The following is a 109,870-nucleotide window of genomic DNA, read 5'->3' as shown; positions in this document are numbered from 1 at the left end:
AGTGTTCAGAACCTACATACAATGTTCCAGGGGAGACTGTCCAGCACATAAAGGCCTGCTGCCATGTGATAGAAAGAGATGACCAACTCCTGAAATCAGTGTGATGACTACCACATCATAGCTGTGGCCGAAGTGGTCCTCAACCTTCCATTCACCCAATGCACACACGATACATTTGGTTTTTCCAGATAGGATTTCTCCATGTAGCCCCAGCTGTCCTGGAACTAAATAATAATAATAATAATAATAACAACAATAACAATAATAAAATGTCAGGCATGGTGGTGTGAAATCCCAACACTGAAGAGGCGAAGACAGGCAGGAAGATCCCTGGAGCTCACTGGCTAGCCAGGCTTGCCCAAGCAGTGAGGCATTGTCTCAGAAAAAAAATAGACTGATACTTTGAGGAGTGATAGTCAAGGTTAGCCTTACACATGCCACACATGAAGATGCAGACACACACACACACACACACACACACACACACACACACACATGCATACACATTTAAAAATACTTGCTAACCTTGATAAACAGCAGTTTCTCAATTAAAACATTGGGCTCACACTGTGGAGGGTGTTGTCAGGGTGAAATGAGAGTAGGATGGCTGAGACACAGCCAGTACCTGCCCAGCAACAGTTGCTAGGTGGGTCTTCATCTCTGGTCGTAGGGCAATCCTTTAAACTGAACAGACCTTACATTTCTCCTACTTGCCCTGTTTCTCATTTTCTATGAAAGAGCAAATGTGGCTTAACTGGCCAGCGACAAGCTGGGGTATCAGGAAGCTGCCCCCCAAGATTATGCTCCCTCAGAGAGAGACAGACAGGCAGACCAACACACACACACACACACACACACACACACACACACAAAGAAAGAGAGAGAGAGAGAGAGAGGCAGAGGCACAGAGACACAGAGATACACAAAGAAAGAGATAGAGACAGAGAGACAGAGACTGAACTAGCAGGGCTGGAAGGTCACGAGGGCCACTAGTCCTGTCCCTGAGTCTCTTAGTAAACACTTCATAAAATTAAAACCACAGTTATGAGCTGGATATAGTGGCACACACTTTCAATCCCAGCTTTTGGGAGGCAGAGGCAGGTGGATCTCTTTGAGTTCGAGACCATCCTGGTCTATCCGGTGAGACCCTGTCTCAAGCAACAACAACAACAAAATCAATTAAGGGTAAGAGTAGCTGAGCTTGCTCCTTGAGTAACTGGTTACACTAAAGTTACTCAGTACTAGTATTAAGGAGCCATCCAGAGCTCATGTAATAAGAACATCTGTTCTTTTCTCTCTCTCCCCCTCCTTGCTCTTCAACAGGAGCTCATGTAGCCCAGGCTGGCCTTCAGCTGCATATGTAGCTGAAGATGACCTAGAACACCTGATCCTCTCGCCTCCACCTCCCCAGGGCTGAGATGACAGGTGTCTGTTACCACTTCGGTTCACATGATGCTGGAGATCGAACCAAGGACCCCGTGCATGCTGGGGAAGCACTCTATCTACTGAGCTGCATCCCCAGCACACACCCGTCCTCTTGGTGCACTGTTTAAAGAAGATCTGCAACAAGAAGATGCAGAGAAGATCAGCAAGCACTTATGCCCCCACTCACATTTTGGAGAGTCTGTAAGCGCCCTCTTCTTCAAGATGGAGAGTCTAGGAAGGAGGGCACACTGAGGTCTTCTGGGGTGTTTTCTGTTATCCTCTGTGATCTCTACAATGTGTGTGTGTGGGGGGGCTCTGGCTTCATTGTCACTAATACCACACACACTCCCTTCTTGTAGCTAGAGGGAGAGCCCGGAGCCCTAATTTCTCCCACCGCCCCTCTTTGCCGCTGTTGGCTCTTTCCCAGGGCAGCCCCTAGAGCCTCTTGCAGAATTCTAGGTCCCTGCACAGCAGTCTCACGGGACCACTTCAGCTGGTTCTCTGTCATCCATCACACAGAGAGAGGCATGGGGCTGCTCAGAGTCACAGCCACTCAGAGACAAGCACAGGACTGGAAACTTGGGTTGTTCCTGCCCTGTTTGGGGTCCTGAGGTGTCCCTTGAGCCTCAGGGGATTGTGCAATTGCCAGGACTCCCAGGTGGTGCTCCCTGCCTCCTCCCCTAGTCTCAGAGATAATCCCATAATGAATTAAATGGAGCAATTACGAGGGTTGGGGAGCCTGCACCGCTTTTGGGGAACCAGTTGGCATCTCACTTACATTCAGCGGTGCGCTTAAGCATAATCCCTTTTATGCTCTCCTCTAGTTCAAGTCTGCAGTCCCTGCCAGGGGCTGAGGTTCAGATGTGAGCAAGATTCACCTGCCTCTGTCTCCTCTCCAGGGACAGTGCCACAAACACACCGAATCTCTGTCTGGAGCAGGAGAGACGTGGGGCTTCTGTCTATTGCCACAGGGACACCAAGTCTCTCTCTGCTGCAGCGCATGTCACAGCGAAACTCACGCCGCTGTTCTGTTTGATCAGAGCAAACAGGAGAAGCACGGGTTTGGGGATGACTCAGTCCCAGATGCATCCTTTCAACTGGAGAGTCCCCCTCTGTTCTGTCTGTCTCTGTCCTGTCTTCTTATCCCTTAAAGTCATCTGCTCAGAAAAGCCCTGTGCCTAATATTCGGGGTGCTTCGTTTTGTCTGTTTTTGGACGAATTAAAATATCCAGGACTAAGGAGGGGCTTATAAGGAAAGGAGTTTTCTGTGGCTTAAAGTTCTGGAGGCTGCGAAATCCAAGATTACAGTTGTCACTTGCTGGGATTTGGTGACGAACACTTTTCTAACACTGCAGTTCGGAGGCCCACCACAATATAACCAGCCGGTCTCCATTCCCTGCAGCAGCCTGCGGCAGGAGAATGCCTACCTGAGCCCAGTGCATGCTTGTTCTTAGCACCCCTCTGACGGTGACCTAACCTAGGGATGCTTTGCTGCCTTCGCTGCATCGATGTTCATCCAGACTCTCCGGGGCTGAACAGAGAGCAAGCCTTTTTAGAGCTTTCAGCCTGAGCACCGCAGGGTTACGGCTCGGCACTCTTGGCACAATCCCACAGCCCCACAGCCTGGGACACTCGAGTCGACAACAGGGCAGCCTCCATCTGGGCAGCAGCCAGGTGAGTGGAGCAGCAAGAATCCTGTATCTCACCTCGGGTTCTAGAAGGATCTCTGCTGAAGCATGCTGAAAGCCGAGGGCTTAGCTCAAAATCCCCAGGCAATCTGAGGGACTTGTATCTGGGAGCTGCTGAGAAGTTGGCAAGCTTACGGTGTAGGGCAATGAAAGGGTCACTTAATGTCTTTGCCTCTGGGCAGGAGGCATTGATAGGGGCCCCCAAATAGTCTGCAGGAGAGCTGAGTCAAGTCTCCAGTCTGCCAGGCAGCAGTCAGTTGAGCAGGGATGAGGGACAACTGTTGCGGACTGAACAGGTTCACACTGGTGTACCGAGCCCGGAGCCAGCAGGCCTCCTCCTAGAGTGAAGCACTCATTCTGGTTGTTTCTGAGACAGGTCTCACGAAGTAGCCCTAGCTAGCTCAGAACTCACTGTGTAGACCAGGCTCGACTCAAACTCACAGAGCTCTGTTGCCTCTGCCTCCTGAGTGTTGGGATTAAAGTCACGAGCCATTGTCCATCTGTCTCCTGTGGAGATGACTCAAGCACTGTACTTTGAAGAAAGCTCCCTAGCCCAACCCCTCATTATACCAGAGTAACCGGAGGGGCAGCGAGGGTGGGAACTTGCCTGGGATTCTACAACAGGGCAGTGAGAGACAGGCCTGGACCCAGGTGTCCTTTCTCCTAGACTGGAACGTGGAGATGGGGGGTGGGGTGGATGGAGACGGAGTGAACTGGGGTGAAAGGAGAGATGTGGGTGGTGACTCTGCTTTTAATGTTCCTTTGCTCTGCCCAGTTCCCAGGCCTCCCTCGCTGGAATTCCACACGGCCGTATGGTTTGCCTCCAGAGCCCCACTTGGCTTTCCAGCTGGGGCAGTGCCTGTAGCGGAGTGGCCTTGGGCCAGGCCCATTCCCTTCTTCACCACAACTTCCTTCCTAGCACCACCGGAGGAGTCAGCAGCTTCTTGACTTGGCATCGAACCCTTTCAGAAGTTCACTTCAAAATGCAGAATCCAGGGGTTGGGGAGACAGCTCAGTGGGCAAAGTGCTTGAGATGCACATGAGGATTTGAGTTCGATCCCCAGAACCCAAGAAATGTGGAGAGCAATGGAGGATGCTATCTGATATTAACCTCTGGTGTGTACATTTGCATACACAGGTCCACACATGTATGTATTGCAAACCATACCATATGCACATACACACATACCATATACATACACACATACCACACACATATATACCACATAAACCACACAAACTCACACACACACACATACCATGCACACATCCATACTCACACTATACACACACACCACACACAAACTACACACATACACACATACACATACTATACATACCACACACACACACACACACACACACATCACACATACACACTCACATACACACACATGCCACACACTCACATACACACATACACATACCACACACACCATATATACACATACCTTATACACACACACACACACACACACACACACACACACACACTAAATAATCTATGGGCTGTGTACTGATGAAGACCTGAATTTGGTCCTCAGACATCATGAAGCTGGGCATCCAGTCCCAACAGATAGCTCTATAATACAACTCCACACCTAAGGCTCAGGGATCCTTTGGAAGAGACAGTGGAAAGACTGTAAAAGACAAAAGGTCAAGAAGTTTGATGTGAGATGTATCTCCTAGTAATGTCAAAAGCCACACCCATAAAGTCTCAGCAGTATCACTGCCCAAACATGACCTGAAACAAGGATGTATTAGTCAGGATTCTCTAGAGTCACAGAACTTATAGAATGTCTCTCTATACTAAAGACATTTATTGAAATAATTTACAGTCTGCAGTAGAACTAACCCAACAATGGACAGCTGCCAAGTCCAAGAACCTAGTGGTTTCTCAGTTCCACTAGGCAAGGCGTCTCAACTGGCTTTCTTGAATCCTCAAGAAGTAGGTTGCAACAGATGTGCTGACAAGCATGTGCCAGCAAAGGAAGAATGAAGCTTCCTTCTTCCATTGTCTTTATACAGGCCTCCAGCAGAAGGTGTGGCCCAGATTAAAGGTGTGCACCACCATGCCTGGATTTGGAACTTGCTCTGTTCCAGGCTGGCCTTGAACTCAGAGATCTGCTTGCCTCAGTCTCCTGGGACTAAAAGTGTGGACCACCTTGCCTGGGTCTAAACTTTTCATGGCCACTATGCCTCAAGATCTGGAACACAGGTGTGTCCTTCATTTCTGGATTGTAGTTTATTTCAGATGTAGTCAAGTCGACAGCCAGAAATAGCCATCACAAAGGGTGGTACATGCCAATGGGTAGGGGGAAAGCCTTCCAGGCCTCAGCCCTAGACAAAGAACTATGGGCAAACAAGGAATGCTAAAATCGGGGGCAAAAGTCTTTTCCAGGGAAGAACATACCAACTGGTTATCCAACACCTAAAAACATTCATATAAGTAACATTGTACAGATGGAGCAGGTTGAATTTATATATTTTGGAATGTATGTATGTATGTATGTAACAATTTTTAAAAAGTACCATGAATTTGAAAGAGAGCATAGGTGGGTTTGAAGGGAGGAAAGAGAAGGGGAAATGACATAATTTTATTAAAATCTAAAATAAAAATAAATAAAAAAAACAATTAAAAACAAAACTGGACATAATGGTATGTGCCTGTAATCTCATCTCTGGGGAGGCAGAGACAGGCAGACCCCTGGTAGCCAAATTGCAGGTGTCATCGAGAGACCCTTACGGCATCTAAGGAGTGACGATAGAGATTGTCTTTTGGCCTCCATATGTACATGCATCCACATAGACACTCAGACACATGCACACTCACACATACACACAAGTGGGGCCCTTCTTGGTGGGAATAGAGGCTGGGAATGTGCATTTTAACACTCCCTCCACCAAAATATACACACTGTGCTGAGTCCTTCAAACTGTGAAGGTGAACTCCCTGGCTTACTGAATTTCCCTGCTGTCAGGCCTACTTACGGCTGGCCTGCCACCAGAGCTCAGGATGCTGAGCAGTGGTCCCAGATCCTCAGGAGACCTGCCTTTCTCCTTGTCTCATGGCTCCCTGCCCTTCTCTGAAGTTTCCTTCCCCAAGGAAAACTATCCAGACAGAATATGTAGATGTGACTCAAAGGACACTGTGCAAGTAGGGTGGCAGCTCTGCTTCTGGAATTCAGGAGACAGGGGACAGACTGCCAACACTCAGGGACACCACCTTGCTGAATTTGGTGTGATCAGCAGGGACCAAGCAACCAAAAGAGGCTCCGGCCAGGGAATCTTCATATACCTCACCTTCCTAATCGATAGGACCATGTTGTACAAGAAAAAGATATGAAGCCCGCAGAGAGCCGTCTTGGACCTGTAAATCCTCATCCGATGCAGTTTCTCCGCACGGTGTACAGAGCTACGGAAACCACTGACGGACTACAAGCCAGAGGCGAACAGATTTAGAAAAGGACCGTCTGCTTCGTCTTGATTTTTTTGCTTCAGGGGTGATGCTTAGAGACTCACCTCACTTTACATCTTCACGGCAACTGTTGTAAGACAAGGACTGAGTTCTGCCTGCGTCTGACAGGAAATGAAGCTGCTTCCTAGAGAGGTGGCCTTGTCCCACACATCGGAAGTCCACGTTTCTCTCAGTTCTACTCTCTGGACCAGCTCATCCCGGGGTGAAGCTTCCACAATCAAATTCTCTCTGGGACCAGCTTATGCTGCAGATTGGCGAGAAATCCCATAGCTCCTCCTGGGGAGAGGTGCTGGAGATGGGGAGGGTGCTAAGCAGGTAGCCTTGGGTTGAAGCTATTGAGGCTGGAGGATTATGGTTCCGGTGGACACGTGGTACGGGCAGTGAGTACACGAAGGGGCGCTAGACTGAATCTGAGAACAGCGAGCCATCATGGTCACAGAACGAGTGTGGCCGTGCGTCAGAGGACACAGTGGCTTTAGAGACAGAGTGGGACAGATTCAAGGGGAGGGTCGTCTTAAAACTGTAGGCATAGGGCTGGAGAGATGGCTCATTGTGTAAGCACCTGGACTCGAGTTGGGGTCCCCAACAATGACGTACACATCTGTTGTTGGAGTGCTGTGACGGCGGAGACAGGTATATCCAGTGAGCCCTAGGTCCTCTGAGAGACCAAGAAGACGCCTGGCATTGACCTTTGACCTCCAGATACATGTGTAGGCACATGCATGCTCACCTGAGTGCATATACACATACACACAGACACACAGAATGTAGGTGGCGGGGTCTGGGGATGCAGTTCAGTAAGCAGATGCATCCTAGCATCGTAAGGCCCTGGGTTTAATCCCCAGTACTGCGATATGTGGATTAATGAATTGATCGATGACTGATTAGTTGATATGCAGGTGAATCCTGCATGTGATTTGGTTGGAGCATAATGTAAGAGTCTGGAACTTCGTGAAGAGTTTAAGGTCTGACTTTTCCATTAGAGGCTGCACGGACCTTAGGCAAGCTACTACTGTTATGCTTTGTAAAAATAAAGAGAGATATATTTGGTGGAGGTGCAGTCAGGTGTGGGGGAAGGGGTGCCTCTGTGGGCCCATGCCGAGGCATCCCTTTCCCCTGAATGACCAGCAATACCCTAAATAGAATAGAGTTTATTCAGGGCATGGGGAGGGGAGATGAGGGAATGAAGTCAGAGAAAGGGGGGTGGGACAGCAAGGGGGAGGAGAGAGAGAGAGAGAGAGAGAGAGAGAGAGAGAGAGAGAGGGTAGAGGTGTAGAGGCCATTCATGAGCACATGGAGAGAGAGATAAGGTGGGGAATGGGGAGAGAGAGGGAAGAGGGTAAGGGAGCAAGGGCAGGAGAGCAAGAGAGCGGAGGGGCAAGCAACTCTTTATAGTGAGTCAGGCATACCTGGCTGTTGCCAGGTAACTGTGGGGCAGAGCCTAGAAGGAATGCCAGCAACCAACACCTGTCTGAATCTCAAGTCCTGCAAAAAGAGAGTGACAGTGATGTCCCTTACTGGAAACTTGGGGGGGGGGTCAACTTGTGGGTTGAACATAGTGCTTAGTTCTTTTTATTTTTTAAATCTTTGAGTGTGTATAAGTGTGTGTGTGTGTGTGTGTGTGTGTGTGTGTGTATGTGTGTGTGTGTGTATGTGTGTGTGTGTGTGTGTGTGAATGCTACAGTGTGTGTGTGTGGAGACCTAAGGACAATCTCAGTGTCTGCATCACTTCTTCTCTGTTTGAGACAGGGTCTTTGGTTGTTTGTTGCTGAGCACACCAGGCTAGTTGGCCCAGAACCTTTCCTGAATCCCTTTGTCTTCGGCTACCTGAGGAGTGCTGTTATTTCAATCAAAGGTTACCACATATGTTTTTACATGGCTACTGGAGATCCGAACACAGGTCCCCAAGCTTTACGTGGAAAGCCCTTCACCCACTGAGCTGATGCTTAGTTCTTAAGGAATGGTAACAGGTATTCAGTACTAGTGAAGTTACCAACACTGCTGTGATGGGGAGAGATAGGAGATGAGGAGGAGATTGTTCATGGTACCAGGATCTCCAGTGCTTTAAGTCAGGATCACCTCAGAGTCCTAAGAAGCAGGAAGGGGTGGGGGATAGGAAGATCATAGGTCCTGTTTCAGGTTCTCCAAGTGGGTTGCTAACTCCCAGGCTTATAGGTGGAGTGACCCAAGCAAAGCTAGGGCTGAAAGCCCGAAAGCCAGACTCCAGCAGCATTCAGTGGTGGGGGCCCCACACACTACACCAGCCTGGGGCAGGAGGACCAAGGATGGGATTGGTGGAAGATGAGCTCATACACACAGGCCTGGCCTACGAGACTGGACACTCTTCCCAGTAGGAGCCTGTCAGCCTTGTTGGCTGGGGGTGAGGATGAGCTGGTGCCCAGATGCCCATGGCCAGCAGGTCTGCTGAGTGTTTGATTACATTCCTGGGCACCCCACGCAATGCCAAGGCTGGCCGTTCCCACTCCTGCTGGGGCCCGTCTGTCTGAGGGAGAGCTGGACTCCCAGGCCTGGCCCCCACAGCCCACCTGCCTTCTACCTTCTGTTTTCTCCCTCTTGCCTGAAACCCTCCTATGGCCAGGTGGCCTGGTCCCCAATGACTTCATCCTCCTTAAAGGCATCAGGTCCCTTTAACAGTCACGCCCTGGACCTTGTCCTGTCTGCGGGTCCACAGACTGATAGGGTCTTTGCACTGCACCTGTCTCCCAGTTCCGTTTGCTTCTTATTAGGCCAAGAAGGAGCCCAGCCCAAGAAGACACAGCCTGAATTTCATGTTCTTCAAACTCTTTGCCTAATGTGACCGGTCTGTTAGACAAGTGTCCCCAGTAAAGCAATCTTCTAAGGTGGCAGTTGTCTCACCCAGAGTGACCAAGAAGTCTAGATTTCCTTTGCTGTCTCCTTTACTGAAGGCTTCACATTTGGAGAGACCCCTCAGTCCTGAGGGCAGCCAGGATTCTGGACAGCCAAGCAGAAAGTGCATCTAAATCAGGGGTTTTAGATTTAGACCCAACCTGCATATCAGTTATTTATATTATAATCCATACATAACTTTAGAAAAAGTACAGTCATAAAGTAGCAACAAAAGATTTTTTTATGGTTGGGGAGGGTCATCACAACATGAGAAACTGTGTTAAAGGGTCTCAGCACTGGGAAGATTGAGGACCACTGATCTAAAATCATACTGCCTCTGGCTTGTGTCTTATTTGCTCTGAATAAACTTTAGCCAGTCATTAGCCTAGCCCAGAAGGAATCGAGGGTGTTCAGCGTGTTAAACTTAAAACAATACTTCCTGTGCTTCCAGACTCCATTGATGTTCTGAAATTCTCGTCACTGCTCATATGGGGGATGTGGCCAGGTCCTGTGAAAGGGAAAGAGAGAGGGAGGGATAGAAGGAGGGAGGGAAGGAAGTGGAGAGGGAGGAAGAGCTTCCTGGTCTATGGGAGACAGGGTAGCGTTCTCAAGGAAGTAGGAGAACACAGGGTGACTCCTCCCTTGGTCTGTCTCGAGAGGTCCCTTCGAGGGCTTCTTCCGACATTGCAACACAGTGCCGTCTACATAAGTTCACACTCAAGAACCACAGAATGAAGTCTCCCAAACACACACACACACACACACACACACACACACACACACACAATGTTTTAAAGATTATCTCATAATATGTTAAGCTGGTGTTTGATTTTGGGTTGGCTGTATTCACAATGTCCCAGGCTGCATGTGGTGGGTTAGGCACCCGTGTAGACCAGATGTTAAAGATCTTGTTAGTGTTCAACCTTGGCCTGCCTTGCATACAGTCACAGTTCCAGCAAGGGCATGTGAGGGACCCTGCACAAGCAAGCACTGATACCTGCGCCCCTTCCCCATGATTGTGGTTGTGCTGGGGTAAGACATCAGGAGTTCTAAGAGTTCTGAGTGGGTACCATTCTGTAGCCTGGATTGAAAAGCCTTATTAGACACTCATCCACCCCCCAAGGAGCTCAAGACAAGGTGATCAAGAGTCAAAGTCAAGAGAGGCTTATGTAACACAAAGGACCACATGGGAGGATCACAGGACAGAGAAAGACACAGGCAGTGGAGACCAGCGGTTAGAAAGACAAGGGCTCAGACAGCCCAAGGCTTGCCTAACAGCTTCGTCTAGATCACTGGTAATGAAAGCTTTCTTGAAGTTCAGCTAAGCTATTGTCCAGGGAACCAAGATAATCTTTGGAGAAAGAGAGATGCCATGGCTAGGAGCTTAGAAATGAGAAGATTCAGTGCACTCTGGGGTACACAGAGTCTGATTTCCTCAGTGCGCAGGACCTTAAGAGAGCCACCAGAAAGATCTGAGGGCAGCCGGGAGCTGCACCAGGCCAGGCACGGCAAGACAAACGGATAGAACGGATGGACGAGTGTTCTACTGTCTGTCCTTCCCTCACACCTCCTTCCCTGACACACTCAGGCCTGAGCCCCTGAGCTGGAGGGGGCCCCAAGGAAGACAGTTGGCTGCCACCCTGCACACGATTGGTCAAAGGGGGGCACCCTGCAATCCCCTTCTGGTTAGTGCATAATCATATCCGATTTGGATACTGGGTGACGGGCAGCCAAATCGATTACTGCCCAGTGTGGCCTCCTGCCAAGGTGATCACAGGGGCCCCATACTGGAAGACCCTAGGCCCTCTGTCCATTAGCTATAGATATCCTGTGGAAGAGACTTCATTAGACTCTTTTGTGACATTCTATACTAGTGACCTGTCCCTGAAGACAAGACCTACCATAGCTGCAGCAGATGATTGGATGAATTCTCACCCAGAGGCTGGAAATAGCCTAAAGTCGCATTGTTCCCCATTTTCATATGTGTGTGGTAGGCATGTATATATGTGCATGTGTGTGTGTGTGTGTGTGCATACACGTATGCATGCATATGTAGGCTGAGGTTGATGTTGGGGACTATTCCTTATCAGCCTTACCACTGAATCGGTCTCTCAGTCACTCTCAGAACTTGCTAACAAGCAAGCTAGCTTGCTCTGGGGATCCTGTCTCTACTTCTGGCGACCGGAATTACTGATGAGCCACCACACACGCCTGATATTGACGTCTGGTCCTTACATTTACACAGCAAGTGTTTTGGCCACTGAGACCTCTGCCCATGCCCCAAACAATGGGGTTCCATTATGGCATTTTCACAGAGGAAGATCTTTGTACTTTGCTCATAAGCACCCCACTGCTATGGCTTCTCCCCTCTCCCCACAGTTTTCTCCTGCTTCCATATCAGACACACATACTTATGCATGTCTACATCTTCTTTACATACAAGAGAAGGCATGCACTATTTGTTAGGGCTCCATTGTTTTCTTTTCCACAGATCCTCCTCCTTCTCCCTCTCTTCTCACCATTTTGTGCCTGAGAGAAATCATATGACAGATGCTTTTCTGGATCTGCTTTTTATTGTTTAATGTGGTTGACCTGATTAGTTTTTATTGTCAACCTGACACAGCCTAGAGTCACCTGGGAAGAGGGAAACTCAAATGAAGAATTGCCTACATCAGATTGTCCTGTTGGCATGTCTGTGGGGCATTGTCATGATTATTAATTGATTTAATAGGGCCCAGCCCACTGTGGGCAGCATCATCCCTAGGCAGGTTGGCTTGGGCTATAAAAGAAAGCTGGCTGATCATGGGTCTATGAGTAAGTAGCACTCCTCAGTGGTTTCTGCTTCAGTTCCTCCCCTGACCTCTCAGGATGGACTGTGACCACAAGTGTAAGTTGAAATAAACCCTTTCCTCCCCAACCTTGTTTTTGGTGAGAGAGTTGAAAGCAAAAGAAAGTAAACCAGAACAATGGTGATCTTCAGTCTTTATTTATTTTCCAACCAATGACATGATGGCTGAGTAAGGGATTGTAATATTCTAGCCCAAAATTCTAGCCATGGGATCAGGCCTCAGCTCTTGTCCTTCTGCACAGAAGCCAGATTTGCTTTGAACGTTCTCTTCAGAGTGGCTGGAGCTGGAGCTCATGGTAGAGTACGTGCCTATCCCAACCTAGATCCAATCTCAACATTGCAAAAATCAAACAAGTGGCCAGCAAGATGGCTCAGTGTAGGAAGATGCCTGCCTTCCAACCTGACTATATGACTTTGATCCTGCATCTCACATTGAAGAAGAAGAAGAAAAAAAAGACTCCCACAAATTATTTTGACCTCCAATTTTGCACCATCGTGTACAAACACACACACACACACACACACAGAGCAAATCTGTAAATAAATATGTGTGTAATGACTCAGACTTTTAATCCTAACACTCAAGACACTGAGGTAGGAATATCAAGAGTTCAAGACCAACCCGGACTGCATGAGGCCTTGTCCCAAACACAAGACAAAATAAGAAAACAACAACCAAGCAGATACTAAGCAGACTTAAGCTATTTCTCTGGGTCTAATGAGTTAATGGTGACAGTAGAAGCAAGGAGGTGTGAGGAGCTCTTGCTTATCAGCCATGTTCAAGGTCCCTGCTCTGCTGAAGTCAGGTAAGAATGCTGCGTCTGAGCAGGTTGCTGAAAAGTACCAAGTTCCTCGTGATCAGATGTGCACAAAACCAACAGACTCAGGTATTATCCAGGGATGCTGGGAAGGGGACATCAAGACTCGGAGAGGGTCAAACGTGGTTTCCCTGTGCGAGGAGGGACTCTTCTGAACTTGACACTACTTTTGAAGGCCAGTGCCACACTGAAACAGAAGGAAACACAGGGCTTCCACAGAGAAGGGTAGCAGTGGCCGAGGGAAGGATGGGGGAAGAACGGTAACTCTGTGGATTTCTTCTTTCTTTCTTCTCTCTCTCTCTCTCTCTCTCTCTCTCTCTCTCTCTCTCTCTCACACACACACACACACACACACACACACACACAATTTACAGATGGGGATACAGGGCTTGGAGAGATTAGGTTGAACAGCCTCATAACAAGAATCACTTTTTCTCAACCTCTGCCATTTTGTTCGTTTTGGGAAGGGTTGAGACAGGTCCTCCTTCTGTTCTAAGTCCAGGCTGGCTTGGAACTCACAGCAATCCTCCTGTGGCAGCCTCACAAGTGCTGAGATTTCAGTCATGAACCATACAATACCTCACTACAACTTTTTATTTTTATTTAATCTTCAAAACCACCCAGGGAGGTAGGAGCTATGAGAGAAGAAAATGAAAAAGAAAAAAAAAAGGGTGGGGGAGGGAGGAAACTGAGGCTCCAGTTCTGTGGCTGCCCAAGGCTACATAGTGAGCAGTTGGCAGTGCAGAGCTGGAGGTGTGTGTGTGTGTGTGTGTGTGTGTGTGTGTGTGTGTGTGTGTGTGTGTAGGTGATCTGGAAATGAAGTGTGGATAGAACACTGACTTGCAAGCCAAGCCACCTTTCCCACCCTAGAAGTTTGAGGTGACTTTGTATAAGAATCCCTGCCCAGGTTTCTTGAGCTGCGGAACCTGGAAGAGAGGCAACAAGGGGCCGTCATCTTCCCTGACTTCATCCTTACCCCATTGTGAGCTCTGGGCTGCAAACCAGTTGGCTTCCTTGCTTTCTCTCCCTGCCATGAGCCAGAGAGCTGGCGGGAGGGGGATGATTCGCCTCACTTCTCCCACCTCCTCTTTCTCCTCCTCTCCCTCCTCCTCTCCCTCCTCCTCTCCCTTCTCCTCCCGGGGCCTGGACACACCTACTCCAACTTTCTCAGCAGCCTCTGGGCTGGGGCAGTGCTGAGAGCCTCTCTGTTCGCTCCTCTCTGTCCCTCCCTCTGGAGCCTTCAGCTGAACCCTGGGGACCGGAGCCCCAGCCCAGCACCGTTCCTTCCAGGCACCCTGCCCACCCGAGGAGCACAGGTAAGACCTAGGAAGGGACTGAGAAGTCGGGGCTGGGATTGTAAAATGAATTTGTTTTTTATGCTTGCTCTCAGAGCAAGCTGGCACAAGCTCCTGGGAGGTAGTGAAGGAACCAGGAGCTAGCAAGACAGAAACTCCAGTCTCAGTCTTCCCAGGTATACTGGTGACAACGATGTGGCCAGCCCGCACCTGGGCACTAGTCAACAAGAACCTGGGAGGATAAGATTCTGGACCTGAGGAGGAAGAGGAAGGTCACATTTGCACGAGGGGAAGGCTGGGCTTGTATTTTTTGCTTGGACTCCAAGGATGAGGCTTTATGTTATATGAAGATTTTCTGTGTAGTTTTAGGAGGTGAACTAAAGCAAGGGCTAGCCTCTTATGTGTCCGAGGGGCACAGAGACCCTGTGGCAGGTAACGCTACTTAGGAAAAAGGAAGGAAGTCTTGGGAGGGCAACAGACAGTAGGACTATCCAAGCCTTATCTTGTCGTTCCTTAAGGGGGTCCTTCCAGACCCTTGGCTTGCCTGACTGTGTGACAGGGGCATACGTTGTGACTAAATGCTGGGAGAGGTGGTGGTTTGACAGGCTCTAGACGTACAGTTGGCTCAGAGGACTGCAGAGACCTACTCTGTTCTCATACCTTGAGGAAGGCAGGAACTGAGTGCAGAGAACCCATGTGGGATTCTGAAAGAGCCACTGGGGCTCAGCTTAGCCCTCCTTGGGAGAAAGATGGTGTGTTCACCCCGGTGTGGGGAGCAGCAAGGCTGTGCTGAGGCTTGCCAGGGGCTCTCAAAGCTGCCTCTGCCCAAGACAGGATCCAGAGCCAGTCTGGGCTCAGGGAAGAGGAGGGAGGTGGAGAGACTCAAGACTTCTAGCGATCTAGTCTTTGGCCTCACTCTCAGGAGTGGAGCGGAGGTAGAGTCGACTCACACGTCCTGTGCCCGTGAACACCATGATGGTCACAGCGCTGGCATGTGCTGAGCTCTTCCTGTGTGCTGCGCTCTGTGCTGAGCGTGTGTGCGTGATCTCAGTTTTCCTAGCAGAAGGTGTGGCAGTGTGAAAAGAGACCATTCCCTGTGCGCCCGAGATTCTCGTGCTGTGCGGCCTGAGACAGGGTCATGTGTCTCTGGGCTGACATTGCTACAAATGAAGTCAAGGTATTGGAGGGTCATTAGGATTCATTCATTTTGCTTAGAAATTGTTTTACATTGTGTGTGTGTGTGTGTGTGTGTGTGTGTGTGTGTGTATGTGTGTGTAAGTATGCTGGCATTTGGACTCTTCTTCAACCATGTGGATCCCAGGGATAAATAAAACTCAGGTCAGCAGGCTTAGCAGCAGGTACCTTCATCTACTGATGTATCTTTGCCCACCCTGTTGATTCATTCTCAATGGGTAAAGTTTACCTAGCATGCACAAAATCTTGGGTTCTATCCCCAATAATGTATAAACCGGCTGCGGTGACACAGCCTTGTCACCCCAGCATCAAGGAGGCAGAAACAGGAAGATCAGAACTTCACACTCATCTATGGCTACATAGTGGGCTCAAGGCCAGATTAGGCTACGTGATCCTTTAACAAAAATAAATAAGATTTTCTTTGATTGCTATAGCCCTAAGATGCCATCAGACAGACAGACGGGCAGAGGAATCTGCTGGCTGAGTGTCCCATGTTCCTGAAGGAGGCAGGTGTGAGGCTTCCCAGTGGGCTCTGCCTGGAGACCCTGCCAGTTCTCCCTAGTGCTGGCTCGCTCATCCAATAGATGGAATAAAGCGATGAGCCTCCTCTCCCTGTGCCTCAGTTTCTCCATCGGTGATATGAGGAAAACTGGAGAACTGAAATAGACCAAATTGTCTAGGATCCCTGGAATTCCACGAGTCTCAGCATCTAGTCCTTAGAGACCCAGGGGACCACATGCAGGATACCTGTGTTCTCCGGGCACTCCCCAACATCTGGGCTCGATGTCTGCATGCTGAACCTCCTGGTTCTTCCACATCTGTCCTTGGGAGTGAAGCTGCTGTGTCCCCTCCCTCCCTCTTCTGCCTTGGTGACTTAACTCCCCTAGGCTCAGTAGGAGAGAGGAGACTCCCATAGTAGGCTGAGATGTAGCAGCTTCCACTGGCCAGACAGAGCTCCGCAGAAGTAGCCAGCAGAAGGTGCCGAGCTTCAGAGGAAGATCATGTGTGCTGGGGACCTCCAGATACTCCTTTTGGTGTGCACCTGGGTGTTTGTGTACTGTGGATGCTCAGGGGTGTGCGTGCATGAGCAGACCAGCGAACATCCTTGGATGGTGTCCATCTTGAGTTTTGAGTTTGGGTCTTCCTCTAATCCGACACTTGCGTCCGGTAATCTAGGTCGCCTGGCCAGTGAGACCCAGGGCTCTGGCAGTCTGCACCCACTCAGTACTTGGACCTCACGTGTGCGCTAAGCTCCAATTTTTTTTGTTTGTTTATTTTAAATATGGGTTCTGAGGATAGAAGTCATGTCCTCAGATTTGCGAGGCAAGCACTTTACTGGCTGAGCCGCGCTCCCGGTCCAGCATCCTTTTCTCGGACAGTTGGTAGGAGGATTCAATAAAGCCACAGCATGGGGACCCACTGATGGCTCTTCTGTCCACACCAGGGTGCTGTCATCTCGGGGTACCTTGAATCATTCCTATCCTACAACTGATCACAGCCAGGGCTGAGGTTATCTCTCTTGCTAGAATGAACGCCAGTCCTGGGACTATGTTGCTCTCTGTAGAGCCTGGTGTGTTCTGTATGGGACATGTGAACAGTTAACTCAGGCGAGCTGAGACTGAGGCCTCATTCTGGTGGCTGGTGAGAGGGGGCTATGAGCTAACACAGCACAGTCAGCTTAAGGATTCTGAGCCCACAAATGAGACAGACCAAACATGGGAGGCTGATGACAATATCAGGGTCACACAGCAAGTGGGGAAGGCCTGACCTGGACCCGCAACTCTTTCTTTCCTCTGTCTCGCTTTGCCTTGGCCAGTCAGGGGGTGTTTCTAGTCAGGGCATTCTCAGAGTAAATTGACCTCGAGTCCTCTATGCTGTGCTGGACGGGCAGTAAAGTTGGTCGCTAGGTTATAAGCTGCTCTCTTAGGGACAGAAGCTTATCAGCTGCACCCCTACACACACATATGCGTGCACACACACACACACACACACACACACACACACACACACACACATACTTACAGTCCTTCCCTGTTCTATAGCTCTTTCCATTCAGCAGGTACATGTCCAATCTGAAGGGTCCTCAAGGGCTCCAGAATTGCCTGCTGACGAGTTACTGGTCCTCTTTTACAGATAACACCTATAGATTTTCAACATTTACCTAAACCTTGGGTCGGTCAGCTTTTATCCAACATCAAGCTATTTGCAGTCACGCGGTATGAATGAGCAGAGGATGCAGGCTAGCTAAGCTCTAAGCTGTTTATGCCCCCGGGTTAGACCATCATACACACCATGGTCATCTTCATTGTCTTCTCCTGGATCTTCCTGTCACCTTAGCTTGCACTTCGGGGACAGCCTCAGAAAGGTCAACTCCATGACCCAGCTTCTGTTGTCTAAGGCTTGCCTCATAAAGTTGGGGAGGCTAGCCGGGGCTACACGAGACCCTGACTCAAAGCAAAATAATAATTGCTGATAGAGACAGGCCATACACAGATGGCTTAACACCTCAAGGTGGGCCATAAAACATAGGAAAAGTCAGGTTGGCACAGAGAGCGGAGAGACCATTGTACCTACACTGTGCAACAGAGCGCCAGATCCCACGTAGGTGACAAGGAAAGGCAGGGAACACATCCCCCAGACAGTGCATAGGCAGGGACACAGCAGGCAGCCTTGAAGTACAGGACCCTCGTGCTTGTGGGGAGGGCTGGGCAGCTGTTCTGGGAAGCAGAGTGAGCTGGACAATTAAGGGAGTGCAGATCGGTTCGTCTGCTTGCTTTCATGTGTTGAGACAGACTCTCTCACTATAGCACAGGCTTTCCTAGAACTCACTATGTAGCTCAGACTAGCCTCCAGCTTGCATCAACCCCCGTTCCCTGCCTCAGTTTTCCAAGTGCTGGGGTTTATAAAATGTGCCGTCAAATTTGCTCCCCTCCCCCCGCACCCTCCTCCCACCCCCAGCGAGACAGGATTTCTCTATGTAGCCCTGCCTTCCTAGACTTGCTTTGTAGACCAGGCTGGCCTTGAACTCACAGAGATCCACCTGCCTCTCTGCCTTCAGGGTGCTGGGATTAAAAACAGACACCACCACACTCTGCTATTTTTTTTTCTTTTTAAGACACTTTAAAAATTTTGCTTTTGAGACAGAGTCTCTCACCTGTAGCCCAGGCAGGCCTCCAACGCCTGACCCTCCCACTTCGGCTTCCCAAGTGCTGGCGTGACAGGTATGGGCCACCATGCCTGGAACATAGCCACTGTTAAGCACACACAGTGGTGATCATTCGGATATACAAACGTCAGCGGTGTTAAGGCTCCTTGTCCTTTGCCTTCAACAATCATGCCTCCTCCAAGCCTCTCCCCAGCTTCTGGCCCAGGTTTTTTTTTGAAGCAAGCCCAATCCTTCTGGATCACCCTACAGATCTTTGCATTGCGTATTTATTTATGTATTTATTTATTTATTGTGTATGTGTGTGTGGTCGAGGGAGTGCCATGGTGCATGTGGTAATAAAGGGAACTTTCAGGAGTCAGTTCTTTCCCTTTAGGGATTGAACCGCTGTCGTCAGGTTTGGTGGCAAGTACCTTTACCCACCGAGCCATCTTTCTAGGTCCCATCCCCTCCAGTTTAAAAGCACAAGGTCATTATACCACAGGGCCACGTGTGGCTTGCCCTCTATAAGCACTCAGAGACGATGAGGAAGCTCAGGTGCTGGTGTCTTGCTAGGCACATCTGTCTGAGAATGAAGATGAAGGCTAAAGGTTAAAGTATCTTGTCCTTCAGAGGCTACTTCAGGGTCTTATATGTCACCACGAGCCACAGACTAACTCAGAACCTGTCTCTAAGCCCATCACCATCCACCTGCAGTCCAGAACTCAGTTTGAGCATTTTGCAGCTTCGAGCTTGCAGAAGGCTCCTTGCTTTGTTCATTTTTGTTCCCGGTCCTGAGGCCACCGGTGTAGCCAGAGTACAGCAGCCCTCTTCCCAGGCAGGTCGGGTTTGGAAGCTGCTTCAGCAGCAGATCCACCAGCTTCCCTGGGCTCCTATGCCCACGGCCAGGCTGAGCAGGATAGCACACGTTGGTGTGGGATAACGTCAGCCTGTGAGAGTGTGTTGGCTTGCGTGTATTCACGTGCTTGGAATCAGAACTCCTGTCTATCTCATCCCCCTGGGTCCTCCCAAGACGTTTGGGACCCGAGGGGGGCCCTGAACTGTATTTCTCTGGGCTCTGGGGAGGTCCGTTGGGGAAGCAGAGGAATGGTGTTGGGATAGTGTCAGGATGGTCTCTGTGTGTGAGCTCTGTAGCCACTCCTGGCCTGATTGTCACTGTCCATCTACATAGTCCAGGACACTCACTTCCTCCACTACAGCTCACGGAGTTACAGGCTCGTGGTAATTGAATGCCATGTGTCAGCAGCTACAGGCAAAGAGGAGATCCTGAAATGTTGGGAACTGGCTCAGCTCCCAGGATCTCAGACCCTTGAATGCAGACCAGTAGCCTGGCCCTGCAGGATCATCGTATCAAGCGCCGGGTACGGAGCCTCAGCCTGTGTCTACTATAACTTTTAAAGTTCACTTTGTAAACTTTCAAAAAGAGAGCACATGAAACCCTTGCTGTCACTGCTGAGTTTTTTTTTAAAGTAAAAAAAACCGGGACCCAATTAGAGCCCAAAGTAGATGTCATGGGCCCGAGGAGCCCTGTTCTGTGGCCCCTAGATCGGAGTTGAGTTTTTCAGATGTTTAGAAAAGCATCCAGTTCTGCGTGTGGAGAAGTAAAATGTGGCAGAGGCTGAGAAAGCAGGTTTTCATGGGCTTTGAGGCTCTGGGCATGGAACTGGGGAGCCTTGGTTTCCACAGCCCTGCCTTGCCTGGCAAGGTTCCCATACAGCTTGATCTTGAGTACCACCTCCTTCCTGGGTCCTGGGGGTAAGAAGAGACCCGACTTGATCCACAGCCAGTTAGACGCTCCCATCATTAATACGGCTTCTCCTCTATCAGAGTCGAGTCACCTCTGAACTGACTAGGGCTTAAAATCCTTTCTAATGAAACCTGATATCTGTACAGAAAAGAGCATGAGTCACAAACACCCAGTTTAGTGAAAACTAACCAACTCCAAGAGAAACAGAACATACCTTCCATTCAGGAACCCCACTTTGTGTGCCTCTCAGGTACCTACTGCTCCCACACCTTTGAGGGTCATTTTACCCTAATCTAACTCATACCTTCAACCCTGCCTGTTTTAATCTTTATATACCAGTTGTAGCACAATGTGCACACACACACACACACACACACACACACACACACACAGAGAGAGAGAGAGAGAGAGAGAGAGAGAGAGAGAGAGAGCTCCTCATGAACAAGACCCATCTATCTACATGGTGCCTAGAACAACCATTCCTCTTCTTTGCTGCGTAGTACTCCATTTCATAACCCCCCCCCCAACAAGCTTAAGCATTCAGTTATGGTCCTTTGGGCTGCTTGATGGAGTTAATAATGATGAACTGTGTGTTCAGTTCTATTTATTGCAAGGGGAGCATGGTTCACGGGCTAGGACCCTCTGAAGGAGGACAGACTCTGTCTCTCTGTCTCAGGGAGGTAAACAACTACTCCTGGGGCCTGAACACAGATGGACGCAATGGGTAGAGGCTCAGAATCCAGGTGAACTTCAGATGCGTGAGGCTGGCTGCTTTCCCTCCCAGCCACTCTTCTGAGTGATCCACTTGGCAGTGTGCCAAGGTCCTATGCTCCCTCAAGAGCATCCAGAAAATCAAGGGAGAAGATCTGTCCTCACTTGAGAAACTTGAGCACATGCCCCTACCCAATCATGCTCCCCAAAGGCTGTGGCCTCCAACACACCAAACCTCTTGTCTCACTTCGAAGATCAAAGCCTGTCTGTAAAATCCTCTCCTCACTCTGTCCAACCTCACCAACACCCTATGGGGGGGATCTGCTCACTCAGACAAGGTACAGCCCAATGGAAGACCCTAAAGAAAGAGCTGTGTGTCTTGTTCAGTAGATCCTCAATGCCAGGTGCACCAAAATCATTCAGGAGACTTGTTAGACTCCTATTCCTGAGCCCCACCCCTGAGGATCTTGAGTCAATAGATCTGGGGTGGGGCTGGGATATTTATGATTTCACCCCTGGTTACTACAGTGGCCTGCTGCTCAGAGCACAGGCTGCTGCCCAGGTCCGCTGACTCGTATGTCTGTACATGAGCAGAAAGGCTATACATTTAGGGTGGATAAGGGAAATTAGGATGTCCAGAGTCTTGGGATGGAGTGGTGTGGTCGGGGTCCAGCACTTTTGGGTCGACAGAGGATGCTCCAAAGTCACCCGTCACTCGCCAGGGGCTGCTGGCCCGGTTTGCACTCTTTCCTCATCACTAGAAGACTGCTCTGTACCTGCTGTGACCTGCTAGCCTGCCTGGTTCTGTCCTAAGCTGCCCTGCTCAGGGGAGGGAGAGGACAGATGGACAGAAGGCTGGGCAGGGCCAGGCTGGAGAGAAGGGAACCCAAGGAAGGATTGGACATGGAGCCTCGGCTGAGAACCTGCCAGCATGAGCGGTCCCATGGTATTAGGATCCCGGCTGTGGGGGAGGGACCACAGAACCCCTCCCTTCCTGATGGTTCCTTCCAACCCGTGGGCATGAACAGACAGGCCAGGCAACTGTTAGACACATAGGCAGTCTGAGTCTTACTCCACAGATCAGAAAGGTGGGTCTCCTGTGTGAGTCCCACCAACGTCGTGTGCGTGTGTGTGTGTGGGGGGGGGGGGGAGAACAGGTCAGAGGACAAGTTGCAGAAATCAGTTCTTTCCTTCCACTATGTGGATTCGTGGGGTCTAGCCCAGGTTGTCAGGCTTGGCAGTAAGCAACTTTACCTGCTGAGCTTTCTTGCTGGCCCTTAGCAATGTCTTTTCCAGAACAAAGCTAAACGCAGGGTTGCTGGGGACGAAGGGTACCATAGCTCTAGCTGACGGTTAATGTTCAGTTAATGTCACCTGCCTCTGAGAACCACATGTCTCTGCCCTCAGCTAGACCTCAGTGCCTCGCTAATGATGGCTGAAGGGAAGGTTGGCTCAGAGACGTAGGAGAATACATAGTTCATCCTATTTCATGTGGTTGCTGGGCTCTACAGAATGAGGAACTCTTCCCTGGGATCACTCAGTCCCTCTGACGACAACCATGCCATTGGGGTCATAACGATGACCTTATGAAGGCTCCATGCATGTCCACATTCTGTCCTGCTTTGATCTCCTAACAGCCTGATGCTTATTTCTGGGTTGATGTATAAAAAGTCTGAGGCTTGGTCAGGTCCCCTCATTGGTGGAAGGTGATCAACAAGTCATGGGCCAAGGCAGGACCCAATACATGACCTCCATGGTATATTTCCTTGCCCTACCTGGTTCATCTATCTTCCTGTGCCACAGTTGGAGGTAGAACCTGGCAGGGAGTGGCCACACCACTGAGGAGCTTGTAGGCAAGGATCAAGGACAAGACAGCAACATTCCCTGTGTCTGGGTGGGGTGGGAAAGTTGAGCAGGCAGCTCTAGATGTAGAAGGCATTGGACTGTGTAAGCTCATTTATAGATGGAAATGACCCAGAGAGGGCACCCTGCACATCTCTGGAGAACACACAGGGTCAGGAAGACCATCATTAGAAACCATCTAAATGGGCAGAATATGTTTCCCCTCCTTTCTCCTCCTCTCCCCTCTGGTCTTCCCCTCCCTCCCTCTCTTCTCCCCCCATCCTCCTTTTCTTCTCTTTCTCTTCCCCTCCCTTTCTCCCCCTCCTCCTTCCCCCTCCTCCCTCCTTTTCTCCCTCCCTCCCTCTCCCATTCCACCTTTCTCCCTCTTTTCCTGTCCTCTCTCTCTCTCTCTCTCTCTCTCTCTCTCTCTCTCTCTCTCTCTCTTTCCTTTTTTCTTGAAGATAGAATTCAGGGCTGTGCACCGGCTTGGCAGGGAGCGGAGAGCCTGGCCTGTGTGCGAAGCACCTCCTCTGGTCATCCCTTTCTTTTCTGTCCCTTCTGAAACCCAGGCAATGTTCCTATCCCTTAGGCTGCTTCTCCGAATTTGAAACAAATCACTGCAAAGAGAGGAGTGTTACAGGCTTGCAGGTGTGTGTGTGTGTGTGTGTGTGTGTGTGTGTGTGTGTGTGCATGCTCGCTCTCGAGGTGTCTCTGGACTGCTCCTACAAAGAACTCCCGGGCACACCGGTGACCAGTGATGTGTAAAGATTTCCTGCATTCCACACATTTTTGAGCATGTGCTGTGAAGGTACTTGCTGATTTTAACTTGTCAGCTACCTCAGCACCTTGCCTGGCATCTTGCCAAATGTGTTTCACACTAAGTCCTTCAGGTCCCTGGTCCCCCAGGAAGGTAAAGGGGAATGAGGAGGCTTGGGGTGACAAAGCCAGATGCTGAAGGCGAAGAGGGCTACTTTTCCCAGTATCTTTAGCACAGTCTTCATAGCTTTTTACGGAGGAAAGGACAGGATCCCGACAGCGATTACGAAGTCACTCACGTGCACATGGTCTCATTGGCCCCAAGCTGCAGAAGTTATCTGAGGGGTCAGCTTGTTTCTTGGTATGAGTTTGTGTTGAGAGTTTATGTGTGTGTGCACTGTGTGTTCACAAGTGTGTGGGTACACATGCACTTTTTCTGTGTGTGTACACAAAGGCCAGAAGTAGATGCTGTCTCTCTCCACCTTATATACTGAGACAGAGTCTCTCACTTGAACCCAGAGTTTGCTAATCCAGAGAAGTTAATAGCCATAGCTCCAAGGACCCCATATCAACCCCCCAAGCATTCAACAACAGGTGGGCTGTCACACCCACCTGACATTTATGTAAGTTTGGGGATCCAAACTCAGGGCTTTACATTTACAAGGCAAGCATTTAACAGGCCGAGCCATCTCCCCAGTACCCCATCCTGAACACACACACACACACACACACACACACACACACACACACACACATTCACACACACACTCACACACACACACTGCTTTCTACTTAAAACTATAATTCTGTGGCTATGGAGTCAAACACAGGGCTTTGTAGATACCAGGCAAGCACCCCAGCACTGAGATATGTCTTCAGTCCTATTAAAAAAATCAATAAAACTAAATGAAGTTATTTAACACATGGCCTGTCTTTGCAGTAAGAACATGTAAAAATCTATTCCTAGTAATTTTCAAGTATATGATTTGTGTGTGAGTTGGAGAGGGGCACTGGGGAGTGAGCCTAAAGCCTAGTGTGTGTTCAGCAAATGCTTCTCCGTACACTTCAACTCACTTCCTACTTTTTATTTTGAGACAGGGTCTGACTAACTTGTCCAGGTTGGCTTTGAACTCTCTCTCTCCCTGTATTCCAGGCGGGCCTGGAACTTGCGATCTTTTTGCCTCTGCCTCCTTAGTAGCTGGGACTGCAGGTGTGTATCTCCAGGACCAGATGTGGTTCTTTATTAATCAAGCCACCTATCGCGCAGTGCATCTCCTGAACGCATCCTAACTGAAATGCGGTGTCTTTTGACCAGCACTTGCTGCATCCCACACTCAGAGCTTTTGGTACCTGACCTTCCGCTCTGGGAGTCTGTTCAGTTCAACCTTAGAGCTTCCCTGTGAGTGGAATGTCCAGCCTCGGCTTTCCGTGACCGCTCTGCTTCACCTAGCGTGAGGACCTCATCTGCCTGGTCAGGAGTGATGAGGTCACCTTCTTTCTTCAAAATTGGACTTTCTTTGGAGAATTTTATACGAGTAATGTACTTATATCTCTTCCCTCTCCGACTGCTTCTGTGTTTTCCCCATTCTCTCTCTCAGATTCATAACCTCCTTTTGAAAAAAGAGATTTATTTATTTATTTAATTTATGTGAGTACACCGTCACTGTCTTCAGACACACCAGAAGAGGGCATCGGATTCCATTACAGATGGTTGTGAGCCACAATGTGGTTGCTGGGAATTGAACTCAGGACCTTTTGAAAAGCAGTCAGTGCTCTTAACTGCTGAGCCATCTTTCTAGCTCCATAACCTCTTTTCTAATCACACACACACACACACACACACACACACACACACACACACACACACATACACACTATTGAATCCATTTAGTGTTGCTTGTACATACATGCCTTTAAGGCTGACTACGGGGAATGAATAACCAGTCAGAACAGACGACCTGGAGAAAACTAATTCTTTCCTTCTTATCAACCATTGGTTGCCTGTAGCTCTTCTTCTAGGACTGGGGCCTTGTGAAATTTCCCACATCCATGTTGGCATGTCGGCTGGTGTTGTCAATATGCAGGTCACACCTGCCATGAGATAGTATTCTGGACATCAAAAGGAGGCTGCACCCAGGAAATCTCAACAATACATTTGCATAAAAATTTCTTTTTATCTTATCTATTTTTTAAATGTGAGTTCCATATTTATTTATTTATTTATTTTGTGTATACATGCATGCCCTAGGCAGCACGTGACACTTCTCTCTTTCCATCACATGGATCCTGGGGATAGAACGCAGACCATCAGGCTTGGCGACAAACACATTTCCTGCTGAGGCATCTTACCAGCCCCTGCATCTCTTTTAAAACTGAGTAGTATTCCATTGTGTATACAGTCTACATTGTCTTTATTCATTCATCAGATGATGGACACGTAGGTTGTTTCCATTGGGTAGCACGAATATGCTGTGGTGAACGTGGGTGGGCAGACTGATTCCATTTCCTTTGGATGCTCGCCCAGAGGTGGGATTGCTGGGCCATATGGTAGCTCTATTTGTAGTTCTTTCAGAAACCTCCCTGCTGTTTTCCATCACGGCTGTTTATGTCACCAACAACACGCACTAGGCTTCTCCTTCCACACCCTTACCATCACTTGTTATCTTTAGTCTTTTTGATGACAGCCATCCTAATAGACAGGCCTGGTGATTAAGTGATCCAAGGCCACCCAGGTCGGAACCTGAGGTCTATATGTCTGGAGACACAACAGTTTTGCAAAGGGTTCTGCTGAAGTAAAAAGAGGCAGAGGCTTGTTCAGCAGGTCTGGCTGGCTTCTGCATTTTACTCTGTTCTTTCAGAGCCTTCCTTCCTTCCTGCCTGCCTTCCTTTTTTCCTTTCTTCCTTCCTGCCTGTCTGCCTGCCTTCCTGCCTTCCTGTCTGCCTGCTTTCCTTTCTTCCTGTCTGTCTGCCTTCCTTTCTACCTGCTTGCCTGCCTGCCTTTCTTCCTGTCTTCCTTACTGCCTACCTGCCTGCTTTCCTTCCTTCTTTCCTTCCTTCCTTCCTTCCTTCCTTCCTTCCTTCCTTCCTGCCTACCTGCCTGCTTCCCTCCCTTCCTTCCTTTCTTTTATCTTTCTTTACTTCCTTTCTTCCTTCCTTTCTCCCTCTCTTATTTCATTTCTTCTTTACTTACTCTCCTCTCTCTGTTTTCTTTGAAACAGGGTCTGATGTGGCTCAGGTTATGCTTTGAGATTACTTCTATGTAGCCCAGGATGACCTTAAACTCTTGACCCTCTAGCTTTCTTCCAAGTGTTGAGGTGCCACTGTGCTCTGCAATGGATCCCCTAACTGAATTTTGTGTATGCCATCACACCTGGCCCCTGTGCTCTTTCTAATAAAGCTCCCAATGAGTGCTGTTAATCCCAGCACTGAGGAGGTAGAGGCAGGCAGATCTCTGGAAGTTCGAGACCAGCCTGGTCTATGTAGTGAGGTCCAGGCCAGTTGTGGTTCCATAGTGAGACCTCCTCCAGAAAAACAGCTCTCCCATTTCTACAGAGCTGGTCTTCCTCATAATCCCCTGAAATGAAGAGATAGACTCCAACTCGTCCTGGATCCTGCAGTTATTACTTGGCCAGATGCACACAGTTGAAGACACAGATGAGTCTTTGAGTCCAATCTCAGACCCCAGGGGCAGGGCTCTGTCCATAGATCCTTGGTTAGTACATACCAGACAAGGCTTTTCAAGGTCTGGCCTCAAAAATCAGTGTCAGTGGAGCTTCGTAGGGACCTGGAGGGGAAGGGTGGTCAGAGGAACCTGGAGTGATGGGATGGTTGGTGGCCAGTAGATGAGGGTGGGTGGGGCTCCAGGGCCTTTGCCCTGTTTCTGCAAACCAGCTGGGCAAGTCTTCTCCCTGGCGCAGGGAGTTTTAGCTCACACACAGATACTCCAGACTACTCCTGGAGAGGTAGTAGTCTCAGTTTTTTTCCTGGGCCTTTGGGTATCCAACTGCTGCAGGAAAGCGAGCAGGCCTCCTGGGCGTGGCTTTCTCCCACCCAAGTCCTGCCCAGATCTGACCCTGCTTAACTTCCATTATCAGATGAGACTGGGCTCATTCGTGGCGGTATGGCTGGAGCTGGGCTCTGCCCTCAGCTCAGGTTGGAGAGAGACATGGGAAAGCAATTTGCTTCTCGTCCACATGTGAACTGGCTTTGAGTAGGGACATCAGTAGGCACCCCCAGAAGCTTCCACCGCCTAGCTCCAGTCAACTGGTGCCACACAAGGGTCCCAGGTCATGTCTTCCAGTTTTGGAAATAGAAGCTGAGATCTAGGTTTAGGGGTAAGTGTCCTAGAGTTGTTATGTGAAAAAAAAAAGGTGAATTAAAAAAAAACAAACAAACAAAACAAAACAAAAACAGACACCAAATAACACAAACAGAACTGTATCCCAACGGTTGGCTTCATGGGGTACCTTTGAAGGTTGTTTAATTGGTTTAATTAATTAATTAATTTTTGAGGCAGAGTTTCTCTGTATATCCCTGGCTGTCCTGGAACTCACTCAGTGGACCAGGCTGGCCTCAAGCTCACAGAGATCCTGCCTCTGCCTCCCAAGTGAAGGTTGCTTGCCTACCACCACCCAAGTGGATTGTTTATTTTAACCAGTGTGTGTGTGTGTGTGTGTGTGTGTGTGTGTGTGTGTGTGTGAGCGTGTGTGAGACTATACTACATGTGTGCACACAGGTTCACGTGGAGGCCAGAAGACGACCTCAGGTGTTGCTCCCCAGGACACAATCTACATCATTAGAGTCATGGTCTCTTATTGGCCAGAAGCTCAGATCCCCCTGCCTCTGTCTCTGGAATTCAAGATATGATTCAGCACAGTCAGACTTTTTATGTGCGTTCTACAGATTCAACCTCTCTGCAAATCTCTTGGCCACATCTTTGCTCACACAGACATTGTCATTCCTCCCCCAATTGCCCCACATGCCCCTTTGCTCCTACCTTGCATCGTCTGTGTCTTTGGCTATCTTCCTCACTGTGACAGCATCCTGCTCTGAGGTCACCCGTCCTTCCAAGTTCCCTTTCTGGGACACTTCTTCCTCCACCCTACATGGCTTCCCTGTGTCTCACCTTCATGGAAGGACACAATGCACATACTCTCTCAGCACCCTCCCCACAAGAATGCTTTCCCCCCCACAAGAATGTAGTTCCCTGTGAGCAAAAAAAAAAAAAAAAAAAAAAAAAAAAAAAAAAAAAAAAAAAAAAAATTCAGCTTCTCTGGTCCTTTGTTCTAGAATTCTAGGTAGAAGGTTGTTCTACATGAGCTCTGAATGAACCAGTCAATGGATCTGGTAGAGAAGACGCCCCCAACCCCACAAGGAAACCACAGTCAAGTTTCCCCCTACTCCCCCCCCCCATTTATCTTCTTTCTTTTTCCAAACTCACATGCCTGGGAGCACTTAGCATCCTCCAGATACCCTGCCCACAATTTGCATTCCAACCCTTGAGGACCCCAGTTATAAAGCCTTTGGGGGGGGGCTCTTCCTCTGTGAAAAACATTTGAAATAAGCAGTTACAAATGAAGTTATTTTAGCACAGCATCGGTTTGGGGATGGCCATTTTATTGTCTTCCGTACTGGGAACGTGACCCAGACGGCAGAGTGTCTGTCTAGGATTTACTGGTTCAACCTACATCATCCTATAACCAGGGGTGGGGGTGCACCTCTGTACTCCAGGCACACAGAAAACGGAGGCAGGAGGATTAGAAGCTGAAGGCTCTTCTCAGCTATATAGTGAATTTAAAACCAGACTGGAATACATGAGGCTATCTCAAAATAAATAAACCACCTCCCCAAACAAAATAGAAACCCACTGTCTTCAATCTTTTTTTTTTTTTTTTAAATGGTAAAGAAGCTCAGACATCTTCCTGGGCCCTAGGAGAGCCCATGGTGCATGGAAGGTATATGGACCCTGAGTGGCCCCACCCTAATCCCACTCGTTCTTGTATCACACTCTGCAGCCTGGTTGGTTTGTGTAGTTCTAGGGGTGGAACCCAGGGCTTTGTACACACTAGGTAAGCATGCTACCCACTCTGCTAGCTTCCTTTTGAGTGATTGTTTATCTTTCTGGTCTTAGGGATAGGTGGAGACGATGCTTCCTAAAATGATTCTTTCCCAAGAAAGCCTAAGGGCCTAATGTAATCTCCATCTCTTGCTGGTCCTCAAGGGTGCCGCCTGCCCTCTCTCTGTGCACCCTCTTGTCATTCCATCTGTCCTCCTACAGCCCTGGGAAGTGGGTCAGAATAGTTCTTATCACCAGCTTACATGTAAACGAAGGCCCACGACAGGTCAGGTGGCTTTCTCAAGGTCATGTGATCCATCTATGTGATTCAAGCCACTGGCTGTCTTCTTCACTGTGCAGCGAGGGCCTTTGGTGATTTCACCCGAACACTCAGTAGTGGTTGCCTACAAACAGATGGATCGAGAGCTCCTCTGGGTTTTGTAGATGAGAATTCCCTTTGGCTTAGGTGTAGCATGAGAGTTCCTGTTCCAAGTTTAAACGACACCTGAGGTGTCAGCCAGCACTCCGACAGCTTGGGTATATAGATACACCAAATGCCAGAAGTGAGGAGTCTGTTCAGGGGTCAGCCCCTGTTGTAACTGGGGGGAAGGTGACCAGGGCAGCCATACAAGCCTGTTTCCCTTCCTTGGGAGCTGGAGTAAAAAGCAAGTTTCTTCCTACCTTCCTCCTGCCATTTCTTAACACTTATTCCTATTTGTATTTGTGTGTGTGTGTGTGTGTGTGTGTGTGTGTGTGTATGGAGGTCAGAGGTCAATTTGTGGGAGTCAGTTTTCTCCTCCAGCATGTGGGTTCTTAGGAACTTTGGGACACTGCTCATGTGCTGAGAAACACCAGCCTCATGCTGAGGAAAGGGAGGTGTTTGCCCTTGAAGGGCTGCTCAAAATGTCTCTGTTTTCCCCTAAATAATAGCACATTTCTCTCCCTCCCTCCCCAATAATGGCTTCAGAGTTTCAGGTCTTAAGGTCTTTGATCAATTTAGAGACAAGTTTCATGCAGCTAGATGGTCAGGAGTCTGGCTCCATCCTTCTGCATGTGGGTTTTCTTTTTTCACACGACCCAGCTATACCTCTCCTAAGATTTACCCAGATACCACATCCACTGCAGCAATATTGGCAATAGCTAAGAAATTGAACCGGCTCAGGGATCCTTCAACAGAGAATGGGTAAGAAAACTGTGTACACACAAAGAGATTCTTTTCCAGCCAGAAGCAAGAACAAAGCTTTATCATTTGTAGGAAAATAAATGAAGCTGGAGATAATCATATTAAAAATTAGATTCATTCCAAAAAGTCAGATATCATGGGTTTACTCTCATTGATGGTTTTTCTATTTTAATGTAGTTGTATAAAATTATGTTATGCTTATATAAAATAAAGGTTGGAATACAACTGTCTAGAAGTCAAAGGGGACAAAGGAGAAGAGTAAGAAAAATATAGGAGACGTGGAGGTGGGAGCCGTGTGCTCAGCATGTAAGATATACATGTATGAAAGTTAACAACTGAAGTTTAAAAAGAGAGGCTTTGGATAGAAGATGGATGTCTCTCCGCTCAGGCATTTCTGGGAAAGACAGGAACATTTCCCGGTGCTCCTTCAGCTGAGGCTTGGTCTGGGTTTGATTCATCGATCTCCTCGAGGAACAGACACCAGTCAGAGCCACAGACTCCTGGAGCTTAAAGTGGCACACCACACCCCGGCTGCCGCATGTGCCGTGACAGGCGTGAAGATCACAGCACACCAGACCAGATGTCCCCAGACCTCTTCTGACAGGACTCAGGACGCTGGGCGAGCAGAGCATCCAGCTTGCCAGAGTGAAAATGACGTTTAGGAGTCTTCCAGCATGCTCAGCCCAGCATGCTGCTCATTCCTGCATGCAGCTCAGCCCCGAATGCCTCTTAGCCCCGAGTTCCCTATCAGGTAAGGGGCACTGCTGGGGGGCAGGACACAGGCCCAAGCCCTGCTTTTAACAACAGTCATCTTCAGGTTGTTCATCCATCAGCTTAGTTCTCTTAGGAAAAGTTCTACCTTCAAAGCACGAAACAGCCCTGGAACCATTGAGTCATTTCTGCCTCACTGAACACAATACACACAACACTTACAAGGAAGTGTGTGAAGTGCAGCTGATATATGTTGCTGAGAACACACAGCGAACGAGTGACCACAGATTCTGGGGTGCCAGGGAACCTTCTCAGGGATCTGCCCTAGGGTTTGTGCGGTACCGGTGTGTGTACAGATGGGTCCACAGCTGGGGACATCTCTCAAGGCCTCTGGAAGTCTCATTTAATATCTGCTGGGGCTGCCTCTGTGTGTACAATTCAGAGAACCATGTCCAAAGAGCCAGAGCCATCCCTGAATGATCCGGGATTGGGGAGAGCTTACAACTCTGCAGCTCTTTGGTGTAAAATGCTTTTCACAAATGCAGCTCCTGACTAATTGCTGTCCCAAGGGATGGGGGGATTTTGCACCATCTTCTGGGACACACTGGATCAGTGGTACCAAATTTAGTGCCACGAAGTTCTTGAATATTAGAAGCAGTGTTTGAAGGAACTGGGAGCTGACTCACAGGATGACCAGAATCACAGTCTCTTAAAAATTCTACAGCAGCAGGGCTGGGGATGTGGCTCACTTGGTAGAGGGCTGGTCTAGCTTGCACAAAGCCCTGAGTTCCATTCCCAACACTGTATAAAGCCGGTATGATGGTGAGCTCTCATGATCCCAGAATTTGGGAGGTAGAGACAGGAGGATCAGAAGTTCAAACCACCCTTGACTACATAGCTGCATAGTAAGTTTGAGGCCACCCTGGGCTACATAAAACCCTGTCTCATGAAAACAAACCAGGGCAAATTAAACAGCTTGGCATATAAAGGTACTTGCTGCCAAGCTTGATAACCTTAAGTTTGTTCCCCAGGACCCACATGGTAGGAAAGAACCAATTCCAATAAGTTGGCCTCTAATGTCCACATTTGTGACCTCTTTCTCACCCTTCCACTGTCCTCCCAGCCCCCCCATGTGTGTGAATAAATAAATAAATAAATGTGACAGAAAGATTGAAACTTTAAAAAATAAAACAAGAATACAAATAAACAACCCCGTGCTTTGTGTTGCAGATGAGGGGGTGCAAGGTTCATTAGGGAGAGGCAGGAGACCTGATACCAGACATCTCCCTAACCTACAAACCCACCTTTAATGGGACGAGCCTGTCACTGAGACATGTTGGCACCAGATGATATTGAAAACTAGGCCTCAGGGGCTGGAGAGATGGCTCAGGGGTTAAGAGCACTGGCTACTCTTCCAGAGGACCTGGGTTTAACTCACAGCACCCCCATGGAAGCTTTACAGCTGTAACCCCAGTTCCAGGGAATGATATCCACACACAGACATGCATACTGGCAAAATACCAAGGTGCACAAAATAAAACACAAATTATTAAAAAAGAAAAAAAAAATTTCAGGAAACCAGGTCTCACACCTGTACTCTTTCTAACTTTGTTTTCATAAATCTGGAAAACTAATAATCAGGGAAGGCCAGCCGTTACCTGAGGCCACACATTGGTCCCTCTTCTGTGAAATGGGTCTGGGCCTCACACAGAGGTAGCTGGATTCATACACAGATCCTTGTGGGGTTTTATTCACAAATAGATGTGTGTGATATCTCCACATGACAGTCCTAAGTCATCCCCTTTGCCTGTGTCCCCTTCCTGTCTGTCTGAGGAGCTGGGGAGTGCCAGGCCTCACCCCAGACAAGTACCCGCTAGCAGCTTCCCAGAAGAGCATGGAGCAGGGCCAGCAAGCAGAGACCTGCTTCCTGTTCCACTGTGGCCCAGGCTGGACTCTCTCCAGAGATGTCAGTGGGCCCCAACCTCACCCCATCGCAGGCTCTGATTCATTGGGAACTAAGAACATAAGACACTCAGCAGGCGGTACTCGGGTACAGCTTCCCTTCATTTTCCGAAAACCCAGTGGGTAAGAAGCTCTCAACAGCCCATCTTGCAGACAAGGAGAACGAGGCTCCCAGAGATCAGGCAAGGACTCAGCAATACAGTTGGCTGAGGAGCGGCGCTGGGACTAGGGCCCTAAGAAAACAGCATCACTTTCTGGTGGATCAGTTGGGGAAAAAAAAAATCCCTGGCTGTCATTCTTCGACTCTGGGCAAATCCCTTTCTTCCTTTGGGACTTTATTTTTCTTCCCCATCTTAAAAAAAAAAAAAGATTTATCTTATTTTTAATCATGTATATGTGTGTCTGTATGTGGGTACGTGTCCATGAGTCCAGGTACTGCTGGAGGCCAGGAGAGGGTGTTGGATCACCTAAAGTCAGAGTTACAAGTGGTTGTGAGTCCTGGGGAATTTAACTCCTGAGTCATCTCTTAAGCCCCATATTTTCCCCTGCTCTGAACAGAGAGGGCCATTTCCAAAGATCCCATTTTCCTCTCTCATGACTTTCCCTAGGTCCAGATCCTCCCATTTGCAGCTGGTATCAATTGTGTTGGGTGTACACCCAGGACTGGTCTCCCCCATGCAGTGGGGGTCCATTGTGAGTAAGGAACACAAAGTCCTTGTCTTCGTGGACCCTGGTGTTCAGTGGCAGAGGACTGTCACTGGATACACTGATGATAAAGACCCTGAAGTGAAACAGGTGGTATTGGGGGGTAGGGGAGTTGCTTCAAATGGGGGTCAGGAGGCACCATGATAGTACGCAACGTACAGTCTTAGGAGGGTAGCTTAAGTAGAGGAAGCTCCAAAATCAACCGTCTTGGGGCAGCTCCCCCATTGAATGTGTTTGCAGAGGGAAAAGGCAGCTCCAGTACATCAGGAGCTTGGGGGACGGTATGGTGGCATCGCTGAGTGGTTCAGGGACCTCTTACGTCATCCTAAGTGATAAGATCGTAATCTAAGAATTATGGGAAACTTAGAAAAATTTTAACCGGTAAATGATAGGAAGATATGAACCGCCATGTGTTTTGAAAAAGAAGTCTCATTTAGTGCCCCTGGGTGTGGGAGGTTCAGAGGGTAAGACAGGGAGTCCTGGGTGCCTCTACACCCTGAGAGCATGCTCACCTGTTGGTACTAGGTGCCAGGAAACAGCCACGTGTAGGTACAGTGTCCTCCCGCCATAGGCTGCCTGCCTGCCCACTGTGGCTGTCAGTCCTATACTTTGCATGTGGGTACATGCAATCAAGTTACCACCCCAGGGTGCATTTCTCTGCCTCTCATCCCCCAGGGAGACCCTGTGACCACCTCACCCCTACAGTGCGTGCATCTTAACGGGTCGACTTGGCGCCTATGCCGGCTGAGCCTGCTCTTGTTGGGACCTGCCCATTGCTGGTGCTGACCCAGGGGAACAGGAAGCGCCCTGCACAGCGGGGCGAGCAGAGCAGCTAGGGCAGGCTGCAAGCACCTGGCTCTCTGGTGCTGACGATCCTTTACTGGGATATGGGCTTTTTCCTCCCGGGATTTCAACTGCAGAGAGCATACAATCCTGAGAGAGCTGAGGTCTGAGTGATTGAGGGTCTCCCTCTACCTGACGGCCTGGGGGCGGGGTCCCTGTATGGCTTCTGCATGTGCCGCAGGACGAAATAAGGTAAGAACTAAGAACGGAGCGGCGGGGGCGGGGGGTTGAGGGGGTGGACACGAGGGTGTCTGCCTCTGTTCTGTATCCTTTTGCCGAGGTTAACTCCAGGCACCCCAACAAGGTCTTAGGCGGCAGACTGAGGTGTTGAAGTTAGAAGGGTGGGTTAGATCCTGTTCCTCTTCTGCCTCAGGCTTCCAGAACCCGGGTCAGGTGGGCTTTCCCGTTCCAGCCTCCCACCTCAAAACATTTCCTGCAGGCTGTCAGGGAACCCTGTGCGCTGCTCACTGGGGACTCCAGAAGAGGTGGTGCCCTTCTCCTTTCCCCCCTTGCCCTGGAAATTTAACTCTTCGGTGTCTTTGAAGAGCAAGATAACCAGAAAAACTAGTCTGTCCTGTCTTACCCAGGAATGCTCACACATGGCCCACAGCCAGGGTGTTCCTGGGAATGGGGTTCCCAGGGGCAGACTGGGCTGCGGCCCTCTCACTGGGCTCCCAAGTTCTACCCGCGCTTCTTGGGTGCAGGCTCAGCTCTACGGGACACAGCAAACGAGGAGAGGAAAGAGAACAGAGGAGTCAGGAGGTTAGTTCAAGAAGAACCGGTTCCTTCGACCAGTTCAGACCTGGCTATTCACCCTGTGAGCAGAGAAAAACCCTATCCCCAGATGAAGCCCTATCCCCAGAATGGGGACTCTTTGCCCGTTTGCAAACGAGCTCCTTTGAGGTCCATTTTTGGCTGTGACATTCCCTGAGTCTGGGAGTTAAGCTCTGTCCACAGTAAGTAGGGGTGAGCTAGGTGTCCCTAAACCTGAGACAGGGGAGGCAGCCTAGCCAGCGACTACAGAAGCTCCATCCAGCTCCCAGTGAGCCTCCTGAGCGCATCCTTCCTATTCTTCATAATGGCTAATCTTGCTCAAAGTGGCCTCATCCTGATCTCTGCTAAACCCCTCACCTGCATTTGCTCCTTTAATTCACACAACACAGCTCTAAGATAGAGTCACCCACACCTTTTCTCTCTCTCTTTTTAAAAAAAAGATAGGGTCAAAAAAAAAAAAAAAAAAAAAAAGATAGGGTGTCACGTTGCCTAGCCTAGACTCAAACTTGATATGTAAACAAGGATAACCTTGAACTTCTGATCCCCCTTCCTCTGTCTCCTTTGTGCTGAGATTACTGGCATGCACCACTGAGCCTAAGTGTTAGTATGACATCCAGAGTTTCACACATGTTATGCAAACACTCTATCTTCAACCCTAAATAATACACAAACATATATATCATATTATTTTAATTATATGTGTACATATGTGTGGGTTTGTATAAGTGAGTATGGGTGCCTGCAAAGGCCAAAAGAAGGTGTCAGATTCCCTGGAGCTGGAGTTAGATGTAATTGTGAACAGTCTGATGTGGGCAATGGGAGCCAAACTCTGGTCCTCTCGAAGAGCAGTATACACTCTTAACCACTGAGCCATCTTCACCAGCACTGCTGAGGTACTGTTTTTATTCCTATGTTATGGAGTAAGGAATCAAGGTTCACAGAGGTCAGGGACTTGCTGGAGGGTTTACCACTTAGCAAATGGGGAGCAGGGATGCAGGGGGGCTGAAATCCAGGTAGCCTGGTACCAGATCTGGGATCTTGATGGCAGAGCTTGTCTGCCGTCCCGTGTGGACAGATGCAGTTCATTCCGGCTCTGCCTCAGCACCAGCGGAGGGGTCTTACATGGAGAAACTGCTAAGCTTGTGTCCTTGGCTAAGAGGTGGAACAATTTTACCTTCTTAAGGTAGCCACGAAGTTTTCTGGTGTGGGGATGGGGTGGAAGGAGGCAACCAAAACTAGCATATATCCACAGGACGTCACCGAGAGGCTGTCTGTGTTCTGACACAGCATAAGTCGGAAGGATGGAGCCTTGGTCCACAGCCGGGGGGTGGGGGGGTGGGGGGGGAGGCAGGTGTAACTATACTCTTTGCTCTGTCTCTTCCCTTGCGCTATTGAGGAAGGGGATCTGGATCTGGGGGGATAGGAGAAAGAATAAAAGAGGGTAATAGGGGTAAAGATGATCATGTACATTGTATTCATGTATGAAAATGTCCTAAACCAGTAATTAAGTAAATTAATATCTGCTTTCAAAGAGCAAAGAACCAAGGTGCTGGGAGCTGTCTTTTCTCTGACTTGAACCCTTTTCCTCTTCTTATTCAGGAGCTTTTCACCATGGCTCTTGTCCTGCTGGGTCTGGCCATCGTATTGCTCCACCTCGCAGCTTGTGAGAAGCCCCTAAAAGAAACCATCCCCCCCTGGTCTTGGCGCTTTACGCATTCCCTATACAATGCCACCATCTATGAAAACTCTGCTCCCAAGACCTACGTGGAGAGCCCAGTGAAGATGGGCATGTATCTGGCAGAGCCCCACTGGGTGGTGAAGTACCGGATCATCTCCGGAGACGCAGCTGGAGTATTTAAGACAGAGGAGCATGTGGTAGGCAACTTCTGCTTTCTGAGAATAAGGACCAAGAGTAGCAACACAGCGCTTCTCAACAGGGAGGTGCGAGACAGCTACACGCTCATTGTGCAAGCCTCAGACAAGAGTCTGGAGTTTGAAGCGCTGACCCAAGTGGTGGTCCACATCCTGGACCAGAATGACCTGAAGCCCCTCTTTTCCCCACCTTCCTACAGAGTCACCATCTCCGAGGACAGGCCCCTCAAGAGCCCCATCTGCAAAGTGACTGCCACAGACGCCGATCTGGGTCAGAATGCTGAGTTCTATTACGCCTTTAATGCCAGGTCAGAGGTGTTTGCCATCCATCCTACCAGTGGGGTGGTCACTGTCGCTGGGAAGCTGAATGTCACATGGCGAGGGAAATATGAGCTCCAGGTGCTGGCTGTGGACCGCATGAGAAAAATCTCAGAGGGCAATGGGTTTGGCAACTTGGCCTCGTTGGTAATTCATGTGGAGCCTGTACTCAGGAAGCCCCCAGCTATCACCTTAGTGGTCCTGAATCCACCAGAGGGTGATGAAGGTGACATCTATGCCATTGCCACAGTGGATACAAACGGCTCAGGAGCTGAAGTAGATTCCCTGGAGGTGGTTGGTGGTGACCCTGGAAAGTATTTCAAAGTCCTCAAGTCCTATGCCCAAAGCAATGAGTTCAATTTGGTGGTAGTCAGGGACATTAACTGGGCAGAACACCCTCATGGCTTCAACATCAGCCTTCAGACCCGCAGTAGGGGCAGGTTTCCATCCCACCCCATCATCAGGGCTTTCCATCTCCCACCATACAAGCTGGCCAACCTTAGATTTGAGAAAGCCGTTTATAGAGTAAAGCTCAGTGAATTCTCTCCTCCTGGAAGCCGCGTGGCATTGGTGAAGGTCACCACAGCTCTCCCCACTTTGCGCTACTTTCTAAAGCCATCCTCCGGGAGCACAGTCTTCAAGTTGAATGCTCGCACAGGACTGATCACCACCACGAAGCTTGTGGACTTCCATGAGGGAAACCAGTACCAGCTCCATGTGAAAACTTCCCTGGGTCAGGCCACCACCACCGTGATCATTGATATTGTGGACTGTAACAATCACGCCCCAGTCTTCAACAGATCTTCCTACGAAGGTACCTTGGATGAGAATATCCCTCCTGGCACCAGTGTTTTGACTGTGACAGCCACAGACCAGGACCATGGGGATAATGGACACATCACCTATTCCATTGCTGGTCCCAAAGCTGTGCCGTTCTCAATTGACCCTTACCTGGGGGTCATCTCCACCACCAAACCTATGGACTATGAACTCATGAGAAGAATTTATACCTTTCGGGTTCGAGCATCAGACTGGGGATCCCCTTTTCGCCAGGAGAAGGAGGTGTCTGTTTCTCTGAGGCTCAAGAACTTGAATGACAACCAGCCTATGTTCGAGGAAGTGAACTGTACTGTGTCTCTCCGTCAAGATGTACCAGTTGGGAAATCGATAATGGCTGTGTCTGCAATAGACATGGATGAACTTCAGAACCTAAAATATGAAATTGTGTCTGGTAATGAACAAGACTATTTCCATCTCAACCATTTCTCGGGAGTGATATCTCTCAAACGCTCTTTTATGAATCTCACTGCTGTCCGGCCCACCATCTACTCTCTGAAGATTACAGCCTCGGATGGGAAGAACTATGCCTCCCCCACAACTCTGAAAGTCACGGTGGTGAAGGACCCTCGCTCTGAGGCCCCTGTGCAGTGCGATAAAACGGAAGTTCTGACCCATATCACGAAGACCATCCTCCAGTCTGCCAGGCTTCAGGGCCAAGAGTTAGGTGAAGAGGAATTCACCTCCCTTGACAACTATCAGATCAACCAGCATGCTCCCCAGTTTGAGGACCACTTCCCTCAGTCCATTGACATTCTGGAGCAGGTTCCCGTCAACACCCCCTTGGCCCGCCTGGCAGCCACTGATCCAGATACTGGCTTTGGTGGCAGGCTGGTCTATGTGATTGCAGATGGCAATGAGGAAGGTTGTTTTGACATTGAGCTGGAGACAGGGCTGCTCACGGTAGCAGCAGCCTTGGACTATGAGACCACCAGCTTCTATGTCCTCAATGTGACCGTGTATGACCTGGGCACTCCTCCAAAGTCCTCGTGGAAGTTGTTGACCGTGACTGTGAAGGACTGGAATGATAACCCACCCAGGTTTCCTCCAGGTGGATACCAGCTCACCATTTCTGAGGACACAGAAGTTGGAACCACGATCGCAGAGCTGAAGACAGAGGATGCCGACTCAGAGGACAACAGGAGGGTTCGCTACACCCTACTAACTCCTACAGAGAAGTTTTCTCTCCATCCACTCACTGGGGAGTTGGTTGTCACAGGACACCTTGACAGGGAATCAGAGCCTCAGTATATACTCAAGGCAGAGGCCAGGGACCAGCCCATGAAGGGCCACCAGCTCTTCTCTGTCACTGACTTGATAGTCACATTGGAAGATATCAATGACAACCCTCCCCAGTGTATCATAGAGCACAGTAGCCTGAAGGTGCCAGAGGACATGCCTCTTGGGACAGTCTTGACATTCCTAGATGCCTCTGACCCTGACCTGGGCCCTGCGGGTGAAGTGAAATATATCTTGGTGGATGATGTCCATGGAACTTTCCGGGTGGACCCGATGACTGGAGCTCTGAGTCTGGAAAAGGAGTTGGACTTCGAGAGACGGGCAGGTTACAATCTGAGCTTTTGGGCCAGCGACAGTGGGAGGCCTCTAGCCCGCAGGACCCTGTGCCACGCAGAAGTGTTAGTCATGGATGTAAATGAGAATCTCCACTCTCCCCACTTTTTGTCCTTTGTATATCAGGGCCAGGTGCAGGAGAACAGCCCTGCAGGGATCCAGGTGATGGGAGTCACAGCTCAGGATGATGACACTGGCTTAGATGGGGAAATCCAGTACTTCCTACGGGCTGGCACTGGCCTGGAAGCCTTCAGCATCAACCAAGACACAGGTACGAGCTGAGGTTCATGGACAGTGGGATGAAAGGAACACAGGACATGTGGAGAGTCACCCTTCTGCTCCTGTATTTTAAATTTGTCTTTATGAGGATTTTTAAAAATAGTCTCACACACATATATATGTGTATGTGTAAAATATATACCATATGTGTATAGCAAACACATATATCCCATTTATAAAAGTGATACATGATAGCTGTACACTTTTTTCCTTGTTTTAAAGATTTACTTATTTAATGTATGTGAGCACACTGTCTCTGTGTTCCAACACACCGGAAAAGAGCATCAGATCCCATTACAGATGGTTGTGAGCCACCATATGATTGCTTGGAATTGAACTCAGGACCTCTAGAAGAGCAGCCAGTGCTCTTAACTGCTGAGCCATCTCTCCAGCCCACACTCCCCCACCCCTTTTTTTATTTTTGAGATTAAAATTTAATTATATTTCTTTCCTCTCCTTCCTTCAAACTCTCCCATATACGCCTTCTTACTCTTTAAATTTGTGGCGTCTTTTTGTTTCTTTACTAATTGCATTACATGCATATATGTATATGGTGACCATTTGGCACTGGACAACCAGTTGCTCTTCTTTTCCCTGGGGGAAAGCCACCTCTCCCATTCCCTGGCTTCCTCAGTTGCCTATAGTTCTACGTGTAGAAGTCTTGTGGCCTTCTCTTCATCCAGCTTGGCATATATGTTTATTGGTGTCCTTGTTCAGGTTACATTTGGGCAGTCATGTTGGTGAGACTCTGTGGGCGTAGCTTCTGGTATTACTAGGAAACATGATCTCAGAGCAAACTCCCTGACTTTCTGCCTCTTACAATCTTTCCACCCAGTCATCTACAAAGTTTCCTGAGCCTTAGGTGTGGGAGCGTTTTATAGATGTATCCACTGTGACTCTGCATTTTGATTGGCTGTGGTTTTCTGTAATGATCTCCATATGTTACAAAGAGATGCTGCTTTGATGAGGAGAGAAGACATATCTGTGGGAAAAAGGGACAAATGCATAGATTGCTGTTAGGGATTATGCTGGTTTAGTAAATTAGTGGTTGTAGATTTCTCCTTCAGTATCTATGACCTCATCATTAGCACTGAGTAGTTAGCGAGGTTTCCTGTATCAATCACGGCCTCCCTCTTGTTCAGCAGGTCTTAAGTCCAATTAGAGAGCTTTTAGTTACCACCAAGGTACACTTGCTAGTGCTACTGTGCCATGATGTTTGTTGATGTGGTTCATAGGCATCATAGTTGGGTAGGGCTGTTGGTTGCCTCCCTCCTTTGGAAGCTTCCATGATACCTTCTGGTACCACGGAAGCTAGTCCTCGGGGAGGAGGCTCTCAGGTCAGTTCTAGCTCAGGGCTCTCTAGACCCTGTTTAGGAAGAACATGGTGCCTTCAGTAATAAGGACTTAACTTTCACCAAGGGCAACAGCGATAGGCTCTATGTTTTGAGGTTCTCTTGGATAGCCCTGGCCAGCAGTTCAAAAGAGGGCTTCTCAAATCTGGTGTTGGGGCTTTTGTTTAGCTGGCTTTTGGCTCTTGGAAGAAGCCCAGTCAGTCCAGATGACAAAAGGCTCATTAAAACTATACATGAATCTATATACTGAATTACATGTATTATAGGTGTTTGGGGGTTTTGTTTGTTTTTCTGTAAATAATGGTGTGATTTCTTATAGCTTTTAAAGACATACTTATTCATTATTTCGCCCACCCCCTTTCTTCTGGATTAATCACCATCCCCTTTCCCTAAAAGGTCCTCTGCTTTTCTATTCCACCAGATCTCATGTATCCTGCTATTCCTCTTTGCTTTCCTCCTACCTTCTTCTGTATTTACTCCTTCCCCCCTCAAAGCAGTTCTCCTATTTCATTTCTGGATCAGGTCTTCTGTATACTGCTCCTCCACACTCTATTGCTCCCCAAGCCCCACATCCTGGCAATGATTCAGTTTCATTTTCCTAGTTTCTGTGGTTACTATGGGCTATGTACTCACATACATAGGTTAGGAGCTCGGAGCCTCCAGTATGAGAGAATGTGCAACATATGTCTTTCTGGGTCTGGGTTATGTCAACCAATATGTTTTTTCTAGTTCCATCCATTTACCTGCAAAGTTCGTGATCTTATTCTATACAGGTAAATAGTATGCCAGTGTATATATGAAGCTCATTTTCACTATACCCTCATTAGTTGTAGGACATTTAGGTTTTTTCTATTTAGAGCAGCAGTGAACATGGCTGAGGGCGTATCTGGGGAGTAGGATGTGGTGTTCTTTGGGGGATATGCCAAGAAGTCATACACCAGGGTCAAAGAGTCGATTTACTTGAGTTACTTGAGAATTCTTTACTCTGATTTCCAGAATGTTTGTACCAGTTTGCAATCCCACTAACAGTGAATGGGGGTTTTCTTGGCCCCACATCCCCTCCAACATTTACTGTCAACTCTTCCATTAATCTTTGCCATTTTGGCTGGTGTTAGATGAAAACGCAAAGGTTTTGTTGTGCACTTCCCTAATTTCTGGAGATGATGAGAATAATTTGAGATGTTTCTTGATCACTTTTTCCTTCTCTTGAAAAGTCTGCTTAGATTCCAGGTCCATTTTTGAGTTGGTTGTTTGGAAATTTTTTTAATCTTGCTTTTTTTTTGGGGGGGGAGGGGTGTTCTTTATATAGTCTGGATATTAATCCTCTTTCAGATGTATAGCTGCGGGTTACCTCTTCAGCCTGTTGGTAGGTTCTCTAGCTATGCAAAAGCTTTGTGGTTTTATAAAGTCCCACTTGTAAGTTGTTGGCCATAATTCATAGGAAGTGGAGTTCAATTCAAGAAGTCCTTTCTTCCACCTGTATCACAGAGGTACTGCCTGCACTTGGTTCTGATAGTTTTAGTATTTTGGCTTTCAAATTTAAGTCTTTGGTTAGTCTGGAATTAATTTTTGGGCACTGTAGTAGAGATGGGTGTGATTTCACTCTTCTGCGCGTGGACCCCCAGTTCCCTGGGCCATCTGTTGAGGGTGTGGACCCCCAGTTCTCCGGGTCATCTGTTGAGGGTGGCTTCTTTTCTCTAGCATATGTTATTAGCATTATTGTCAACTAGAAAATGACAGGTCACACATACTCACTTGTTGTTAACTATCAAATGACTGGTCACACATACTCAAGTTTGGATTTCTGGTTTTTGTTTCTTTGCTCTATCTGTCTGTTTTTGAGCCAATACCTTATTGTTTTATTACTGTGGCTCTGTGATATATCTTAAGGTCTGAAACTGTAGTTTCCAGGACAAAGGGCCAAGTAGTATGGTGGGTAGAGTCTGTTTAGTAGACTCTAGACTCGGCTCTTTCAATCTCTATTTTCTCCTTCATCCTCTTCCTTCTCTTCCTCCTCTTCTTCTTTTTCATCCCTCCATTCTTCTTCTCTTCCCCTCACCCTTCTCTTCCTCCTCTCTCCAGGGTCTCTGTGTAGCCCTGGCTGGCCTGGAACTCACTCTGTAGATCAGGCTAGCCTCAGTCTCACAGAGATTCCCCTGCCTCTGCTTCCTGTGTGCTGAGATGAAAGGAGTGCACTATGCTTAGTCCCAGCTCTTTCTTTTACTATATAATATTCACCAAATTCATGCTTCTCTGGGCCTCAGTTTCTCCATCTGCTACTTCCAGGCTACTGTGCTCTGATTGTGAATGTAGACCCTGCCCCCTCATGCAGACCCCATCAGCTGAGAGTGACCAGTGAGAACATAAGGGCTTCTTGTGGTACTATTAGAGCCTTGTGCTCTAGACCAGAGATGGCCCTTATAGGTAGTGGGTAGAGTAAATGGTCCAAAGAATGGAGCTGAGCCCCTAAGACTGCGAAATGACAAAGTAGGAAGCAGAAATGTATCTCTCAAACTCCTAACCAGTAATCTGAAAATCTATCAGGATTTAAAGACTAATTGAACCAGGTTAAGGCTAGCTATAGGACGTCTCACTTACAGCATGTGAAGTGACTAGCTGGAACTTGGGTTGAAGAAGTTGGTGGATGCTGATAAATTTCTACTGTCTCCTGGAAGCCTTGTTTATGTGTCCGTATGTCAGAAGTGAGGGCCCATTTTAGTGGAGAAAGGCTGAAAGGTTCTACTAAAAGGACATCCACCTTAGCACCTGTGTGTGTGTGTGTGTGTGTGTGTGTGTGTGTGTGTGTGTGTGTGTGTGTGTGTTTGTGTGTTTGTGTGTGTGTGTGCACATCTATATATGCATTCATGTGTGTACATTGGGGATACATGTATGAGTGTGTTCATAGACATGTGAGCAGGCACATTAAGGACAGACATTGATAAATTAGGCTTAATCCTCTATTGAGCTCCACTTTACTGTTTGAGATGGTCATTACAGAACCGAGAACTCACTGCTGCAGCTAGATTGGTGCCAACAAGCCCCCACAGACGCCTCTGTCTCTACCACCCCTCCTCCTTAGTGCTGGGAATCATGGGTACATGATACCATACCCAGTTTTTATGTAGGGGCTGGAGATCTTCACTCAGGCCCTTGTACAGTAAACACTTCACTGAGCCATCTCCCCAGCTCTAGGTAGGGTGGTTTCTAAAGCCTCTCTGAGATCTGAGTATATTGAGTTTGGTCACTTGCTGTCCCCAGGAATGCTCCAGACTCTGGCACCTCTGGACCGAGAATTTGCACCCTACTACTGGTTGACGGTGTTAGCTGTGGACAGGGGCTCCGTTCCCCTCTCAACTGTTACTGAAGTCTACATCGAGGTTACAGACATCAATGACAACATTCCCTCCATGTCTAGACCCGTGTTCTACCCCTCCGTCCAGGAAGATGCCCCCTTGGGTACCTCTGTGCTTCAATTGGAGGCTTGGGACCCAGACTCCAGCTCTCAAGGGAAGCTGACCTTCAACATCACCAGTGGGAACCACATGGGACATTTCATCGTTCATCCACTTACAGGTGAGGCCCGGAAAGCTGGTGGGACAGAGATATATGGATCTTATTTAGATCTACAAGGCAGTTCTTAGATTGTTCCTAAGGTGGCATCAGGGTCACCTGCAGACAGATCAGAAATTCTCAGGCCCCTCACTAGACCTACCAAATCCACATGCTGAGGGCAGACTCCAGAAAGGTATGTTTTAACTATGAAAGTCTAACATTCTGATGGGTGCCAAAGTTAAGATACATCTCAATGATGTCATCTCCACATAAGGAGAACCTGTTAAAATCTTTCTTGCCTTGTCGTCCAACACGTATCTTAGAGGTCAAATTGAAATTAGTTCAGGCCTTTGAATGCTCTCAAACTGACCCTTCTCCCTCCCTCATCACAGCCATGGCCAAAACCATCATTGGCTTTTGTTCTACTTTATTTCTGTCGCTGTGGTAAAAACCACTCTGATCAGGAGCAACTTAGGAGAGAAAACGGGTTTATTCAATAAATATACTTTATTGACTTAGACTTCCAGGTCACACTTCATCACTGAGGGAAGTCAGGTTAGGAACTCAAGGCAGGAACATAAAAATGAAGGAACACTGTCTACGGGTTGCCTCTCTGGCTTGCTCATGGGCTCATGCTTGCCAGGCTTTCTTATGAGTCCTGGACCACCTGCCCAGGGAATGGTGCCACCCACAGTGAGCCGGACCTGTTGTCTTAGTGCCAGCCTGTCTCCTCCAGCTGTGGCACCTGCCACTCTTATTCCCACTGAAGTCTGAGAGAGGCTACAGGCCTCCTGTAAGGAAGGCCGACCTTTCCGTGTGACCTGATCTTTTCTATACCCCACAATGCAGTCTTGCCATAGAAAGACAAACTATAAGGGAGAACAGAGAATGCTTGTGAACTTTCCCAGGAGCCCCAGGGAAAAGTGGGGCAAAGAGTAGGTAAGGAGCGCAAGTGTCTTTGACATTGAAGACTTTGGTGAGAAACTTTTCTGTTAACCTTTGACCTCAAGCTATAGACACATCCTTTTCTCTCTAAGCTGAAGTAGCTTTTCTTTTAGAAAACAGGTCCAAGCAGGTTCTCCCCTCAGGCTCACCCTAGGTCCCCATGGTACCACACCCACACCCCTGTGCCCCACTCCTCTTTTCAGAAGAGTGAGGAGGTGATCCCTCCTCACCTAAGGCCTTAACGCTTCAGTTTCTCCCAATCTCCTATTTACTGTCAACAGTCCTCTGGCAGCAGGCCTGGCCTTGCAGGCAGACTTCTCCTAGTTTTCCTGAAGCCAGGCAGAAGAAACCGTGACTAGTGTGAAATCATGTAACTTTTAACTTGAGAATCGTATCCACCACCATCCCCCAACACACCTTCTGTCACAGGAGCCACCCTACCTACCATTCCACATCCCCACTACAGAAGCCTGGCAGGTGTCCTCCAGGTAAACTCAGGGTCCCCTGTGTCCCACAACCTGGTACCTAAATGGGCCCCCTGACCTCTCTGGCTTTACTGTATCCCTCTCGCTGGGCATCTTTTGGCTCCATCCACATGTCTGTGTCAACATTAAAACCACAGCTCTCATCTTAAAGGCAATAAGAGATAGTTTATTCTGGAGACATCATGTGTGACTGTAGCCCAGTTTATTCTGGAGACATCATGTGTGACTGTAGCCCAGTTTATTCTGGAGACATCATGTGTGACTGTAGCCTGGGAACACAGATTTAGGTTACCCCGATCAAATTCCATGCTCAGATGTGGGTGCATTTTCACAGGGTTTTATAGTTTTACAGAACAAAAGAAAGTCATAAATCTAGGCAGCTTTGAAATATATTGGCGAGGACACCAGAGAGGCAGATACATCAAAATGAGGAAGCTTTTTAATAGCCCCGAGATGCTATCTGGTGACATTCTTAGCTCTTGGATTGGCTGAAGCTAGTAGTGTTCTGCTAAGTTAACAGCTTCTAAGACATTTTTATTTATTATCATGAGGTATTAGTTTAGATACAGAGCAGGCCGGGGAATGGCTCTTCCGGAAGGCTAAATTAGCTCAAGGTGAAGTGATCAGCTTCTGAACCTACAAAATTCTAGTCTCTCGACAGGACTGAAATTCCAAGTAGTCATCCAGTCTCTGTAGACACACACTTCTTTCGGGAGTTCTTTTTGTTGTTGTTGTTGTTGCTGCTGACATCTTAGATACTGCTTCTTCAGCAATTTTTGTTCACAGCTGCTTCAGACCATAGACTCTCTTGACATGGGTCTTGCCATATGCTATAGGAGCCTCTCCCTGCTCTCTTGGATGACCTGGAACTTGCTAAGTAGAGCAGGCTGACCTTGAACTCACAGAGAACTGCCTGCCTCTGCCTCCCTAGTTCTGGTGATTAAAAGCTTGGCTCTCCTTTTGTCTGTGTGGGCCCTGGTCTCCCACAGAGCCCAGCCAGATAGTTCCTAATATCATAACATACACGCTGGTACCACCAACTACCACTCAGCCACCATATCCATTCAAGTAATTGTTCCACAAACTCTCCTTTTTGGTTGGACCTCCCCAGGTCCCTAAAAGAAGGAAAGTCGACTGCTTTGGCCTGCCAGAGCATCTTCAGTAGCATCTGGCAGTAGCAGAGTACAGTGCAAACTCACTGGGCAATTGTTAAACGGAAGGATGAGTCCTTGTTGATGATTGACGCACACACACAGCAAGTGCTTAAAGAGGTCGCTCCTGAGAGGCCTCAGAACCTTGTGCTGTAGAGAGATGTAAAGAGAGATCTGGTTCTTGGTCTGAGGATCATGAGTACTGGGACTAGACACCATAGGAAGAGCAGAAAGAGTACAGCATAGGCAGTAGGTAGGTAGGCGCTGCAGCTGCTCAGGGAGGGAAAAACTGCTGGGTGTGGCCAAGCTGCAGAGGACTAAGGAGGCAGGGGAGGTGATAAGCAGCAGTCTAGGAGGGGACAAGGACAGGGAGGGTGGCTTGAGACCCTCCGAGTGGGAGAAAGATGAGATTTCACTGTGGACAGAAGCTATGGTCTGGAGATAGTCCATTCTCATCATTTATAACTTGGGGTCTTGGGAAAGTTTCTGTGCTCTTCTCTTAGTCCAATACATGTTGCTGTAATTGAGTCCCTCAGGCTGGGTAACTGATAAGAAACACAGGATTGTTTAGCTTGTGGTTCTGGAGGCTGAGATGTCCAAGAGCGTGGTGCTGATATCTTGTGGGGGCACCTTGCTACAGGATGTCATGATGAAGTACAGGGTGTGTTAGTTATGTCTTCTCTTTCTATAAAGCCACTGATACAATCGTGGGGACTCTACTCTCATCTCCATCCGATTGCCTCCTGGGAGCCCATCTACAAATCCCATTCAGCTATGGATAGACCTGGGTATGGTGTCACGTGCCTATAATCTCAGGCAGGAAGATCAGCGTACAAGGGCAGACTCAGCTACAGAGTGAGTGAGACAATACCAGTTCAGCTTGCGTAACATACATAGAGAATCTTGTCACACACACACACACACACACACACACACACACACACACAAACCAAAAAATAAAATAAATGGACAATGATCTGGCAATAATAGTTCCAACACATGAACTTTTTTGAAAGTTACATCCACACTAACCATTGGTCTGTACTTAAGCTTCCAAGAGTAAAATACAACCATCCGAACTGCTGTCTAGATGGCTATGGGTCCCGAATGAATTAGTATGGGGTGTTATAGCTAGAGGAAAAACTTAGAAGAAGGCCTGGCGCATAAGGGGGAAAGCAACATTGGCTCTGTGGTTCTGAAGGACGGAGGAGTGGTGACATTTGAATGAACAACTAGTTGGGGAGAACCCTAGACTTTGGTGGATCAAGGAGCGAAGGAGCAGGAATCCCCCAGAGGTGACTTTACAACTGTTAATAACCTATCTGGGGGTAGAGGGAGAGGGAAGGGTGTCCCTGAGGTGGGATGATGGGAAAACTTAGTTTGGAGGAGAAGAGGAATGATAGTTTAATCAACAGAGTCACCTTGGGCTGGGAGAGGTAGGGACTTAGATCACACAAGCTCAGTGGATGCTTTCTATCCTCATGTGGGGGTCCACCAACCCTTTGCAGGATCTTAGCCATATCTCACCTTCCTGAGTATTCCTTGGGAATCCAGACACCGATGTCAAAGACAGATGTGAGGGTAGACGAGGGAAGTGGAAACTCAGGAGGTTCCAGAGCAGCGGATTCAGGAGCATGGACCCCTTAAGGGTCAGGAAGAAGGTGGGAAGAGCAAGTCCAAAGACAGAGGCATAATAATGCTAAGTAAGAGGGTTGTATACCTGGAAACTCAGCACTCAAGAGGCTGGAGTTGGCACCTTGCTGGGCAAGCTGCTGATACTGTGTGGGTTGCCGAGTTTTGGGTCCATCACTCGTGCCTCATGGTGAACGTGGACTTTCGTGGGAACTCCAGCTAGTACATTTTTCTGTCCATGTTTCCCACCTCCTCAGCATCCCTTCCCGTTCTCTGGAGCTCTAAGATTAAACTTAAAAAAGGACTCTGTTTTGTTGTAAGTCTGAACCTGCCCCAGTAACAAGGCCCTGGGAGCCCCTTGTTCACGTCTCTCTCTCTATCCATCCCTTTCCAGGTCTCCTGTCCACTGCCAAGCAGCTGGACCGAGAGAATAAAGATGAATACGTCCTAGAGGTGAGTTGTGGGAAAGCTGGGCACTGCCTTTGAAAGCCCCCAAAGGAGGCTGGGCTGTATGCAGTCAGCTGTATGGCTCCAGTGCTGTGGGTGGGGTGGGTGTGAGGGCTGAGGCAGGATGGGACAATCTGTTTCATTCTATGTCTGTAGCAGATGCTAAAGATCTGTAGGTCTTCACCAGCTCTTCATACCGAGGAGAAAAAGATTCTGAAACCTTACCCAGACAGGAAGCCTGGGTTAACTAGTAATGTCTGAAGGAAGTGCTGGTAATCTCTCTCTCTCTCTCTCTCTCTCTCTCTCTCTCTCTCTCTCTCTCTCTCTCTCTCTCTGTGTGTGTGTGTGTGTGTGTGTGTAGTTTCTAGCTCATCCCTCCTGGATTAAGGAGAGCAAGCCACTTAATGGTCCTTTACAAGGTTTGATGCAGGACCAGAATAAATTTTTTTTGTCTTCTAGATCTGCATTCTTCCTAAAGTGTCTTCCTAAGATCACCCTACTACGAGGCTCCTACAGCTCTCTAGAGGGGAGTAAATTAGTAGAGGTTACAAACCAGCTATTTCTCTCCTGAGCAGACCATACCCCACCAGGCATCTCTTCTGGCTTTTGGGGCACCCATAGTGTGGCGTGTGTAGTCCTTAGCAGGAAGGAGGTCATTCGTCTTCCCTATGCTACAAACTCTGAAATTCTCCTTGCTTTTTGAAATACTGGGGTGCCACATGTGTGACCCCAGCTATTTAGGAGCAGAATCACAAGTTCAAAGCCAATCTGGGCTACAGAAGGAATTCAAGGCGGTCCGTGAATTTAGTGAGAGACCTCGTCCCAAGATAAAGAATAGAGAAAAATGAGGGTGGGGCTCATCGATAGAGCATGAAGCATGTACACAGCAGATGTGAGGCCCTGGGTTGACATGCTTGAACTACAAAGAAGACAGAAAGAAAGACAGAAAGACAGAGAGGGAAGGGGGGAAGGGAGAGAGAGAGAAAAAGAAGAAGGGAGGAAGGAAGAAAGGAAAGAAGGAGAAAGGCAAAGCATTTGCCACTAAAAAAAAAGTCTGCTAGTTCCCAGCTGAGTAATTTTTTTTTAAATATAGAATCACAGGTAACAACAATCGCTGGGCACAGCCGCTAGCATTCTAATTTGTAAAGCCCTTCTATGTTATAAATCCTCCGGTAGTGGATTCTAGTGGATCTACCACCTGGACCGGGGGCCTTCCCTACCCACATTTGGTCTCTCTTGTCTTCCCCATCCAAAAGCAAATGCAGTTCAATAATCTTTAAAGTCTATGACAATGTTTCTCAACCTGTGGGTCATGACCCCTTCACAGGGGTCACCTAAGACCATTGGAAAACATATGTTTAGAGCACGATTCATAACAACTGCAGAATTACAGTTATGAAGCAGCAATGAAGTAATTTTATGGCTTGGGGTCACCACAACATGAGGAACTGTATTAAAGGGTCACAGCATTAGGACGGTCCAGATTACACCCATTCCTGCGACAATGCTTTCTAACCCAAGCGGAGAGCAAGCTTTCTAGCACTCATAGGAAGAGGCCCAGCATCTTCCATGTGAAGGCCAGGTTTTCATGGCAGTGACTTCTGGTTCTCTGTGGTTTCCTTCTGTTCTCGCAGTTCCAAGGTCAGACTGTGGCAGTAACAGCTCTAACATGGTGTGAGCCCTGATAGAATGGTGGTGGTTCTAGACACCACTTCGCAGCGGCCGTACAGGCGCTCACACACTGTTTCATCTATAGGTGACTGTGCAGGACAACGGGGAACCCCCGCTAAGGTCCACCTCCAGGGTGGTGGTGAGCGTCTTGGATGTCAACGACAACCCACCCATGTTCTCCCACAAGCTCTTTAACGTCCGCCTTTCGGAAAGACTGAGCCCTGTCTTCCCAGAGCCTGTGTACAGGCTGGTGGCTTCAGATCCGGATGAAGGTCTCAACGGCAGCATCACGTACAGCATTGAGGAGAGTGATGAGGAGAGCTTCAGAATCGACCCTGTCACGGGAGTTGTGTCTTCCAGCGGTACCTTTGCAGCTGGGGAATACAACATCCTAACGGTGAGGGGGTCGAGGGGCTGCCCAGCGGGAGGGCGGAAGTGGCTGGTGATTTTCTTTTTTCTTTTTTTTTCTTTCTCTCTTTCTTTCTTCCCTTCCTTCCTTCCTTCTTTCTTCCTTTCTTCCCTCCTTTCTTTCTTTTTTCTTTCTCTCTCTTTCTTTCTTTCCTTCCCTTCCTTTTTTCTCCCTTCCTTCCTTTCTTCCTTTCTTCCCTTCCTCCTTTTCTTTCCTTCCTTCCTTCCCTCCTTTTTCTCTTTCTTCCTTCCTTCCCTCTCTCCTGCCTCTTTCTTTCTTCCTTCCTTCCTTCCTTCCTTTCTTTCTTCCTTTCTCTATTTCTTTTTTCCTTCCTTTCTTCTTTCTCTCTTTCTTTCTTCCCTTCCTTCCTTCTTTCTTCCTTTCTTCCCTCCTTTCTTTCTTTTTTCTTTCTCTCTCTTTCTTTCTTTCCTTCCCTTCCTTCTTTCTCCCTTCCTTCCTTTCTTCCTTTCTTCCCTTCCTCCTTTTCTTTCCTTCCTTCCCTCCTTTTTCTCTTCCTTCCTTCCCTCCCTCCTGCCTCTTCCTTCCTTCCTTCCTTCCTTCCTTCCTTCCTTCCTTTCTTTCTTCCTTCCTTTCTCTATTTCTTTTTTCCTTCCTTTCTTCTTTCTTTCTTTCTTTCTTCCTTTCTTTCTCTCTCTCTGTCTTTCTTCTTTCTCTCTTTTTATCTCTCTTTCTTCTCTCTTTTTTTTGTGTGTGCCTGTCTGTCTGTCTGTCTGTCTGTGTATGTGTTTTAGCTTATAAGGAAGTATAGAAGGGGAGCAGGCTCACTTCTGAGAGACACTCACAGTCTGTTCTGCTGAAATAGCATTAATCCATTCCTGAGAGTTGCACCCAAAAAGTCCATCACTAAACTCCATTTCTTGTGTGTGTGCACATGTGTGTGTGTATACCCTTGTGTAGAAGCACTCACTTATGTGGGTATGCATGCACCATCAATCTTCAGACACCATCTTTTGTTTCTCCCGAGACACACTCTCTCAGTGACCTGCACCTCATCAGGTAGGCTAGGCTGGCAGTCACAGAGTCCGTGAATCACCTGTGTTTGCCTTTGTCACCCCAGCTCTGGGACGACAAATGTTTGTCAGCACACCCAGATGTTTTTTTAGGAATTCAGTCCCTGTGCCTTAAAGACAGGTGCTTTGCCGACTGAGCCATCTCCTCAGTGCCTAGACTCTGCCTCTTAGTAAAAGTTTATTTACTAACTTGTTCTGTATGTATAGATGTTTTGCTTACATGTATATGTGAGTACCATGTACCTGGTCCTGTGGAGGCCATAAGAGGATATTGGATCCCTTGAAACTGGAGTTATAGGTGGTTGTGAGCTTTCACATGGGCACTGAGAATAGAACCCAGGTCCTCTGGAATAGCAGCCAGCGCTCTTAACTTCTGAGCCTTCCCTCCAACCTCCTAGATTTCACCTCATGAGAAAGACTCCCTAACCCCAGCACTGCTTCACTAGGAACCCCACTTGCAGGGCGTGAAGCTCTGGGGGACACTCGCAAACCATTTCTAGACCATAATAGGGTAGAGCAGGCAGGAAGGCTGGAGGGTAACTAGAAGAATGGCTCCAGGTAAATTTCTGAGGACACAGGAGGGAGTTCATCTTCTTTGTCTCCCCTTAGGGAACCAGGGAGTCTCCACTCTCACACGGGGGAGCAGAAGTGCGGACTGTGGGCTTCTCTTTTTGAGGACAATAAAGGCCCCTGAAATCCCCTGTTCTTACAAATAACAATTTAGCAAAATTAACCATGGTCAATTAAAATAGACCCAGTGGATTAAAAAAAATTATTTACTTTATTTTTAATGATATATATATATATATATATATATATATATATATATATATATATATATATACATATTTTAAATACAGAGTCTTACTATGTAGCTCTGACTAGCCAGGAAGTCACTAAGTAGAATTCACAGGGCTTCACCTATCTCTTGCCTCCAAAGTGCTGGGATTAAAGGCATGCTCCACCACTCACAGTCTAACTTTTTTCCAAAAAGTATGTGTACGTGTGTGGGAGTGCACACACCTGGGGAGGCTAGAAGCAGCTGATGTCTCTGGAGCTGGTGTTACAGGCGGTTGTGAACTATCAGACATAGGATGCTGAGAACTGAACTCATTCTTTGAAAGAACAGCAGGTGTTCTTAACTGCTGATCCATCTCTCTATCACCCAGTGCCTGGGTTTTCATTCAGCTACAGCCATATGACATCTGTTAGGCAAGTGTTCTACCACTGAGCCACCTCCCCAAGCCCTGAAATTCATTTTAAAACCCTGAACCATTTCAGATGAAAATGGCCTATCTGATACCACACCCTTGGGTCTGTGGCCAGTCACCGCTGCCTTTGAAGAGTAACTCCTCACTTCTGAACCTGTTTTGGTGCATTTTCGGCACCCTGGATTTTAATTTGTGGGTCAAGTTGCACATACAAGCCAGAATTTTCCAGCCATTCCTGCATAAGATCCAATAACCTTAAGAAGCTTGAGGAGAGAAGAGGCAAAGGCTTCTGAGAATCATGATAAAAAAGAAATGAATTATCTCTGAGAAATAGAAAATGGGCTTTCTTGAGGGATGGACTGCAGCTCCTGGCTGGAGACCCTAACCTGACCTTCCCTTCTTCAGACAAGCTACTTAAGTCTTGTGAATCTCCAAGAACTGAGGCTAAGGTGCCAATGTGTCAGAAAGCAGGCCATGAGCTCTCATCCCACACCACTATACTGAAGCCCGGCCTTGTTGCTGATGGCCACATTACTCAGGGTATGAACTCAGGGTATGAACTCAGAGTATGAACATTGAGTCCCCGTTTCTGACTACAAAGGGGAGTCACTGTAGTATGTCTTTGAGGGCTCCAGTGAGGATTAAAGGCTACACCCAGAGCTCTTAGGGACTGATCATAGCAAAGCTCAGTGAATCTGACTCTGTTTGTTGGCAGTGATTTCCCAGCTATGAGTATAAAATCCAACTTAGGAACTACCATGTAGTGAGATATAGTGGCTTTCTCTGAGTCCTTGTAATCACTGTGATCACATCCCTAACAGGAACAGCCTATGGGAGGGAAGATTTTTGGGAGGCTCACATTTCTAGAAGGTCTTATCTATGATGACTTGGCCATGACCTTTGGGCAAACATCATGGCTGTAGGATCATGTGGTAGAAAAGAAGCATTCCCTTTGTAGATGAAGAGGGAGCTGAGAAAAAGAGATTCAGGTGAGGACAAAGGCATGACACAGCCCCCAAAGATGTGCCCTAGTGATCTCTGTCTCAGCCCACACCTACTTCTCACCATCTCCCACCACACTTGCTTCATACCAAGAACATATCATAACATTAAGTCAGCACCCTTGCAATCTAATCTTTTCTGGAAATGCTATCACAGATATGTCCAAGGGTGTGGCTTAATAATCTCCTAGATATTCTTCAATGGAATTGCTTTAGTTACTCCTATTGCTGTCATAGAACACCATGACCAAAAGCAACTTTAGGAAGAAAGGGTTTATTTTAGCTTATGGTTCCAAAAGGATAGAGTCCATAATGTCAGAAAGGCAGCAGGAGCAGGAAGTAGGAAAATCACATGTCATCCACACACAGGAAGCAAAGGGAGACAGAACCGGAAGTGGGGTGAAATGATAAGCCCTCAAAGCTCATCGTCAGTGACAAACTTTCTCCAGCAAGGCTGCATCTCCTATAGGTTCCACAACCTCCTCAAACGGCGCTGTCTACCGAGGATCAAGTGTTCAAATACCTGAGCCAAAAGAAGTCAGTCCTCACTTAAACCACCATACTGATGAATATTAACTGTTCCAGTGTTTGGTTGTTTGGTTTTTTTCTACCTAACAAGAGGTTCTAGGATATAGGCTACGAGTGTTTGCCTAATAGCCAACAGAATTCCTGCCTTACCATCAACCTTCAAGTGTGTATCCAGTGCATGAGTGAGTAGAAGGCCACTCCCACGATGACTCACTGGGCTTTTGGTATTTCCTTAGATCAAGGCAACAGACAGTGGGCAGCCAGCACTCTCCACCAGTGTCCGACTACACATCGAATGGATTCCCCAGCCTCGGCCATCCTCCATCCCACTGTCTTTTGATGAGCCCCACTACAGCTTTACAGTCATGGAGACAGACCCTGTGAACCACATGGTGGGAGTCGTCAGTGTAGAGGGACGGCCTGGCCTCTTCTGGTTCCACATCTCAGGTGAGAGGACCGAGGGGAACAGACCCCTCTATTTTTATAGCCCCACTTGATGCAATACTTTAATCCCTCTTAAGGGCATGCTCCAACACAGCCCCTCTTCTGATCATCGCTTCCCCGGTTTTCTGGGAACTGTGACACTGGGTAGAAGGAACGGCATATCTGCCAGGCCTCTTCTGCTATAGCCAAGACTTCAGCTTGATCATTTGTGATATTAATAATATCACAAAAATAACTAGGTGGATTCTAGTTATGCCAAATGCCTAGAGGATCTTAGATAGATAGTCCAGGAAGACCCAGAAGAGAAAGCACCAAGTCAGGATTCTCCTCATACCTGTCCTACATTCCATTCGTGTGTGTGTGTGTGTGTGTGTGTGTGTGTGTGTGTGTGTGTGTGTATCCGTGCATGCACGAGCACACATGCACGTAAGTGTGTCTGCATGAGATTGAGCTCAAGGCTGTATGCTCTGTCAGTGATTCACATCCTGACTCCATCCTTGCTCCTTGTCATTCTAAGTGGCTCTTGGATCCAGGCTTTGATGGGTAGCTCTGCTCTAGCATTTTCTTCTGTCAAGGTTTTGCTGTTTGTGTATTTAAAACAAAACAAACAAACAAAATATCTGAGGGTCATGGAATCTTTTGGGAAATTGAGGAATGCTTAGGTCTCCTTTTCAATAACGTGTATATACACGTGAACCACTCACAAGTGTAAACCTACATATAAATGTAAGGGATTTTTTTTAGACTCTCTGATATCGATCCAGAGATTTAAAATTTTAATATCTCCATTTTAGCATTTGCCTGGACCACGGAGTCCTGCTGTAGCAGATTCCAGTCTGGGCTGGAGGCATAGCAGGATGCTCACATGGTCCAAGATCCTGGACTCATTAGATTTCTGGTTCTTATTCCCAGATCTTTTAATTGTTTGGGTCTTTTATTTAATGCATAATTAATGCATGAGCCAAAATAATATTTAGGAAACAGAAATGTGTGTAGAGAAGAAATAAATACCACTGAAAGTATTTATAATAATATCACAATAATAATTAATCCAAATATAATCCACTATTGTCATTTTGATGTTTCTTTATGAATGCACACATGTACACATGAAGCTATATTAAAATATTATTTTATATTTTATATATAGTATATTGTGAACATATTTTTATGTAACTAAACAGAATTATGTTTAGTCGACATTTAAAGAGCTTCACGCTACTCTATAGCTTATTTATTTATGTTAATTTTGATATCCTAAAATTTATTCTTTACAGATCTCATACATGTATCTACAGTATCTTGATCATATCCTCCCCACACAACTCCCAACACACCTTCATCCCAATTTCACATCCTCTTTTGAAAATATTTTGTTTGATTTTGGCCTTTCCTTTTTCTTGTTAAAGAATCTTTTAATTTTGAATAATGTGGACATGTGTGTTTCTGTTTGTGGATGTGCCACATGTGTGTGGATATTTGCAGAAGCCATTTGGTGCCCAACCCCGGGACTGGAGTTACAGACATTTGTAAGGCACTCAACATGAGTGGCGGGATCTGAACTTGGGTCCTCTGGAAGAGCAGCAAGCACTCTTAACCACTGAGTCATTTCTCCAGTCCTCCCGGCATTTCACGAGTTTAGTGTTTATCTAACCCCAACCTCTCTCTTCATGCTCCTCCCCTTCAGCCTTTGCATCTCAATTCTTTTAAAAACTCAGCTTCCTCTTGCTGCACAGACTCATTTTCACTTGGCCGTGTGCCGGGCAGTTCGCACAGTCTATGATGAAGCTGAGTCTGGCAACGTCGTCCCCATGTATCTTAATCCCTATGCCCATCACTTTCATAAAAATCTCTGAATGAGCCACTTTGACTCATGGCTTCCAAGTCTTTAGCCCACGATGGCTTAGGTCCATGCGAAACATCATGGCATTAGGAATGTGTGGTGCAGGGCTTCTCTTCACGTTATGGCTGACCGAGAAACAAGAAGTACCCAGGGATCCTTCCAAGCACCCAGCTCCTAAGTTTCCACACCTTCCCAAAAGAGTGCTACCATCTGAGGACCGGCCATTCAAATCATAAACTTATGGGTGAGCACACTACATGTTTAAGCCGTAAAAATCCCAGAAGCAGATTGCATTCTACAGAAGCTTTTGTTTTTTTTTTTCCCCACAGTACTTTTCAGAAGTCACAGACCTGCGTTTCTCTAGATTGTTTGATAATTGAACAAATAGTATGACATCTTTTTGGTCTCCCAAGGAAATATACTCCAGTCTGTCACCAGATAGCCACCTTGCCTGAACAGATTTAGACTGTCTGGTTCAGCCACTTTCTTGACTTAGCCAAAGTCAGTCAAGGCTGCTCCTTACCAAGTGTTCTAGGTCTGTGACCAAATCTGGGTTGGTCTATAGCTGCCTAAGTCACTGACTTCATGTCTGCTCTTTTCCTTCTCCAGATGGGGATAAGGACATGGACTTTGACATTGAGAAGACCACGGGGAGCATCGTGATAGCCAGACCTCTTGATACAAGGAGAAAGTCGAGCTATAACTTGACTGTGGAGGTGACAGATGGCTTCCACACCATTGCCACCCAGGTGAGAGGTCTTAGTAAGAGCCCCTGGTTTGTGAGAAGATCAGAGGCTAACTTGGAGTAAGGCTATCAGAGACTTTCTATTGATGTGAGATTCCTTAAAGAATACTGAAGTTGGGATATAGGTTCTGGGTACTTATCTAACTCCATTTCTGTAGCTGTGGGAGAATCCCCCCTCCCTGTTCTGCATCTCCATAAAGTGATAGAATTTATGCAAACACATAGTTTTAACTGATGAGAGTCTGCCCAAAGGCAGCTGCTTTCCAGACACTACCAACATGGATGGGACAGTGACGTTCCAGCAAACGTCATTCCTGTGCCATTGTGGTTCACGGTCTTCCTCTTTGCTTCTTTTCCCCTGCCCAGGTCTACATCCTTATGATTGCCAACATCAACCACCACCGGCCTCAGTTCCTGCAGGATCACTATGAAATCAGGGTCCCCCAAGACACGCTGCCTGGGGTTGAACTCCTCCGAGTCCAGGCCACAGATGAAGACCATGGCAAGGGTCTCATCTATACCATCCACAGCAGCCAGGACCCTGGAAGTGCCAACCTCTTCCAGCTGGATCCGAGCAGCGGAGTGTTGGTGACAGTGGGGACACTGGACCTGCACTCTGGGCCGTCTCAGCACATTTTGACAGTTATGGTGAGTAAACACAGGCACAGAAAAGACTGGAATCTTTAGTTACTTCCTCGTTGCTTGACAAAAGCAACTTCAGAGAGAAAGTTCCAGAAGGCTTCAGTCCATCATGGCAGAGAAGACATAGCAGCAGAAGCAGAAGGCTGGCTGCTCACATTCATCCAATCATTCACTTTCTCCAATAAGCCTTCCTCTCTTAAAGCTTCTCATAAACTTCCCAATCTAGATGCCAAGTATTCAAACACATTTTACACCCCACATTACCTAACTACACCAGCTCTGACCCTGCCCATTCCTCTTTCTATACCTGAATGAAAAAAAAAAAGGTTGCTAACTGCCATACAGTTATTTATGAGGAAGCAGGAGTTGGGATTTGACTATCTGTTTTAGGGTCAGGATTCCTTTTTTTTTTTTTTTAAGATTTATTTATTTTATTTGTAAGAGTGTTCTACAGTTGTCTTCAGACACACAAAAATAGGGCATTGGATTCCATTACACATGGTTGTGAGCCACCATGTGGTTGCTGGGAATTGAACTCAAGACCTCTGGAAGAGCAGTCAGTGCTCTTTACCACTGAGCCATCTCTTCAGCCCAGTGGAATCATGATTCTTACATGCTAATTTATCATCCTCAGGGACTACTAATGTACAATGAAGGATTTGAGATGTCCTGCCACCAAGACAGCCCTTTGACTTCTAGTTGAGTCTTTCCCAAATCTACATGACCATAGAACACTTGAATGGGTTAGTATGTTGAACTCGTCGTCTGAGGTCTGCTGTATTCTGCTTCTTATGACTTTCCTTAAAGTAGAATTATCTATAGGAACGGCTAGGCTGAATAACTGATAATGAAGCATTTATAAAAAGCATAGACTGGAGAAAGACGTAAAAGAGTCCACAGAAACTGGGCAGCCTGCTCATTAGCATTCTGCCTCTTTCATCTGACTCTGACCCTACCTCCTTCAACTCCATACTCTGCTAAACCCTGTGCTAGGTGCGAGACCAAGAGATGCCCATCAAGAGGAACTTCGTGTGGGTGACCATTCATGTGGAGGATGGAAATCTCCACTCACCTCACTTCACTCAGCTTCGTTATGAGGCAAATGTTTCTGACACCACCACCCCTGGCACAGAGCTACTGCAGGTCCGAGCTGTTGATGCCGACCGGGGAGCCAACGCAGAAGTCCACTATTCCTTCCTAAAAGGTGAGGGCCTGGCTGTGAGCTTGAGGAATTTGATAAGGGCTGGGATGAGGGTCAGCAATAGAGGCATGACTCTACAGACTACTCAAGTACCGGCTCTCTAATCAGGGACAGATGACCATTCTAGAACATTCCATGTGTCAATGTTTTTCAAAAAAATTATAATACCAATAGCAAAAGTCCTCTCAAGGTATGGGGGAAATTATGAAGAATATGATACAAGCCACCATGAGCACGTGGGAAGTGTTTACAGAGCCTCTAAATGGGTTAGGATGTAATGATTTTCTGTACATATGTGAGAAGGGATATTTAAGCACTTCGTCATTCATGACATCATTTGAGGAGTAACTGCTCAAGCCCCCATTGACTTGGCGTCTGTTGTACAATATCCTTCCTCTAAAAACTGGGAACATCACCTTTTCTATAAGGCTGTAAGAAAATGTATATGGGTTATAAATTATAAAATATGCAAATGCCAGATAGTTCACTGTCATTACGGAGTGTCAGTTATTAGTTAACGTGGAGCTGGTGAGATGGCTCCAAGGTTAAAAGCTTATACTGTTCTTGCAGAGGGACCAAGTTTGGTTCTACCTATGTAGGTTGGGCTTCTCATCTGTAACTCCAGCTGGAGTGGGCATCTGATGTCCTCTCCTGGCTACAGCAGGCACTGCATTCACATGTCGAGAGTGTGCACATGCACACATGCACACACACACACACACACACACACACACACACACACACGCACGCACGCACACATACAAACAGACACACACATGCACACACACACACACACTAAAAAATAATACATTTTTAAAGAGTCCATGGCAACCACCCTGACAGAGACAATATTCTCATTTTACAGACAAAGATTGGTTCTAAGGGGCTGGTGTGATGGTTCAGTGGGTAAAAGTACTTGTCTCCAAAGCAGAAGACCCCAGGACACACATGGTGGAGGGACAGAACTAAAGCCACACGTTGTCCCCTGACTGCCACAGCATATGGTGACATACAAGTTCACCTCCCCCTGCACATGCAAAATAAACCACTCTCAATTATTTTGAAAAAACACTGGAGCTATAGGAAAATATGAAGAATATAAGGCCCAGCCCTAAACTCCATCCCCAGAGATAACTGTCAAGGTACTGCTTGTCTGTCTTTTCTGAGGATCTTCTGGTAGTGCTGGGATTATAGTGAGTCTATAATTCTGTGCACTGACTCTTTTCTCTCAGCAGTAAACCATGAGAAATAATTAGATGTAGATAGTTAACTGAGGTGCTGTTTCGTTTCATTTTTGAGACAGGGTCTCATGGTGCCCTGGCTGATCTTAAACTCTGTTGCCTTCCTACCTTCATCTCTCAAGTGCTGGGACTACAGGTGTGTGCCACCACGCCCTGCTAACTGAGCTACATTTAATGGATTTGCCTAAGCCAGCTGTTTACTCATGAACCCCGTACCCACCTATCATCTGTGAAAGGGCTCTGAAGAGTGAAGAGTCGGCTGGGAGGCCTTTTGGTGAAGCTCACCTGCTTGTCTAGCCATAGAAAACATGCATGAGATAAAGCAAGGAAGCTGTCTCCCTGCCTCCATGGTACCTACACTTCTGGTGGTGACCAAAGCAAGTCCCCTGTCACTCGGGTTTTCTTGCAGGAAGAGAGTACATCTGTCTGGCTCCCATTCAGACATTATGATTAAATTCTGTTGCAAGCCTCAACTGGGGTTGAGAGTCTCTAGCCCTTGCCTAACACTTTTTTTTAAAGATTTTTTTAATTATATATACGTACACTGTAGCTGTCTTCAGACACCAGAAGAGGGCATCAGATCCCATTACAGATGGTTGTGAGCCACCATGTAGTTGCTGGGACTTGAACTCAGGACCTCTGAAAGAGCAGTCAGTGCTTTTAACCACTGAGCCATCTCTCCAGCCCCATTTTTTTTAAACCAAAGAAAGAAGATAGGTTCCGGGCCACATACTTTACAAGAAAATATCTTTCATAGAGTGTAATGTGATTTTTTTCATATATAATAACCCCTAACTTATAGCAAAAAAAAAAAAAAAAAAAGATTAAAAAAAAATATCAGTATGAAGTTGCCTTCTAAAAACACACGTCAAATCTAGAGTGAATCTACTTAAAGAAAAGCATTCATGGGATGCTATTATAGAATAATTGTCCAGTGGCTGAGTACTGAAAAGAAATTATCAAGAGTATATGAGACTGGCAGAAGATTAGGGGTAGAGCATAGTGGGAAGCCTTGGTACAAAAGCCATGGCTCTGGGTACTCTGTAATTCCCCCCACTCCCCTCCATAGTCATTCTCCAAGCAGTGAGAGACTTTCTGATGGGAGGCTGTAAAGAGAAGAGTGGCTTTTAAAGTCCCCATCAACGTTGCCTGACTCCATGTTTGCAGACCCATCTTATAAGAGCTATCAATAGAGAGTCAAGGGATGCTTCTGAATGCTCTACCATACAACACAAGTTCTTCCTACAAAAGGGGACAATGAACTAAAGGGCAAAGCATGCTGTCCTTGCAAAGTGAAAGTCCCATTTCTCGGCTTCAAAGGCTTATGGATGACATCTTTGGTTTGTAGTTCAAGTTGTATCCTGGAGACTTTCTAATGCCCTACACTTTTATTTAGACAGCAACTATCCAGGGTGACATTCAGAACCGAGTAGCATGCGTTTGCTCTAAGCATGCTAGACTAACTCCAGGGTGACTGTGATGCAGAGTGTATCCTGTCCCTGTTTGGTGCCACGGCCTCTTGACTGACCTAAGAAGCCTAGCTGGTGTCTCTTGAAAGTGTGGCAAACTTCACTTTGTCCTGTTCTCTGTTTCAGGGAACAGTGAGGGTTTCTTCAACATTGACTCCCTCCTGGGCATCATCACAGTAGCTCAGAAGCTTGATGGTGTCCATCTCGCTAGGCACGCATTAACTGTGAAGGCAGAAGACCAAGGCTCCCCCCAGCGGCATGACCTGGCCATGGTGGTCATTCGTGTCCACCCCTCCGACAGCAGTGCTCCCATATTTTCAGAAGATGAGTATTTTATAGAGATCCCAGAATCGGTCCCCATTGGCTCCCCGATCCTCCTCATCTCTGCTGCCAGCTCCTCTGAAGTCACCTATGAGTTAAGAGAGGGGAACAAGGACAGTGTGTTCTCCATGAACTCCTATTCCGGCCTCATCTCCACTCAGAAACGCTTGGACCATGAGAAAGTCCCATCATACCAACTGAAAATCCGAGGCAGCAACATGGCTGGCGTGTTCACGGAGGTGGTGGCGCTTGTCTACATCATCGATGAGAATGACAATGCCCCTGCATTCCTAAAGTCAACTTTCGTGGGGTACATCAGTGAGGCAGCTCCTCTGCATAGCCTGATCCTGGATGAAGACAACAGCCCCTTAGTGATCCGTGCCTCAGACAGTGACCAGGAAGCCAATTCCTTGTTGGTCTATAAAATCTTGGAACCAGAGGCCTTAAAGTTTTTCAAAATTGACCCCAGCATGGGAACCCTAACTACCACTTCAGAACTGGATTATGAGAACACACCCTTATTTCAATTCAACATCTATGTCCACGACCAAGGGACACCCATCTTATTTGCACCCAGATCTGCCAGGGTTATCATCCATGTCCGGGATGTGAATGACTCTCCTCCCAGGTTCTCAGAGCAGATATACGAAGTGGTGGTGGTAGAACCCATCCACCCTGGCATGGAGCTCCTCACAGTGCAGGCTGAGGATAATGACTCAGAAGTCACCTATAGCATCAAAACTAGCAACACGGATGAAGCTGTTACCATCCATCCCACCACAGGCCAAATATCTGTGGTTAATCCTGCGACTCTGAGGCTTCTTCAGAAGTTCAATATTAGAGCTTCTGATGGTCAGTATCAAGATACTGCAGTAGTAAAAATATCTTTGACCCAAGTCCTTGATAAAAGCTTACATTTTGATCAGGATATCTACAGGGCAAGAGTGAAGGAGAATTCACCACACAGAAAGCCACTGGTAATTCTTGGTGTCCATGGGAACCATCTGAATGACACCCTTTCCTACTTCCTCTTGAATGGCACAGACTTATTTCACATGGTCAAGTCGGCAGGTGTGCTACAAACCAGAGGAGTGGCATTTGATCGGGAGCAGCAGGACACTCACGAAGTGGCCGTGGAAGTGAGGGATAACCGGGCCCCTCAGCGGGTGGCCCAGGCTCTTGTCAGAATTTCTGTTGAAGATGTCAATGACAATGTCCCCGAGTTTCAGCACCTACCCTATTATACAGTCATCCAAGATGGCACTGAACCTGGGGATGTCCTCTTTCAGGTATCTGCCACTGATAAGGACTTGGGAGCCAATGGGACCGTCACATACGGGTTTGCAGAAGATTATGCCTATTTCCGGATTGACCCCTATGTTGGGGATATATCACTCAAGAAGCCGTTTGATTATCAAGCATTGAATAAGTATCACCTCAGAGTCATTGCTCGGGATTCAGGTACTCCGCCCCTCCAAACTGAGGTAGAGGTGCATGTTACTGTCAGAAATAAATCCAACCCATTGTTTCAGAGTCCGTACTACAAAGTGAAAGTGCCTGAAAATATCACACTCTATACCCCAATTCTCCACACACAGGCCCGGAGTCCAGAGGGCCTGCGGCTCATCTATAACATTGTAGAAGAGGAGCCTTTGATGTTGTTTACCACCGACTTTAAAACCGGCGTCCTTACAGTGACAGGGCCTCTGGACTATGAGGCAAAGAACAAACATGTGTTCACAGTGAGAGCCACAGACACGGCTCTGGGGTCCTTTTCTGAAGCCACAGTGGAAGTCTTAGTTGAGGACATCAATGATAACCCTCCCACTTTTTCCCAGTTGGTATATACCACTTCGGTTTCCGAGGGCTCACCTGCACAGACTCCTGTAATCCAACTTTTGGCTTCTGACCAAGACTCAGGACAGAACCAAGATGTCTCCTACCAGATTGTAGAGGATGGTTCAGATGTTTCTAAGTTCTTCCGCATCAATGGGAGCACGGGAGAGATATTCACCATCCAGGAACTGGACTATGAAGCTCACCAACATTTTCGAGTGAAGGTCAGGGCCATGGATAGAGGAGATCCCCCGCTCACTGGTGAAACAGTTGTGGTTGTCAATGTGTCAGACATCAATGACAACCCCCCAGAGTTCAGGGAACCTCAGTACGAAGCCAATGTCAGCGAGCTGGCAACCTGTGGCCATCTAGTTCTAAAAGTTCAAGCTCTTGATCCCGATATTGGGGACACCTCCCGCCTGGAGTACCTGATTCTTTCTGGCAACCAGGACCGACATTTCTCCATCAATAGCACATCAGGAGTCATTTCTATGTTCAACCTTTGCAAAAAGCAGCTGGACTCATCTTACAACTTGAGAGTAGGTGCTTCTGATGGGGTCTTCCAAGCAACAGTGCCAGTATATATCAACACTACCAATGCCAACAAATACAGCCCAGAGTTCCAGCAAAATGTCTATGAAGCCGAATTAGCTGAGAATGCAAAAGTGGGGACAAAGGTGATTGAGTTGCTAGCCATAGACAAAGACAGCGGTCCCTATGGTAAGGTGGACTACACCATCATCAATAAACTAGCTGGGGAAAGGTTCTTTATAAATCCCAGTGGTCAGATTACCACCCTGCAGAAACTGGACCGGGAAAATTCAACAGAAAGGGTGATTGCTATTAAGGTCATGGCAAGGGACGGAGGAGGGAAAGTGGCCTTCTGTACTGTGAAGATCATTCTCACGGATGAAAATGACAATGCCCCACAATTCAAAGCATCTGGGTACACCGTGTCCATCCCATCCAATGTCAGCAGAGACTCCCCCATTATCCAAGTACTGGCTTATGATGCAGACGAAGGTCGGAACGCAGATGTTACCTATTCAGTAGACTCGACCGAGGACCTTGCAGAAGAGGTCATTGAAGTCAACCCAACCACTGGTGTGGTCAAGGTGAAGGAGAGCCTGGTGGGACTGGAAAACAGGGCTGTTGACTTCAACATCAAAGCCCAGGATGGTGGTCCTCCTCATTGGGACTCTCTGGTACCAGTACGACTGCAAGTGGTTCCTAATGAAATCCCTTTGCCTAAGTTTTCTGAACCTCTGTATACTTTCTCTGCATCCGAAGACCTTCCAGAAGGTTCTGAAATTGGGTCTGTGAAAGCAGTGGCTGCTCAAGATCCAATCATCTACAGTCTGGTTCAGGGTACCACTCCAGAGAGCAACAGCGATGATGTCTTCTCCTTGGATCAAGACACAGGAGTCCTAAAGGTGAGAAAAGCCATGGACCATGAGTCCACCAAATGGTACCAGATTGACCTGATGGCACATTGCCCTCATGAGGATACTGACTTGGTGTCATTGGTTTCTGTCAACATTCAAGTGGAAGATGTCAATGACAATAGGCCTGTATTCGAGGCTGATCCATATAAGGCTTTCCTCACTGAGAATATGCCAGGAGGGACCACAGTCATTCAGGTGACTGCCAATGACCAGGACACTGGAAGTGATGGACAGGTGAGCTACAGACTCTTAGTGGAGCCTGGTAGCAACATCCATGAACTCTTTGCTGTTGACAGTGAGAGCGGCTGGATCACCACACTCCAAGAACTGGACTGTGAGACTCAGCAGACCTACCGTTTCTATGTGGTGGCCTTTGATCATGGGCAGACCATCCAGCTGTCTTCTCAGGCCCTGGTTGAGGTCTCCATCACAGACGAGAATGACAACCCCCCTCGGTTTGCTTCTGAAGACTACAGAGGCTCTGTGGTGGAGAACAATGAGCCTGGTGAACTTGTGGCTACTCTGAAGACTTTGGATGCTGACATCTCTGAGCAGAATAGGCAGGTCACCTGCTATATCACAGGTAAGGATGCTTATCTTGGATTAGAGGCATTGGGAGACATTGAGAAAGCCTAGAAGGAGGTACTCTGAGAAGAAGGTGACACGTTTAGTCACTTGTTCCCCTATGATCTCAGTGGTTCCATTTAGACACTTGGCATCTTTGTTCTCACCCACCTTATAGGGAAACTGAGAAAACCCAACTTGGGGAAGCTCCAAAAGTTGCCTACAAATTAGGATGTACTTTCAAAGAGGTAATCCTAATTCCTTTAGGTGAGGAGATGGAATCAAAGGTGTGTACTATACCTGCTTGTCTTGGTCACTAGTCTATTGCTGTGTAGAGACACAATGACTAAAGCAACTCCTATAAAAGAAAACACTTAACTGGGGGCTTTGCTTACAGTTTGAGAGGGTTTGTCCATGATCACCATGGTATAAAGCAGACAGCACAGCACTGGGGCAGTATCTGAGAGCTTTACGCTCTGATCTGCAGGCGGCAGGCATAGAGAGACTGGGCCTGGTGTGAATGTTTGAAATCTCAAGGCACGTCCCCTGTGACACACCACAAATCCAATAAAGCCACACCTCCTAATCCTTCCCAAACGGTTTTTCTTCCTGACTAACATCCAAGTCGATGAGCCTACGAGGCCATTCTCATTTAGAACACCACACTGCTATTGTTTGTCTTCTAGGGGTGCTGAGGTACCCAGCAGCTGTGACTCATAACTATCTGTCCTTATGCCTGTCTTTGCACCATGCCCAGGGCAGGTTTGAGGGAGGGTTCTTCACCCAGAGTATATTAGTCACATCCCTCATTGCTATGGCAAAAATAACTGATCAAAGCAACGGGTGTAAGGACAGGCTTATCCTGGCTCTTGGCTTAAAGGGGGATGTAATCCACTGTGGCAGGAAGACATGACAGAATATAAGGCATCTTATCACACTGTATCCAGAGAGACAAATGTTGACTCTCCACTTACGTTCTTTTCACTCAATTTAGGCCCATGGCCCATGGGCTGGTGCTGCTCACAATTCAGGGGGCGGTTTTCCATCTCCAGTTAAACCTCTCTGGAAATGCTCTAACAGATACACACAGAGGAGTGTTCCCTGGGTGATTCTAGATTCAGCCAAGATGAAAATGAAGATGAACCTTCACACAGATCAACCCTTTCTTCTCATTCCTAGCTTTATGTCCCCCACCCTGTTCCATAAACATGGTTTGTTCTGCCAGTGCAGCTGTTGAGGGGACAAGACAGACAGGGTCAGAGCCACTTGAAATAATCAGAAAAAAAATGGTGGTTCTAATCTTGTGATATCAGACACTTGACACCAGTTTTGAAGCCCCGAGAATACGAGAATAATAGAGGGTGACAGTCAGCTCTTATAAGAACAGAATCATGGGAAAAATCTTAGAACCGGAGGGAGACGTCACCTTTCCACACCCTTGTTGGGAGATGATCACATGCCCTTGGCTTAGCATGTGCCTTTAGATGTGTATTAAACCCTAGAGTTAATGTTGTGAATCTCTTACCTCACTCTGCTGAAGTGTCGCAGCAAAGCGTAAACATTTCTCATATATATCTAGAATTTACCTCTCCCTGACTTCCCTCAAGGCTTCCCGATCACAAGAAATAGGAGCCTTGTTCCTCCCACTGGCCACATTTGTACTTCTTACAGTAATCATCTCACTTGGAAGTCAGGAGAGGCTTCCAAACTTGGCAAAATAGACTCAGTATAGAATTGTGGGTCCCTAGTTCAGGGATGAAAATTCTGCCTTCCCCAGCAATCCCAAAAGACGAGTCAGGGGTGCAGCCACCCAGGACACAGAGCCCAGTTCATTCCTGTTCTTGGTTCCTGATAGCTGCATCCCTCCTTTTTAGAGGGAGACCCCCTGGGTCAGTTTAGCATCAGTCAAGTTGGGGATGAATGGAGGATCTCTTCAAGGAAGACTCTGGACCGAGAGCACATAGCCAAGTATCTGCTCAGAATCACAGCGTCAGATGGCAAGTTCCAGGCTTCAGTCCCCGTGGAGGTCTTCGTCCTGGACATCAATGATAACAGCCCGCAGTGCTCACAGGTGAGCCCTCAGAGTGTTGTCTTTGGAGGTGGAGGCAAGGAAGGCCGGGAGAAGGTCTCTATTCTCCTGAATAAAGACAAACCCTCATTGGTCATTACTGTCCACCTTTCTTGGCATCTTCTGAACAGACCTTAGACTGCTACCCATAGACAGGAACCATTCTGGGCATTTTCTTGCTCCCAGCCATATCAATACAGCAAACCCTTCAGGAGCCATGGTACATACATCATACAAAACCATGTCTCTGCAACACAGACCAAGAGGTAGCAGGCCTACCTGTTGCCAAGCCAACAGCCTAAGTCTGATCCCAGGACACACATGGTACAAGGAGGAGACCAACTCTTGAAAGTTGTCCTCTGACCTCTACACATAATCTATGGAACACACATGGACACACACATATGTACACATACAAACAAATGCAATAAAATAGCCAGAGAAGTTCCCCTTTTAAATGTATTTTTAAAAATAATAACTGTTTTTTAATCTAGAAGAATTTGCATTATTCCAATTTTTTTAAATGGTCAGACATGGTTGCTCATGCCTTTAATCCCAGCAATCGGGTGTCAGAGTCCAGCATTGTCTATGGAGTGAGTTCCAGGACATCCAGGGCACAAAGAGACTTTGCCTCAACAACAAACAAACAAACAAACAAAACAAAATAAAACAAAAAACTTAAACTGTAAACATTTTAATTTTATAACATCTCAACTTAGAACAAATTCATGTCTGCTGAAAAATTTAGCTAGTCATGGTAGACACATCAATACATACTTATATATACAGATTCTGCCCAGAGGGTCAGCTTCAACGCCTCCACATAGACACAAATACCTGCAAAAAATGTATGTGTGTTTACATGAACACATACCTACACAGCTGCCACATTTGTTCACCACAGCAGCCTGTGTTCACATATGTATTTCATGCAACTGTACCCATGTATGTTCTTGCATATGTGCACACTTTAAACTTACTTGCACATACAAATGCACATATGGCACCATGAAGCACACATGAATGTATATGCCCTGTTACTTTCCTTTCATCCCTGTCTTCTGTCACATAAAAGACAGCAGAAGGGAGCCTGGGACATTTCTAAGCATGGAGTCCAGATGGGCACATTTTTGAGTGATCTCCAAAAGACGGATTTTTCTTGGGGTAAAAGGTGGCCATCTCATTTCTCTGTCCCATTTGATCACACTTACCACCTCCTCTTTCTCTTATATTAGGAGTGGCTGGGATCAGGCCAGCGTAGCCTTTCCTAAGACAGCCCATAATATCATCGAAGCCAGGGAAGAGAGATCTGAGTTCCAGTACCACACAGTCCAGTTGGGCATGAATGCTCAGAGAATGCCCAGAGTCCATGTTTGCCTGTACACATTGGTGCAAACTAGGACATCGCAGGGATACCAAGTTCTCAGAGGCTCCAACTGTTTCCCAGTACCCAGCCCCAGGTTGCCCTGCAGGGGAGGGAGGGAAGGGCAAGGCAGGTGGTAGAGCCACTGAAGTCTGGTGATCTGTCCTGGAAATATGAGCAGGGAGGTGACCTTGGTAGCCTAGCCTTACAACAGAAGCAGGGATGAAGCTTGGCAGGGCTTGGCCTGAGACTGCATCACCCACTGCCAGAACCTGCCTCAGCCTCTGCTCCATTCCAGTGACCCCCTCCATGTAGGCTGTGGTGGGTCCTTCCAGCCCTGGTCATTAGCCCAATGGTGGCTGCTTGTAGGCTATTTTCTGACTTATTCTCTGCCATTCTTCTTCTGACTTGTTGTGCTTGTTTTTTTGTTTGATGTATATGTGTGTGCTTATGTGTGTGTATGTGTGCATGTGTATAAGGGCCAGACAGAGATCAACAGTGTCTGGTGTCTTTCCTCAGTCACTTCCCACATTTATTTTTGGAGACAGGGTTGCTCAGTAAACCTGAAGTTCATTGATCACTGCCCTACTCATAGTCCCAGGACAGACCTTGAGCTCAGTGACCTTGAGGAATCCGCCTACCTCCAACACCCCTCCCCAAAGCTAAGCTTACAGGAGTACACCATCCCCACTTTTTATGTAGGTTCTGGGGATCCAAACTCAGATCCTCATGCTTTTGTGACAGGCCCTTTACCCACTGAGCCATCTCCTCAGCTCTCTCTTCTAGCTTTAAAAACAACCATTTTGTTCATTGTTATTGTGGTTCACATTTGATGCGATGGGAGTTGGGAGGGTGTTCACATGGGGGTTGGTTGGAAGACAACATGGTGAAGTCGGTTTGTTTGTTTGTTTGGTTTTTCCTTTCACCTTTATATGGGCTCCAGGGATGAAACTTGGGTTTTAGGATTATATAGCAAGCATATTTACCCACTGAACCATCTTATCAAGCCTCTGGCTTTTAATCTCCATTTTTCTTACATGTTCGTATAAACACACACACACACACACACACACACACACACACACACACACACACCAGAAAGTGATGTAACCCAGGCTGGCCTTAGATTCACTATGAAGCCGAAATGAACTGGAGCTCTAGACCCTCTGGCATGTTCTTCCCGAATATTGGGATTACCCGGAGAGCCACCCCAGGTGATGTCTCATCTTACCCCATCTTTGCTCCCTTTTCTGCTCCCTGTCTCTGTATGTTTTCACCTGAGTCGCTCCTTGCCCTCTCTCTCTCCCTCCTCCCCTCTCCCTCCTCCCCTCCCCCCACTCCTGGATCTAAGCACTCTGCCTCAGACTCTCTCTCCACCTTTCTGGCTTCAGCTTCTCTACACTGGCAAGGTCCGTGAGGATGCCACTCCTGGACACTTCATCTTGAAAGTCTCTGCCATAGATGTGGACATGGATACCAATGCTCAGATCACATACTCTCTACATGGACCTGGGGCCCAGGAATTCAAGCTGGACCCTCACACAGGTAAATCTCTGAGATGTGGGATAAAGCCAAGAACCTGTGTCTGTGCCATGGTGGGCTCTTCCTTGAAGCAGGAATTCACTCATCCACCCATTAGCAAATACCAGCAGCCGGGCACATAAAAGGACAGATGAGTTCCGACCCAGTTTTTTATAATCCCAGGGTAAAGGCCGGGTCAGTGGCTTGCAGCGTTCGGAGTTAGGAGCTATGAAAGGCTCACACCTGTAATCTCAGTGAGGAGTATCAAGAGTTTAGGGCCAGCCTGGGTTACACAGTGAGTTTGAGACTAACCTGGGCTACAGTATGAGATCTGTCCCCCAAATAAACATAGAAGAGGAGGAGGAGGGTGGAGGGGAGACAGCAATGTTGAGGAAAGTTGACTTAGGCTTAGAAGCCGGGTTAAATAAAGCCTCTTTGAGGAAATGCTGTTTTTGTGTGGGCTTGAGCTCACACAGGAGTTAGTCAAGCATGCAGGGAAGGCAGGGAAGGATAAAGATGGTCAAGGGGGAAGAGAGAGGACAGAAGATGATGCCCTGAAGACAGGTGGACTGATGCCCTTTGGAGACAATGGGGTGTTCAGACTAGTAAGGGCCAAAGTTGGTGCAATCTCAAGATCTGCACATTGCAAGCGGGGTTACTGGTGCCCAAGACTTCGGTTAAAACCACAAGCAATAAAGCTCTTGGAAGCCGGACCTGGGCTAAGGAAGAATTCAGTAAACAGGAAAAATTAGCATAAGACCAGCAAGGGACCAAACAGAAATAGAAAGTGGAGGCTCCTGCAGAGTGAACCGTGACTAGCCATGCCAGGGCTGAATGATGAAGGACTGTTGGAGAGAAAGGTGGGGACGAGCAATATCCCCAGGTTAGACCCTGTCCTGCAGCCTGCTGTGGGAAGCAGGTGGCCGGAGGTAGCCAGGCACAGGGACCAGCTGTCAACCTTTGGCTTGAATCCATAGCTCCAAAGCTGACTCAGAGATTCCTGAGCAGGGAGAGGTAGGTGGGGAGGTAGGGGGTGGCGGTGACAACGATGTCCCTGGAAGCTATCTGGGTGGATCAGAGACTATGTTGTCCTTCCTGACCCCCGTCCAGCACATTGAGTGATTTGGAAAGCTCGTCTTCCCTCTGCTGCTGTTTGCGCAGCTGCAGGACTTTCCGTGAGGACTTAAAAGAAAAACAAACTGGGCATTTTTTCCCAGAATATGAAAATAATGCATGCTTGGTCTACAAATTAAAAAACACCGCAGGTATGTATCCAGCTGGAGCCAGGAAGCCTACACAATAATCCCTCGCCAAAGCCTACTCAGGGTGTATCCAACTGGCTTGCCTTCCATGCACCTCCAAAATCCCTCTGTAATTGCTTCTCTGATGTATAATTTGCTGTTCCCCCTCCGTGATTGCTTGCAGGTGTTTGCAAAGAAGAACGTAAAGTTGTCTTTAGTGATTTGAGACAGTTTCTCAAAAAAAAAAAAAAAAAAAAAAAAAAACCAACAACAACAACAAAAAAAAAAACTATGACTGTCCTGGAACCATGTAGACCAGGCTAGACTATAACTTGAAGAGATATACCTGTCTCTCCCTCCCTAGCTACTGGGATTAAAGTCATGTGTAACCATATTCACATCATGTATTTTTAATCATTGGGTTATTATGTGGCACACACAAGCATATGTACACATACACATAATTATATATAATTTATGTTTTATTTTATATTTTTTATTAATACAATATATATTATATGTTATATAAATATGGACATGAACAGCAATGCTCAGATCATATACTCTCTGCATGGATATATACATATGTCTTAGTCAGGGTTTCTATTCTTGCACAAACATCATGGCCAAGAAAAAAGTTGGGGAGGAAAGGGTTTATTCAGCTTACACTTTATATCACTGTTCATCACCAGAGGAAGTCGGGACTGGAACTCAAGCAGGTCAGGAAGCAGGAGCTGATGCAGAGGCTATGGAGGGATGTCACTTACTGGCTTGCTTCCCCTGGCTTGCTCAGCCTGCTTTCTTATAGAACCCAGTTCTACCAGCCCAGGGATGGTATCACACACAATGGGCTGGGCCCTCCCCCCTTGATCACTAGTTGAGAAAATGCCTTACAGTTGGATCTCATGGAGGCATTTCCCCAATTGAGGCTCCTTTCTCTGTGATAACTCCAGCTTGTGTCAAGTTGACACAAAACCAGACAGTATGACATATATCTCACCTGATTTTAAAAGTTGCCTAATTGGCCTTTAAATATCAGTCTATTTGTAGCTTATTAATGGTGACTTTAGATTGGTGATGATGGTCATGGAGTGTTGTGGGAGAATTAGAAAGGTAAGCAGGTGTTAGGAGATGCAACCGGGTTTCTTCCGGGACAGCATGCACACAGACCAGTCTGTGCTTCGATAGAGCCTGAGGCTAGGACTGTCACTGTAACTCTCTAGAGGGTACACATGTCCTCTCAAGGAAGCCCAACCTTTGTCATTTCTCCTGGCAGGGGAGCTGACCACACTCACAGCCCTGGACCGGGAAAGGAAGGATGTATACAACCTTGTTGCTAAGGCAACAGATGGAGGAGGCCAATCATGCCAGGCGGAGGTGACTCTCCACATTGAGGATGTGAATGATAATGCCCCGAGGTTCTTCCCCACTCACTGCGCTGTGGCTGTCTTCGACAACACCACAGTTAAGACCCCTGTGGCTGTGGTCTTTGCCCGGGACCCTGACCAGGGTGAGTATGTGAAGGACTAGTGGCCACCTCTGCTGGTGAGCCATCTCGACATCAGGTCCAGCTAGGGTGAGGCATTGTCTCTGTGTCCTCTGGGACGGACTTAGACTAAAACTCCTTGTTGAGTCTGTGGATACTCCAGAGTGGAAAGATCTGTGAACAGCTATACACCTGAGGCTCTGACAAGTGTCTTTAGGAGGCACAAACCATTACAGACCATATTCCCTCTGCCACTTACACCCAAAGAACCTTTATGTTGCCACTGAAGCCCAAATGCTTCCCTTTCTCAAAGCCGTTTTGAATACAGTTAATCAGAAATCTACAAACATGTCATTCAATTCATCAATTTATATAAGAAAGAAAATTTTGGCCGTAAGGCCATTATGCTTACTAAAATCCTTTCAGCAAATTTTAAACAGTAAAGCTGAAACAGTTTCAATATTTTACTTTTCTTTTTACACTGGGCTTTGAACCCGGTGTGCTTAGCAAGCTGTTCACTGCTGTATCGGTTCCTTTTCTTGTTACTGTGACAATAACAGCTTATGGAAGGGACAGTTCATTTTGCCGATGGGTTGAGAAGGGATAGATACACCATGGCAGTAGGACATGCAGTGCAGCTCGTCACACTGTATCCAGGAAGCAGGACCAGGCTATAAAGCCTTAAGGACCACCTCTAGTGACCTACTTTCTCTACTCCATCTTCTGAACATCATACACCCTTCCAAAACATCTCTATAAGTTGGGTACCAAGTGTTCAGACACAAAAACCCAGGGAATCCCTTTTCACATCCACACCACAACCACTGAGCTATATTTCCCTACCCCCAAAGCCTACTATTTTTTTTTTTTATTTTAATGACCCTGTTTTCACTTTTTTCTCTTCTATGTGGTATCTGAAAAGTCTTTTAGTCTGGTTTCTGTTGATGCAATTGAATTCCACGAACTAAGTGACTAGTAAGGAACTGGTGAGGTTCAGGACTAGAGAGATGCTCATTTGATAGAGGGCTTGCTGCCAAACATGAAGACCCGAGTTCCAGCCCCAGCATAGTGATGTGTGCCTTTAATCCAAATACTGGTCAAGGGGAGGGGACAGGAAGATCTTTGGGGCTTGCTGACCAGCTGGCCTAGCTGCCTTAGTAAGTCCCAGACCAGTGAGAGACCCTGTCTCAGAAAAACATATGAATGGCTCCTGAGAAATGACTTCTAGCCTCCAGATGCACAGGCACACACATGCATGCACACCTGCATGCAGAGAAATATGCACACACCAAAAAAAGAAAATAGAAGTGTATCTGGCTTTCAGTTATAGAGGTTGGGAAGTTAAAGAATGTGGTACCAGCTGCTGGGGAGGGCTTCTGGTTGTATAACAATATAACAGAAGGCATGTGGGAAGAACACCCACAGTATCTTGGGTGTGTCTTCTTCTTATGAAGCCACAAATGCCATCTCTATAGCTCCACCTTCATGTCTTCATCTAGTGTCAGTGACCTCCAGACATCAGCCACACATGAACGAGGGGCCGAATTTTCAAAACATCAACTATGAAGCTCACATTCAAACCATAGCACACAGTAGATTAGACCCACTGTGGTATGTTTGTACCATATTGTACCAATTACGGCATCTGTCATCCTGAAACATACTAATGTGGTCTTTTTTCCTAAGTCATACTTTATCATCGATCTTTTGGGTAGGCCAAAACATGTTCTAGAAGTCAATGTAGCCAGATTAGTTTGAGGTGACAGACAGGATAATTATAAAGTCGGGTCACACTCCATTAGTGATGTCATCGAGCATTTCCTAAATCATTGCAGGAGGCAAGATTTTTGAAGGAGCAGTAGTCTAGGGAGGGCGAGCAGTCAGTCTAAAGGCAGAGGAGGTGGACCTGGGCAGCCTGTCACACACATTCATGTTCATGATGTGGGTGCACATGTATGTGTAGAGACCAGAAGTCAACCCCGGGCATTGTTCCTTGGGTGCCATCCACTTTACTCCTTGTGACAGGGTCCCTTCATTGGCACAGAATTAGTCTAGGGTGGCTTGTCAGCAGGCTCCAGAGATCTGCAAGTCTCTTCCTCCCTAAGCTAAGATTAAGAGCATACAGCACCCAGCCTTGCCTTTTGCATGCATTCTGGGGATCAAACTCAGGTCCTTAAGCTGCAGTGACAAGCACTTAGTCAAACAAGCCCCCTATCAGCTGTTTTCTTAACTCTGACACTAATTATAGGTGCATAGGAAGTTGCCAAACTAGTTTGTGAATGAGCCCATCATCCTCTCGAGAACTTTTTGTGAGGGTTTAGAACAGCTGCCCGAGGTATTCTCATTTTCTGGATACCCTGAGCATACCAGCTTTTATGAGCCTGTTCCAAGCTCTGCTGTAAGATGTCCTCAGTGTGACTTTCACCCCTGGACTCTACAGGTGCCAACGCTCAGGTGGTATACTCGCTGATGAACTCTGCCGACGGCCAGTTCTCCATTGATGCCACCTCAGGAGTGATTCGCCTGGAGAAGCCTCTGCAGGTCAGGTCAAGCTCAGCCGTGGAGCTCACGGTCCGTGCCTCAGACCTAGGCACCCCAATACCACTGTCCACATTGGGCACTGTTACAGTCTCCATAGTGGGTCTGGAGGACTACCTTCCCATCTTCCTGAACTCGGAGCACAGCACACAGGTGCCTGAGGATGCTCTAATAGACACGGAGGTGCTACACCTGGCTACCCTCACACGTCCGGGCTCAGAGAAGACTGGTTACCACATCACAGGTGGAAATGAGCAGGGGAAGTTCCGACTGGATGCTCACACAGGTGAGATGGGCAGGGGCAGCTCAGGCCTTCATTCGTGGGGCTATACTAGTTTTTCATATACAGGGAGCATCCATCCACACAGCCCCCTCCAAGCCCCCAATTCTTAAGAGACCCATAAGCTGACCCCTTTATCCATGTGTGCTTAGCTTACCCGAGAGGGCCGTTATTCCTCCATATTTTCCTCCAGAACTTTATCCAGGGTATCAGAGATCCATCCACTGATCCCATTTGGTGGCTTCCTGTTCTCACCACAGACCAAACCCCAGGAGGCTTGGCATGCCTCTCTTCCTCCCTGTACCAAAAACACTTGCTGAAATCCAGTGTTCAGGTAGCACAGGACTCACTGCCTATTTAAAAGCACTGTCAGCCAAATTCCTAGCACCCCTGAATTGTCCATTATGATCATGAGGGAAAGCAGCACAATCCTCCTAACTGTGGAGCCTGAGTCAAACTCACAGAAACTCATGGAAGGATCCCACTGCTGTATCTCATGCACAGTCCTCCCATGTACCCCAGTGCACAGGAGCCCCCCAGACCTCTGCCTTAATGTTCCACCATCACCTCTTCTTTCCTCAGGAATCCTGTATGTCAACGGGAGTCTGGACTTTGAGACAAGTCCCAAGTACTTCCTGTCCATTGAATGCAGCCGGAAGAGCTCTTCCGCCCTCAGCGATGTGACCACCATCGTGATTAATGTCACCGATGTTAATGAATACCACCCCCGATTCGCCCATGACCTGTACACTGTGAGGGTCTTAGAGAACGCTGCTGTGGGTGATGTCATCTTGACGGTAAGGACCCCCAGCTTCACTCTTTGTGGGGAGTGGACTTTGGAGGTGCCTCTTGCCTCACTCCCCTAGTGGATTCCCAGCCACCACAAGCACAGCCTGGCTTATCAAGCCGGTGTTCTGTAGACTTGACCGTGACTTGCCGCTTCTCAACAAAACTGTGCCACATGTTGATATCAGGGTGATTTGGTGAGGCCACAACACTGGCAATATTCAGTAGGAGAGCCAAAAGGAGGTTGATGCCAGGTATTGGCCCCATGCCTATGACAGAGAGTGACTTGGAGTGCCAGCGGGTGGGACTCAGGGACGAAGGGTATGTCATGTTATACTTTGCATTTAAATGCACAGTGGCTCCTTCTTTCTATGAGGCATGTTCAGTTCTTCAGGATTCCTCTCCACCTCCCTTCTGGCCTCTCCTTCTGCCTCCATACGCATCCGTGTCCCAAATGCACATCAAGATGTTCCTTCCCGAACATGCCTGTGGCTTCACACTTCCTTACCCAGACCTGGGGTGTTCTTTCTATGCCCAAACCCTTCCTCATCCTTCAAGGTTCCCCGAATCCTCTCCTTCCTTTCCTGGGGTGTCACTGTACTCTCCATCTGTGAGTAGATTCCCATGACAGCACTCACCACGACTCGAGTTACCTGTAACATCAGGCACAACACTTTCTGAGGGTGTATGGCCTTACATGTTCCTCACACCCTGACCTCCCAAGACCAACTCCGTACCTTGCCCCTTTGAACAAACGGATGGACAAGTGTATCTGGCATCTGGAGGTCACAAGAGGTTCTCTTGGGATGGGGACTACGGACTCAGTGGCAGCCATTCGGATATGAACATTGCTGTCACTCAGGGCTCCCATTCTTTCCTGGGTACTCCTGTGCCCGCACTCAGGGTCTCCTCTCTCCTGCAGGTGTCAGCATCTGATGACGACGGACCTTCAAATAGTGCCATTACCTATAGCCTGGTAGGAGGGAACCAGCTCGGACACTTCACTGTCAACCCCGAGAAAGGGAAGCTTCAGGTGGCCAAGGCGCTGGACTGGGAACAGGTGAGTCATGTATTGGCTGAGCAGAAGTGTGGTCCTATGGCAGGTCCAGAAGGCAAAGGGCAAACACACCCTATCTTCATGTCCAGAGAGTCCCCAGGATGATTTCTCTGTGAACTCAGAGATGAAAGATGGGCTGACAAGGGATCAATCCAGGGACAGCTACCATGGACTGAGATCAGTTATTAGCGTCAGGCACTTAACTAGTTGATTAGGTCCACCTCACCATTTGATGGGCACAGTCATCCTAAGAAGTACGACCCGATTTTACCTTCCCCCAGTTCAGTCTGCTTCCTGAGGCTTCATAGAAGGAGATGCTGGGTTGCAAATACTCTTTCTTGCAAATACACTTACCTGAGTGCCAGCATCATGAGTGGGCCATGGGAGTAGGTAACACACCATGGGGCAGACACCAGGGGCCTTATCTCTAATTCCCCAGTGTGTGTTTTGTCCCAGACCCCCAGATACTCCCTGAGGCTCCGAGCCACAGACAGTGGGCAGCCACCATTGCATAGGGACACGGAAGTGGCTGTTGAAGTGGTTGATGTTAATGACAACCCACCCAGGTTCTTCCAGCTCAACTACAGCACTGCTGTTCAGGTAAGGACACCGTGAGCTCGCCCTCCTCTTGTGTCTCAGTGAGGGGAGGTTGCCAGGGGTGTCATCCCACTCAACCAGCTGTGACTGTTCCTCTGCTGTCCCTAAAGGCAATACAGGGAACCAAAGAGGGGCAGGAGGAGAACTGTGGAGTATGGCATTGGAAACAGTCCTTGTTAGGCATTTGTATGAACATCATTCTGTCCTATGTGGGATTCACCCCTGTCATTGAAGAAGAGAGGGTCCACCTCAGAGATGTCAGACATTAAGATACATGGATGAAGAGAGGCAATGTACTGCATGTTAACTCTCATACGTAGAGTCTAGTTCTAAATATGTACATATATGTGTGTATATGTGTATATGTGTATATGTGTATATGTGTATATGTGTATATATGTATATATGTATATATGTATATGTGTATATGTGTATATATGTATCTATGTATCTATGTATCTATGTATCTATGTATATATGTATATATGTATATATATGTATATATGTATATATGTGTATATATGTATATATGTATATATGTATATATGTATATATGTATATGTGTATATGTGTATCTATGTATCTATGTATCTATGTATATATGTATATATTGGCGGCAGCTGAGTATAATCTGTGTCACGCTCTAACAGAGGCATGGTTTTGCCATCTGCACATAGTTTTTTTCAACTGTGTAACATTTGGAATTCTGAGAAATTTTCAGAGGTTATATAAACACTAGAGCCCCAGTAGGTGGGTGGTTGTTGGTCATGGGGGGAGTTGTGCTTTGTTAGTAGTCATGCTCAAAAAAGAACCAAGGAGAAATCAGATTCAAGGATCTGGCTCTGCACTATCTTTTCTCTTCTATCTAGTGATGGGGAAAAGAATAAGCCACAAAGTAGCAAAGCTACAAGCAAAGAAGAAGGAAGAAGAAAGAAATTAGACTCACTTCCTTCTCTCCTTCTTTCTCTCCTGTCAAGTGATAGGGAGTGAAAACAGGGTTAAGGGAGAAAGGATGGTAAAAACAGAAGAACCACAGGTAGCTAAGACAAGTTCCAGGAAGGACTAGAAGGGTAGTGAGGAGGTAAAAATTTTTTATGTTTGTACGTGCATGTGTGTGCATGCATATACACACACATGTATATATGTGTGTGTGCGCACACATACATAAAATGTCATAATGAAACCCGTTGTTTTGTCTTCTAACTGAGAAAACAATAATGATTAAAAGATGGAAGTACCCACCATGCATCTGTGGATTCTAAGTACTAGCAATCTGTCAGCTGTGGGGGGTCAGCAATGGCCTCTTTTAAAGGACAAGGGTTTGACCTTTAGTACAACACCCCTTCTGTGACTTAGTACTGCACTCAGGGACACCAAGGGGGAGACTACCAGGCCAGCTTTCAGCCTGGGCCCTGTCTGTGGGCAGAGGGATAATCACTGGTCCCTGGAAGATAGGACGACAAAGGAGGGACAGGCGGGGCTGGGGCTCACACCACTCTCTGGCTTACCGTTGTTCTCGGTCACAGGAGAACTCCCCCATGGGCATCAAAGTCCTGCAGCTGATCCTGGATGATCCTGACTCCCCACAGAATGGGCCCCCCTACTTCTTCCGCATCACTGAGGGGAACACCGGGTCTGTGTTCCGGGTGACTCCAGATGGCTGGCTGGTGACAGCGGCAAGTCTGAGCAGGAAGGCCCAGGAGTGGTATCAGCTTCACATCGAAGTGAGTACTGGGTGCATCCAAGCCAGTGCGCGTGGTGACGGCTCGGGCACAGGACGCCTGCTGGCCGGCACCATGGTGGTGCTGTGAGGATGCAGAGTGTGGATGTGCCTGGAGTGGATGAGCGTCTGTGTTTCTGTATATGTGTCTATGTGTGCATATGTCTGCTTGTCTGTGTGCACACGTGTGTGTCTGTGTTTGTTTATATATGTGTCTGTGTGTCTGTGTGCACATGTGTGTGTCTGTATGTCTCTCTGCGTGTGTCTGTCTGTATATGTATCTGTGTATGCATGTGTCTGTATGTCTGTGTGTGCATGCATGTGTCTATGTCTATCTGTGTATTTATATCTGTGTGTATGTGTGTGTGTCTGTATGCCTCTGTGTGTGTGTATATATGTGTCTATGTGTGCATGTGTCTGATGTCTGTGTGTGCATGTGTGTGTCTATGTCTGTTTGTATGTATGTCTGTGTATATGTGTATCTGTTTATATGTGTCTGTATGTCTGTGTGTGCATATCTGTATGTCAGTGTATGCATGTGTGTGCATGTGTGTGTGTCTGTATGTCTCTGAGTATGTCTGTCTGACTGTATAAGTGTCTGCCTATGCATGTGTCTGCGTATCTGTGTGAGCATGTGTGTGTATCTATGTCTGTTTGTGTATGTGTCTCTATATCTGTGTACATGTGTGTCTGTGTATGTGTGTGTTATCTGTGTGTGTCTATTTATATATGTCTGTGTGTGCATGTGGGTGCATATCTGTATGTCAGTGTATGCATGTGTGATGCTTGTATGTGTGTACATGTTTTTAACTATTCATGTGTGTGTACATGCATGTGGAGACCCAAGGACAACCTTAGCAGGGGATGTGAAGGGGACGGCTCCTTTCCTTGTTGCATTCCATTCTGAGTATGAAGATAAACAATGAGTAGATAAAGAGGGAGTCACACCTTATGATATCTAAGTGGAGACTGGGGGCCAGGGGCTGGAGGAGGACAGTGGGCAGGAGAGGACTCCAGACGGAAAGAGTAAGATAGACATAGACTTGAGTTGGATAAGAGTGTAGAGTGACCTGTGATTGGAAAAATAGAAAGTAATATAGGGAAGGAAATTGAAGTATAGATAAAGTTGATCAATTATTGTGAGGCAGGAGGATTACTCATTGTGTGGTGCTCTCCATTTCAACTGGATGGTATAAGCAGAATAGCACAGAAAGGCACAGGTAGGACAGGTGGGGCAGGGGGCACAGGTGGAACAGGGGGCACAGGTGGCACAGGTAGGGCAGGTGGCACAGGTGGGGAAGGTGGCACAGGTGGGGCAGGTGGGACAGGTGGGACAGGTGGCACAGGTGGGGCAGGTGGGACAGGTGGGGCAGGTGGGACAGGTGGGACAGGCTACAGTCACCTCTCACAGTTCTGGGGGCTGAAGCTGAGATCAGAATGAAACTGTGGGAAGACCCTGGTGAGGGACCTCTTCCCACCCTGCATAAATACAGCAGGCTAGTGCTGACTCTGCTTACAGGGGCACTGGTGTCCTGTCACCAGAAATAGTGGTACAGTCTCTTAATCCTCATACTAGGGAGGCCGAGGCAAGAGGATTATAAGTATGAGGTCAATCTAGGCCAGAAAGCAACTTCCAGGACAGACTGAGCTACAGTTAAGACCATGTTTTAAAACAGAGCAAAGGAGTTGTATACATCTGTAATTCTAAGACTGGGAAGACTGAGGTAGGAGGATTATAAGTTTGAGGCTAACCTGAGCTATATAACTAAATCTGTGTCTCACAAAACAGAAGGTTTTTTCTTTAAGGTACTAACCATCACCACGAAGACTCCACCACTCTGATCTTATTTCCCAAAAGGCTCCACTTACAAACAATGGGGATTTTATTTTCACATTTGAATTTTGTATGGGCAGAAACGCTAAGCATCAGTGACAATCCACGGCAGAGGACACGCTAAGCTAGCTTTAGCAAGGCAGGTTGAACAAGCATCCTAATTTTTTATATTTGTTTATATACTTGTTTCAACCCCCTGGAGCTGGAGTTACAAGCAGCCGTGAGCCTCCCGTCATGGGTGTTGAGAACAGAGCTTGCCACAAGCACTCGTGAGCACTGGGTTACCCTCCGGTTCTTATTCTCTTCTCCAAGGAGCTCGTTCCACCCTTGTTTAAAGCCTTCATGAGTTTCTCACAACTGTGCACAACTTGAGCTCCTCCGTGCACTATGGAGGCCAGCCCAGCCTTTCCTGTATTGCTCAGGGTCTTCCTGTTCAATTGAGAGCGCCGCTTCCACACCCCAGAACCCCTTACATGCTCTCCTTTCTTCAGAGAGGCCTTCACTTCCACCAGGCGAAGTCAGCCGCTCACCTGTCTCCCACTCTTCATTTTCTTCACTCGTCCACACTGATAGCCTCTTGCATGTTTGGTAACTGCCCCACCTGCCCCTGCCTGTCCCCTGAGCACAGCAGAGGGCCCAACCACAGAAAGCTCTCAACCGGTCCAGAGAATGAGTTCACACTCCCATTCTGATGTAGGAAAGGGGGTTTCCGGGGGGCTCCTCCTCAGCAGGGTAGCAGCAGTGGTGGGGTGTGAAGACTGCTCAGTGCTCCCTGCAGACTTGCAGGGGTCTAGGGACAGAGAGCTGGGCTAGAGAGCTCAGAAGGGAAGAAGTCTAAAGGACTGAAGTGTGCCAGGGAGCTGGCCCATATGCGTGTACACACAGATAAGCGCACACACGTGGAAGTTCATTCGGAGGAATTTAGGAAGAGGCTCGGGGCTCAGAAGGCTTGGGAAAACTTGTTGTTTTTCTGTTTCTATATTTTCTACAAAACCTTAAGAAGATCTCCAGCACATCCCCGTGTGTTGGAGTTTATATCTTTTTCCAAACACGGCAACATTCGACACCCGTCTCGCCAGGTGTGGAGTGGGGAGACTGGGCTGTAGACCGGGGCGTACTGTTGGGTACCAGTGCCGTTGTCTTCCCGACAGGTGTCAGACAGTGGTCTCCCGCCCTTATCTTCGTCCACCTCGGTCAGAGTTCAAGTCACAGAGCAGAGCCGTTACCCGCCCTCCACGCTGCCACTGGAAATCTTTATCACGAAGGGGGAGGAAGAATTTCAGGGTGGTATGATAGGCAAAGTCCACGCCACAGACCGAGACCCCCAGGACACGCTGACCTACAGCCTGGAGCAGGAGGGAAGCCTGGGCAGACACTTCACGGTGGGAGCATCCGACGGCAAAATTATCGCCTCCCAAGGACTACCTCATGGCCGATACTTGTTTAATGTCACCGTCAGTGATGGGACCTTCACCACCACCACTGGGGTCCATGTCCACGTGTGGCACATGGGGCAGGAGGCTCCGCCTCGAGCCGTATGGCTGGGTTTCCACCAGCTCACTCCCGAGGAGCTCGTGAGTGACCACTGGCGTAACCTGCAGAGATTCCTCAGCAACATTTTGGACATCAAACGAGCCAACATCCACTTGGCCAGCCTGCAGCCTGCTGAGGCCACAGCTGGGGTGGATGTGCTCCTGGTCTTTGAGGGGCATTCTGGAACCTCCTATGATCTCCAGGAGCTGGCATCTGCCATAGCTCATTCAGCCAAGGAGATGGAACACACAGTAGGAATTCAGATGAGGTCAGCTCTGCCCGTGGTACCATGCCAAGGGCCAAGCTGCCGGGACCAAACCTGCCAAGAGACAGTGTCCCTGGAGCCCAGGGTGGGGCCCTCCTACAGCACAGCCAGGCTCAGCATCCTGACACCGAGGCACCACCTGGGAAGAAACTGCTCCTGCAATGGTAAGAGCTCGGGATGGATTGCTCAGCCCTGGTTGCCTGCCTCTATGTAAACTCCCATTGAGGTTTGAGAGCATGTTGTTTACAATAGAAATAGTACCTAAAAGCATGTGCTGGGGCGTCAAGCTCCTGGGTTCACATTTTCACCCTGTGGCTTTCCGGCCAGATGAATGGGGGGAATTCGTAGACCTCTCTACACCTGTGGACTTTGCTACTATAAGGATTTAGATTGACATTTCAGGTACTCTTGGGAAAGAGTCTGGCAGGAGCCTCCAGACAGGTCAGCTCCTGATGTCACTGCTGTTAGTTCTACAGCTCAGACAAAACTGTAGACTCTTGCCTACAGAACTGTACTTTAGAAAGCAGTAATGGTGCCGGGGATGCTGGTCTTGACAGAGGTTTGGATTCCTCTGTCTGTCGCTAGCTCCCTTTCTTTATCACAGAGTAGCACTTGACCCCTCAAGGGTGTCATGCTTGGGAAGTTCCCTGTGTATCCAAGGAGAAGGCAGACCCCTGAGTTGCTGAATCTCAGACACCCACAGAACCCTCTCCGGTTCTCCCGTCTTCTGGTGATTGCCAAAATATATGGGCAGTGCTGCATTTAAAAGCTTGGCTTCCCACACCCGATTAGCTGAGTTTTCTTTCTTCATGGTGGAAGCTCACTGTTCCTGACCCTCGGGCTGGGAGTGATTCCATGGAACTTGTACCTAGGAGGAGGTATCCAGGGTGACAGTCCAGCTCCCCTTTGTGACTCTGGAAATGTGATCCACCCAATCCCAGCCTGGGCTCTTCATATATCAGATGTAGGAAGCGACCTGTTTGCCACCCAAAGGTTGAATGAGACAAGGTTGGTCTAAGGGATCTGTGACATCTCAAGGGTATTGATACCTTGGGTTCATTTGCAGGTACCACCTTGAGGTTCAGTGGTCAGAGCTACGTGCGGTATAAGCCCCTAGAGGCTCAACACTGGCAGATCCATTTCTACCTGAAAACTCTGCAGCCATGGGCCCTTCTAATGTTCACCAATGAAACAGCCTCTATTTCCCTGAAGGTAAGGTGACTCCCCTCTGAGTGGCTTCCATGAGCACCCCAGATTGGGGAGATGAGGGGTGCAGGGAGTGAGTCTGAGCCAGCTCCTGGCAATAATTCCCTTATGCTTTTCAAGGGAACTCTCTTTGAAAAGAATTTCAAAGAATTTCACACTCAGTGTGACTGACAGTCAGAACACACAGACACAGGACTTCTACCTAGGCCATTCGGGGGTGGGGCTGCCTGCTCATGGGATGAGAAATTCCTGGAAGGCAGGGAGAAGGATGTGAGCTCACATAACCCCGGCACTGTAAGAATGTGTGTGTGTGTGTGTGTGTGTGTGTGTGTGTGTGTGTATGCTCAGTCTCTCAAGCCTTTGTATCATGTCCCACTGAACTCTCATCAGCTGCCTGCTCATGTCACCCCCACGGTCAGGAAGCAGAGACATAGATGCTGGTGCTCAACTCTCCTCCCCCTTCGATCCAGCCCAAGACCCTGTGCCCACATTCAGGATGGTCTTCCATCCTCAGTTAATGGCCAGTTAGATGAACAACAGGAGACTGTTGGCATTCTGTTTTGTTTTTAACTTTTTATTGGCTCTCCTACACCAGACTGTTGGCATTCTTAAACAACAGCCTAGCATCCGCATGGCTCCAGTGATGCAAACAAGGCGGACAGAGCTCACAGCTGAGGTCAAAGTGTGATGGAATTGGGAAGGGTGTATATCAGTGAAGGTCTCAGAGGCCCCTTGTAAAGACTTGGCTTTCATGTAGGCAAAACAGAGGGTTTCAGAAGATCTGTAGCAGACACAGTGGTCTGACTTATTGTCATCATGGTGCCCGGGTTGAGAATAGAATTTAGAGGAACAGAGACAGAAACAGAGAGACCAGGATGGGGGGTGGAATGCGGGTGGTACCAATAACCCAGGCGAGTAAGAGTGGCTCGTGGACACCAGGCTAATGACAGTTCACTGTGAAGTGCCAGCTTCAAGAAGAAATTAGAAGCCAACAGCCTTTCCTGGTATATGGAAGCGGGAGTAGAGAGGGCATGGGAATGGAGTTTGGCCTGAGCCACTGGAAGGGTGGGGCTGCTGCCAAAAGACCTGGGTAGAGGAATTTGGGGGAGTTTGCGGAGCTCAGTTTAGCCATGTGGGTTTCCAGAAGGAGGTAGCAAAACCAGTCTAGTGCTGTGAGAGAGGTCTGGGCTAGGGCTGGAGAGACATATGTTCAACAGCACATGCATGTTACTGACAGCCATAAGGCTGTGTGAGAAAACCAAGAAGTGTAGCTTGGAAAATAGGCTAAGACACTTAGAGCACAGTTCAATGAAGAGAGAAGACAGAAGACAGAGAGGCAACAAAGGGTATGAATCGTGAGCCTTCAAATGAGTTTAGGGGGAAAAAATATAGTATGGAATCCAGGAGGACAAGTGTCAGAAAGAAGCTGGGGGTAGGGCTTAATGAGGGAGAGCTTCTCTAGTGTGTACAAGGCTCTAGGATCATCCTAAGAAGTGGGAAGGGGAAGAGGAGGAAGAAGAGGAAAGAGGAAGTACTGGGGGGGGGGTATGAGAAGGAAGGAAAAGAGGAGGCAAGAAAAGAAGAAAAGGAACAAGAAAAGATGGAGGGGGATAAGAAGGTCATGAGGAAAGAGGAGGAAGAGGACCAGGAGGAAGAGGAAGAGGGGAGGGATAGTGGGCAGGAGGAGGAGACGGTCGTGATTAGCTGAGTGACTGGCTGCAGAGAGCACAGCAGACAGGACGAGCTGTCATTTGACACAGCACAGAGCACAGCAAACACTGACACCAGGACAGGTAGATCTGTTTGGGGGACAAAAGAAAGAAAATTATTCCAAGTTCAAGACAACTTTTTTTAAAAAAGGATTTATTTATTTAATATATGTGAGTACACTGTAGCTGTCTTCAGACACACCAGAAGAGGGCATGGGATCCCATTACAGATGGTTGTGAGCCACCACGTGGTTGCTGGTATTTGAACTCAGGACCTCAGGAAGAGCGGTTAATGCTCTTAACCACTGAGCCATCTCTCCGACCTTTAAGATTGGCAGCCTGACTGTATCTGTGGGATGACTGAAAAAAATCCCGTAAGGAATGGAGGTAATGCAGACGCAGGAGAGAGGAGGAGTTAGAGGAGCTGAAGGGGATGTGGGTCAATAGAGGGACCAGCTGAGGAGGACAGTTGTGATATCAGAGTGCCTACAGGCATCCTTGGTACCTTCAGCAGGAAGCAAGACCATCGGCTGAGCGCTGTGTCTGAGGAGGAAAAAGTTGTGTTTAGTCACAAGTGGTTGACGTGATGCTAGGCAGCTCTGGAGGCTCATCTGCCATCGGGGTCATGGGATGAAGGCTGGGCAGTGGACGAGGACACAGAAGGCATTTCCTCCAACAATGTTCAAAGGTTTCTAAAGGAACTGCCTTGCCCATGAAAAAGAGGAAAATGTTTGTTCCCCAGCACGCCTAGTTTCTGTTGTCTTGTTTTTGTTTTCAACACAGCATCAACCCGATGCCTGCACAGGCAACTGAACCTGAATCAGAGGCTTACGAGCCAAGCACACTCCCAGTGAGCTACATGCTCCAGCTGTGCTTTTCCTGTTTTGCAGCAGGGTCTCACATTGTATCCCAGGTTGGCCTGGTGCTTCACGAGCATACCTATCTGTTGAGAGTAAAGAAAGCTAGGATGTTCTATACCAGGGGTTTTCTAACACTTTAACTTCAGGGACTTATGATGTGTGTGTGTGCAAGTGTGCAGAGCCCACAGGGCAGCTTTGATCTGAACAGTCACTGATCTGAAACACAGGGTCCCAGCAGTAAGGCATCTTTGGGTCTCAGTATCCTCATCTGTTAAATGGGATCTTGACCATTCCGTGAAATATGGTGAGGACATTTGGATTCTCCAGAGACAGTCTCTGAAGCATTTGGAAATTCTTGGAAACGGGGATGTAGCTCAACTGGTGGTGGGCGCGAAGACTCGGTCCCTGGCACCAGTAAATAAATGAGACATGATGATGAAGAGCTGTAATTCTAGCAAATTAGGAGGCAGAGGCAAGGGGATCAGGAGTTCAAGGTCATCCTTAGCTACCTAGCAAAGGGAGGTGGGGGAGAACTGAAACCCTGTCACAGGATCACAGAACTTCTTGTTTTGCTGATCTGTTCCCTCTTTGCAGCTGGCCAATGGCTTCCTCCACCTGGAATACCACTGTCCTGGTGGTTTCTATGGAAACCTTTCCTCCCACCATCCTGTGAATGATGGAAAGTGGCACTCCATGCTGTTGGAGGAGAGGGACGCTTCCGTTCACCTGTTGGCTGACATCACAGACAACGCTTCCCTTGTCATCCCGGAAGAATGTCAGGGTCTGGGGACTGAGAGACACCTGCTGCTGGGTGGCTTTGTCCCCTCGAATCCTTCGTCAAATGTCTCCCTGGGCTATGAAGGTTGCCTGGATGCTGTTGTGGTTAATGGTGAGAGGTTAGAGCTGCTTGGCCATGGAAAGAAGATGGTGGGCCGGCTAGAGACATGGGCCCTCAGCCAGTGCTGCTGGCCCGGTACTACCTGCAGCCAGAACCCATGCCTCAATGGTGGGAGTTGTTCGCCTACCCTTGGATCAGGTATGGATTGGGGAGATGACCCTGAGTTTTATCCCAAAGGCCCCTGGGAGTGATCTATCCCTTGTGTCTCACTGTAGAGTCAACAGGGTAGGGTCTCTCACCACAGCCCAAGGTTTATCTTGGGCAAGCCACTAGTATCTAACAGATAAATGATTCTTGAACTACAGCACAAAGACACAGGTTTTACTGGGGCCCCCTAACCTCTAGCCGACTGCTTACCCATCTTCCTCTTTCTCCCAGATTACCTGTGCAGGTGCCCAGCTCCGTTCTCTGGCAGGAACTGCGAACTTGGAAGGGAAAATTGTACTTCTGTCCCTTGCCAAGAAGGTGGCACATGTGTCTCCTCCCCTGAAGGCATTTCCTGTAACTGCCCTCACCCTTACACGGGGGACAGGTAAGCCCAGGGAAGCCACATGCCCTGGATCCTTACACTGGAACATTAGGGAGTTATTTATTTATTTATTTATTTATTTATTTATTTATTTATTTTGTCCTCTTACCTCTAGGGAGCCCAATGTGAGCCCAGAAGCCAAGCCTCTAGACCTTTTCCTCCTATGACTTTCTTACATCAGGATATTGTGGGAGGGAATGCTTGTGGGAAAAGGAGGGTTCCCAAGTCCAATTCCCAACCATCTGAACCAGACCCATACATAACAAGGAACCAGGAAGCCACACAGCTCACAAGCTCTTTAGGACATGTCAACCCTGGCTGAAATCTGCAGAGAAATGACCACACTTGCTTTGTACTACATGTTCCAGAAACATTGGGGAAACTGATTCTCCTGGGCCCAGAAATGGTTCTGTCTCAGACTATACTGCAAAACTCTGCACCCTGCCCCCAATTAGGTTAGGCCATGAGGGATGTTAGGGAAGGAGACACATTCTAGGACAGCTATGCAGTATTGGAGCCCCCAAGCTTAGTAACCCTTAAGCAGTCATAGGAGAGAATTATGAATCCATGAACTTAGGATCGCCCAGAGTGGGCCTTGATTTTATTTTAACAAGCTCCCAGGAGATTCCCTTGTAGTCAGTCTGGGTATAATAACCATTGACCACCAGGTCTGGTGGCTCATGACTACAGTCTCAGAACTTAGGAGGTGAGCCAAGAGAGTCAGAAGGTCAAGGTCCAGGCTGGAGGGATAGCTTAGTGGTTAAGGGTGCTTACTGCTCAATCATAAGTATGGGAGTACATTCCAGCACCTACATAACTGGCCATGTGCTCCATGAATACCTGTAATCTCAACTTCAAGGAGATTGTATGACTTGCTGGCTTCCAGCCCAGCCAAGAAAACAAAACAAAAGCCTCAAGTTCGGGGAGAGATCCTGTCTCAAAGGAATACATAGAAAGTGATAAATGAAGATACTCACTGCCCTTTTCTAGCTTCCCCATGAGTACACAGGCATGGGTATATGTGCATACATGGGTCTATATACCCAAACACACACACACACACACACACACACACACACACACACACACACACATATGCTTAACACTGTATGAGGGAGCCAACACGGCCTGGTGATTTCTAGAATATGCCTCCTTCCCTAACAACCCAAATAGAAAATTATCTATGCATACATAGTGACTTCAAGGTCAACCTGAACTAATATATACCATCTTTACAAAGAAAAGGTAATGGCATAGTCTTCCCACTGTTTTGGAGATTTGGAAACTGAGGCTTTCCCAAGGGATTCTAGTGTTTCAATGACTCAAGTCCTCAGCAGCCATTATTACTATCCTGCTCTCTGTCTGTTCTGATGTAAAATAGTATGCATCAGGGTCATTGGAGGGTACATGGGAGCAGGCCAGGAAAGTGGTGTTTGTGTTTTAGAAGAGGAACCTGGGGAACACAGCATTGTATACTGCAGAATAAGGCACTTAGGAATTTCTAAGCACTGAGAAATATTTGGGACTTAATTGGGGTGGGAGGAACTCCCCCACCACAATCCCTCCAAAGTGAAAAACTAACAATAAATGTTTTCTAAGGGCCTTATATCAGGGAATGTCAAATTGAAGATGGCCTGGGAGGTCACATAGTGTCTTAGGTTCTCTTCCTGTTGCTGTTATGAAATACTCTGACTTAAGCAAGTTAGAAAGGAAGGGTTTATTCTGGCTCACAGTTCACAGGTATAGTCCATCTTGGCTGTCAAGGGGGCAGGATCTTGAAGCAGTCAGCCACATCCACAGTTGGGAAGCAGAGAGAGATGAATGCATGCTGATGCTCAGTTCCCTTTCACTACTGGTACAGTCCAGCATTCTAACCAGGGAATGGTGCCACCCACAGTGGGCATGTCTTCCCACCTAAGTTAGTGTAGTCATAGTAATCCCACACAGGAGTGCCCACACAGCCATCCATCTCCTGGATGCTTCAAGATTCTGTCAGGTTGACAATTAGTACTTCCTCCAAGCAGTAGTAGCATGTAAAGCAGCTAAGCTGTGCAAGACCATGCTGGCTTCTTAGGGCTCAGTGAAGAGCAGCAGATTTCTATTCCTGTGCCTCAGTTGACTATTATCTGGTAAATAGACACTCTTCCTAGGGGACAACCTGGTAGACCAGATGTCTCCACAGCGGTAGCATTATTTCATTAGTGGGCAGAATAACCTAGGTCTGGATGTCATTGGTAGAAATGGATATTGGCAGGTTGCATGGTCACAAATGAGGCTGCTGTTATATCCTGTGCTTGACTGTGGGAATATGGCTCAATTGGTAACATTGTTTCCTGCCTTGAAACATTGAGGATCTGAGTTCAATCCCCAGAACTCACATAAAAACATTGGGTATGGTGGTGCACATCTGTGACTCCCACTCTCAAGAGACAAACACAGGCCACGTTCCTGGAGCTTCCTGGCTAACCAGCCTCACTTAGTCGGTCTTTCACCAACTGAGAGGCTCTGTTTCAAAAACAAGGTGGGTGGTGACTATGAAATGACATCTATGATGACCTCTGTCTTCACACACATGTGCCCATACACACATGTATACTTGTACACATATTTGTATATGTGGGGTTACATGCACCCAATAACATGAGGTGTCCAGAGGAGGTTGCTTAATGTATTGCCTCCAGTCTTGTTATTGTAAGACAGGGTCTCACAGTACTGGGAGCCATTGGCACAAGGCCTGGTGGGCCTATTGTCTCTGTTCCTCACACTTTGGGGCCAACACAGATAACATTTTGTGTGGATGTTAGTGATTCAAATCCAGTACCTCATGCTTGGATAGTAAGTGCCCTTACCCACTGAGATATGTCCCTAGCTCCTCAGATTGCATGTGCACGCGCGTGCGCGCGCGCGCACACACACACACACACACACACACACACACATCTCAGGATTGGGAGTGAGGGCTCTGTCCCATAGGTCTTTGGAAGAGAGAACTTTAGGGAGCTGGAAAATTAGCTCAGTGGTTAAGAGCACTTGTTGCCCTTTCAGATTCCCAGCCCCTACATGGTGCTCACGAACGGTCTGTAGGATCTTATTGCCTGGCCTCAGAGGGCATCTCACACACACACACACACACACACATACATACACACATACACACACACATACACACACACATACACATACACACACACATACACACACACATACACACACATATATACACACACACATACACACACATACACACACACATACACACACACATACACACACACATACACACACACATACACACACACACACACATACACACACACACACATACACACACATACACACACACATACACACACACACACATACACACACATACACACACATACGGCGCACAGATATACATGCTGACAAAATAGTCATACATTAAATAAATAGTTCTTTTTAAAGAAGGCCCTTCACAAGTCCGCTAAGTACTTGTCAATCTCTGCAGGTGTGAGATGGAAGCAAGGGGTTGCTCTGGAGGACACTGTCTCATCACTCCTGAGATTAAGAGAGGGGACTGGGGACAGCAGGAGTTTCTGGTAATCATAGTGGCCTTACCTCTCATCATCATTGCCACCGTGGGACTCCTCCTCTACTGCCGTCACTGCAAGTCTCACAAGCCAGTGGCCATGGAGGATCCAGATCTCCTAGCAAGGAGCATTGGTGTGGACACCCAAGCCTCGCCTGCCATTGAGCTCGACCCCCTCAACACCAGCTCTTGCAACAACTTAAACCAACCAGAGCCCTGCAAGACCTCAGTTCCAAATGAACTTGTCACCTTCGGACCTAGCTCTAAACAGCGGCCCATGGTGTGCAGTGTACCTCCAAGGCTCCCACCAGCTGTGGTCTCCTCCCACCCTGGCCACGAGCCCATCATCAAGAGAACCTGGTCAGGCGAGGAGCTGGGTCAGTATAATCAGATGTCCAGTGGCTCGGGAATGAATGGAAGGGAGTGGAATTGGTATTCATGTTGGCATACAATGGAACAGTCATTGATCAAACCAGTCTCTGGGGATGGGGCATGAAGGGACGCATTCCAGGTCACAGTGCACAGATGACAGGAGAAAATGCTGAGTCTCTTGACTCAGAGTTTGCAGCTCATTGTGCCTGTTCCATGACCCAGTCCTCTAAACTCCAAGTCACACCGTAGGACTGATTGATGTTCATGTCATAGAATGTAGACTCGATGGTCTTGAGTGGTCTTGGACATGAAGGGGGGATTGTCTGCACCTTTGTGCTGTTCTGGAAACAGAAAAGGTTCCAGTTGTCCAATCTGGAAGTGAGACTTGGCAGACCTAGAGAAGGGAACTATATATAGCCCCTTTCATCTTTGACTCAGAAGGATGTAAATTCATAAAGTGCTTTCTATTTTTTTTTCTAGCATGTTCTCCAGTAGTTACAATAGGTATTGTCATATGTCACTGAGGCCATAAAGGTGAAATGAGTTGCTCTAAATCTCGACTTGTCATTGGCAGAGATGGGTGTGGCATAAGGGGACTCCTTCCATGCCTCCTCTCATCCCATCACCCGCTATGACAGACACCATGCCATCACCGCGTCCACAGTATGCATCTGTCTCCTTCAGTTCTGAGAAGAACTGTAATTGTCTAACGGAAGCACGGATGGTAGAGAATTGCCCATGGTTCTTCCTAAACTTCTCACCGACGCAGGTTGGCAGGAGAGATTTGCAAGATGGGCTGGTGTTGAGTTTAACCTCAGGCTTCAATTTGCCCGAGACAACATATACAGATAGGTCACGTGCCCAACAGCTCCCTGAGCCATCCCTACCAAATGTCAAGTCATTGATAGCCCCTGTACAGCTTGCTAGAATGCACTATGGAGACACAGACCTCACCAAATCTTACTGTTCTCTTCCAGTATACCCAAGTGGAGCTGCAGTCTGGCCTCCGACTTACTCTCGAAAGGAGCATTGGGAATACCCACACCCTGAAGCAATGGAGGGACCTCTGCCACCCTCTCCTCGACGCCATGTTGGTCCTGCTGTGGTGCCAGATCCCACTGGGCTCTATGGGGGCTTCCCTTTCCCCCTGGAACTGGAAAACAAACGGGCACCCCTCCCGCCCCGTTACAGCAACCAGAACCTGGAAGACCTGATGCCTCCACCCAGCCCCCGAGAACATCTGCTCGCCCCCTGTCTCAACGAGTACACAGCAATCAGCTACTACCATTCACAGTTTCGCCAGGCAGGGGGTGGGCCCTGCCTGGCCGAGGGAGGCTATAAGGGGGTGAGCATGCGCCTCAGCAGAGCTGGGCCCTCCTATGCTGACTGTGAGGTGAATGGTGGGCCTGCCACGGGGCGGAGCCAACCTCGCGCGCCCCCCAACTACGAGGGCTCAGATATGGTAGAGAGTGACTATGGAAGCTGCGAGGAAGTCATGTTCTAGCTTCCTGATCTCAGAGGAAAACATGGGGAAGCCCAGGCCCGTGAGCTGTGTGTGGCTGGGAGAGAAAGGGAAGCCACCACATTCCCAGTCCAGATGGCCGTCTCTTAAAATGTGCTCTTCGGGTCCCCAGCTTGTTCTTGAGGCTGGAGGGAAGCTGAGGGGAGAGCTGTAAAATTGGCAGTAGGGCCCAGGGAAAGAGGAGGTGCCCAGAACTAGGAGGGTGATCCCCTCAGACCCGCCAGCTCCCAGCCCCACTAAGAAAGAGCTCCAACCATCAGCTCAGCTGTAAGACGGGCCACATTCTTACAGCTTCTCACAGGCCCAACATGGGTCAGGCGGGTTTGCGCCCAATAGGCAACCATGCATGCATCCACTGTGGAGGAAAGACCAGGGCCTTCCGAGATCCATGCAGTCTCCTAAGAGGCTGAAGGACAAGCAGCCTGTAAGCAGATACCACAGTTACCTGAGTATCTGCTTTGTGTGGGACATCTATGCCAAGTGTCTTGTGTTAGCATCATTCTGGGCACTGGCAATAAGGAAATTCTTGGAAGTTGAGTCACCCGAACGTCCATCTTCTAGAAGTCTTGTTCTTGAAGCTTCAGGACTTGTTCCACCTTCTGCCGGTGGGATGCTGCCCGGAACCTCCTGTGCTGAAGACTCCAGACCCTGTGGATGCCCAGCTAATCGCCCCAAACTTCTCAGGCACTTTGGCCAAGAGCAAGAAGAAAGTAGTTCATTGGAAAAACTCTTAGGCACTTTTCAGCCTTGCTGTCTGGATGTGATTTCCCATCCAGGGCCAGGTGGAGGTGGAGAGCCAGCCAGCGGATCGAGGCCAGACACCTGCCAATCAAGTGTTACTTGCCCACACTGACTCAGTCCTGTGCATGGAGGGTCAGTGTGGGCACATATCTGCACACGTGGGCAGCCACAGACTGTGTGTATGCGCACATGTGAAGACTGTTATGTAGCTGGGAGTGGCAGAGACTGGAAGCCAGGGAGGCCTGTAGTGACCTGAGCACTCTGTCCTCTGCCAGTCCCTCTCTGGTCCACTGCCTTTTCATGTGTATGGTTTGGGTGTTGGAAGCCAAGAAGAAGAGCCACAGAGACTCCCGCCCACAGAGTTGTTGGGAGAGACTGCTGTGTGGGAGGGCGCATTCGTGGGCCGTGTGTGACTGTGGGTGTGACTGCACAAGTGGCTTTGGTGGCCATTTGATTTTTTTTTTTTAACAATAAATATCTTTTTTACTGTTGTTTTCTGTGTCGCTTACAGCACTTCAGGCTGGGTCAGAGCCGCGTCAAGAGTGTCTAAATCAGACTTAAAGAACGCAGGCACTAGAAGGCTTTAGCACCCTGATGCCTAAGCTAGACTCGGGAGTTTAGCCAGACATGAAGTCAGAGGTCTGAAAGGGGCCGGAACACTATTTTTGGGGGAAATGCATCTGATTCCAATACCCCTTCTCAAGTTCAATCTTAAAAAAGATCTTTGAGCTGGGCATGATGGTGTATGCCTTTAGTCCCAGCACTTGTGAGACAGAGACAGGTAGATCTCTGTGAGTTCAAGGCCAGCCTGGTCTACACAGTGAGTTCCAGGATCGCCAGGGCTATACAAAGAAACCCTATCTCAAAAAAAGAATCATCATCATCAACATCATTATCATCATCATCATCATCAACAACAACATCATTTAATCTATTTGTACATGTCTGGAGGTCAGAGGACAACTTGTGGGAGTTAATTCTCTTGTCCTATCATGCAGCTCCCCGGAATCAAACCTAAGTCATCAGGCTTGGTGGCACACTCCTACAGGCTGAACCATCTCACCAGCCCCATGCTCTTCAACTTAAAGACAGGGGAGCACAAGCATGTCAAAAGTCCAGTGCTCGAGACTTTATTTCCCCATATGGGAGGGCTGCAGTAGGGGCCTCACTAACACAAGTCTTGGGGACCCAGCAATGAATGGGACTTCCTTTTAGCAGCAACCTGTGACTGGAAAGTCCAGTCAGTCACAGATGACCAGCGGGAGACAACCATGTGGACTCAGGGCTCTGAAGTCAGGCAGGCAGGCTGTCTTGCTCAGCTCCGCTGCACACTAGTAGATCAGCTTTGACTGTTTTCAGAGCTTCCTTTAAGATCGTATGCTGTCCAGGCCGGATGCATCCCAACTCTACGCAGCCAAGGTTGACTTCAAAGTCCCATCCCCCCACCTCCATCTCCCGAGTGCTGGGTGTTAATGCAGTACTGGGGATAGACCTTGGAGCTTTTGCATACTGAGCAAGCACTCTAGGGCTGGAGCCACATGCCCAGTTCTTGTCAGAGAGGCTCTCCATAGGTCTTGAGAGGAAGACAAAGAGCCATCACCCAAACCCCTCACACATGCAAGGGCATCCCTCGAAAGAACGGCACATTCTTACATCAGTGAACCAAGTGGGCACGCCAGGAGCCGAAGTCCACAGTACACAACAGGACTCATCCCTGGTGTTGGAACAGAACATTCGCCATGATCATATAGTATGGAACAATTTAGCTCCTCCTGCCTCAGCCTCTCGGATACTGGAATTACACCGCACATACAAAACATGGCAGAGGTTTCCAGGCAGCCTGTCCTTGCAATTCTTCCCTTCATGTGTGGTCCATACTGCTGCCCGGCTGGACTCCACTCTTCCCATTATATTCGTCCTGAGACCCCATCCCACATTCAGGGCCCGTCTCCGTGCTCAGCTAAAACTCTTTAGAAACTCCCTCGAAGACACGACTAGGTGTCTGTCTCCTGGGTGATTCTTTTAAAAAGTCACTGTTATACCAAAGATGGCCTGTATTTTCATATATGATGGCTTCTGAGGTTTTATGATATCTTTTATGGTTTTATGTTTTACTAATGGGTCTGGGTCTCACTCATTTTTAGATGAGGATACTCGGTTTTCAGCACCACTTGCTGACAAGACTGTCTTCCCACCATTGGTTCCCCTTTCTTCTTGACCAAAGTCCTTCTGGAATTGTTTTCCTCAAGTAGACAAATACACGAAATGACATCACATTGGTTACTGTGATGGATAATATTGTCAACTCCAGTAGGACCTGCAATCAATTCAAAGGCTGATTCAGTCACGTCTCTTTGGGAAGTCCTGAGACATGCCCAGAAGCGTGTCTCCTGAGTAATTCTAAACTTAGTCAGGTTGACAATGAAGGTTAACCACTGTAAAAATCCATGACATCTAACTCCTAACAACTGTCATACGGGGACATCACGAGTTAATTTAGTTTTTAGACAGTGCCCCATGCAGCCCAGCTGCCCCCGAGCTTACTATGTAGAGGAAAGTGAGCTTGGACTTAACCTACCCTTCCTGCCACACTCCATTTATGCAGTGCTGGACTGTCCCTCAGCCGAGCTATGTCCAGGCCACCGGCCACTTTCTTCTAAGACAAGCGAAATCCCCACTCAGATAAAAAGACCTGTGTTTTGGGAACACTGAACTGGCCAAGGTTCAGAGAAAGAAGCAAGCACTCTCAGAGGGCGCCTCCCAGCCCAAAGACCCAGCCACCTTTGTGCACCTTCCCAAATCGACCACCAGAGGGCTCTCTGAGCTCAAAAACCAGTCCTTTCTTCAAGCCACTTGGGCTCTACATTCAAACAACTGGCCAGGCAGATTTCTCAACAGTAACACAGCAGAGTTCCCTGCCAGCAGCCACCATCCTACAGCTACTTGTAGACCTCTTGCTGGAAGTCAGGCACCTGGCATGACTATTGTCCCAAGTCACCTAACCCTCCTGAAACCCTCCTGATGTAGGTTCTATCATCTCTATTTATGGGGAGGGGGTAAGGCTTAGAGAACCTAAAATAGCTCGTATTCTGTCAGTAATTCAACTGCACGAGGTCACCGAATTCAGGAGGGATGAAGGTTTGGACCCAGATCCGCCCTGCATGTGAATTTGTGAAGCCATATCAAATACAGGGCTCCAGACAATCAGCACACACACAGCAGCAGCAAGTGTGACCCGTGGGGCAGGGTTCCAACCTAGGTCAGCCCAGGACTCTAATGTTAAGGGCTACCAAGAGCCAGAGGGTTATAATCTTGAGAGGTGGAAATCTTCTCAATCTTGAGGCCCCCTCCTGTATCCCTGGACATTAAGAATGATCAGCAATCTGGAACAGAGCAAGACAGAGGGAGTTTGAAGGAAGGGAACAGAGTCAGGACCCCAACCATGTCGTCTGAGGGGCTGCAGGAGGCAGGCAGGAGCAATTCCTGCTGAAGGGAAGATAGAGACACAGCTCAACAAGGTGTAAGCAACAGAAGATTCCTGTGTGTGTGTGTGTGTGTAATGTCAGGGGTTTGGGAGGGAGAGGCTCCCACGGAGTCAGTCTCAGGGCTATCAAGGATGTCTGGAAAGAGTGAATGTGTTCACTGGAAATATAAAGACACAGGAGCTCTTGGCAGGGCTAGGTGCCGTGACCAGAAGCCTTAAGAAGTTCTTGGAATCATAATAGAGGGTCTCAGCCAGAGAAGGCCAAGCCATTTTGAACTGAAGATGAGGGAGGGTCTCAAAGATCTGGCTGAAAAAAATCAGACATGATGTTCGAGGATGGAGAGTGACTTGCCCACAGCTGCTTCAGTGCAAGGTGACAGTCACTGTCACTACAGGACATAGTGAAGTAGTGAGCTGTGTTGGGGCACTGACCCCATGCTGACTGACAGCCTCGGCTGCCTCCTGAAACGCACGGGCACCCTCTGGGACCTGACTTGTCAGAGACAGTCTAGAATTTTCTCAGATTCTCTGATAAGCCTCCAAGGTCCAGCTAAGGAAATTGCTTGGTGAGATTAACATGAAACTGCCTGGGGACAGGTTCACCCCTAGGGCAGATGTTGAGGGGGAGAGACACTCACTTAACTGGTGCCCTCAAGAGTTTAGCAGTTGGACAAGGTGCCTAGTACAGAGACTCCTCATCCGTGCCATTGGTTCCTGGACCTGCCAAGGATACCAAGCTCCGTTGAAGCTTTGGTCCCCAGTATGAATGTGTGCTATTTGTTTGTGACCTAAACAGGTCTTCCTATGTACTGCCTATCCTCTCTACATTATATATAACTGAAATCACATGGATGAGAGATGGGGAACAAACAGAGCCTGTCCACACTCGATATTAAGTGCAATGTTTTCCACTGATTCCTATGTTCAGTTGGTTGAATCTGCAGCCGAGGGACCTATAGACCATGGAGGGTTAATGGAGCCACACCCCCTTAGCACAGCTAGGCATAGGGCTAATCAGACAGCTGAGGAAGGAACCATAGATTCCCACCAAAGGGAAGATTCCAGAGAGAAGTTGAGTCCACTTGGGAAGCAGAGGTAGGTGAATCTCTCTTAGTTTGAGGCTAGCCTGATGTACAAAGCAAGTTCCAGGACAGCCAGTGCTACACAAAGAAACCCTGTCTCAAACAACAAACTAAACCAAAGCAAAGCAACAACAAAAGTTGAGTCCCAGGTTGAGCACAGACAAGGGCAGCCAGCTAGGTCAGGTACGAGAGATGATGTGAAGACTCAGGGCACTGGGACTGAGAATGTGGACAGAGAGGTGGCTCCCACAGATGGCAGTCAGGACTAATGAAGGCTGGGGTCAGAACAGTGTGTGGGGCCTAGGTATCCAGCAGGTCTTGGGCGTGGGAGGCTTCTCTGTGCCAACTGAAGGAAATGAAACAGGTGAGACATGATGAGAAAGGTGGGAGGCAGGAGCCGTGGGTCTCATCGGGAACCGTAGGGAGCCACGGGGAGCCATGGGTCTCATTGGGAGCCGTGAGGAGCTGTGAGGAGCCATGGAGCTGTGGGTCTCATTGGGAGCTGTGGGGAGCCACGGGTCTCATCACGAGCTATGGATCTCAGGGGCAAAGACAGGAGGTAAGACCTGGCTAGCTAGACAATGTGAATCTCAGATATGTTTTATTTATTTTATGTGAGTACACTGTAGCTGTCTTCAGACACACCAGAAGAGGGCATCAGATCTTATTACAGATGGCTGTGAGCCACCATGTAGTTGCTGGGAATTGAGCGCATGGCCTCTGGAAGAGCAGCCAGTGCTCTTAACCACTGAGCCATCTCTCTACGCTTTTAATGTCTCTGTTTGCAAAGGAGATATTGCCAGAAGTTTCTTTTCCTGGCTCTGAGTATTAAGGAAGATGCTATATCAATAACTTATGGTCATTGACATCAAGTCTCAACACAAGATTCTTCCATTACCATTGCAAAGCCTCTGGGTAGTTCCCACATCTACCCACCTTTGCTCCGGGGTCAAGGGCAGAGTGGGGTGGGGAGGAGGGAGATTACCAAAGGCTATAGGGAGGGCCTGGGGAGATGGCTCAGTAGGTAAGAATGTCTTCCACACAAGCGTGAAGACCTGAGTTCAGATCCCCAGAACCCACATACATGTTTATAAACCATGTAACAGGGGCAGACAAGAGGATCTCTGGGTTTGGCTAGCAGCCAGCCGAGCTCCAGGTTCAATGTGAAATCTTGTCTCCAGGGAGTAAGCAGAACACACAACATCTGCACTCACACACACACATATATGTATCTGCCACACGCAGACAACAGATATAAATATTTTAGATGAAGGCAATCTTCTACATCTTTATTAAGATGGTCTCACCACGTTGCACATTAAAAAACAGGCAAATTTTGCTATCATAGATCAGAATTCAATTTAGAAAAAAGAGGAGGGAGACCATGGTCTAGGACAGTGGTCTGCAGCCTTCCTAATGCTGTGACCCTTTAATACAGTTTTGCATGTTGAGGTGACTGCCAACCACAAAATTATTTTTGTTGTTACTTCATAACTGTATTCTTGGCACTGTTATGAATCATGATGTAAATGAATGTGTCTTTTCCATTGGTCTTAGGGGACTATTGTGAAAGAATCATTCAACACCCCCAAAGGAGTGGTAACCCACAGATTGAGAACCACTGGTCTAGGACAAATGCACCATTCAAGGTTCAGTCTCTAATCACATCCACAAAGGGCAGAAATGAGGAAGCTGCCTACCTAGAAAAACCCAGCTCACTATCGGCCATACATGTCTCCAGCAGAGCAGGAATTACCTTGAGGGGCCTGGAGACCTGGGTGTGTGGATTACAGCCATTACACATGAAGCCTCGATGAGGATGATCATGTAAATAAATGCTTTGACTTTCTCCAATTTCCTAAACCCTGCATCCATCCGACGCTCCTTTCACTCTCCAACACTCCACACTGAGGCTCTAAGCAAAAAGAGGCAGGTACCTTGAGGAACATTTGAATTGTTACCAAACCTTGCAGTTCAGCTGATGGCCTGTAAAGACTGAGTCTTTCTTGGGGGCCTTGGGTTGACTCAGTCCATGTGCACACACAGTCCATGTGCACACAGAGTCATGCACCAGACAAGCAACATGATTGGTGGGCCACATTGCAAATGTGACCTAATTATTTCTTCTACCTGGTGAGTTAGTAGCCACCTCAGTAAGTGTAGGTAAACTCTTCCTCTGTGTGTGTGTGTGTGTGTGTGTGTGTGTGTGTGAGAGAGAGAGAGAGAGAGAGAGAGAGAGAGAGAGAGAGAGAGAGAGAGAGACCTGCTTGGCCGTGGTTGACAGGTATACAATTCCTAGGGCTTGTCCCGGTCAAATGTAGAAGCTGAGAAGCTGGTACCATGGTACAGACAGAACTCCTCCTCAGGGACGCCATAGTTTCAGAACTTTCAGATGAGATGAAGCCACCCGCACTAGCAAGGGTAATCTTTTACTTAATCAACTGCTATAGATGTTAACGTTTGCAAGCACCTAGGCTGGCATACTACCCACTGATCACTGCAGAAGGGGTTGAAAGGGAGGCAGGATCGTTTTCCCTTTCTCTGACCCCTGCCCCTTCAACAGATGATCCTAACCTGAGTAATTTTTTTTTCCCCTGAAGTGTGAAAACAAAGACACGGTTTACCACCTCTCAAAAATAAAAAATAAAATTCATTTATTGAAGTGGAAATTTAACACAAGATTCATATGTGCAACCCGCATGAGACCTAGAAGCTCTGACGTGACCCATGTGTGTACGCAATGCGCGGCCAAGTGGGCACACAGCCCACTGTCCTGTACGGCTGTTAACTCTGACAAGACAGTTCTCCGCTCTTCATTCACACAGCTACTGACGATTTTACAATACAGACATGGGACTTTATTGTTCTTAAAAAAAAAAATCCAGCTTCTTCAAATCAGCTTGATTTAAACCAAAGAACAGGGCAAACAATAGGTTCCTTCTGGTCTCATTTTCCACTTCTTTTTTCTGATAACTACCTACGAGCATGGTTTAATGTCGCTGACCAGGGAATGACTTGGAATATACAGAAAGACACCGACCAGGCGGAAGCTGGCCGCGCCAGCAGGACTAAAGTACCTTCAAGTACTGACCACAGTTCCGAAAACAAGCCACACGGACTGCTTTCCCTTAATGGTGTCTGGTTTGTAATGTACTTTGGAAAATTAAATTCTCAAGCCAGCTTGGCGCCACCCTCCTGATTGCCATGACTACCACTCTGTCTGGTTCCCGGATCAGGCCCCAGAAAGCCTCAGTGTCCCAGTGGGAGTGGTGGCTGGGGCTGGCCAGTAGGGAAAGCTGTAAACATGATCTGAGCTCTGCACTTCCTGGAAGATTCAGGTGAAACCATGGTGTCCAAAGAGCAGACACTGAAGGGAGGGAGAAGTCTGAGGAAGAGAGAGCCACCTAAAGGCTCTGGGCTCTACCTTCAGATCACTGATCACACTTAACCCAAGACTTCCCGGGGGTGGGGGTGGGGGTCAGACAGGAAGTTCCTGCTTATAGGTGTGACTGGAGAGGTGAGACAGGTGGGCCTAGGCTAACCCATCCCTCTCCTGACCCAGTCAGAAGCACAAGTGATGCCATGGGTAAGGGCATGGTGGGTTGCCCAGGCTGGACCACACGCTTCCCAGCACATGTTCACATCCAAGTCTGGGATAACGGGTCTCTGGAGATAAACTTTGGGTACAGACAAGGACTGGGCTGGCAAGGACAGGCCATATGTGTCCCGAAGTCACCGGGATTCAGGCTTAGTCTCCATAAGCCTTGTCTATACTGCTCAGTCCAGGCTCCCATTTTCCTGTGTTTTCTCACCAGGGGCCATCTGACTCTAAACTGACAGTGGGAAGGGCCAGGAGGGTTCTGACTCAGGGCTCCTGTGGGTGCTTGGGGCTATGTGCTTAGCAGTTTCCTGGTGTCAAAGAGTCAAGTCACCAAACTGACAGTGCCTCAGGAGCACAGCAAGAGGTCAAAAGATGTAGGCCATACCAAGGCACCAAGGAAGCTGCCATCAGCCAAACGCTACAGAAGGCACTCCCCACAGCATCAGGCCAGGAGCCCTGAAGAGACAGCTGGCCTTGGACACTGGGTCACGACCTGGGTAGGAGTGCCTCTAACAATTACGAGTATACTTTCCCCCAGCCCAGGCAGCCAAGCTCAGGTAGCCTCTAGGAGAAAGCATGGTTCACCGTTGGGTTGCTGGCCAGCATCAGAACCTACTCTGGTCATTTTCCATCCTGAAACTTGGGAAAGCAAGGCATCTGTGAATCTCAGTTGGCAGCTGGCCACATAAGCACCTGTGGGGATGCTGACGCCAGAAAGGGAAAAAAGCATTGCTCTCCTCAGGACCAAGATAGCAACGACTCCTCCTACCAAACTGCTAAGGCCAGCTGCTGCTGTAGCCAGAGACCATCCTTCCCTTCCCTTGATCTGGGAGTCACTTGGCAGGCTCTGGACAGAACAGCAGCAAAGAGCTTGTCTGCAAGGTTGGGCCACAGTCTTTCTAGTTTCTATCAAATACAAAAGCAAGACCCTGATAAATTCTTGCTTCATTCTGTAACTCAAGGTTCAAGGCAAATCCTAGAGCCTGGTAATCAGAGTGGAGGAGACACAAACCACTCTCTCATGTGCATATGTGTGCACAATTACACATACACACACACACACACACACACCTTAGAGATGGGGAGCTAACAACTGTCCTTTGGAAATTCCAACACCAACAGGGGAGCAGTGGCAAGCCACAGACTCTCCCAGCAGCCTCTAAAGAGACTCACCTAGAAGCCAGGTGACTCTGTGGGAGGCATAATAGGGACAGGTCTGGGTCACCGTTAGTGTTTAGTGGTTCCTTGGAAGCCCAGGATACAGAGGCAGCTTGGGGCAAGGCAGGGCTTCTGCTCTCTCCCCAGAACTGTAAACAATGACCCTTGTGCATAGTGTCTATGAAGAGGAACCTGTACCCCGTCCTTAGCCTTGTATACCCCAAGTGCTTCCAAGTGCCCATATGGAGTCAATCTCATGAACGGAAGTTCACACATGCACTGGTCTTCCATAGGTGAATGCTCACATGATCTGCTTGAGATCTCTCAACCAGCTGGGGTCTAACAGCTCATGCTAGTAATCTCAGTACTTGAGACAGACAGGGTGAGGATTCATCGCCATCCTTGACTACATAGCAAGCAAGTTCAAAGCCAACTTTGGTGACACGAGACCCTGTCTTAAAACATAAAAACAAAACAAAACAAAAAGCAAACAAAATGGCCTCTAGGCCACTCAGCCAAGAGGGTGGAGGGCAAATCCATAGTCCCCTGGAGCAGGTTTCTTTATGGCAGGAGAAGCCAAGTGCACGTTGCTGAAGGAGAAGTAACCCACCGTGATGCCAGGTCTGAAGCCAGAGCCCAGAACCTCAGCTTAACTACACTATAAATACCTCCAATCTGGGCAGTATCTCACTATCTTTAAGAGCTAAAAGAATCAAGGGGCAGTACTGTGACCTACACAGAGGAAACGAGAAAAGAGGTGACGTGGCCTGTGGGTTCCCCAAGCCAGACAGTGGATGGAAACCCTCAGCATTCAGGGCTGGCTGTAAACAATGGGGGTGGGGCATCCAGAACCCTCTCAGGACTCAGCCGGGTGGAACAGTGAGGTATAGCGTTTGGGAGCCCGATGAGAAAGAGGCCTGGCCCTGGGAAGGAGATTACGCCAGGAGCAAGAGACTACCTTCTAAATAAAGTGAGCTGTGCAACAGGGACAATTTGGGCATGGCAGGTCAGGCGGGGGTGGGGCGGACTGAGACAGTGGCCAGTCTCAGTCTCATCTAGCCCAGGCTACCCAAGGGTCCAGTGCCAGAGGAGTACCCAGGCAGTAACCCCGCCTTTCTCCAGAGGCTGAACCATACCTGAGGATGTGGGGACACTACGGGGAGACACACGGGGTGGGGCTGGGCAGGTAGAGGGAGCACACCCAGATCCTCATATGAAGGCACTGGTGGAATTGGTAGACAAGTCGCTATGGCTTGGCTGGATCAGCTCATCCAGGGCCTGATAGGTCCCCACCACGAAGCCCACGAAGCCCAGGATGCTGATGAGGGCATCCTTGGTGATGGTCAGGGGACTCATGCCCTCTCCATAGTAGGTGGTCACCTCCAGCAGGGGCGGGATGATGAGGGCCAGGGCGCTGCTGCTCACAGAGCCCACCAGGGAGAGGACCAGGTCCAGGCGGGGGATGAGGATGGCCAGAACACCTGCAGAGAGAGGGGACATCTTCGTTCAAGAATGCCTGGGACGGTAGGAGGTAAGCTCACTGTCCAGAATATTTAGCCTGGGTCCATGTTTAGAACTGAGAACTAGAAAGAAGTTAAGATGCTTTCTAGTCCAATCTCTAGGCAATATGTGATCAGATTTACAGAATTACTGTGGTCTCCTGACTCTAATCCCGCATATGTCTGTCTGTCTGTATATGTATATATCATTTATATATTCATTTTTTGACAACACTATCACAAGTTGTACCCTACTACATCATGATATAGTTGCCTTATTATGTATCTTAGGCTGTCACCGAAGCCGAGATCCTTTTGCCTCCTCCTCCCAAACACCGGGATTACAGTTGTGTACTACTCTGCCAGCCGGACAACTAGTCTCCCTCAGTGAAGATAGGGTGAAGGTAGGGGTGGAGAAAAGTAAGTGGGCCTTCCTGAGGGCACTGACAGAGCCACAAACACACCAGTCTTCAAGCAGCAAAGACAAAGAACCTCACATTATCATCACTCCCTCTTCAGAAGTTGTTAAACCCATGATGAGTTCATCAAACGCTTTCATGGTGGAGGGACAGGGGTGGCTCTGCCTGAAGACCTCTAGAACAGCTCACCGCACCCACCAGCCATGCCGGTCTCGGCACGATGCATGGTGTAGGCTTTTCGTCTTCAGAGTCCACAGTGGCCTTGAACAAACTCATTCTGGGGGGTGAGGAGGCATGGACATCTACATTTATGAACATAGGAAAGCCTAACTGCAGCCCAAAGGTAGTCGGGGAGAGTGGGAAGAAAGATGAACTCCAGGTGGGGTTTTAAATGAGGCTACAGAGGCTGGAGAGATGCCTTAACAGTCAACGGCACCTGCTGCTCTTGCAGAGGATCAGGGTTCAGTTCCCAGAACTCATTTCGGGAAGCGTACACTCCTGATCTAGAAAACCTGATGCCCTCTTCTGGACTCTGTGGGAACTTGTGTACATGCAGGTACATGCATGAGCATGTGCACGCACACACACATACACACACAATTAAAAACAAGGTATTTTTTAAAAATGAGGCTGGGGACTGGAGACAGTGGTCAGTGGTTAGAATCACTGGTTGCTATTCCAGAGGATCTGGGTTTGATTCCAGCACCCACATGGGGTTCATCTCCAGTTCCAGGTCTGATACCCAGAGACCAGGCACACATGTGGTAAAACACCCACACACGTAACATTAAAACAAGAGGCTGGGCCTCATTCATTTATTATT

At 48.0% G+C, this 109,870-nt stretch overlaps 2 protein-coding genes across 2 annotated transcripts in view; one reads left to right on the top strand and one right to left on the bottom strand.

The window, feature by feature from the left end:
- Positions 1–37,677: 37,677 nt before the first annotated feature.
- On the top strand, positions 37,678–97,045 carry FAT2 (FAT atypical cadherin 2; the record flags this gene model as incomplete). Its single annotated transcript, XM_080924181.1, has 23 exons — positions 37,678–40,936; positions 45,555–45,869; positions 50,456–50,514; positions 52,265–52,576; positions 56,596–56,806; positions 59,256–59,395; positions 59,758–60,039; positions 61,027–61,237; positions 64,071–68,129; positions 69,985–70,181; positions 72,933–73,086; positions 75,580–75,813; positions 78,230–78,613; positions 79,190–79,404; positions 80,316–80,453; positions 80,907–81,050; positions 82,574–82,771; positions 85,753–86,563; positions 87,466–87,611; positions 90,769–91,210; positions 91,451–91,604; positions 95,089–95,546; positions 96,519–97,045. 23 exons carry the CDS (start codon positions 37,678–37,680, stop codon positions 97,043–97,045), a joined length of 13,050 nt encoding a protein of 4,349 aa, XP_080780307.1.
- Positions 97,046–105,000: 7,955 nt separating this feature from the next.
- The window catches only part of LOC308425421 (proton-coupled amino acid transporter 1), a 30,490-nt gene continuing 25,620 nt past the window's right edge, over positions 105,001–109,870 (bottom strand). The window contains exon 11 of the mRNA XM_080922726.1: positions 105,001–108,610. Coding sequence (XP_080778852.1) covers positions 108,339–108,610 — 272 coding nt within the window. The 3' untranslated portion in view covers positions 105,001–108,338. The remainder of the gene's footprint in view (positions 108,611–109,870) is intronic.

Source organism: Micromys minutus (genome assembly GCF_963924665.1).
Source record: "Micromys minutus genome assembly, chromosome: 10".
In the NCBI taxonomy this organism is placed as follows: Eukaryota; Metazoa; Chordata; class Mammalia; order Rodentia; family Muridae; genus Micromys; species Micromys minutus.
This window is presented reverse-complemented; position numbering and strand designations above follow the sequence as displayed.